The sequence below is a fragment of the Nuphar pumila genome, chromosome 16, assembly GCF_984573655.1.
Source record: "Nuphar pumila chromosome 16, dmNupPumi1.hap1.1, whole genome shotgun sequence".
NCBI lineage: Eukaryota > Viridiplantae > Streptophyta > Magnoliopsida > Nymphaeales > Nymphaeaceae > Nuphar > Nuphar pumila.
This window is the reverse complement of record NC_143264.1, coordinates 33,993,664-34,137,842: the sequence shown is the minus strand read 5'-3', so window position 1 is coordinate 34,137,842 and position 144,179 is coordinate 33,993,664. Positions and strand designations below refer to the sequence as shown.

The window sequence follows — 144,179 nt, the reverse complement described above, 5'->3', positions numbered from 1 at the left end:
ATATGTTAATAAAACTAAAACTAAAACATTTAACAGTATAGCTAATAAACTCAAACACAGCTAATGCAGTGAAATACTAAACCATATAGTCTAATGAAATAAATAAATCAGACGATCAGCAACTATTGGAATAACTAAACGTCTAATGCTAATGAGAAGGAAAAAATGCACATATCTAACCTATTTGAAATAGCTTAACAGACTACAAAAACATGAATTCTGGAGTTATTTGATAATCTACAGCAATGGGAAAAACTCACTAAATGACCATGTCACGATCTGATAACCGGACTGCACTACAAGGTAAAGCAACCTAATTCACAACAAGTGAATACTATTTAAATAACTAAGTCCAGCAACCTAATTCACAAAAAACGTAAAGGGTTGAATAAAAAACACTATTAACTAATGCTAATATTTAAACTACCCAAGCTATAACTACAAACTTTAATGAACTACGCAAAGCATAGAATATACCTACTGAAAAAAAAGAGTTAAAAATATATATTGCTGAATAAAATCTTGCAAATATTAAAACTATAACTACCTAATAGGCGTCTAAGTCAATTAACTAGAAAAACATCTACGTAAGTATCAAACAAAAAGGGGAATCAGCGTCTTAGCAACAAGATGTTGAATCATGCACAGGGTGAACCAGAGTTAGGGTCAATGATGAAAATTTGTGATTGACGTTAAAAAAACATATTCACAACCCTGTGGGATGCTGCAGAATGATCCAAGCTTGATTCGGTTCAGCGTATTGTGGTCTGATTGGCTCGATCGAACCAACGTGCTGCCTCGGAACTGACTCACAGTTGGATCATTTTCAATGGAACAAAAATAAAAATTAACATTTTCTTTTCTTTTCTTTTCTTTCCAATACCTAACACTATCCAGCAGAATTTTAAAACAAAAGAATATGAGGAACACGACAGTGAGATGAACCTAAACTACTTTAATAAGATGAATAAAATCCAGGTATGTTGTATGCCATGAAAATGCAATAAAAATATGAGTATGCGTGCAATGTTGTATTCCTAAACTATGAAGATGGGAGAGAAGAAGCTCGCCTTGCAGATCACCTTCGATGGACTGATTGAGAGGAGAAAGTGGTTGATCCCAGCTGCATACACGCTGCCCCGACGAAGAAGAAAGTTGCCGATGACGAAAGGGTTCAAAGCTTGAAGAAAAAGAGAGAGAAGGAGAAGAAGAGGAGAGTAAGAGAGAAAGAAATCCGCCAAAGAGAGAGGAGAAGCATGGGAGAGAGAGAAGAGGGGGGCAAGAACGCTGCTGGAAAAAAACCGCCTCCTTGGCTGGAAAATACGTATTTATAAAGATCTAATTAGGTTAAAACAAGTTTTTTCAAAAAGAGTCTGAAGATTTTCGCTAATTTTCAAAACAAGGTCTCTTATGAAAAACATGTTTTTCTAAAAATTAAAACTTACTGGCACGAATGAAGGATTCTCAGAATGTTCTGTTCTTTTCACTCAGAAGATACTCTTTGTCAAAGAGGTATTCTTGACTTTTTCTCTTTCTTTTCTCTTTCTTTTCTCTTTCTTTTTCTAGGCTCTCTTTCAAATATCAAATAGGAATTTTTCTCATTGTAAGCTCAAATATCCATTCCTTGTTTAAATAGTTTATTTGAGTGTGTTTATATAGCTTTAAAAAAGTAGTCGTTACCTTTTTGAAATCGTAGTCTTTTTAAGATGTGAAATGTCATGTCATTTCAAAAACCAAATTTATGGATTTTCGAAAAAGTCTTCTTTCCATATAAGTAAAATATGGGGTACAATAGTCGTTGTAATATTTTAGGTATTATATATTTTATGTAAAAGGTCTATCTCTTACAATAGTACATTGAACGTTAGATTGTAGGCTATCATGTAGTTTTGTCTTTATTCTAATTAATGATTTGTGGTACATAAGTACTTCTTTACTTAAATGAGTGTAAGTACAATAAATGCTTTGAGATCTTTATTTATACATAATCATATCAAGAGTTGTCTTTATGATGTGTTTTTCAATGTCTACAGAGAGAATGAAGACTTTAAGCAAGTCGACATTCTTGAGATGGATATTAGCAAAGATTTCTTACAGGAGGAATTTAATGCTATACAAAGAGAATGATGACTTCAAGTAAGTCGACATTCTATGGGTTTGTAAAAAGGTAACTAAAGTCTTTTCAACACATATTATATTTGTTTTTCTTTGTCTAGCCGATTTTCATGTTTTATCTTTTTCCTACTTTTAAAATCATTACTTTTCAAGTTGTCTTGTATATGATAGAAGGTACAATTATTACATTTTGAAATCATGTCAAAATACCTTTTTCATAAAGGGTTGTAAGAAGGTACAATTATTTGTTTTCAAAAAGGAGCTTTTTGAAACTATCGTATACTTTTATGGAATATAGCTTTTATGAATGAATATGTAATATGCAATATGTATGCTTCTGAAGGTTCTGTTACATATGACACTAAAGAAGAAAAAAGTCTTTATCTTGAGGTAGCCGATCTCTTTAGATGGTCTTTAGGAATGCATGGCTCATCAAGCTTTTTCTTCAAGGAGTATGATTGCACCATAGTTGTACTTGAACAGGAGGTCTCCATCCTTTTTGGGTGAGATATCCTTGCATCAAATACTCGTTAGATATATGGCAAAACATATCCAGTCATAATATAACATTTTTCAAAAAGACATTATCATATCATATGAAATCAAATAAGACAGTGTATCATATTATGTGACATCAAAACAGAGTTTCTCAACATTCTCCCTCTTTTTGATGATGACAAAATATGCTCCCCTTGTCAAAAAGACATTATGCATAGAAGTAATTAATAGCATAAAAATATTGAAAAATGTTAAAGAGAGTATTTTTCTCCAATAATGGAGACAGATTTTTCTCCCCCTTTGTCATGGACAAAAAAGAAGGGATCAGAGTAAGCAGAGTTATTACAGACCAAAAATAATGTAAAGTTATTACAGACGTCATGAATGAAGAGTTCATTTTGATCCGGAGGAGGGGTAAAACTTTCGGAGTAAAGCATCTTGGTCGAGTTGTAGTGAAGCTTGATTCTTCAGAAGGAGATCCTGGGTGTTCTGGACATTGACAAGAGCTGAGAAGATGTCAAGGTCAGAAGTTGCTGTTTGATCTGCTTCTTGAGAGCCTTCGTCGTCAGAGTTTAGGTGAGAGGACTCTTCTTCGTGGAGAGAGGAGTCATCAAATATATGGTTTGAGTAGTAGACGACATCGGTTGCAAGAGGAATCTGGAAGAATTCAAGAATGAGTGTGATGAAATATCCGAAAGGAAGAGACTTAAAAGACCGAAAGTTGATCATGTTGTGGAAGATGACACTGGACCAGTTGATGGGAAAGGCAGAGAAGATGGCATAAAGAAGAAAGGAGACTTCATTTGCAATAAATTCCCTAGAGGGCGACTTGGGTACTATATTGGAGGAAAGAATTTTGGACAACAATAGAGCATGAGGTTTGAGATTGCTCTCATGCCATGGGAAGTGAGTGGAGCGAGTGGAGAGGAGGATTTTCTGAAACACTGAGTGGTCGAGAGGAACAATGTTGGGAAGCTCAATACCGTAGGAAGAAATATTCAGAATGTTGCCTAACTGAGATATGTCGAAGGAGAAAACTTTTCCATGTACCATGGAAGTGATAGAAGAGTGATCATGGTCGATAGATAGGTTGGTGTAGAATATTTTGATGAGATTAGGATAGATGGGCATTTGTTTTGGAGAGGCTAGAACATGAATAAGTTCGGAAAGAGAAGTTTGTAAGTCAAAAGCTGGAAAGGCTTCAAGGTGAACCAACTTTCCTGGTTGGATGGCCATGGAGTTGATGGAGTGATAAGTGTGAATGAGATCCGGAAATCTCAACTCCGAAGCTTCAAGTATGTTGGATGTGGAAGAGAATGCCATTGCAAGAGCTTAAAAAAAGAGCAAGAGAGAAGAGCTTGGAAGGAGGAGTAGTTTGTAAGAGAAAAGAGATATTCGTGAGGAATTGGTGAGAGATGAACTAATCTATTAAATAGAAGGAGAAAAGTAGTGGTGATAAGAAATGAATGACATTGGAAGTGAAGGATTTTTAGATTTTAGCTGAAAGAGAAAATGCGTAAGTTGTAAAATAAGAGGCTTGTGAATGACAAATCAAATCAATTGTTGGAAGATAGTGTATTGTATGTTAAGAAGGACATAGTTTTGAATAACTTTTCTATAAAGAGAAAAAAAATTCTATGGGAGAAGTTATCGAATTGTGAGATATGTCATGAATTGAGTATGGAGTATCCTATTGGACTTCACGTGTGATGAATGAATAAAGTCAAGAAGGTGAATACTCTAAAGATTTTCGTGAAGTGAAGAGATGTAAGAATTGTTATGGAGTGAAGGAAATAATGGCCTAATAAAACAAGCAACTGTTTATACATGATTTTACTTTATATGAAAGCATTCTAAATCCGTGAGAAGTGAATTTGGAATAAGACAAACAAGGATATATGAGTGAGATGCAATAATTTCTTATTTAAGAAATGTTGTTATAGGTATGCGTGGAAGGAGTGTGAAAAGGCATAAAGAAAGGTGAGTTGATATACGAATTTGAAAGAGAGAGAGATCATAAAGGACAACAATCACTTGATGTATGACATAAAGTGAAGTCATGATTGATGTTTGGCTTAGAGGACATGGTTTTAATAGAGGGAGTTAATGGTTTTTAAAAACGATAAATTTAAATATGTAATGGTCACAGATGGAGGTTCACTTCGTATTGGATGGAGAGAGACAAGAAAAGGGTGGTACTTAATAGTACATATGAAAAAGAATGGAGGACAAGTTTTTGAAAATAATAATTTTTCATAAAGAGATGTGAAGGATGACACGATAGAAATAGAGCGTACGTAAGATATGATATAACAGATGATATAGTAAAACTATACGTGATACAACAACTTAACTTTTGAAGAAGGTAAAAAAACTTGAAAAGGATAATCATTCGATTTTGACTAAAATTTGAAAAGCAAGATTTCTCATAGAGTGGCTGAATACTATTCTTTGTTTAAGTTTGAGAGGAATACATTATCATGTTGAAGATGAACTAACTTATCGTAAGAGATGGTTTTCACAAAAGGACAAAAATAATAAAAGGTGTTATGAGATGAGTGATGTGAACAATGTCATGATAGCTTTTACTTAATATAATTAGTTCTTATGGATATGAGTGAAAGGAAATAGGACAAGGAGTCATTATAGATGTGTACTTGAAAGATGACAAGTTGAAAGACATAAAGAATATGTCATGATGAATGTGTTTTTATAAGTGTTTAGAGTATACGTGAATATAGAAACATAGTTTGACTTTTAAAAAAAATAAATATAAGAAATCGATAAGAATGAAACCAAATAAAATAAAATTTTAATAGAACTCATAAGATGTTTTAGTCTTAGTAGGTGAGATTAATTATAAGTCACTTAGTTTGCATATTCCTAAATCTCTTCTAATTCATGTAAAGTCTTCATGTTTTAATAGTTTAGTAAAGATGTCTGCTAACTGTTGATTAGTGGGTATGAATTCGAGTTTAATTATGTTGTTTAAGACTTGTTCTCTTGAGAAGTGGTGTCTTATTTGAATATGCTTAGTTCGTGAGTGTAAAATAGGTTTTTTAGATAGGTTAATAGCACTAGTATTATCACAGAAAATAGTTGTATTTTCAAAATTTAAACCAAAATCTTTCAAAGTTTGTTTCATCCAGATGACTTGAGTACAGGCTAGGCTAGCAGCTATGTATTCAGCTTCAGTGGTAGATAAGGATACACAGTTTTGTTTCTTACTGAACCATGAAACTAGTGAGTGCCCTAGCATATGACATGTTCCACTTGTGATTTTTCTGTCAGATTTACTTCCAGCAAAGTCAGCATCGTTGTATGAGATTAGATCAAATATAGAGGATTTTGAATAGAATAATCCAAAATCAACTGTGTCTTTTAAATATCTCATTATTCTTTTTACAGCTTTAAGATGTGATTGTTTTGGATTTGACTGAAATCTAGCACACAAGCAAACACTAAACATAATATCTGGACGGCTAGCAGTTAAATAGATTAGTGATCCTATCATACCTCGGTATACCTTTGTATCAATAGACTTACCATCTTCATCTTTGTCCAAAACAGTGGTTGTGCTCATAGGAGTGGTTTTTGAAGTAGTTGAGTTCATGTTGAACCTCTTTAGAAGTTCATGAGCATACTTGGATTGATTGATGAAAACTCCATCCTTGGTTTGCTTAATATGCAGTCCAAGAAAGTAGTTGAGTTCTCCCATCATACTCATTTCAAATTCTTTCTGCATGGACTTTGAAAATTCTTCACAGAGAGTGTTGTTAGTAGATCCAAAGATGATATCGTCCACATAAACTTGAACAATTAAGGTATGATTATTCACCATTTTTACAAATAGAGTAGAGTCCGCTTTGTCTACTGAAAAGCCAGTTTTTAATAAAAAGGTTTTGAGTCTATCATACCAAGCACGAGGTGCTTGTTTTAAACCATATAAGGCACGTTTTAGTTTGAAAACATGATCTGGATATTGTTCATTTTCAAAGCCTGGAGGTTGTTTTACATAAACTTCTTCATTTATAAAAACATTTAGAAAGGCACTTTTAACATCCATTTGATAAAGTTTAAAATCCATATAGCTTGCATATGCTAAAAACATCCTAATAGATTCAAGTCTAGCAACAGGAGCAAAAGTTTCATCAAAATCAATACCTTCCTCCTGGTTGTATCCTTGAGCTGCTAGTCTTGCCTTGTTTCTTATAACATTACCTGTTTCATCTAGCTTATTTCTGAAGATTCATCTTGTCTCAATGATCTGATGATCCTTTGGTCTTGGTACAAGATCCCAAACTTCATTCCTTTGGAATTGATTTAGTTTTTCAGTCATGGCTAGCATCCAGAACTCATCAATGATGGCTTCATCAATCTTCTTTGGTTCAAGTTGAGAAATGAATGTCATATTTGCAATCCGTTCTAGCTGAGCTCTAGTCTGAACCCCCTTTGTCAGGTCTCCCAAAATCTGCTTTTGAGGATGATCTTTGATTTCGACAAATGTTCTTTGATGATCATCTTCATTAGATTTGGCTGTGTTATCTAGGAATAAATTTGTACTTTTAACATCATCATCGTTAGTCTGTTTAAGAACAGATTGATCAATAGATTCACAAAAACTGACATGCATAGATTCTTCAATAGAATATGAACTCTTATTAAAAACTCTGTATGCTTTACTATGACTTGAGTATCCTAAGAATATGCCTTCAATAGATTTTGCATCAAATTTATCTAGGCTATCTTTTGTGTTAAGGATAAAGCATTTACATCCAAAGACTTTTAAATAGTCTATTCTTGGAGTTCTGTCATAGAATAGTTCATAGGGAGTTTTATTTAACAAGGGTCTAATAAGAACTCTATTGGTTATATAGCATGCAGTATTAACAGCTTCTGCCCAAAAAGATTTAGCAAGATTATTATGTTGGAGCATAGTTCTAGCAGATTCCTGAAGGGTTCTATTCTTTCTTTCTACTACACCATTTTGGGGTGCAGCTCTAGGAAAGGCAAAGTTATGAGAAATACCATGCAAGTTACAAAAATTTTCAAAAAGTTCATTTTCAAATTCTCCTCCATGATCACTACAGATTTTTACAATAGAACATGATTTTTCATTTTGTAATTTTTTACACAAAATTTCAAATTGACAAAACGTATCACTTTTGTTTTTCAAAAATATTACCCAAGTAAATCTTGAGTAATCATCTACAATGACAAAAACATATTTATTATGATTTAGACTAGCTACTCTAGAAGGACCAAAAAGATCCAGGTGGAGAAGCTCTAAAGGTCTTTTACTTGAAATGATATTTTTTTATTTGAAAGATGATTTAGACAGTTTTCCTAATTGACATGCATCACAAAAATAATCCTTTTTAAAAGATATTTTGGGTAACCCATGTACTAATTTGTTTTTAGCTAATTTAGACATATATTTGGAGTTGACATGACCCATTCTCATGTGCCATAAATGTTGAGTGTCATTATTAGCTATAAGGCAATGTTCAGTAATGTTTTCTAGGTATAGTTCATATATATTATTTCTTCTTATACCTTTTAACATAATGTTTTCGTTGGTGTCTGCTATAAGGCATGCATCATGTTTAAATCTAACATTATAACCTATGTCACACATTTGACTGATGCTTAGGAGGTTATGTTTTAATCCTTTAACAAGGAGAACGTCTTTGATAAGAGGTTTATCAATATTACCAATATTACCAATACCAATTATCAAACTTTTGTTGTTATCACCAAAGGTGACAGTTCCTCCTTCTTTATGATGAAGAACAGCAAAAAGGTCTGGATGTCCTGTCATGTGCTTTGAACATCCACTGTCTAGTATCCATCTGTTCTTCTTCTTTGGAGCCTGCAAAATATTAAGTAAAACTTCTTTTTGGTACCCAGTCGGGTCCCTTTTTGTTAGATTTTGGAACCCAAATCCATTTTGATTTAGGTTTGTCTATAACTTTAGAGGAGTTTAAGGAATTAAAATTATAATACTCATTTTTAGGTTCAGAAGAACTTTTCACAAAAGTGGTCTTTTGATTCATACAAGAAGGCTTGTTGAAATGAGAGTAGCCGATACCATTCTTGTAGAAAGAGACTTTTTGAGAGGATAGAAGTTTATCCAAGTTCTCTTTTCCTTTAGTAAACTTGAAAACCGTTTTCATGAGGTTCTCAGTTTTACTTTTTAATTCTGAAATTTCTACTTGCAGATTTTTAGTTTTGGAGCTAGTAGAAGAGATTTCAGAAGTAATAAGAAAATTTTTCTTTTGTAACTCAGAATTTTCAATACTGAGTTTTTCATTTTTCATAATAAGCTCTAGATTCTCAGATTTCGAATTTCTATTTTTGAGAATCGTTTTCCTTGATTTTTCAAAAAGTTCCTGAAAAGCATTTTGAAGTTTTTCAAAGGAGAAATCAAGGGATTCACTTACAGAGCTTTCTGCCATGAAGCACATGTTAGCGGTTTCTGCTTCATCATCACTTGACTCTTCACTTGTGGATGGTTCTGAATCATCCCATTGAGCATGCAGAGCCTTTTTCTTGAAAAACCTCTTCTTTGGTTCCTCAGTCTTGGCTTTTCTTTTGAGAAGAGGACAGTCACGTCTCAAGTGACCTGGCTTATTACACTGGTAGCACATGGAATCTTCCTTGGGGTCTTTTCTTTCTTTGTGCTTATTTGGTAGCTGGTTTCTTCTCATAAAGCGCTGAAATTTTCTGGTGAGTAGCGCAATTTCAGTTTCTTTTTCTGAGTCCTCATTCTCTGAAAGGGCTGGGAAGGCTAGAGTTTTCTTTAAAGGTTGTTCCTCTTCCCTTCTTTCCTTCATGTGGACTTCATAGGCCATAAGATTGCCTATTAAGTCGTCCAGGGTAAGCTTGGACAAATCTTGAGCTTCTTCAATAGCAGTAGTCTTTTTCTCCTAATCAGTTGTGAGAGATCTCAAGATTTTCTTCACCTTATCTGTCTGGGAATGGGTTACACCCAGAGATTTCAGATCGTTGGTGATGTTGGTGAATCTGGTGAACATCTCTGTGATGGGTTCATCTTTGTTCATTTTGAACAACTCATATTTTCTGACAAGAGATGAGATTTTGGCCTCTTTCACTTTGTTGGTTCCTTCATGAATAACCTCCAAAGAATGCCAAATATCATATGCAGATTCACATATAGATATTCTATTGAATTCATTTTGATCAATGGCACAATATAAGGCATTCATAGCCTTTGAATTTAGATTTGCCATTTTCTTTTCTTCATTAGACCATAAGTTATAGTCTGTGGATGGAGATGTGTATGGATGCTCAATAATTTTCCATACAGCAAAGTCTATGGATTTGAGAAATATACTCATTCTGCACTTCCAGTATCCATAGTTGGAGCCGTTGAAGAAAGGATGACGAGATGTGTGTTGACCTTCAATATCACGAGCATAGGAGGTAGATGCCATTTGTGCTGGAAGACTTGTTATTTCGAAACCAGCAAACCTGCTCTGATACCAAATGAAATTTCACTAGAGGGGGGGTGAATAGTGAAATACGATGCAGATCGATAAAATAAAAAATAAGGCAATAAGGCACAACACAATAAACACAGGATTTATACTGGTTCGGTCAAAACCCTGACCTACATCCAGTCCCCAAGCAAACCACTTGAGCTTTCCACTATAACATCCGAGTCACCGGATAATAGTACAACACCCTCTTTTTCAGAGGTCTTCTTCTCTCAACAGAGAAGGGGCACACCCTCTTCCACAGAGGTCTTCTTCTCTCAACAGAGAAGGACAACACCCTCTTTCACAGAGGTCTTCTTCTCTCAACAGAGAAGGGCAACACCCTCTTTCTCAGAGGTCTACTTCTTTCAACAAAGAAGGAATACAGTGAATAACAGAAAGTTACAATACTTCCTATAAAACCTTCAGAATGATATGAATAAACGAATGAAGGATTCTCAGAATGTTCTGTTCTTTTCACTCAGAAGATACTCTTTGTCAAAGAGGTATTCTTGACTTTTTCTCTTTCTTTTCTCTTTCTTTTTCTAGGTTCTCTTTCAAATATCAAATAGGAATTTTTTTCGTTGTAAGCTCACATATCCATTCCTTGTTTGAATACTTTATTTGAGTGTGTTTATATAGCTTTAAAAAAGTAGTCGTTACCTTTTTGAAATCGTAGTCTTTTTGAGATGTGAAATGTCATGTCATTTCAAAAACCAAATTTATGGATTTTCGAAAAAGTCTTCTTTCCATAAAAGTAAAATATGGGGTACAATAGTCGTTGTAATATTTTAGGTATTATATATTTTATGTAAAAGGTCTATCTCTTACAATAGTACATTGAACGTTGGATTGTAGGCTATCATGTAGTTTTGTCTTTATTCTAATTAATGATTTGTGGTACATAAGTACTTCTTTACTTAAATGAGTGTAAGTACAATAAATGCTTTGAGATCTTTATTTGTACATAGTCATATCAAGAGTTGTCTTTATGATGTGTTTTTCAATGTCTACAGAGAGAATGAAGACTTTAAGCAAGTTGACATTCTTGAGATGGATATTAGCAAAGATTTCTTACAGGAGGAATTTAATGCTATACAAAGAGAATGATGACTTCAAGTAAGTCGACATTCTATGAGTTTGTAAAAAGGTAACTAAAGTCTTTTCAACACATATTATATTTGTTTTTCTTTGTCTAGCCGATTTTCATGTTTTGTCTTTTTCCTACTTTTAAAATCATTACTTTTCAAGTTGTCTTGTATATGATAGAAGGTATAATTATTACATTTTGAAATCATGTCAAAATACATTTTTCATAAAGGGTTGTAAGAAGGTACAATTATTTGTTTTCAAAAAGGAGCTTTTTGAAACTATCGTATACTTGTATGGAATATAGCTTTTATGAATGAGTATGTAATATGCAATATGTATGCTTCTGAAGGTTCTGTTACATATGACACTAAAGAAGAAAAAAGTCTTCATCTTGAGGTAGCCGATCTCTTCAGATGGTCTTTAGGAATGCATGGCTCATCAAGCTTTTTCTTCAAGGAGTATGATTGCACCATAGTTGTACTTGAACAGGAGGTCTCCATCCTTTTTGGGTGAGATATCCTTGCATCAAATACTCGTTAGATATATGGCAAAACATATCCAGTCATAATATAACATTTTTCAAGAAGACATATTATCATATCATATGAAATCAAATAAGACAGTGTATCATATTATGTGACATCAAAACAGAGTTTCTCAACAACCTCTAGCAATTTCTTCTCTTGCTCATCCGAGAGGTGTGATGAGAGAATCACAAGGGTCTCTCTCTTTCCCAAGAATGCGTACTTAAGCATGCTCGACAGAGGCTTAAGTTTTAACTCTGGGGGAGACAAGATAGATGATGGTGTTGGGCTCTCAGCTAAAGATGGAAGGAGCTCAAAACCCTCTTTTCCATAAAAAATGGTCGAAGAAGGAATAGAAGACCTAACAATCAAACTACTACTATCTATCTCTAAATCTGCATCTCCTATACTATACAAATCTATAGATGATGTCATATACATTTCAGGTGCCTCTTCCAATATCTCCTCAATAACATCAATTGAGAAATGCATTGAGTCCCTAGCAGGTCCCATAGCTACATTAAATACATTGAGCCTAACCTTCCTGTTTTCAAATGATAGATTCAAAGCGCCAATTTTGCAATTGATGCACGCATTGGTTGTTGCTAAGAATGGTCTGCCCAAAATAACCAGAGTCTATCTCTTCTCATTAAAGCCCTCCATATCGAGAATGATGAAGTCGACTGGGAAGTAGAAATTCTCGACCTTCACTAGCACGTCTTTAAGAATACCATGAGGCACCTTTACAGAATTGTCAGCTAGCTGAAGGGTCATGGGTGTCGACTTCATCTCCCCTAATCCAAAGTAGTCATAAAAGAAACCAGGATGGATATTGACGTTCGCTCTTAGATCTAGCAGTGCTCGCTCCACCTTGATTTCCCCTATCACACATAAAATGATGGGCGCACCGAGGTCTTGCAACTTAGGTGGCGTCTGATGCTAAAGCACCTGACTCATCTGTTGATTCAGCACAACCTTGGTGGGGGTCTTTCCTCTGGATTTCCTCTTTTAAGTGCAAAGTTCTTTGATGAATTTCACGTATGTGGGCACTTGCTTAATGGCATCTAGAAGAGGAAGGTTAATCTAGACATTCTTGAAAATCTCAAGCATGTCCTGCACCTTGGCAGGATTGCTACCTGTCGGCATCTCTAAGGCTCTAGGATAAGGTGGTTTGGGAATATACATTGGTGGCTCCTCTTCCTGTCGAGAGGACACACCCTTATCATGATGATGACTAACTGGGATGGATAACTGAGCTGACGTAGAATGCTCAAGATATACTGGCTACTTTGTCGTCCTGCTGAGTTTTGAGGCATGAAGACTACATCCACTACGCAATGCCATAACGGATTTAGCTTGACTATGCTCATCCTCATAAGCAAAAAGACTTCCCATGACTGGTTCCTTAGCCTTAGGATTTCTCAATGGATGACTTGGTAAGGTCCCCTCTAATCTCCTACTGAGCGACTCCGCTAATTGCCCCACTTGCGTCTCTAGCTTGACTAGAGATTGGGTATGTGAACTCAGTATCTGGTCATATTTTTGGAATGTTTAATCATATCTCTGCTGATTTTTATCATTAGATGCCTTCATATCCTCACAAATCCTCAATAAACGTTCCTCCATTGATGACTATCATTGCAGCTCCTGAGAAGGTCCAGCAGGTACAAATGGAAACAGACTGAGAAAAGGACTGACGCTGATAAGACTGTTACTAAGGCTGGACCTGATGTGTGGGTGGTCCTGCTGGCTGCCTCCAAGAGAAATTTGGATGATTCCGCCACCCTAGATTGTATGTGGCGGAATAAGGATTATTTTGAGGGTGATTGAAACCCTCCACTGCTTCAACTTGCTCTGTCATAAATTTGGGGTATTGAGATGTCGAAGGAAACTCAGTGACCTCATGAGATGGACTGTGACACAGAGTACACACCAATGACTTATGCATCAGGGGATTAGTGAGAAGTTGATCCATCTTACGATTCAATAGATTGACTTGACTTTGCATCGCATCAAGTGGACCTACTTCCAATAACCCACCTTTCTTTAAAATACTTGGTGTGCCCCTCTCAGTACGAGAGGAAGAAAAAGAAGATGAGGATGAATGATGAAGAGAGTTTTCCGCAAGTGTGTCAAACAAATGCCACGCCTCATCCTCACTCTTCAAAAGAATGCTACCCCCACATGATGAATCAATGAGTTGGCAGTTCCTTTCTGATAAACCATCATCGAAACACTGTAGAACCTGCCACCTCGTGACCTGGTGGTGTGGGAATCTCTGAATGAGTTCCTTTATTCTTTCCCAAGATTCATGAAATTGCTCACCTTCACTCTCACAAAAGCTAGTGATGGCTCACCTGAACTGATTTGTCTTTCCTATCAGAAAATATTTATGAAGGAATTCTTGTTGTAACTGATTCCATGTTTCAACTCGCTCTGTATCCAATGTCTTGAGCCAATGCTTGGCTTTATCCTTCAATGAGAATAGAAACAGACAAATTTTCAATGCGTCATCCCCTACTTTATTGATTCTAACTGTATCGCACACATCAAAAAATTCATCAATATGCTTATAGGGATCCTCATGGGTTAGGCCATGAAAAGATGGTAACATGCTAATGGTACTGACCTTGATCTCATAATGGTGGGCTTCTATCTTAGGTCTTATGATGACTGAGCTCTGGTGGTACTTTGTAGGTATAAAGTACTCACGAAGTAACCTAGGGGCAGGCTTCTCTTGCATCGAATGTTGCTCTTGCCTCTCGTTCTCCATCTCGCCTTGACTTCTAGATCTTATTATGATACGCTCTGACTTTGGCTCGAAAGGATGAAGAGCTTCACCTAAATTACGTTGCCCCTGCATACACTGGCACAAGTCCAAGTGTATGACCCCACATGAAATGTGACTGTCCTAGCTAATCTAACCTAAGTGTGCAACTTGATCACAAATTACATGCCCACAAAAACAATACAAAAAGAAAAAGAAACTATCGCCTCTGGTCTACTTTCTCAGAAATCCAAATGCTTGAATTTTTGGAAGATATACAATACACAACCGGTATGCAGAGATCAGATGACCTAAAAATCACAAGAAAATTTAAACTAAAAACTCAACGAATCAAAAAAATACACAAAAAAAGTAGTTTGCACAAATATATTTTCTTTTGAAAATTAAAATTCAAAGAAAATACAGTTTCATTTCAAAACTTTTCAAAAATCTGGTTCTGAGCACAGGATAGGGTCTGACTTAAAATCTGATAACTGAAACACCCCAAACCCAAAAAATATGAAATTTTGCAGGTAGATTCTACACACATCTAGCAATCCAAAGCCTTTAAAAACACTCAAAACTCAGCTCCCAAACTTCAGAAATTGCTTCTGCAAGTTTTTGTTCTAAAACAGAAACCTGATTCTCAATTTCTGGCAGTTTTGGAATCATGGTTTCAAAACCAAGTTTTTTAAAAATAGTTGCACCCAAATACAATTGTTTTATGATGTTGCGCACTACAAAGAGTGTTCAAACAAAAAATCAGAATTTTCTGAACTATTTTGACTATTAAAACAGATTCTTTTTAAATTTTTGAAAGAAAGAAAAAAACAGGATTTGCTTTAATCACTTTTTCTATGTAATTTCTTTTCTATAATTCGCAAACAATTGAAACAAAGATTAAAAACAAATCTAACATGCAGCAAAATATAAATCTAATCAATACTACACTAGAAAGCAATTAATCTAACTAATCTAAATTAAAACAGAAAAACATACTAACTAAATTATCTACGAAATGAAATCCTTTTTCACTTACTATGTTAATCCTAAATTAATCAACTACAAAACACACAAAATATTAATAAGGTGAGAATGCAATTAGGATTGAATGTGATTCGATGTTCTCCGACAATGGCATCAAAATTTTGATGGTACTTTTAATTGTTTGAAAACTTTAGAAAAAGATTTTCAAAGAAAGTGAAAATCGTCTATTAAAAATATAAAAAACGACTTTCACTGTTGTAGTGAGTCGGGTCGATCCATAGGGAACAAGAAAAATTCAATTTCCTTAATAAACTCACACTTTATTGATATTTGAATACAAGGTTATTGATCATTGCACTGCATACATGAATTCATAACACAAACTAAAAATGAAATAATAATTAAAAACTTGTACAAAATCGGTAGGAGCACTTGGCAATGTACAATCAAATTCAGTCTTCATCTAAAAGCTAGGCTTTCATATCTAAGATGTTGCTCCTAGCTTGAAGATTGTGCATACCCTACAGCAAGTCAAGAAATACAAGTTAGAATTTTAAGCAAACAAAGTAAGCAAGATAGCAACTAAATATTGAAATTGACTATCAAATAAAATACTCAAGCTATGCTATATACTATGCATGTATGAAAAATCTAAATCTGATCTCTAAGTTAACCTATGCTGCTGCTAAACTATGACAGACCCATGCTAATCACATGCATATCAGAAAATCAAAGAAGAATAAAGCAATTAAGAAAGATCGTCAAATGCAAATTAGTACCTAACCCTAAATTGAATTAACTCTAAATGTTTATTAAGTGAAAGTGAAAGGCATACAATCTAACCTATCAGTTAGAATATGTCTTCTAAAAGGATCCACACAAGCCAAATGTCATTCAAGAAGGCACGATAGTAGCTTACAAGGGTTTCTCAAAAAAAAACGTATTAAAATTAAAAGTAAGATTAAAACACTAATTAAAATAGAAAGAAATAGGACAAGCTAACTAAGTTAATTAAGTCTACTATCCAGAATATAGTCTAAGGTTAATGACCCTTTACCAACTAAAACTAACATGGAGCCTACTCAAATGATGTCTAAGGGAGGGCGAAGAAATTGGAGATAGGAAAGAGATAAGAGAGAGAGGTTGACACAAAAGAGGAGGGGTCCACACGTTTTACTAACCTAAACCTACCTTAATTAGGTTAGACAAGAGTTACAAACAAAACTTGACTCTAAATAATATTTTGGCTAAAAGTTAGGGAAAACAATAGCTAACTAAGTCTACTTTTTAAAATACATAACTAAAAGATCCTATAAAGTAGGAAACATTTTGACCCACGATTTTCAACGTTTTGAACTAATTCTCAGATTACCATACTTTACCTCAAGCAAATCTATATTAGTTACTTAGTTGACAATTACAAAGAAAAATCCATGAAATGTGGATCTACATTTAAAACTTTGGAAATTCAAAATCGTCTAGAATTATGGAAACAAGCCACTCACAAATTTTTTTGTTTTAGTTTTTTACTTTCCTAATTAGGATAAATGACTCTAATTTACTAAGGTAATCCTAACTTTAACTACCTAAGGGTTAATGCAAAAATTGACTTTCCTAAAAGTGAAGCTAATTTTAAGGAAATGGAAATTCAAAAGTCTCCTAAAAATATGGCAACAAATCCAAGCCCCTACTAGTTAGGAAACAATTTTTTTTTTCAAACCTTGACTAAGACTACCTAAGACCAGCCCTAAACAGCACACTTCAAGGAGGTCGACCTCCTTGAAGTCTAACTACAAAAAAAAAACAGATTTGGAAATTTAAAACCAAGTCAACACTTGCTACAATTAATGCACTAAATGCAACTAACAAAAATGCCCTTCTAAAAATTTCGCACTCTTTAAAAAAAATCTACTAAGCTAATACTAATATAGTATAATCTATATATCACTAAACTAACTAATGTAGGGGCACAAACTGAATTAACAAGAAAGAAAAAAAATTGTGAAAAGCTATAATTCACAAAAAAAAAGGCTAAGCTAATTTAACTAACTATTGATTAATTCTATTCCTAACCTAAATGCACTAAATGCAAAAATAAGAAATAACTAAAATTAACTAACTTACCCAAAAATCAGAGCTTCAAGGGTCAGCAATGGCTGACTCCATCTATGGGGAAGACGGCAGTCATTGTTGAAGCTCGAAACTTAAAAAAAAATAATAATGCAAAACAAGTTTAAGTAAAATGCAAAGCTAAAAAAATTATTTTCTAAACCATGAACTACTCTAACTAAACTCTAATCTATCAAATAATGGTGATCATGCATATATTTCAGGGTTAATTAACATTAAAATATGCATGATTTTATAAAAAAAATGTTTCAAAAACCCAATTTTATGTTAGTTTTCAGTAAATGAGCTAAAAGGACTAAAAATTAGAAAATGCTCGAAAAAGTAGCTTTATTTTGCATTTTAGTACATATTTTAATGTTTGTATCTACGTAGTAGTTTTAGTTAATAATAAAAATAAAAAAATAGAGAAACATAGAGAAACATAGCTTTATTTTGCAATTTAGTTAATAAAATCATTTTGGTTTTCTTTATAGAAAAGAAGAAAAAATTAAATATACATATAAATAGTTAGAGTAGTTTTATTTTTTTAAATGAGTTTCTTTGTAAATAAGTTTTGTTTTCAAAGTTTTTTTAAAATTTTTGAAAATTGTAACAAACCGGTTTACACGGCTTGGGCTTTTTGAAAAAAAAAACTGAAAAACAAATTGCAACAAACCGGTTCAAACCGGTTTGTGCTTTTTAAAAACCCACAAATGAAAAAAATACCCTATCTTCCCCTGTGCGCCTTCTCCCTCTTTCCTAACCCTTCCCCTTTACCTCTTCTAACCCTTCCTTCCCCTTCTCCCTACTTCTCTCTTCTCTTTTCCGGTGGAGGTGCCTTCTTCAATCCGGCGACGGCGTACGGGAGGAGTCCACCTCTCCTCTAACCCCTCTGGTTACGGTAAGATTCTTCTTCTTCTTCTTCTTCTTCTTCTTCTTCTTCTTCTTCTTCTTCTTCTTCTTCTTCTTCTTCTTCTTCTTTTTCCTCCGATTCCTCATTCTTCTTATTCTTCTTCTTTATCTTTTCAATCAATGCTTTGTTTGTTTCTGAAAAACGAAAAAAAAAATAGATCGAAATCTGGATTATGCAGTCGTTTCTCTGTTTCCGGTTTTAATCATTTACAGATTTGTTCAATCTTTTCATATATATGAGTTTCTGTTTTGTTTTTGTCGATTGTTGTTTTTCATTCATTGATTTTCCTGTTTTGCAATCGTCGATTTCGTGTTTTTTTTTTTTTTAATTCTTGTGTTTTTCTTCAGCATTACACTTTCAGTTTTGCATTCATTTGTTTGTTTGTTTGTTTATTTGTTTTTCATTCATTGTTTCTGCATTCCGATTCATTCATTGCAGTAGATTCTTGTTTCCTAATTCTCAAATTATTGCATTTCCTGTTTTCATCTTTAGCATAGATCTGATTTTAATTTTAATTTCTTGTTTACCGTCATTTTTTTTACTTTTCTATTTTCATTTATGAGTTTTTCTGTTTTCATTTCAGTCAATTTCTTGTTCTTCTTGTAAAGATCGGTCAATTAATTTCCTGTTTCTATTATTCAGTTTTTTTCTATTTTCATTCACTACATCTCCTGCAAGTTTTTGTTTCAGTGTGCTTTCTGTATTTCTTTTCTGCTAGTTACATTTCCATTAGTTGCATACTCTTCTTTCTCTGCATATTTTGCATTTTAATTCATTTATCGCATAATGATTTTCTGTTTTCAGTTTAGCATAGCATTTGTTTGATTTCTTGTTGATTAATGCTTTAATTTCCTGTTTCTTTAATTCTTGATTTTTCTGTTTTCTTCATCTATAATTTCCTGTTTATTTTACTGTTTTACATTCGGTAGTTCATGTTTTTCATTCATCAAATTGAATTCTGAATTTCCTGTTTCAAAGTAAGTCAATTCCAGTCGTTGTTGTTTTTCATTTTCCTGTTTTTAAATTTCAATTTCTTGTGTTTTTTTTATCATTCCAGTTTCTGTTTTTCAATTCATTTTCCTGTTTTCCTGTTTTCCAGTTTTTTTTTCATTTCCTGTTTTGTAGTTCCTGATGCTTTTTAGTCATTTTCCAGTTTTTATTATTTCCTTCATTTTCTATTTTTTTACATTTCATTTTTCTATTTTTTTTAGTACATTCATATATCGTTTTTTGTAATACATTTACTTTTTGTTTTACATTCATTTTTACTGTTTTTTTTAATACATTGATTTCTTGTCTTCTTCATTCAATTAAATTCCTATTTTACATCTTGTTTTGTAGTTCATTTTCTTGTTTTCTTGTCAAATCAATAATTTCCTGTGTTTTTCAATAGTTTATGTTCATGTTTTGTTAATGAAGTGTTAGTGGTTAATTGTTTTCACTTTTAGTTAATTGAAATGGTTAGATCACATGTAGTTAAGTGTTAGTGAATTTAAATTTAGTTAATTGTTTTAGTTTATATGGTTTTAATTGTCATTGAATTCTGTTGATGATATCTTTCAGTGTTTTTAGTGTTAAGCTAGTTTAATATTGTTTTTACTTCTATATCTTGTACTACTCGTGTTTACTTGATTTGTGCAGGATAGCACAAGATTGGAGCTGAAGCGATTACGTGACACGGAAGGGTGTAAGAGTAGAAGCTTCTTTTTACTTTTTAGTTTAGAATTAGGAATTTAATTCTGGGTTTGTAAATATTCCATTTTACACCCTCTACGAAGGGTATTCATTTGTTGTAATAGATAGTTGTTTTTACTTTACTCGTACATATTCAATTTAATAATTCAGCAATAAAGAATAGTTTAGATTTGTGTGTTTGAATACGAAATATTCTCGTTCCCTGAGTTCGACCCGGTCTCATCCACTAGTGAGAATCGGTTTTTATTATTTGATGTATGGTTTTCACATGTTTTACATATAAAAATCTTTTCAAAATTACAACGATTTAAAAGAAGACATCAAATGGGATATATGTTTCTCAAGTAGCTGCAAAAAAAAATCAGAACAAAAAAAAAAATCAATATCAAGAACAACTAGATTAGAGCTAGCCAATTTTTAGAAAATCATCTAGCCTTCAGTCGCAGGCTATATTTTGCACAAACTTGATAGAAATTAAAATTCAAATATTGTAGTCTTCTCCATTTTTTCAAAATAATCATCTCTGCAATAAAATAGAAGCTCTTGACCAAAAAAAATTGAAAGAAAGCCACTTACACAATTTTTGTAAATTTTTATTCTAAACTATGAAAGAGATACAAAAAGACTTACCTTTTGGAAGCCCGACAAGTATAGGTGCAAGAATAGCGGACCATGGCCTCTGGAATATCCCAAGGATGCCCTCCAATGGTTGCTTCAATGTCTGCAAAAATCGAGTAGGGTTCATGGTGGATGGATAGAGGAAAGAAGAGCACAAACACCCATAAGAAGAAGATTCGGCCGTTAGATACAAGAAGGTCGACTCGATCTTCGATAGTGCTTCATTACTCGAGTATGACTCATGTCGTTCTCCTGCTAAATATCTACAAAAACACAGCAGCAACCATGAAGAAAAATGCACAAAGAAATTTAGAGAAATGAAAATGAAGGGATGAAGAATGATGGATTGATAGAAAGGAAGATTTAGCCTGATTTCCAACAAAGAACACATAGACAAGATGCAAGAACAAAGTGGGGATTTTCTCTAGCAACCATGGACAAAAACCTCTCTATAAAAAACACGTCCCATATGAGGAGGTTCAGCAAGCTACTTTTTAGAAAATTTTGAAACACCTCTTATATTTCCAAGAAATTTATTTTTACTCAAAAACCCTTCAAATTGCATTTTACCTAAAAACGCCCCCTTATTTTTAGTTAATTTGAAATTTGCACAACATGAAGTTAGATGGATATGGGCTTAGAGATGGATATTAGGATCTTATCTGATCCAAAACCCATAATTCTGATTTTGGGTCAGATTTGGACCCGATCCACTGTCGATTTAGCTCTAAAACCTTGGAATGCCTATAACTTCTTCATTTTAACTTCATTTTTGCTCAAATTCAAAACGTAGCTCCTTGAGCCTTACAACAACCTAATCATGGATTTAAATCATAAAATTGCACTTAGATGCTTGTGATTAATGACTCAAATATGTTGCATTTTATGTATCATCAGTAATGTTAGTAGTCATGCTTTTGTGTCATGCGAGGTGTTAAGGCTCAATTGCCCCATACTCCCTGCAGGGCAGTATGTCATGATAAGGTCTATGCTCAGCCCAAATCATGTGTTACTCAAATAAGCACCTTTCCAGTGAAGGCGTATATCTAAGATTTAATGTGTGGTAGTTAGTACATGTAATGAGACTTTCTCTCACAGTATAGGGTCGTAGCCCACCCAAGCTCTCATTAGAGCACTAATGCCTTCCGCAATTAGTTCATTCCACACATAAGTCAAGAGATGATCATGAGGACACATTGCATCAATTCATAGCATAGTAGTTTAGATGCAAATAGATGTATTAACATTCTATATACGTATCATAGTCAAACAATTAATTGAAATCAGTGTCCTTTATGCAACATATGCCACTTATATATGTATTTGTCATATGCATGTTCTTTGCCTAACCTTTCATTTCGCAGACAATATATCACACTATCATATGAGTATTGTATATATATCTATATGGCATTTGGTCACTGCATAGACAAGTATGTACCAAACTCAAGCATAAGTTTGTTAGTTTAAGTCAATGCACATTTATCACATTTACGAGCACATGTATATAATTTTCATTCATAATTTTGTTGTATTATCGCATAGCCCTTGTCTTGAGCTTCGTAGAGTTTTGGTTGCCTCTTGCATACGCATATTCTTTTGAACTCATTTCAAGTCGTGTTTGGTTAAGGTTTAAGTATAGACATATCTATCCCTTAATAAGGCAATGATATTCGTGAATCACATAATAATTGAAACCATGTCAAATTGGGTATTGGATATGAACCTTTTAGTAGTATAATCATTTGAACACCTTATTCCTAAAGTGTGTGAGTTTCATACTGATACTATTTCTAAAAAAATTGCATAAGACTCATGCTTTGAAAAGAATACCCTTGGTAGAATATTTTTGACATTTCCTCAAGATCCGATTCTTGGTTTCTTTTTATTGAGAGAATTTGGAATTTGAGTAGTTATTTTCTAAGAATCCACTCTTCTATATTTCTTAAATTTTTAATTTTTATTCTTCCTTGAGAGAAACATAATTCATACAAAATTTTTAAATCTATTATCATTGAGTGAATCCGAATATATTTTTATTGAATCACATATATTCAAATCTTATAGTGAATCCAAATTTTCAAAAATTTAATTAATGTTGAATCAAAATCATCCGAATTGCTTAAAATCTTAGAGTGAATCCAAATTTCCAAAAATCTATTTCTATTGAATCACAATCATCCAAATTTCTTCAAATCTTTGAGTGAGTCTAAATTTTCAAAAATTTATTTTTATTGAATCACAATCATCTGAATTTCTTCAAATCCATTTGAGTGAATCTAAATTCCTAAACTCATTCTTTATTTGAGAAAATCACAATTATTCATATTTCCAAATTCATTTTTTATTGAATGGATCCTAGATACTTGAATTTTCTAATTTTACTTTTATTGATTGAAACATAGTCATCTAAATTTTCCAAATTCAATTTTATTAATTGAAGTATTGTCATCCAAATTTTTCAAATTCATTTTCATTGATTAAAGTGAAATCATCTGAATTTAAATTCATTTCCATCAATTAAAGCATATTCTAAGTATATGATATTCTAAAAAATAATAATAATATCCTTGTTTATAAATTCTTTCAAATTATGAATTGATCTAAGGATTTGGATAAACTAAATCTAATCACTAACATGAATTACTCAAAATATCGACCTCGATTATAATTTTGATCAGGTTGATTTTTTCTCAATTGCATCTATACGAATTTCAAAAATCTAATTTCCTATATTCACATTATTTAATTTCAAGAATGCATTTCTTATAAACAAACCCTATCATCTTCACACGGTTTTTCACGAAATCAAGATTCTTAATTCCCACATTCGCATGGATTTCCCAAAATCGCCCAATTTGGAAAGTTGCATAACTCTCTTAATTAAGGATTGATGGATTTAGAATTCATGGAATGCTTAGAATTCTTGAAAGGAAACCTTCATAAAATCAGCTAATCTTTCATGGTTTGATCATGGCTCTTGGAATAAGAAATAATCATCGAAATTAACATTTATCTTCTTTCAAACATAAATATTGCAATAATCAAGTAGATCAAGAGAGAAATGTAAGAGAGATAAAGAATGGCTATGTGCATATACCTTTGTCATATCCACATGTTTTTTTGAAAATGCATGTTTATATAGTTGAGGAGAGAGAATAAAATTGAATAATTATCAAGATGCATAAATAATAATTTCACTTATCTCAACCTGGGAACTTAGCCTTGATCTTCTTCTTGCTTTGGATCTTTCAAAACACTAAGGGGGTAGAGAAGAGTTCCTAAAAAGGCACCCTTAACTACTCTCTAGTGAAGAAAGAAGAAACTCCAAAAACGTAAAAAGGAGAGAAGAATACGAGAGAGAAGGAAGAGATGAACTCTTAGATGCTTAAAACTCTCAAATCGATGGGGTATTTATAGGGGAAAGGTAATGATTACTTTCTAAATGGATGGCTAAGATCAATTACAAGGAATAAAGGGTTAAAATTAAATCATCTCAATTCTAAAAAAAAAAAATCCCAAGCATGATCCTTGACTCTCATATCTCATGTTGAATTTTCCTAATATAGAAACCTATTCAAACTAGATATTTTAGCCTTTATAATCTATTTGTTCTACCTATGAAATATTTGGAAATTCACATGAGATTTGGTGCATCTCACTTCGATTTATAAAATATCTAGAGATTCTCATTTGGATTTAGTGCATCTTGCTTGGATTTACAAAAAATCCAAAATCTAATCATTATAAAAAATTGTCCCCCTCTAATATACTTCTCCTTAGTTAGATTCAAACTTAGTTGTCTTTTGTCTTTACTTTGACTGATTATTATTTTATTATTCCATTTGGTTAGATTTCAAACTATCATTACTTCTTAGTTATTTTTTCTCTTTACTTTAACTAACTATTATTTTATTACTTCTTAGATATTTCATTTAACGACCTCAATTGATGATAATTTTATATTGGATATTGTTTTTCTCAAAATTCTTTATTAAGTCTTTTAATTTTCCAAAAATTCAATTATAAGGCTATGTTTTTCCAAAATTCATTTACAAGGCTATGTTTTCAAAATTCATTTACAAGGCTATATTTTTTCAAAAATTCATTTACAAGGCTATATTTTTTCAAAATTTTATTTCAAGGTTATATTTTTCCCAAATTCTAAAATGACTAATCAAATTTAATTAGTCCTACTAAATTAGCATCTTATACTCTAGATATACAAGCAGCAGGTAAAATTAATATTTTCATATAAAGAAAGATATTAAGAATACCTTAAAATTTATGGGTCTTACAGATAACCCGCACACACTTATTGACCTTGCTTTGGTACCACTGTTGGATTTCTGTGATCGTGGATGTGCGAAGTGAAGGAGAGAGAGACTGAGAGCCAAAAGGGGGAGAGAGGGGAATGAGATATAGAGAAACAACTTGTTTCAAGGGGGCATCTCCATTATCTGGACGGATTTTTCTGTATGCGGGTATTGGGCTAAATAGCCTCCCTTGGGACCGGATCCCAACCTAGCCTTAACTATCTATTTGGATTCCCAAATGTGTTGGGTATCCTATGAGTTTTGGGCCCACCAGTTTATGGCCCTTATATTTTCAAGCATGTTTGATATCCTATGAGTTATGAGCCCACCAGTTTGTCACCCCTTGGATTCCATTTGTGAGACCTTATGGCCACACAATGGATCTGTTACCAGGATCCAACATGATTCTCGAATGGCAACCCGAGCCATCAATTGGTCGATCAAACGACCTTAATTCTCCAAGGAGCATGCTTATCACCCTCCCCCACCCCCTCCAACTTAGCAAAGTGAAAGAGAAGAAATGGCGACTCATTGATCCTGGAAGGGTGACTTGAGTCATTGGTTTGCCAATTAGATGGCCTTAACTCATCGAGGAGCTTGCTTCCCTCTTCTTTTCATACTCAACACAAAAAACGAAAGAGAAGAAATGGTGGTCGTTTGCAAAAAAATCTTGTTGATCATCCTGATTATGATAGAAAACTATCGATTATGTTGCATGTTGATTCCTCATAGTGATCATTATTCTTCACTCTCTTGTTGGTAAATAATCCTCTCTATAGTTTTGTACATGGAAATTTTATTTTTTTTTCTCATTTTTATCAAGTTTTTTCATGGGGTTTCAGGAAACTATTAAGGAATTTAAGTGTGTATAATGGATGGTTATTGAGAGCTCTGCGAAGATGCTAAAAAGTTTTACATCAAATCTTCTAACTTTATTAGAAAAGTTGAGAATTTACATTGAGAGAGAAAGAGAGTTGGAGGAGAAAATTTACATCAAATGTGACTTTATTTGAAAATGAGAGAATTTACAGTGAGAGAGAGAGAGAGAAGGAGGAGGAGAGATTAACATCAAATCTAACTTTATTAAAAAAGCAGGGAATTTACAATGAGTGAGAGAGAGGAGAAGTGTTGGATCCTAGTATTGAATCCATTGTGTGCCCATAGGGTTTCTTAAACGAAATCCAAGGGACCACAAACTGGTGTTCCCTTAACTCATAGGATACCCAACACGGATGGAAATCTAAGAGCCACAAACAAAGTGGTGGGCCCATAACTCATAGGATGCCCAACACATTTAGGAATCCAAGGCAACAGTTAAGGTTGGACAGGAAAACAACTACCCGAGGGAGGTGTATATAATCCCATGTCCTGCGTTTAGTAGGAATGAGATTCAAAAAACGGAGATCCCTGTTTAAGCAAGCTTTTTTCCCATCTTACCATCCCTTCTCGGTTTTATCTTTGTCTCACTCCCTCACAATGCACATCCACGATCATGAAAACCCAACAGTGGTATCAGAGCCTCATTACCAATGTGCACTAGGACTCAGCTTCCACTTGAACCGAAGTCGTCAAACACGAACACCACCAAAACATGCAAAATAGGAAAGCAAAAACATAGATTAAGAGAGATCAAGGTCTCCAGAGTTGTCTATCTTGCTCCCTATGCCACATTTGAGAACGAATTCCCAAAAGATGCCCGCATCTATAGGTCCTACAAGGAGCTGATGGAAGATCGAATGGTGAAGGTGGTGTACATATTGTTGTTGATGCCTTTGCACCAATAATGGGTGGTGGAAGCAGCAAGAAGGAACCAAAGGAGCCCTCTGGAAACTAAAAGGATGACTAGTAGCAGGTATCTGACAAGCCCTACCTTCATCGATTCATAGAGGGATTCATGGAGAGAGACAATGTTGCTAGAGAGTAGTAGTCATAGAGAGGAACGTTATCTCTAGTGGTTGCCAGAGAGAGGTCGTCTATAAACACTTTAAATTTTCTACCTTCACTCACAAACCCTTTCCTCTTGCCACTGGGGCCCACTTTAAATCTTTTAGGGAACCAGTTGGTCGACATCTGAGTCAGGGCTATTCAGAGCCCGAATTTTGCCCCAAATTCAAATATTTCAAAATTCAATCTCCATTTTGGCTCATTTTCAATCATTGATTTTTGCCTTTGAACAGAAATGTTCAATTCCTTATCTCCGCCACGGGTCCAAGACTTCAAATCTCTCATCCACGGTTTGCCTTTTGCATCTCATTTCATGTCATTTCATAGTATCTCACATCATTTCTTGTCATTTCATTACATTGCATGGCATTGCATATCATTTTTGAGATCTAACACTCTCGTTTTTCAAAATCTTAAATCCAGATTCAATTTTAAAACCTTTCTTTCGAAATCAATTTCAAAAACCTGGGTTTTAGATCGATGTTTGTCGTTTGTCAACCCTCAGAAACTTATATTTCAAAATATTTTCTTTAGAAAGCGATTTGGATTCATTTTAAAATTAATTTTTAATTGATCTCAATTCTCATATGAGACCCATTCAGATGGGGTCACTTCTGGATTAACTTTTTTTTATCTAGATTTCTCAAATCTCAGAGTTTTAGTTGATTTAGGACTCTGCCTTTTCACCTTTTTAAACCTTTTCAAAATTCTATTTTGGTTTTAAACCAGAAGAAGTCTTATCCACTGTTCATTTTCTCTATTTTAGCCAAAAACTCAAAGTTTCAGTTGGACTAGGACTCTATCACAGAGTTTTAATCGGATTAGGACTCTACCTTTCACTTCTGCTTTTACTCGCTTTCAAGAAAGTCTTTCAAAATACTTCAAAATAAGCTAAAATCTTAGAGTTTCAGTCAAACAAGGATTCTATCCCGAAGTTTCAGTCGGATTAGGACTCTATCTTTTATTTTTATTTTTTATCTGCTTTCAAGAAAATCTTACAAAACCTTTCAAAAGAAGCCAAATTTTTAAAGTTTTAGTCGGATTAGGACTCTGTTCTAGAGTTTCAGTTGGATTAAGACTCTAACCCTGACTTCATTTTTTTAAAAATTATTTAAAAACTTCTTCATTTATCCTTCAAAAAAAAAAATTTCAAAATTTTAGGACTTTATTGTAGAGTTTCAAAATTTTAGAACTTTGCCCCAGAGTTTCGGTCGGTCCAAAACTCTACTCTGATTTCATATTTTTACTTTTACCTCACTTGTTTTTCGAAAATAGATCCAATTCTTAGAGTTTTAAAATTTTAGGACTACTCTAGAGTCCTTGTTGATTAGGACTCTAATCCTGGTTTCATCTTTTTGTTCATTTTCACTAATCTTTGAGAAGATCTTTCAAAACCTCTTCGTTTGTTTTTCAAAAAATAAAATTTAAAAGTTTTAAAATTTTAAGACTCTAAACAAGAGTTTCAGTTGGTTTAGGACTCTAATTTTTTCGAATTTGTTCTTTCCATTTATTCCCTTCTGTTTAAAAGAAAAAAACTTTTTTTAACATTTATTTTAACCTGTTCAAAAACTCAAATATGGGGCCCATATACCTGACCCCACATTCAAGAGATTTTCAATTAATCTAGGACTCTAGTTGATTTAGAATTTTGATTTTTACCTTTTGTTTTAAACCCTTTTTGAAAATTTTGTTTTTAACCCCTTTATTTTCAAACTTTAAAAATCGCTTTCTGAAAACTCAAATGGGGCCTACAGTAGGTGGTGCCACATTTGAAAAAGGTTAGTTCAAGTTTGGTTAGTGTCCTAATTGAATTATAATTTCAAAAAGATTAAAATCAATTTTAAAACATAACCTTTATTTTCACTTTTTAAACATTGTTTTTAAACCTTGAAATAAAAACTTTTAAAATCAAATGTGGGCCCACAATAGGTGGTGCCACATTTGGATTTGTTTAATGCTAATTAGGACTTAATTAGGTTAGTTAATTAGTATCTTGTTAGGTTAGAATACTCCACCAAAAACCGCTCCCCTCATTTGCTTTATCCTAATTAATTAAGAGGTATTTCAAAAAATTCCAACTCTTTATTTAAGAGTTGGAAATTTCTATAAAAGGGGCTATAGGGTATCAACCTCCCATGCTTTTCTCTCCTCTCTAAAATTCATGGCTCTCTCTCTCTCAAGCCTTCCTCCTTCCTCCATTGCTGCAGCCCAAGGTGAGTTTCCTCTCTCTCTTCTTTATTTTTTTATTTTTATGTTTTTTATGTGTTTTTGCCATTGCTGCCCCTATGCATGAGCCTTTTTCGCTTTCTTTCATGCAAGATCCATGTTCCATGACCCAAGAAGATGACCTACTTATCATCCATGGGGTTTTACAAGTTTTTTATCTGTTGGAATCATTGATAGTCCATTCATTGTGTTAAACGCTCAAAAAAGATCGAGATTCGACCATTCAATGAATTGTACCCCTCTTTCATCGGCTAAATCAAATTCTAACCCTGTTTCCCTCAAATTTTTTTTATTTCATCATGTTAATGTTTATTGTAGTCGTTCAAGCATCAAATCATGATTCATTACATTATTTATACTTTTTTTTATGATTTTTCATGCCTAGATTAGGGTATTTTATGTGTTTTATCGATAATACACGTACCTTGATTCTGGTCATGCGGAAATGGTATTATTTTATGTGCATTTTTTTGTCAATAAAATTTGACTTTTTTAGGGTTGAATCATGTGTGTGTCATTGATTTTTCATAAAAAAAATTGGGTTATTTTGAGTTCTGTAACTTTGCTAAAAAAATCAGAAACCGAACTTTGATTCTTATACCGTGAAAACACTATATGGAATCAAGGGCGGCTTGTTGAGGCAATATCTCCCTCATCAGAGATCCGATTGACAATCCGTAAAAAGCAATGTGTTCACCAGGATGTCTAGCATACTCTATAAAATTTTCAGATTTTTATGGATGTTTGATATTTTTATTTTATCATAAATCAGAATCTTTTTCTTAGAAATCGTTACACATTGTTTAAGCTCTGGGTCAACTTACGTGAATTGTATCTCCCTAATCGAAGATCATTTTTCTGATCTGTCAGATGCCACGGATTTAGAAGTATGTCTAGTATTATCAGTGTAATTTGGATAATTTTTTAATCCTGTCTGCTATTTTTATTTGAACCGAAATCAGAATAGTCTTTTCTAAAACTGTTACGCGTTCGCCAGAATTAAGCGTAGATTGTCGGAATAATATCTCTCTAACCAAAATTGCTTTTTCTAATCTGTAAAAAGAAATATTTTTGTTCATTTGTCTAGTTTCTCCATGCAAAATTTTGTAGTTTTTAATTACTGTTTGATACCCGATTCGGGTCTAACACTGTGATAGGTACATGCCCACAGGCAAAATCACAAATTTCTATGTTTTTATTTAATTTTTATATCAAAATAATGCCAAAAAATCTATTTTTCGATTTCATTTTAATTTTAGAGTTATTAGAAGTGTCTATGTTAATTTTTATTGATTTTGAAATTCATTTGATGCATTATTTACTTATTTCATAAAAATAGGATGCCCGCGGAGTCCTGGTTCAACTGAAACACGAGCAAAAATTGTCTTTTTTATGATATCTCATATTTTTCATGAAAGGTTTCATATTTTTAGGGTTTGATCATGTTTATAATCATATTAGGGTGCCATCCACCCGATTTTTCATCATTTTGAATTCATTTGGTCCCCGAATTAAATAAATTACCAAAATATTTTGTGAGAAACCCTGATTATAACCCTATTTTGCAATAAAAGTCAATTTTCAAGGGTATTTTGGTCATTTTTCTACAAAAAAATGAATTTAAAAGTTGCTTATTTTTATTATTTCTTTAATTCTCCATCATATTTTATTATGTTTATTTAAGGAAAACATGGAAAAAGGTTTATATTCGGATAAATCCCTTGATTTTAGATATCATTGGATAAATCCAGAAAAGCCGACATATTTTCACTAACAAGTTTGCTAATTTTGCAGAGACATTCAAGATTGTATTTTCCTTATTTTTTTATTTCAATTTATTATTGATGTAAATTGTAAATTTGGAATAAGAATTTAATTTTCTGTTTAGAATAGGGTTGCATTGCATATAGTCTTTGGGATTCGAGTTACGACTCAAATTTTCCAGTTGTCTTTGGGATTCGAGTTTTGACTCAATTTTTCTTTCTCTTTAAATATGAATTGGTTTTCCTTTGAGATTCGAGTTTCGACTCGAATTTTCTTTCCTTTAAATCTGAATTGGTTTTTCTTTGGGATTCGAGTTCCAACTCGATTTTTTTTCCTTTAATTCTGAATTGGTTTTTCTCTAGGATTCGAGTTCTGACTCAAATTTTCCTTCCTTTAAACCTCAATTTGGTTTAGTTTTTCCTTTGAGTTTTGACTCAAATTTTCTTTCCTTTAAACCCTAATTGGTTTAGTTTTTCCTTTGAAATTCGAGTTCTGACTCGAATCTTCTTTCCTTTAAATCCTAATTTGTTTAGTTTTTCCTTCGAGATTCGAGTTCTAACTCGAATTTTCTTTCCTTTAAAACCTAATTGGTTTAGTTTTTTCTTCGGGATTCGAGTTTTGACTCGAATTTTCTCTCTTTTAAAACCTAATTGGTTTAGTTTTTCCTTCGAGATTCGAGTTCCAACTCAAATTTTCTTTCCTTTAAAACCTAATTGGTTTAGTTTTTCCTTCGAGATTCGAGTTCTGACTCAAATTTTCTCTCCTTTAAAACCTAATTGATTTAATTTTCCTTTGAGATTCAAGTTTTGACTCGATTTTTCTTTCCTTAAAATCTTAATTGGTTTAATCTTTCTTTGGGATTCAAGTTTTGACTCAAATTTTCTTTCTTTAAAACCCAAATTGATTTAATTTTCTTTTGGGATTCGAGTTCCAACTCGAATTTTCTTTTCTTAAAATCTAAATTGGTCTAGTTTTCTTTTTAGAGATTCGAGTTTCGACTCAAATTTTCTTTCCTTTAAATCTGAACTTCCTAGTTTTCCTTTGAAGACTCAAGTTTTGACTTGAATTTTCCAGTTTTCCTTGCAGGATCCGAGTTCTGACTTGGACGTTCTTTCAAAACCAACTTCTGAGTTGGACTTACATTCAAAATTCGGCATTATGCCAGGACTTACCTTCAAAATTCTAAATTCATATTGGATTTACCTTCGAAATTGAGCCTCATATTGGACTTTTCTCCAGAATCCCACGGATGTGTCAATCAGATGTCAAGTGATTTCTTTCAACAAGGATTTTAAGAATATTTTGCCAATTTGTCATAAAAAGTAGTTATTGATCTCAAAACTTTATTGCACAAAGAATTACCTCATATTATCTTCAATATTCCTTCCAAATGGATAAAGCGTTTACGAAGAAAGAAGAAAATTCAAACTCTTTTATGTTGGTCAACCAAAAGGATGAAGAAAAATCATTGATATGACCGGTAAAGGAAAATTCAATGATGTTGAAAAGCCATAAATGAATTGATATTGATCATAGCTATGACACATTTTTAAAGACCATTCTTCCAGCAATAAGGCAGTGAAAATATCCTGGGTGATAAAAAAAGAATTCACTCAATCTTAATATCTCTTCAATCATTCAAAGCTGCCATTAACTATCTGCAAAAGAGATCTCTCAATCATTGTCAAGTTGAAGACTGGTGGATGAGTTAGACCCTCGGGGCCAAAGAAGACTCAGATCATCTTCAAATTGAAAGAGCATGTGACGTGTCCTTCGAGGGAAAGTTTAAATCATCGTCAAGTTGAAGGCTGATGCGATGAACCTCCCGACAATCCCTTAAAGACATTTGATCATTGTTATCGTCAAGAGATTTCCATTAAAGAGACCATATAATCAATGTAATTCTTGGGACTAAAGAAGACTCAAAATATCTCCACGTTGAAGGAGCATGTGATGTGTCCTTCCAGAGAAAATCAGAACATCACCAAGTTGAAGGTTGATGCGATGAAATTCTCTCCCAATCCTAAGAGAGATTACTTTTCATGTCCCAAAAGAGTATAAAAGATCATTAAGAGATTTCAATAAAAAAGACAATGTTATCAATATAATTTTTGGGGCCAAAGAAGACTCAGATCATCTCCAAGTTGAAGGAGTATATGACATGTCTTTTCAGGAAAAATCAGAACATAGTCAAGTTGAAGGTTGATGCGATGAAATTCTTGCCAAACCCCAAGAAAAATTCAATCCCTAGGTCTCAAAAAAGTGCAAAAAGTTTATCATGGGTAAACCCCACATATCAAACTGCCAAGAATCTTCTTTACCTATGTGACATTGTTTTATCAATATCCTTTTCATAAATCGCTTATATGATACTAAGAACATTTTTCCTTTCTTTTCATATCAAGGAAATGGATAACTTCCTTGAAGAAACACAACAACAATAATTTGATTTTTTATTCTGGATTCTACGGAGTTAGCCCAATTTGAGGCTTTAGGTAAAAGAGGGAATATTTTTCGCATGGATGTGCATATTTCAATTATTTTGAATCAACTGCAATTTTTATTATTTTGGCAATATTTTCTAGCTATTATGATATGAAGCAAGAGTTTGATGTCCATTTTGACACATCCTGGAGTCACCTTATCCCTCCTTGAGAAAGTTGCCTTATTCGTCTTTCGCCTCGTCGAAAGAATTGCCTCACTTCTCTTGAAAAGGATAGCCTTAGTCATCTTTTACGTTGTCAAAAGATTCACCTCACTCATCTCTGAAAGGATAGTCTTAGTCGTCTTTCGTGTTGTCAAAAGATTCACCTCACTCCTCTTCGAAAGGATAGCCTTAGTCGTCTCTCGCGTTGCCAAAAGAATTGCCTCACTCCTCACCAAAAGGATTGCCCTATTCGTCTTTCACGCTGTCGAAAGATTCACCTCACTCCCCTCCGAAAGGATAGCCTTAATCATCTTTTGCGTTGTCGAAAGATTCGCCTCACTTCTCTCCTCTGGATAGCCTTATTCATCTTTCGCGTTGTCAAAAGAATCGCCCTGCTTCTCTGAATAGCCTGTTTGTCTTTCACGTTATCAAAAGAATCACCTTGTTCTTCTCTAAAAGGGTTGCATCATTCGTCTTTTGTGTTGTTGAAAGAATCACCCTTGCCCCTCCTTGAGAGAGTTGTCTTATTCGTCTTTTGCGCTAATAAAAAATTTGCCTTATACTTCTTTGAAAGAATTGCCTTGTTCATCTTCCGAGTTGCCCCTGCAATCTCATTTTCCTTACCTTTTATAAACCCCTCTTGGATTTATTGTGTAAAATCCAAAGGTTCCATCATGGTTTCTTCTTTCGAGAATTTCATTTCTCCCGTTCAGGTTAAGGGTCAAGCCTGAACCTCGTTATTCCATGAGGTATTTTTTTCATCCAGGGTCAAGCCTGAACCTCAATCTTCCATAAGGTATTTTTCTCGTTCATGTTAAAGGTCAAGCCTGAACCTCGTTCTTCCATGAGATATTTTTTCTGTTCAGGTTAAGGATCAAGCCTGAACCTCGTTCTTCCTTGAGGTTTTTTTCCCGTTCAGGTTAAGGGTCAAGCCTGAACCTCGTTCTTTCACAAGGTATTTTTTTATTCAGGTTAAGGGTCAAGCCTGAGCCTCATTGCGATGAGGTGAATTTTCTTCTCCATTCTCAATTTCATATCTACCGCTATCATCCAAATAAATTCTTTTCATACCCAGTTAGATTCTTCTAGATGGGGCATTTTTATAGCCCAAATTTGGTGTGTTTTTCTCTGCCACTAAGCTCGTCTTTCAACCAATTCAGTAGCAATGAGGGGCATATGTAAACACCCCAAAATTTTTACCTTCGCTCACAAACCCTTTTCTCTTGCCACTGGGGCCCAATTTAAATCCTTCAGGGAACCAGTTGGTCGACATCTGAGTCAGGGCTATTTAGAGCCCAAATTTTGCCCCAAATTCAAATATTTCAAAATTCAATCTCCATTTGGTACAATTTCAATCATCAATTTTTGCCTCCGAACAGAAATGTTTAATTCTTTGTCTCCGCCAGGGGTCCGAGACTTTAAATCTCTCGTCTAGGGTTTGCTTTTTGTATCTCATTTCATATCATTTTATATTATCTCACATCATTTCTTGTCATTTCATTACATTGCATGGCATTGCATATCATTTTCGAGATCCAGCACTCTCATTTTTCAAAATCTTAAATCCATATTCGATTTTAAAACCTTTCTTTCGAAATCAATTTCAAAAACCTGGGTTTTAGATCGATATTTGGCATTTGTCAACCCTTAAGATCTTATATTTCAAAATATTTTCTTTAGAAAGCGATCTGGATTTATTTTAAAATCAATTTTTAATTGATCCCAATTCTCAGATGAGACCCATTCAGATGGTGTCGCTTCTAGATCACTTTTTTATCTAGATTTCTCAAATCTCAGAGTTTTAGTTGATTTAGGACTTTGTCTTTTCACCTTTTTGAACCTTTTCAAAATTATATTTTGGTTTTAAACCAGAAGAAGTTTTATCCCCTTTCCATTTCTTCTATTTTGGCCAAAAACTCAAAGTTTCAGTCGGACTAGGACTCTATCATAGAGTTTCAGTCGGATTAGGACTCTATCTTTCACTTGTGCTTTTACCCACTTTCAGGAAAGTCTTTCAAAATCCTTCAAAATAAGCCAAAATCTTAGAGTTTTAGTAGGATTAGGACTCTATCTTGGAGTTTCAATCAGATTAGGACTCTATCTTTCATTTCTATTTTTACTCGCTTTCAAGAAAATCTTTCAAAACCTTTTGAAAGAAGTCAAAATTTTAGAGTTTTAGTCGAGTCAGGACTCTGTTCTAGACTTTCAGTTGGATTATGACTCTAACCCTGACTTCATTTTTTAGAAAATCTTTCAAAAACTTCTTCATTTATCCTTCAAAAAATCAAATTTCAAAATTTTAGAACTTTACTGTAAAGTTTCAAAATTTTAGGACTCTGCCCCAGAGTTTTGGTCGGTCCAAAACTCTACTCTGATTTCATCTTTTTACTTTTACCTCACTTATTTTTTTAAAACAGATCCAATTCTCAGAGTTTCAAAATTTTAGGACTCTACTCTAGAGTCCCAGTTGATTAGGACTCTAACCCTGGTTTCATCTTTTTGTTTATTTTCACTAATCTCTGAGAAGATCTTTCAAAACCATTTCGTTTGTTTTTCAAAAAACAAAATTTAAGAGTTTCAAAATTTTAAGACTCTAGTCAGGAGTTTTAGTTGGTTTAGTACTCTAGTTTTCTCAAATTTGTTCTTTGCTTTTATTCCTATCTATTTTAAAAAAAACTCTTTTTTTAACCTTTATTTTAACCTGTTCAAAAACTCAAATGTGAGGCCTACATACTTGGCCCCACATTCAAGAGATTTTCAATTCATCTAGGACTCTAGTTGATTTAGAATTTTGATTTTTACCTTCTGTTTTAAGCTCTTTTTGAAAATCTTGTTTTTAACCCCTTATTTTCAAACTTTAAAAATCATTTTCTGAAAACTCAAGTGGGGCCCACAGTAGGTGGTGCCACATTTGAAAGAGGTTAGTTTAAGTTTGGTTAGTGTCCTAATTGAATTAGAATTTCAAAAAGATCAAAATCAATTTTAAAACATAACCTTTATTTTCACTTTTTAAACCTTGTTTTTAAACCTTGAAATAACAACTTTTAAAAACAAAGGTGGGCCCACAATAGGTGATGCCACATTTGGATTTATTTTATGCTAATTAAGACTTAATTAGTTCCTTGTTAGGTTAGAATACTCCACTAAAAATCGCCCCCCTCATTTGCTTTATCCTAATTAATTAAGAGGTATTTCAAAAAATTCCAACTCTTTAATTAAGAGTTGAAAATTTCTATAAAAGGGGCTATAGGGGGTCTACCTCCACATGTTTTTCTCTCCTCTCTCTCAAATTTGTGGATCTCTCTCCCTCAAGCCTTCCTCCATTGCTGCAGCCTAAGGTGCGCTTCCTCTCTCTCTTCTTTATTTTTTATGTGTTTTTGCCATTGTCACCCCTATGCATGAGCCCTTTTCACTTTCTTTAGTTCAAGATCCATGTTTCATGACCCAAAAAGATGATCTACTTATCATCCATGGGGTTTTACAAGTTTTTGATCCATTGGAATCATTGATAGTCCATTCATTGTGTTAAACGCTAAAAAAAGATCGAGATTCGATCATTCAATGGATTGAACCCATCTTTCAATGGCTAAATCAAATTCTAACCGTGTTTCCCTTAATATTTTTTTTATTTCATCATGTTAATGTTTATTGTAGTTGTTCAAGCATCAAATCATGATTCATTACATTATTTATACATTTTTTTATGATTTTTCATGCCTAGATTAGGGTATTTTATGTGTTTTATCGATAATACACGTACCTTGATTCTGGTCATGCGGGAATGGTATTATTTTATGTGCATTTTTTATCAATAAAATTTGATTTTTTTAGGGTTGAATCATGTGTGTGTCAGTGAATTTTCATAAAAAAATCGGGTTATTTTGAGTTTTGTAAGTCTGGTAAAAAAATCAAAAACCGAACTTTGATTCTTGTACCATGAAAACGCTATATAGAATCAAGGACGGCTTATCGAGGTGATATCTTCCTCATCGGAGATTCGATCGATGATCTGTAAAAAGAAGTGTATTTGTCTGGATGTCTATCATATTCTGTGAAATTGTAAGATTTTTCTATGGTCATTTGTTATTTTTATTTTATCAGAAATCAGAATCTATTTCTCAGAGATCGTTATGCACTATTTAAGCTTTAGGTCAACTTACGTGGATTGTATCTCCCTAACCGAAAATCATTTTTTTGATCTGTCAGTTGCCACGGATTCAAAAGTATGTCTAGTTTTATCAGTGTGATTTGGATAATTTTTGAACTCTGTCTGCTATTTTTATTTGAACTGAAATCAGAATTGTCTTTTCTGGAATTGTTACGCGTTCACCAGAATTAAGCTTATATTGTCAGAACGATATCTCCCTAATTAAAGATGATTTTTCCAATCTGTAAATAGGAATATTTTTGTTCATTTTTCTAGTTTTTCTATGTAAAATTTTATAGTTTTTCATTATTGTTTGATACCCAATTCAGGTGTGACACTATGACATGTACATGCTTGCGGGCAAAATCGCATATTTCTATGTTTTTGTTTAATTTTTATATCAAAATAATGTAAAAAATCTATTTTTTTATTTTATTTTAATTTTAGAGTTATTAAAAGTGTCTATGTCAATTTTTACTGATTTTGGAATTCATTTGATGCATTGTTTACTTATTTTATAAAAATAGGATGCCTATGGAGTCCTGGTTCAACTGAAACACGTACAAAAAATATCTTTTTTATGATATTTCATATTTTTCATGAAAGGTTTCATATTTTTAGGGTTTGATCATGTTCATAATCATATTAGGGTGCCCTCTACTTGATTTTGCATTGTTTTGAATTCGTTTGATCCCGAGATTAAATAAATTACCAAAATATTTTCTGAGAAACCCTGATTTTAACCATGTTTTGCAATAAAAGTCAATTTTCAATGGTATTTTGGCCATTCTCCCAAAAAAAAATGAATTTCAAAGTTGTTTGTTTTTTTTATTTCTTTAATTTTGCATCATCTTTTATTATGTTTATTTCATAGAAATATGAAAAAGGCTTATATCCAGATAAATCCCTCAATTTCAGATATTGTTGGATAAATCTAAAAAAACCAACATATTTTCACTAACAAGTTTGCTAATTTTGCAGGGACATTCAAGATTGTATTTTTTTTATTTCTTTTCTTTTTCTATTTTAATTTAATATTGATGTAAATTGTAAATTTAGAATAAGAATTTAATTTGATACTTAAAATAGGGTTGCATTGCATATAGTATATTTTTCAATAATGTTAATGTGTGATGGATGATGATTTATGCACATTCAAATTCATAATAGTCTACACGAATGGCATATGCACCTACTTCTAAGGAGTTAATAAACTCGATTGAGTTCATATTTGTGGCCATAGTCAAAATACGAACAATATCCAGATTTATCATCTTCTTTTAAGCCACAAACGACCTACACTCTTAGGCTATTTTTAGAAATCATTGTATTTTTAAAAGTTTTTCTAAGTATTTTTTTCTTTTAGAATCAAATAGATTATATTCAATACATATGAGGCCATAGTCAGGGATATGTAGCGAATGTATTTCATCTAAATTCTATAAGGCACATAAATTTTTTTATCAATGATTTTTCTCAAATTCTTCAGAAAATGTTTTCTTAAATTGCATTCATGCATCATTTAGGTTTAGACTATATCATGAAAAGATTTCACAGGGCCACACACTCATTCTTTTAATCAATTTTAAATCCTATCTTAGAAAAATCGATTTTCTCAAAGTTATTTGAATTTTCTTAGAAATCAATTTTCTCAAAACATCAAAATTTCTCAGAAATTGATTTTTCTTTTTTTCAAAAATGTTTTCCAAATGCAATTCATGATTTTCAAGGTGTCCTTTCTCCAAGTATTTTCCAATATTTGAAGCATACATCATGTTTTCAGTAAAAAAAATTCTAAGTCATAGCACATGTCTGATTCTTTGTGCATTTAGGAATAGAACATCGATTTAGACAAGTTGAGCAAAGCAAAGCACTAGATTGATCCTTGGTTTGATTACCCCTGGTTATGGTGTCAGGAATTGTTGGATTTCGTAATGATAGGCGAGTGTCATTCTACGGAATGTTCCCACATTTTAAAATGGAGGCGAGTTATTTTCAAATTCTTTTTTAAAGGTCAGTTTGACTTGCAAAAGTAAAATTTTGCAATGATAACACCGTCATAGAAAAGAGTCTGTTGAGACTAGCCCGACCCGCTAATGGACCAGGCGGTTTAGGTTAGCTCATTGTGAAAACCCTGGTCTATGGCCCGCTCGATAGGCCCATGCACCTAATCAAGCTGGGTCGGTCCAGCCCCAGCCTATTACATAATATAATATATTATATACTATATATAAAATATAGTATACAATATTTATATAATGTATTATATTATATATTATATATATAATGTATTATATTATATATTATATATATAATGTATTATAATATATATTATGTTATATATATATAATATATAATGTATATAATAACGGGCTAGACACGGTGTTGGCCCACTTCGAGCCGGACTTGGCCAAAGGCTTGATTCAAGCCGAGCCAGGGCCAAATATATTGGCCCGGGCCTGGGCCATGGCGGGTTGGGCTGGCCCAGTCCGTGGGCTGGCCAACCCAGTGCCCACCTCTAATTATTGATCGATGGGAGTTGTGATGCATAAGAGCTACTACCCTTGTTGAATATTGGAAATATATTGAGAAAGATCCTGCACTAGAAAGTCTCTTTCAATAGATATATGTTGATCAGCCCTCAGTCTAAGACACAATCTCTATACTTCATGGATTGCATGAAAGTTATGAGTTACACCATGGGGTTCTCTTTTCAGACAGTGTCTTTCTGGTGGCTGCAATTCTTTCAGACCACTGCATAATAAAAGTGAATGTTTTTTACTAACAAAGGTAATCCACCTTTGCATAACATAAGTCCATTTTGTTTATTGAAAAGGTAATCATTGTTGTGCAATAGTATTCAATTTATATGGGAGAGAACACAAATCATATCTAGATAATAGAAGTAGGGTGCTTATATCTAGATAAAATTGTGACTACCATAGCGTCATTCTAAATTTACTGTTAAATATGGGCACATTTATTAAATTTACAAGCACATAAGAATGATTCTTAGATAAATAATTTGGAAATGATTGCTTGTTTGCATTCTTCATTGGAAACTTATTGTTTGCCTTTGGTTTTAGGTGTATATTTCTATAATGCCCCAAAATTTTAACAAAAAATTTCAAAATTTTTTAAAACACAATATAATAGTATAATTGAAAACTGATACAACTTTGGGCGGGTTACACTAACACAACTATATATAAATTGGGTTTAAAGTACTTAATTAAAGAAAGTAATGCAAATCAATGTTCAATTAAATTTAGAGTTTACAAGTCTTCTCCAAATCAAACTTAATAAAAAATATTTCAAAAAGAAGTTTGATTCCCCGAGAAAGAAGAACGATGATGATTTGTTTGATGCTGTCGAGCAACCCACCATTACACCGGCTTATGTATTATCTGCAAAATGTTAAAGTAGGGAGCATTAATCCACAACCCAGTAGGTTACACCAATACATATAAACACAGATATAATCCAAATACAAGAGATAAACATTGGCATATTTTCAGATAAATGACTAAATCATGCAACACAACATATCAGGATAAGCATAATTTATATTTTCACAATCAATCATGCTTACAGTTAAATTTCAGAACAACTATTCTACAATGCATAAATTTAAAGTAAACAAACAATTCATCTTAAACCCTACAATCATGCATAAACTGAAATAATGCCAGTGATTCCATGCTTAATATTTTTTTTCTCTTTTCTAGCTCTGAAGGGTACACACTCATGGTTCTTAACTCTAATTCAACCAATCCAATGAGGTGTTTGTTATACCATTTAATTTATTAGCTTCATTGGTTAGAAGAATCTGACAACTCTCTTTGGAGTTCCCACTCGAGTGATTCGTGATCAAGAGAACTTCCAGTGGTCCATACGGAATCGATTCATACTCTGCAGAGATTCGGGACATACCACCTAAGTCACACGGTAGTCCCTCCTACGATCGATGACTTGGGACCAATAGAGATGCCTAGCTCTTTAAAGCAACAATGGTCAAATAGTCGAGTGCATTATCACCCTCTATAAGGTGATCCTGGGTTTAAACGGGTCATCAGGTATTATTTAATATTAGGCTCATTAATTTCAAGTACTCTCAACACATGGGCTCACTAGCCCAATCTCCATTTGGGGAGACTCCATAACACAAGGTTGTCTTTAACCCATTCAAACTGCTCAAAGTTCAAACCTCATCTCTGGGTGATGAGACAATTATATAATTATGTGCATGTATGTGTAGTTTTTTCATTCCTTGGTGCTCCACAAGCACCTGAGGGTACCATAGAACCCAAGTTCACTCATGAGCCATGTTTATACCCATACAATATATCATTATTACCATGCATACACCATATCATATGCCCACATGCCTACTTAAAGGCCACATACATAACTCAGTCATGATTATGCTTTATTAAATAAATTAACATGTGCATTCATTTATTTTTTCACTGATCATGCCTTATGATGTATAATGCACATTCATATGACATATGAATTATTGTCATTTGTAATTTATCACGCAAAGCATTCAGTTAACATGCCTATTAGACCATAAAATAAATTTTAAGCATCATTCACCATGTTGAATAATGTAGGAACAAATTAGGTACCAATATATGCTAATTGTGTAAATTGGATCCCTGTTAACTTGATTTTAGAAAACCCAAAAAAAATGGCAATAACTAGTTTTAGCTCTTAAAATTTAACTGGAGTTGCCCTAACATGTCAGGAACATAACTCAAAAAATAGAACTTCGAAATCATTTGTAACAAAATTCTAAAAATTTGGTAATTAAACTTTGTTCTGAAAAACATAAGACAAATCCTATCAATTGTAGAAATTTATCTCGAATTGGGAAATTTTCTGGGATTTATAGTGGACTTTTTTGACAAAATCCTTTTTGCAAAATCCATTACTTCAACCAAATTAAGCACTAAGGAGTCAGCTTACGCGCAAGCACTAGTATTTGATAACCCACTAAAACTGAGTGAAAACATTTATCTTTAGTTTTGGTTAAAATTTTAGGCGGGTTACAAGTATTTAAATATAGCATGTGACTAAATCAAATTCTTGTTTTGGAACTTGGGTTTAAGTCCAACTCATAATTCAGTTCTAACTTAGGAATATGAATATGAAACATAAAAGATACGTACAGTTCATACATCAATTTAAAACTATTCATTAATTTAAATAAATTAATTTTCAACAATTGTCAAGACCAATTAAAAAGTTTTTTTATTCAACTAACCTCATATCCAAAATTGTTGGTTCTTGGTCACCACTCGCAGCATTCCATCATCGCTTATATGAAAATTTATAATATATGGGTCAGGCTTATCAAGTTTCAGTAGGAACACGATAACTATGCATGTATGTACAGAGATAAGCATACATGAAACATATATCTTTTCAGAACATGTACAATGCAACATAAATAGTCATAATAAAATCCAATGAGCAACCACAATAGTTAAATCTATGCAATATATTTCAAAACATGAATATATTTATAATTGAGCATTTGTACTATTTGGGCATATTTTTAATACAAGTTTAACACATAATAAATGTGTCCATTTGTAAGGTTTTTGTTTCTCTTTTTACCTTTATTGTAGGTACTCACAAGTCACTATCACAAATCAGAAGAGACCATCGGGTGTTTATTATGTTATGTATTTTAAGTCTCACGAGTGACTTACTAAGACGAATCTACTGAGGGCGGTCCAATGCCGAGAGAAATATCATCAGTGGCCACTAAAATAACAGGATGCATCCTAAATTTTGCAGAAGACATGAACCTACTGTCAAAAACAAATTGATAGTCTGACCTCCTAACTTCGAGGACTGGGGACTATGAGATTCTCTTGTTCTCATAAACAAATAATGGTCTAATGAAGTTTTGTACCACCTACCCTCTCCAAGGTAAGATTGAGTTTGAATAAGTTATTTAATGTTTCTATTAAGAGTGTCATTGCATTCATCACATGTGCTATACATTATTCAACACTACATGTTTCAGTAGCTCAAATACCCCTCCAAGGTAACTTTTACATTGCCTTTTATAGCATGAACATCATAATATTCATTTATGATAGTTAAACAGTTATATTAACTCATCATGTTGTTACTCATTCAATATGCTCTAAACCAATCAAGCATCTTGCCTGTAAATGTGATAATTGAAAAATTATATGTGCTTGTATATTTTTTTTCATGACATGATGCACTTTTAGCACTCCATGGGTTCTCATCAACTCCTTGCTCATTCATGAGCGATCCCGTGCGTATGCATACTTTCTATATCTTACAACACATCATCGCATGCCATACACAAACACACACATACATACAATACATACATACATACATACATACATACATACATACACACACACATATATATATATATACATACATGTACTTATGGCACAACATTGATTCTTTTTAACCACAACTCATGCATAAATATTAACAAGTGCGTGCATGCATTTGATGCATTATAACACTACATAACAACATATATCATTATACTGGTGAACGAAAGATTTGTTATTCAAGACCGGAGTACAATTTAGATTATATAGGGCCTTAAATTACTTGGAAGTCATAAATGAGATGTCTTCTTTCTCCCTATACAGAGTAATGAATAAAAAAACCAAATGAGATAGCCAAAAGATGCATACCAAAATAAGAATGAAGAAGCTGCTCCTCTGATGTGATCCCAATTTATGCGGCCTAGCTCCTAATCCAAACAATGCTCTTGGGTGATCCTGATCCATACTTAGTGGCTCAATTAGATCCAAGTAAGGTGTGCTTGGACCACAATCCAAGCTTCAAGGCCCCACTCAACATAAGGGGCCATCATCCAAATGCCACACCAACATGATAGTCATCTCGTTGTTACATTGGATGAACAAATCTGGAATAAGGTCAACCTAATTTTATGTTGTAAATTTCTATCATAATGCTTTAATTGGTTGCATTAAATGTTAATATGAAACATAATGTGATGATATGCAACATGATATTTAATATATAACATGACATATTATGATAAACCAATTTTCCTTGTAATAGACCTAGGGTTGAAGTGACCCACCTTAATGCAAGTCCTATCCCTTGCAGAGCCATAATATGCTTGGACTGCGCCTATTGATAGGAAATTATGGAACCATAATGTAGGTCCTATCCCATGAAGGATCATGATATGATTGGACTGAGCCTATTGATAGGAATTTATGGAATCCAACCAATTTACAGGTCTGATCCAAGCCAAACACATGATAGCTGGATAAAGGCCTTTGTCCTAGGCAACACTCACTTTTTAAAAAGTGTAGGAAGGCCTCTATAATAGAAACCAAGCCTGATCAAGCTTACATTAGGTCTGGCTCAAAATTGTGGGGTCAGTTTATGTCCTGATCCATTTGCATCTTTGTTGTACTTTTTGCAATGGTATTTTTAAAACATGTTTTTCAATAAAAGCTTTTGAAAACCGTCAACCAAAAATATAAAAACCGACTTTCCACTTTAGTGGTGAGTACGAGTCAAATTCTCAGGGAACGAGATAATATTCTAATTATCTCTAAAATTTTCAATGAAATAAATAACTACAATTAAGTTACACACTAAAAAATAAAAAATTAACTAAAGCTAAATTAGGTTGCTCAAGCCTTCTCCAGATAGCAGGGACATTTTCATTATTTCACCAAGTATAATTTTCTCGCGCTTGACGTAATTAACCTTTTAACCTATAGAAGACTTATCAACCTAAACAAAATAAAATCAACAGTTAGTGATAGAATAACTATAATTAATTTTAAATTACAACTAATTCTAATTCTAAAAATAACTAATAAAAACTAAATTATACGTAAAATAAAAACAAGCTAAATTCTAAGTGCTAATAAAACTAACTAATTTATATTAAAGCTAACTAAACTAACTATTCTACAGAAAAATACAAAAAATACAGAAAACTAATTAATTAGGAAAATGTTTGTTTTGCCCTCGCTAAAGTACACAATTGAATTTCTAATAGGTTTTCAAAAATAGATAGTTTGGAGGGGCAAACAAACTCCAAAATTGATGAAATTTGTTTTGTTCTATTTCTAACACGTGCAGGAATTAATTCCCTTTTTACAGAATCTAAAAATTCATCTAGACACTCCAGATATAAGCATTTCAAAACCGAGAAAATTTTGAAAATTAGTCTGTCCTGAAATTAGAAATCCTCAAAAACCTATTTTTGAAAAACATTTCAAAACCCGACCAAATCAACTCTAATTGAGCTGATTTTTGGTTTGCAAACAATCAACACACCAATGAAGAGAATAAAACCATTTTTTCTGAAAAACTTTGAAAATTTACACATAAAATAATGACTGCAACTGACTATAAAATTCGGTTCAAAATTTCAATTCACTATTCAAATGAAAGCATTTAATTCATGCACTGTTGAATGTAGACTCATGCAATAACAGACTTAACAAATCTATATTCAGCTAAAATAATCAGAAACAAAGCTTAATGATGCTAAAAATTAAAACTATAAATAAAACCTAACTTAACATAAAAGGTAAATCTTAATCTAACAAGTGAGCGATCAAGCAATTAGTTCAATTGAACGAACCTAACCTAATGTTAGTGGTAGCTAATCCTAAACACATATCAACGTTAACCATCCCCTATATGGGACCTACCTAAGATTTAAGTAACAACGACAATAAAAAAAAAACTTACAATTGGAAAGTCTTATTAACTAAAGACTAATGAACCTACACACATCAATTAATGAATATGAATGCTATCTAAATTGAGCCAACCTTTAGGTGGGACCTATTTAGTGTCTAAATAAATCATAAAATGCAATGAAATTCAACTAACTAACATGCAATGCTAATTAATGAATGCAAGCATTACTCTACACACCTAAGTCAATATTTCCTAACTTAGAAAATACGCACTTAACTATACTAATCTAAGTAATTAAATAAAGGAAGGCATTAATACAAAATGCCTAATTTGGAATGAGGTGGACCCTTTTCATTCTTTCCAAAGAAAAATTCTGACCTTTCAAAGTCAAAATCGCCTGCCGTATTGGGCCTACACGATTTGGCTAAAGCTTGAATAAAAATTCGATATCCTTTCTAAAGCAATTCAAGAAAAAATTAAGAATAGATTTGAAATTCAAGTCTATTGCCTAAATTAAAAAGAGGAAAAGATCCTCTTGGTTGGACTCATAAATGAGGTAAAAAGCTTTTCCCAATTTGATTTCACAATTTTTAGAAAGCCCCACAACTTTCCAAACTCACAACTTCTTTGAAAAATACTAATTTGCCCTTTCTTCAAAATTTGAATTATTAATCTTAAACTAACCTAAGCTAATTACCTCTATACTAACCTAGCTACTAACTTACTAAATGCATATACTAACTTGGAATGAAATAAAATTTGCGAAACCATACTACAAAATAAATTATAAAAACTAAATTAATTAGCTATGGATCAAAACTTACCAAAAACCTAAATTCAATGCATCTAGACTCTGAGGATTACAGATTAGACTTTCCTAACCTATCATACAACTCTGAGCTTCAACCATGACTGCCAGACCTATGAGGAGGATGACAACCACAACCCATAAAAAAATGAATTTCCTAAGACCCATACAAAAATGATTTTTACCAAAATAAAAATTTGAAATACACTAAATCTAAAGTTTAATCTACACTAATCAATGATTAAAACCAGACCCTACTGCTGACAAAACAAAAATTACATATACTGAAATTAGAACAATAAAAACATTCTAACCTAAAATTTGAAAAACGTCAAGACCTCACAATCAACTAGATTGAATCTAGCCGATTTTTCACAACTTAACAAAATTAATGAAAAGACATAAACTAATACTAGACTCACTTTTAACATCTGAAAAACGTGATTTGCAGACAAAGGTTTGCTGTAAAAAAAATTAGAAAAAAAATGAATTTGGGTATGACTCGACTAGGGTTGACTCAATCTAACTAGAAGAAGGGGTGAGGAAGACAAACCTCAAGGGTCGTCTGACGAGGGAGGGGGGGAGGAAGAGCAGTTGATGGAGCTTGAAATCATGCCCAACATGTTCTTCAATGGAATGCAATTCTTCTTAGCACCGCTTCACCCACTTGGAAGCCGAATTAAGAGAAAATATGAAGAAGAGAGGAAGAGAGCCGTATGTTGAGAGGCACGACCAACCCACGTTGGTGTAGACGACACACGACCGAGGCAAATTTTCACACGTTCTACAACACCTACAAAAGAACAACAACAACACGTAAAAGAATACAACAACAAGAATTGAAATAAAGAAGAAGAAGGGAAGACACATGCATAAAAGGAAGGGGGGTGTGGGAGACAGAGGGAGAGAGAGAAAGGGTTGGGTGGCAACTCCAAGATATCCAAAAATGTCTAACCTAATTTTTTAAAACTATTTATATATCTTAAGTTAGTCCTAATTCTAAAAACTACCTAATTGTAAACTTAATTTTAGCTAAATGCTAAACTATATATTATTTATAGCTAACTACCCAATTGCATTAGAAAAAGAGGTTTTTGGAAAATATTCATAGAAAACACTTTGGGTCATATGAGTTTATAGATATACACGGTTTGAGTTCAGTCCAAGATCCAAATTTAAGCTCTTGAGTCATATTTGGATTCAATTGGCCTCGAAATCCACTCCAAAACCCTGAAAAAGCATTATTTTCTTCAATTTAACTCTAATTTGAGTGAAATTTGAACTAAGACCTTTTTTACCTAATTACATAAATATATGAGTTTTAAACCTTCAAAATATGTAAAAATGCATGAATATTATATGAAAATGATGTGCATTTCATCATCACATCTGATCCACCTACTCAATCAAAAAATGGAAAAGCAAAAAACTCCATATGCTTCCTCAAATTCTAGGCCGACCTAAATTTAAACCAAGGCCATAAAAAAGCTCGCCCTAAATGTGGGGGCACACTGTTCCAATTTTTAGCCCCACATTTCTGAACCCCTCCTTACTACTAGGGAGCCCAGGTGTTCCATGGCTTGACACCTTTTCCCCAAACCAAGGTGAGCCCTATGTTTTAATTTTAACCCCCTCAAAAGCCAACGTCAACCCTAAAAAATACACACCACATGCTTCCAGCCCCCAAGACCAATGACCACCCTTCTTAACACGTGCCAACCCACATGACCAAGTTGGTTGACTCCCCCACTATCACTCGTACCAATAACTAAGAATCAATACACATCAAATCCCCATTTTGCAAAATCATAAAAAGGAGAGAGAGAGAGACCAGTTTTGCAAATAATCATAGAGAGAGATCCCCATTTTGCAAAAACCATAACTAGAGTTAGAGATAGAGCAATAACTAGAGCTAATTAGGTGAATATTGGGCGTTTGAGTTTCTCTCCAAGTAATAACTTGAGCTAATTGGGTCGTCTCTCTCTCCCTCTCTCTTACGCCATGGATGACCACCGGCCCACCTTCGATTGCCTCCACCCTTCTTTCTGAAAAATGGTTCTCTCCCCCCGGATCCAGAAATCAAAGCGACCCAGATGCTCCTTCTTCCTCCGTTTCCTCCCCTTCGATCCTCTGTCCGATGCCTATCTTTCTGCATCATCCCTTCCTCCTCCCTTAGGGGAGCTCCGCGCCTAGACCCTTCCACCGCTGGATCAGTACAATGCAGGTCCACATCTCTCCTAGCATGAGAACCATCACAATTTCGACCACCAATGGCTTCCTCGACTTCATGAAGATCAAGGTGGCCGCGCGTCACATCTCTTACCGGACCCTCTTTCACACCATGCTTATCCTCGCCTTTCTCCTGCCCTTCATCTTCATTTTGACGGCCGTCGTTACGCTCGAAGGCGTCAACAAGTGCTCCTCTCTGGGTAATTTCACCTTCTTTCTAGTTTTTGGGGTTCAAATTGTTGGTTGGTGATGCTTTTTCAAGGATCGTGGATTTGAATTTGGTATGGATCTGTATTGGGTTAGAATCATGCTCTCGATCAGTTTTCTTTATGGGGTATCGGAAATTTCGATCATTTTTTTCAGCTGGTTTCTTGTGTTTAGGTTGTTCAATCAAATATTTTATTGGTTTTCGATTTTGAATTGATTTTAGGGAATTGTGATCCCTTGTTCGAATGGTCGGAGGCTGATCTTGAATCCCTCTCGGTTTTATTATGTTTTTTTCCCAGTATTTTTGAGCTGAGATTTAGTTTATACTAGGTGTGGGTGGATGTTAGTATTTTGGTCATTGAGCTTCTTGGACGATGAATGCTTTAACAGAGATCATGTGCAGCTAGAACGGGGGCGCTGAACAGTTTTAGGTATTCATTTGGGGAGGGTGGTGGCAGAAATTTGCTGTTGATGATCTCTCTCTCTCGTTTGATATATATCTAAAAATTGTGGCTCACAAGAAATATCTATAAGCTATGATCCTTTATAAATCTTGATTTTATTTGTTTTTTATTGATATGTAGTTGTACTTGAGCAATTGTCCATGTTTTGTTTGGGGATCTTCATGGAAAGTTTTAGGCTGATGTGAAGCACATTGGTGCGGCCTACTATGAATAAGAGTATAATATGTGGCTTTTTCATTTTGTTTCAGATTGTTTAGGCAGGCGATGGGGACCGAGGTTTCTTGGGAGGTCAGATGATTCTATGGTGAGTCTTAATTTTTTATTTGGCTTTTTCATGCTCAGCATCTCAGCAAATTTTGATTTCTAAAAAAAACACTTTCCTCGTTTTTTTCTCCCTTTCCTTTTAGAGGTCAATTCAATAGTGCCGAGTTTGGCATATTTCAGTATTTTACATCATCTTCCCATGCTGTTGCAGAAGCTGGTTGGAGATCTACATAAGGTGCTCAATGAGGTGAATGCTGAGGGAGTTCCAGATGGTCTAACTGTGCCAGCATCATTTGGTGAATTTGTTACTGAAATAAAGAACAACCAGTATGATGCCAAGACGGTTGCCATCAAGTTAAAGGCCATGGTATGTTCTTTGTTTTTCTTAGATTTAGCTTTCATGTTTCTTTATTTCATGAATTATTTGGGATTTCTGACTCTGTTGAAGAAGACCACCAAGGTTCTTCGTCTAAGAAGAGAAAGAAAAGGGCCTTGTATTCTTTGTCACTTGAATTTTGACAATGTGCAACCATGTAGATCTTCTTTTCTGTATATTCATACTTAGACACTGCTGCAGCGCCTGTGCTCATCCTTATCCAGAACAATGCTCTAATTGATCCATGCTATTTGATTGATTTTGGAAGGAAACATCTTCCCAAGTCCGTAGACATAATTATGTGGCAATATTTGTAACTGAGAGGAATTCATAGATATGATCAGGGCATTTTCTTTGTTTCATGGAATTAAAATGAATCTTTGTTTTATGCTAGAAACACGGAAACTTTACTTATGTTCTCAGAGTAAATCTTTTCATCATTGTTTTACTGAACATATCTGTGGAACTCAACAAACATGAGTTTCTGTTGATAAAAATCTACATTTTTTACATTTCCATCCTAATGATGGGATCTTATTCTTACTGAATTTCTTTGAAGATTTTTTCTGACTCTTGCTTTATCTATGTGGATATATTTTTATCAACGGATTGAAAGACACCTTCTAATAAAAAATAAAGTCAATAGTGGGTGCAAATAGTATTTGCGTAGGTATTGACTTTGGGTCAATTCTGTGATGATTGTTTGGGGAAACTCATCATGCAAGGCTTAGGGGGACAATGAAGCCTTTTTTTTAATGAAGAAAGTCTACTTGATGATCTCCCTAGTGGAATCTTCTTTGTGAAGTTGGCATTAGCCCCAATCAGAGGTCATTCGTTGAGTTTTTACCCCTTGAATTTTTGTTCTTGAATCTTGATTGTCGTGCGTGCACACACACACACACACACACATATATATATATATATATATATATATATATATATATATATAAAAGAAGGTGGCAGCTGCTAGCTGCCATGCTAACCAGAATTTCAAAGGTTTTTTTCCATGTTTTCCTTAAATCTGATCGTTCAGATGCGTTCTATATGCTTGATTTTATAGGAATCGACTCTTGGATCATCTTATTCCGATACGTAGATAGTTTTTTATAAGGTTCAAAAAATCGACAGTCTAAGATTTTCCTAAATATTTAAGGCTTAAAAATTCCTGTTTTTCATCAAAAAAATGATCCAAGTGTCCTTTCCTAGTAAATCAACTGTGCCAAACACATTTATATGGTCAGATTTAAGCTATGTCACATGGGTGCGGGTGTGGGTGCGGGTGTGGGTGCGGGTGCGGGGATTTGGCACTTCCAAAAAACCCGGGTGCGGGGGTGCGGTAGGGGAAAAATGTAAATATATATATATATATATATAGAAGGGGGTCTGGGGGTTCCCTCGGCGCGGGTCGGGGGTCCAGTTTTTTTTTGCTGGTGTGTTTGTTTGAAGACTTGTTACCCACGTTCTGCTTGTTGTGTACTTTGGCACAACAGGACAAAATTGATGAACCAAAAGGATTGACAATCTGATCGACCCAGCCTGCTGCGTTCTGCTGACTGTCATGATTCAATCATGTCTAAAACTCCCTGGTCTTCACGAAAAAAAATATAAGCGAAAGGTTTGATGTGGTTTGTTGGAGAGAGAGTCTTCACGAGGCCTACGACTCCACTGCCACGCCACTGCCTAGGGTTCTTCAAATTTCATTTTATATACAGTTGCACACAGATCACAACTAAAAGAAATTTATTGGATTTGACATGTGGAAAAGAGAGGTCTACACAAGGCTACGGCTAGAGCACCCATCTCGTCAGGAGAAAGGTGAATACTAATAGCCACCAAGGCTACCACCACCATTATTATTTATTATGGAGAGAGAAAATTTTTGACGAAGAAGGATCATCATTTCCAAGTTAACAATATGTTTTCCAACACTGCAAATTAATTGTTTGGAGGCAGGAATAGCATGGGATGCCAACAAAACTCGTCAGATGTTGTGGACACAAGTGCCCCTTTATAAAACAAGAGCAGCAACAACAAGCAACTGTCATCAGATTTTTTTTTTTAAATTCCGCAGCCCATTTCATAGGGCAATTTTTTTTTTTAAAAAAAATCCAAAAAAAGGACCAAAATGACCTTGGGTGCGGTCAACGCACCCAGGATTGGGTTGACCGCACTCGGTGCCACACCTGCGTCGAGTCGCGTCGACGCGGGTGCGGCACCCTTCTAGCCGAATCCCTGTGACATAGGATTTAAGTAATAGATGGGGGAAATCCTTCAAAAGCCCATTTAGCACGATGGTTAGCTAGAATAGTGGTTAGCAGCTACCACCTTCTCATATATATATATATATATATATATATATATATATATATAAAAGCAGGTTTTATGCAGCAATGCTGGGCCTGCAGTGTTGTTGCTATCCACCGTCTATCTCTTGCTTCTTCGAGATGGGCAGTGGTCTACTAGGTGGGCTAGCTTAGAGTTATCTGAAGCTTCTTAGATAAGTGGGAAGCCCGCTTCCTGGAAACTCACTTCGGAAGCGCGATACTCCTCGCTTCTGAAACTTGATGGGAATCTCAATTCTCCCATGCTTGTCTTATGCTTTTCACACGCTTCATCTATTCTTCTTATATGTTTTCTCACTCTACTTTTCATATTTTTTATGTGTTATCTCTCACGCTTCTCACTCACTTCTATGTGCTTTCTCTAAATTGGCAATCATCGATTTCAGATTTTGTTTAAAAATTTAATTTTACAGTAAAAAATCATGAAATTTAAGAATAATCACTTTTGTTTTAGTTTTTACTTGTGTTCCATTTTGATTCTCATTCAATTGTTATATTGCTTTTTTTATTCCTCGCTTTCCTAGGACCACTTTTATTTTTCTCTATTTCTCTGATTCCTTCGAAAAAATTGAATGAGTCATATGAGGTGAAAATCTGATGTTTTTATAGAGTGATAGTAAGGGTGACTTATCTGTCAACTTTTCCACTATCACCCCCAAAAAACCAAACTCTGCCTTATGTAAAGTTGCCAGAGGACGATTAACCTCTGGATTTGAAATCACTGCTTATATACCTGGTATTGGCCATAATTTACAAGAACAAGTGGAGGGTTAATGATTTACCCGGTGTGTAATATCACATTGTTTGTCTTCCTATACATTTTGAAATGCATCACTTCTCGCTTCCGCTTCGTGTATTGTTTCTTGCTTCCGCTTCTGACAACCTTGGGCTAGCTTCTACTGGTAACCCACCACCACCACCACCACCAACAACAACAACTACTACTACTACGCCTTCATCCCAAAACAATTGGGGTCGGCGATATGAACCAACAAAGAAAATCATACTGGTAACCCACCGTAAATAAAATTAAAAAAAAAAAGATAAAACAAAAAAGAAAAAGAGGATGATATTCCTCTTTCTCTTTTGGGTGGTTCTTCCTTCCTTTCTGAGGATGCTCAAGAACTTCCTACTCTCTAATGCAGGGTTAAGATCGGAGAGTATTTAGATCTACAAGAGTTCCTGCCAGATTTCAACTTTCAGTTAACTTTCCATTCCAAAAAATCAAGAAATCTCTTATTTTGATCAGATTTATGGCAAAACATGTCAAAAATTCTTAGTTTTTGTTGTTTTGGAAGAGATTAGTCTGTTCGTTTTCTCTTAGAATTGCCAGAATTCTGGACTCTTAAAGAGAGAAAGATCTGCAGGTCTTTCCTCGGATTCCTCCAGTTTCTCTTGCTCAGGTTTTGCAATAGAGACCTAGTGGGAAGTTGTGATTCCCACCCGGTGCCTCTCTCTCTCTCTCTGTTGGTGGAGTCCTTTCTGTTTCTTTGTTGCTCCTACCAAATCCCAGCTCCACCTCACTCTGTTCCAGCAGATGGGCTGTTTCTTGTCAGCCTAACACCACTTCTGCCGTTGTTGGCTTGTCCCTTTCTGTTTGTTTGCCTAAGTTGAACCAAATTGAAAATGTCTTATATTTCTTCTTTGTGAGAGTTAATCAGTGGAGATGGGAAACTTGAATAAATTGAACAAACGGGATAACTGACATTACCTTTTCCAGGTAGATTTGAGGTCGCAGAGTTTTTGGAATCGGTAACGTTGGCACTTCTTTGTCTGGGTGTTTTCTTGTTTTGTTCTTGCCCATGCATTTCAGTCTTTTGACTTGCACCAAAAGAAAAAACATGATATTCATCCCAAATCCAAATTCAAATTTTTAGAATCATACCAAAAATGTCATTTGTTTTCACTAGTAATTCAATTTGAAAATAAGTAGTTTCTCAAGTGCATGAGCTTTTCATTTTTATTTTTCTAAAAAATGGTGCTAAAGTTTCTTTCAAAATATAAAATCACGTCCACTAGAAACTACTCATCTTGCTTGCTGCTCCGCCTGGATGTGTATGGGAAAGAGGGGTTCACCCTTAAGTGGAGGTTGGGAAAAAGGCCGGGAAGCAGAACATAAGTGGTGCAGGTGCAAGAACAGGTGTGACGAACAGGATTCTCCATTCCATTGCTTTTTCGAGGCACCTTTCATTTCTACCGAATGGGGTTTTCGCCTGAACTTCTATAACCGAAAAAAGACTACCAATGAATGCCGCCTCTCACCGACCTGTGAAGATCCGCGGAGGAAGGAAACCTATTGACCCTGGCCAGCTGATGGAATAAGTAAATGAAACTTCGGTGAAACTAGACAAGCTTTATCACATCATGCCTAAGACTGAACTATCAAACTCTTGTCATTTCTAGCATTTTCATTTATTTATAACATTTTTGTCGTGTAAATAAAGCTTGCCATGTAAGTTTTTTTCTTTTCAAAATAAAGAAAATTCATTAATTCAACCTTAAAAAGAGTTTACACAACATGGTGATGTCACCACCATAGTAAAATAATGACACAAAACAACAATTATATGCAGCAGAGATTGAACAGTAAAAAAAATTACATCAAACATCCCACTACAACAAAATTTTCTTGTTCTAGATTGTATTTTCCTGCCTCCAGTTTGAGCCGCTTTCAAAGTCATCCATGATGCTTCTCGACTCTGCTACAACTGTTAAAGCTTGCAAACCAGATAAAACTATGTGCAGCTAATGAACGGTAACCCCAACTCCTTCACCTGCACACAAATGAGAGAGAGAGAGAGAGAGAGAGAGAGAGAGAGAGAGAGAGAGAGAGAGAGAGAGAGAGAGAGAGAGAGACCTATAGACCTTGCTCTATAAAAGTCCAAGATTCCCTCAATTGTGAGAGATAAAGAGAATGAATCTTTCTGAAAACTCAAAGGAAACACAAAACTTTGAGAAAATTTTGTTTGGAAATCAGTGAAAATGAGGGATTTCTTTATTTCTCAGTCTATCACAAGAATGCCAAAATTTATTGGAAAAAGGAAAAGAAAGATACCAGCATGTTGAAATCCAGCCTGAACTCTAGCAGATCTAGATCTTATTCTTCTTTGATATTAACCCAAGATTAAGGAGCTCCTAAGCATCCTCAGCAAGAAAAAAAGATGTAAGTTATTCTCTTCCCTCCAAAAGAGAAAGTGGATTTTTTGTCTCTTTTCTTTTTATTATTATTTTACTTGCTTTCTTTATTATGGGTTACCGACAGTAGCCAGCCCACCCGGTAGACCACCTCCCATCTCGAAAAAGCAAGAGATGGAATTTTCTCATATATATATATATATGTATTAAGTGGTAGCTGCCTACTGTCAGCCTACCGGGCTTTTGAAGGGTTTTTTCTATTTTTTTAAACCTGACCATACAGCTGTGATCTACATGCTTGATTGTATAGGAATCGACTCTTGGATCGTCTGATTCTGACAAACAGGTAGGTTATAAGATTTTAAAAATCGATGGTCTACAATTTTCATATGGTATTCAATGCTTAAAAATCATATTTTGTATAAAAAAAACATGATCCAAGTGTCATTTCCTAGCAAATAGACCATGCTGAACACATCTGCAGGGTCATATTTGTGAAAAATAACTTCAAAACACTCATTCACTGGTGTTAGGCTAAAAAAGTGGTAGGCAGCTACCACTGTGAAGTATGTCCCATTGTCCCTATGGAAAAGGACAGCAACACTTGAACTTGCATGGATTTTCGACCATTGAATGATGTATGTCCCATGGACCACACACAAACACACACATGCATATATGTATGTATGTTTGTGTGTCCAATATTTTCTTAACTCTTTTTCTGAAAATTCTTTGATCTCTTTTTTCAATTTCATTGTGAAAATGCGGACAGTAATGTTTTCGTTCTCTCAATTTTATTGTTTGAATTTTCATTTCCCAAATGATTGTCTTTAGTGATATATTCCTGATAAAAATGCTTAGTTTTAAATTCTCTCAAGAAATTCTCGTACTGAGCAAATGTCAATGCTGGTACATTCACACTTTCGGACCTATAACCTTAGTTTTTTATTTTTTCTGTGACTATAGGTTGTTTTTAAGGGTGTATCCAAATTAGTCCTTCCCTTATAGGTACTGTCAAAAGCGTCCTTGCCTTTTTGTTAACCCTCCTAAAAAGATCCCTCGAGTTACTCTTGTCCAGGTAGGTGATGGTAACTGTCAAACTTTCCCAAAATTACCTTTTCATCCTTGAAGATTGAATTTGTGAAATGCAATAATATAGGAAGCCTTTTGATATGGTTAATGAAGAGAAAATGACATCTTTCGGAAAGCCATATATAGGAGGGACTATGTTGTCTTTTGCCTATGTCACACGGACACGCCATATAGGGTGCCGTACCTGTGTCGACACGATAGGACACGAGTACACTGTGGGTTAGGTACAACCCCAACCTGATCCATTATTTTTGTGGTGTTTGACCTCTGGTCAAAGGGGTGGGACTATTTGGCCCCCCTCAACGGGATAAACCCCCCCTCTCTCTCTCATCTCTCTCTTCCTTCTCCCTGACGAGACTCTCTTCTCCCCTTGTACCCTCTCTCTCGCTCTCTCGTTCCCCCACCCACCCCTCTAGTTTACCCCCTTCTCTCATTTTTTTGGGCATTGGCTTGGGTGGGGGAAACATAAGAGAGAGGAGGGTAAACGAGAGGGGCCAAAGAGCGAGAGAGAGAGAGAGAGATCTTTACTAGCAAAATTTTCAGAATTACCAAATTTTCGTAAACTTGAAAATTGTTGGATTTTGGATATATGAGGATGACCAAGTCTTTTGTGCCACAAATTCAAGTCTAATTTCTGAACACTATAACAAAAAATATTCTTGGGTAATTCCAAAATATTTATATAGTAGAGACCTTCTTCTCTATGGCCTTCCCCAATCAGCTTCCCTGACTGACTGTCTTATACCCAACAACCATTAGAAGAGAAGATGTTACATCCATAATCCGATATTTGAGAAACAGATAAAAGATTTAAATTTAATTTGTGAATATATCTAACTTTTGGGATAAAGAATTTGTTGAAGTTTTGAAAATTTTCAAAATTTTCTATTCCTTTTATTTCAAGAGATGTACATCGGGTGTGAAAACATCTGACACATTTAAGTTTTGATATTCGGACAAAATATTACTATTTGGGGTCATGTGAAAAGAAGCACCGGAGTAAAAAAAGTCAAAGAGATTTATCTGGATCAGAAAAAGATGAAACAACTGCTTCGGTTGAGGCTTCAGTTGAGGAAGATGCTCCTTTTAAAAGATGTTACAGGTGCATCTTGATTGCTTTGATCTTTTGACTCTTGTGATGAGCCGACCGAAGCTACTTTCTTTTCATCTCCTCTTTAATTTGGGGCATTGAGGCCTTGAATGTTTCGATTCATGGCAATGGTAACAAATCACTCTCTTTTTGTCATAATCATTGCCTTGTCTTCCGAAATGAGGCGGCCTATAGGTGCTCATATAATACATAGAATATACTTGCAGAAATTTCTAAACATGTTTATGGATGCAAAAACATGGATTTAAACATCAAGAACATAAAAAATACATGGAATAGGCATGTAAAAATTTTCAGACATGTTCATGGATGCAAAAACATGGATTTAAGCACCAAGAACATAAAATATACATAGAATATGCATGCATAAATTTTCAGACATGTTCGTGGATGGAAAAACATAGATTTAAGTATCAAGAACATAAAAAATATATGAAATATGCATGCAGAAATTTTTAGACATGTTCAGCTATTAAACCATGCTAAATCCTCGTTCTATCGAAAAAAGAGAGAAACCCATACCTTGCTTGCTGAAAACACACAAAAGAATAGAGGAAGAAGAAAGAGAAGATAGTGGAGAAGGTAATGCCCTTCTCTTTCTTTCTTTTCCTTTTTTCTTCTTATTTTTTCTTTCTCTCTCTCTTTCTTTTTCCTTTTTTCCCTCTCTTTTCTTTTCCTTTCTCTCTCTTTCTTATAGTAGATAGGTGGGGGTGGCGCCCCCTTCTAGACGGATAGGGGTAGAGTTCTACCCAAGGTAGAACTCTATCTCTACCTACCTCTTAACTATATATATATATATCTATCTTGTGGAAGTTTCTACATTGGGTGGGGGGGGGACGCCCCTTTCTAGATGAATTTCAAGTAGGGTACCTTATTATTTCCTCTTTAAATACATATTTCACTTATATGTTTCTTAAAGCTTAAATTCATTTTTGTTTTAAAAAGGTATGGATGGATTATGGGTCTGGGTTAGACCCATAATTCAAATCCATATTCATGTCTAATTAGATATCAGCCCATTCATGGGCACTAGTTAATATAAATCCTAGATTAGGTCCAGATCCATATTAACATCAATCCAAATATAACTGATGCGGGTCGAGTCCGATTCAAATTGAAAAAGACCCAAAAATAAAGGCCGGTCAAATCAGAAAAATGCATTTTCTGAACCAACCGATATCCGAATTCGATAAAACAGATCTCTTACAAGATTTATGTTCCATAATGGATCTAACTACGGTCTTACACCCATTTCACTCCTGAATTTTGCCTGAATTTAACCTTATTTTAACCTGAATTTTGCTCAAATTTAAAGGTTAAACTAAATAAACTTTTAATTGTTTTACATATTATTTTTTAAATATCTTCAATGAGCCCTGGATCAGGTCCAGACCCCTATTGATGTCAGCCATTTTTAATGATTTTAAGCAATTTCAACATATTAAATATGAATATTTAATTAAAAGTTATATTTTTGAGCTTAAAAATATGAAAAAATTACTAGATATTACACAAAATGTATATACAAGACTTTAAAGAGTCAAAACAATATACACAAGAGGTAGTCTCAATAGAACTGTTGGAACAGTCCAAGAACTAAAAAAGAGCTGGTGGATTGTTCCAAAAGCTCTATTGACTAGTCAACTCTATGTTGACTAGTTCAGAAAGAGCCACATACTCAAGTATGTATACATATAAATACCTATATATATAGTATATACATTTTAACAATTACATGTGTAAAATGACCAAAATGTCCCTACATGGACCAAACCTATTACAATAATAAAAAAAGTTAAAAAATATATAATATATACATATACACTCATATATATGAATCAATACATTTTAACATTATGCTGGTGTACACCCAAGTGACCCAACCTGACCTGCCTCCACCCTTCTTCTATTTCATAAGACAAGTGGGCAAACCTGTATGTCTTTAATTGGATTGGATGTGAAACAAAAGGAATGGTCTAACTTAATTAACACATTTTATCTGATATACACCACTAAAACTTGGCTGGACCTGTACTTAAAGTTATGCTCTATGATGCTCCAGTCAGATCCGTATGATTATATCTGATCTGACGCAATTCACATAGTGGACCCAGTTGCTCATTTAAAAGTTCCAGCACACATAACATATGTGAAGTTTTTACTCTTGCCATGGGATAGTTTACTAACCGTCACAGCTACTTGCATTTTCCAGATCACTGAGGTCTGATCAGACATCTGGGACAAATGCCCATGTTAAAAATCAAATTTGAGTTAGACAAGATGCTAGTTTGTTGGAACACCTCAGATGTGTATGAGCATTCAAATGTTCTGATCTATCTAAATGTGTTGTCTTTTAGGTAGGGTGATGATACGGCTCTGATTCAACCCATTGGTAGGCTGCTAGATAATGCCTGGTCTGTGTCTTTCTCAACCAATGTTCCTTCAACTCAATTTATGTGGATCCAAATGGCTTCCTTTTGATATAGATTGACCAGAGAAGTTGGATATCTTGTGGTCAAGGAAATTAGTAACTTGGTGGTAAACCACATGTAGGAATGCCCGTCTATTGTGTTTAGATTTTTTGTGAGAGGAAAGAGATTGGGAAGTAATTATCATGTGCATAAATGTGACTGGATAAGGTGGAACAATGCCAAGCCTCTTGGTTGGTACAACAAGAAATTGATTGAACATTGCTCCTTCAGTATCCCTTGAAACACCAAGATGAAAATGTTCTTCATTTGTAGATGGGACTTCTACTACAGTTAGATCTAGAGAAAAATTGTGAATATTACTTTCATATGGCTTCAATCCATATACCAAGGTTACCGTGATTAATGAGGTTGTCTTAAGTGGCATCGATTGCCAACTAAAGATTAATTCAAATTAAATCTACTTAGTTAGAATGTTGTAGTGCTGATACCTTAAATAGTCAACCGGTTAAATTGTAATGCCCCTGAGATTTTCAGCCATTGAGAAACCCATGAAAATTGAAAACTTTTTCTTTCTTTATTAAAATCATCAGCGAAAACATTTTTGAATAGTGGTTCAAAACCTTGGCGGTAGGCCTGTGGCAGCTAGCATAAAAACTTAGTCATACCTTATGAATATGAACCAATATGAGAATTTCGTTGGGGCGTTCCGTACTGAGCGACGCGTTGTACTCTATAGGCCCGGAGGCAGTGATAAATGGGCAAGGGTTGCTAGGTCGTCGCCCGGAAGCGACGCGTCACACCGGTGCCTGGGTGTGGTGTCAAATAGGCAAGGGTTCCCTCACTTTGTTGGACGGGTGGGGGTAAAGAAGTTAGTCCAAGACCATAAAATTAGGTTAGCCACTTGGAACATAAGATCTTTAACCGGTAAGTTGGTAGAGTTAGTAGATGTTATGTGTAGGAGAAAGATTGATATTTTATGTCTATAAGAGACCAAATGGGTAGGTGAGAAAGAAAAAGTGATAGAACCTTGGGGATATAAGATTTGGTATACAGGAATAAATAGGAATAGGAATGGAGTAGGGATTGTTATGAGTCGTGAGTTTATAGATAATGTAGTTGAGGTCCGTAGGAAGGGTGATAGGATTTTACTTATTAAATTAGTATTAGGTTCAGATATTATTAATATTATTAGTGTTTATGCACTTCAAGTAGGTTTAGATGATTCCATTAAGCGTCAATTTTGGGAAGATTTAGATGAAGTAGTACAAGGGATATCTTATGGAGAAAGGCTTTTCATCGGCGATGGGCATGTAGGCATTAGTAGGGATGGATTTGAGAGTATCCATGGAGGCTATGGTATAGGAGAAAGAAATGAAAGTGGAAAAAGGATTTTAGATTTTGGTTTATCCTATGATATGATCTTAGCAAACACTTTGTTTAGGAAAAGGGAGTCTCATCTAGTAACATTTAAAAGTGGGGTTAATACGAGTCAGATAGATTTTTTCCTACTTAGAAAGAGAGATAGGGGTTGTTGCATCGATTGTAAGGTTATATCGGGAGAAAGTGTAGCTACACAACATAGAGTCTTAATTTTAAATCTTAGAATTAGACAATGCCGCAAAAGGGATAGACATAGGATAGATCCTAGAATTAAGTGGGGGGCACTGAAAGGAGCTAAACAAGGAATGTTTGTAGCACAGGTAGTTAAGGAAGCTGATTGGTGTCTCGAGGAGGATTCATAATCAATGTGGAATAAGATAGCGGGTGACATGAGAAGGGTGGCTAAGGAGGCATTGGGTGAGTCTAAAGGCGGTGCACCGCTAGTTAATGATACATCGTGGTGGAACGAGGATGTCAAATTAGCTATTAAGGTTAAAAGAGAATGTTATAGAAATCTAAGTAAGAGTCGTGATAATGAGAATTTGGAGAAGTATATGATAGCAAAGAAGGAAGCTAAAAAAGTAGTTCGGAACGCGAGGGATAAGGTATATAAGGAGGTTTATGACAAGTTGGATACCAAAGAGGGCGAGAAGGATATTTATAGGCTTGCAAAGATGAGAGATAGGAAATCGAGGGATCTGGGTATGGTTAGATGTATCAAAGATGAAACACAAAGGGTTTTAGTCAAAGATGAGGAGATTAAGGAGAGATGGAAAGATTATTGTGATAAGCTATTTAATGAAAGTCATGCTCAAGATCTTGGAGACTTCTCCATTCCTTTTCATGAGATGAATCGTGACTTCATGCGCAAGATTCAAAAGAAAGAAATTGTAGAGGCTTTGAAGAAAATGAAATCAAGAAGGGCAGTTGGCCTAGATGGTATACCTATTGAGGCTTGGAAATGCTTGGGAGAGAAAGGTTTAGAATGGTTGATAAATCTTTTTAACAAGATTTGGCGGACAAATAAGATGCCTAATGAGTGGAGGAAGAGTACTTTGGTGCCTCTATATAAGAATAAGGGTGTTATACAAGATTGTACAAACTATCGTAGTATAAAACTCATGAGTCATACTATGAAACTTTGGGAGAGGGTGATTGAGTCTAGGTTGAGGAAGGTTGTCATGATATCGGAGAATCAATTTGGTTTTATGCCTGGAAGATCAACTATGGAAGCTATAATCTTCTTAGACAACTTATTGAGAGAAATAGAGAGAGGAACAAAGATTTGCATATGGTTTTTATTGATTTGGAGAAGGCATACGATAGAGTACCTAGGGACGTTCTCTGGTGGACAATGATGAAGAAAGGTGTTTCTCTCAAGTACATTAGTATAATTAAGGATATGTATGGAGTAGTAACCAATGTCCGCACTTGTGGAGGGGTGACAACCAATTTTCCTATAACGGTTGGGTTACATCAAGGATCTGCTTTAAGCCCTTTCCTATTTGCTATAGTGATGGATGAACTTACGAGATCAATTCAAGAAAATGTGCCGTGGTGTATGTTGTTTGCTGATGATATTGTTTTGATTGATGATTCTAGAGCCGGGGTTAATGCTAAGTTAGAATTATGGAGACAGACATTGGAAGCAAGAGATTTTAAGTTGAGTAAGAGTAAGACAGAATACATGGAATGTTGGTTTAGTAAGCAACGAAGTAGTGATGGGAGTATAGTGAAGCTTGGTGAGCAAGAAATACCGGTGAATGATTGTTTCAAATATTTGGGATCTATCATTCAAAAGTTTGGAGAAATTGATGGAGATGTAAATCATAGGATAAAGGTTGGGTGGATGAAATGGAAAAGTGCAACTGGAGTGTTGTGCGATCGTAGAATGCCATTGCAGTTGAAGGAAAAATTTTATAGGACGACTATTAGGCCCACTTTACTATATGGTACGGAATGTTGGGCTGCCAAGATACATCATATTCAAAAAATGAGTGTAGCTGAGATGCGTATGCTAAAATGGATGTGTGGAAATACAATAAAAGATAAGATTCAGAACGAGGAGATACGTAAGGTAGGCGTTGGACCCATTGAAAATAAGATGAGAGAGAACCGTTTACGGTGGTTTGGACATATTCGGCGAAGGCCTACTGATGCTCCAGTTAGAAGGATGGAGAAATGGGAAAATATATTAGTTAAAAGAGGTCGAGGTAGGTCTAGGAAGACATGGATGGAGGTGATAGGAAAGGATATGAATGCTTTGAACCTCACCGAGGACATAGCATTGGATAGAAATGATTGGAGGAGAAGGATTCATGTGGAAGACCCATAATGATTTTCTTTTTTGGTTCATATCGCCGACCCCAATTGTTTTGGGATGAAGGCGTAGTTGTTGTTGTTGTTGGTTCAAAACCTTGGCGGGTTATGTTGCACCATGGTTGCCAGTTGAGGAAGCGGGAGCGGGAAGCGAGGCACTTTCAAAATTTTAGGAAGCGGGGAAGCGTGGGACCACTTAGGAGCGATTCGGGAAGTGTCTCGGAAGCGACCTAGGAAGCGTCTCGGAAGTGACCTAGGAAGCGTCTCGGAAGCGAGGGGGAAGCGAAAAAAATAAAAATAAAAAAAAAAATACAAAAAAATTGAAAAAACAGGGGAAGCGTGATGGGAAGCGCGCTTCCCATTAAAGGGAAGCGCGTCCCCCCATTAAAGGGAAACACGCCCCCATTAAAGGGAAGTGCGCTTCCCAAAAAAGGGGGACGCTTCCCCCCACGCTTCGGAAGCACGACGTTTCGCGCTTCCGAAGCGCGCTTCGGGGAAGCACGCTTCCCCTTTTAGCTAGGCGCTTCCGGTAACCCTGTGTTGCACACAAAAACGATTATACTGAATTCAAAAGATGATAACATGACACAAATAAAATACTTTTATTCAAAAGAATGGTGTATAATTTAAAATATTACAAAAACAATATAATGTCATGTATCTAAATTCAGTGCTAGAGAAAGAAAAATGATTGGCTCGGTCGACAATGCCACAACATCCTACATCCAATCTGCATCGTAGTCTTTACCTGCAATAATCTGCCCATAAAAAGGGTCAGACTTGTGAGAGTCTAGTAGGTATATACCAATTTCAAGTAACTCAAAATATTGAAAACATATTCAAGTGCCACAATTTATATCTATCCGTGCAACTCAGATGTCACAGTTGATCAACAGTTTTTGCATAGATTTATTTCACTGGAAAGTGTATGCTTTATAATAATCATGCTGATAAATACAGAAAAGAACATATTTAACTGATCAGGCATATTTTTATTTTATGCATAACATTATTCTTTGACGGAGTAACTCGTTGCCTGCAGGGTTCCGCAACCCTAAGTTCTACTATTGAGTTGTGCAACCATTATTGCAAGTTTCTACTCATATATTCAGCATAATACGAATGTCCACTCAAGCATTTAATAACTCCTCAAGTATTTAATATAATACATATGTCCACTCAAGCATATAATGTTGACGACGACTCATGCATTTAATGCAAATGTTCACTCAAGCATATAATAAGATGACCACTCATGCATTTAAGATAATGCAAATGTCCACTCCAGCATTGTATTATTAGGGCATATTTTCATCTCAAATTGTGTAATTCAAAAGGTCTTTGTTTCGAGCCACTTATCGTCGTATCAACGGAGATCATTTGAAGGTTTATTATGACATGTATTTTTAATTACCTTGAATGACTAGCTGAACGGATCCTAAGGGGAACAATTTGTAACCGAGAGAGAATTCTCCAAAGGCTACTCCCACTCAATATGCATGCATATTAGACTACTGCAGTAGTTGGAGATCTATCACCTAGGATACGTTGATAACCTTGACTTCTAGAACCTACGAGTGAATGGAGATCATTGAGACACCTTACTCTCAGAAACATATCAAAATCACTCGAGGTTTGTACCATCTACCCTCTCCAAGGTAGGGGCCACTCTAAATGGGTATAAGGGTTGTCATTTTTAACGAGATTAATTCATGTGGCTTAAAACAATGGGTAGATCTCATTATTCAGTAACCCAAGTGCTCGTTCAGGGTAACCACTCTATTCTATTCCACTCGTATGTACCCAACTCATTCGGTATTGCTATGTCGCCTTTAGCCTATTCAAGCAACCTGCTTGTGAAGGCGAATAACCACTCATTTATTATGTGTGTATGTGTTTTTCATAGCCTAGTGCGTGTTCGCACCTCGTGGGATCTCATCGAAGCCCCACTCATTATGCAAACATGTATCGATAATATCAGTCATTCATATGTCATACACACACATGGGCTCAATGCCACCATCGGGGTTCCTTGAACCCTAGGCTCCTACATGTGCCATACCAATTCATGCATGCATATTGTGGTATTTCAACATGCTAACACAATCAGTAAGGTGTTGTGACCTATTGCTCTATTGAGCGAAATTATTCATTACATATAATGCAATATTTTAACAGAAAAGCAGAATTATCACATAATTTAAAACATACGTACTTCATAATATGAAGTATCTAAACATTCAAAATACTTAATTCTTATGCATTTGAAGTAATTCATACATGTGTTATCAGAAAGCTTGTAAGAATACGTAAAAAGCTTGTATACACGGATAAAATCTCGTAATACATGTCAAAAACTCATAATATATATTGAAAGCTCGTAATACATATCAAAAGCTCATAATATATGTTGAAATCTTATAATACATGTTAAAAGCTCATAATACAGGTTGAAAACCCATAATACAGTTTGAAAGCTCGTAATATAGGCTAAAAACTCGTAATATAAGTTAAAAACCCGTAATACAAGTTTAAAGCTCATAATACATTTTGAAAGCTCGTAATACATGTTAAAAGCCCATAATACATGTTGAAAGCTTATAATACAACTTTAAAGTTTGTAATACAGGTTGAAAGCCCATAATACAGGTTTGAAAGCTCGTAATACATGCCAGAAGCTCGCGTAATACACGTAAACCAAGGCATGCGAATAAACTTATTATTTTATGTGTAGCAAAAGAACGTAAGAACACGTCCAATATATTTCTCCACAAACAAATGATAGCATATTTTCTTGAGAAATACGAATATGCAAGATATTTTTCAATGAAATCCATATATATATATATACGTATTTTTGTGATATATATATATATATATATTTCATGTATTTTCTATGCAAAAATATATATTATTTTATATTGCATATTGAACATGTGAGGTTATCGAAACATAAACAAATCATACACAATTACAAGTGCAACAAGAATATGAATTTTAACATCGAACTACGAGTATTTGGTATAGGAACCTATTTTGTAGAGTGTATCGACAAGAGACGGAAAATTTCCAAAATATCCTGGGGGAATTTTCCTCAAAACCTAACTCTGACAATCATAGTCGAATTGAATCTAACCGCGATGGGAGAGGTGAGTTGGCTTATGCGAACCGAGTTGATGCGAGGGGACACTGCAGGTTAGCTTGAAAACGGGTTTTGAGGTGATTCGGGTGAAGGAGAACTTGGTCTCAAAATAAGAGGGGAAAACAATTTACTAGAGGGGAGAATCAGTTCACTGTAGGGGACCAAACCGAGTCACTATAGGGGGGCAAAACCGGGTCAAAAAGGAAGAACCGGCTGAGCTAATTGGAGAGCACCAAATGGTGGTGCTAGGGGGCCTAATGGAAGAGAGAGGGAGAGAAAAGAAGTGAGAAAGAGGGAGCTGGGATGCATTTCAAAGGAGAGGTCTCCCTTTGTACAGGGGAGGGGAGGGAGTCATGTATTGCCATTTGGCAATACATGGTTATACACGTGGAGGCATGTTAACATTTGTTGAAGTTCATGCAGAACCATGGGAATCAAACCATGTACGGTTTTGGGGAGAGGAAAAGATGGATCTGGATCTTGGGCAAGATCCAGATCCAGCCCATATGATCCAACCAGATCTAATCTGGTTTGTTTTTAGTTGGGTTTTAGTTTGGTTGTGCTAACTTTTACTATTTAAATCCCTATGCTTTTTCCTTAATTCCTTTAAACACCAAAACTTAAAATAATACTTTAAAAAAATATGATTTGATATAATTGTTTATATACAGTTGACTGATCTTGGTCCACGAATATGATCCTATGGTCACTACGAACCCCGAAATCTACTTAAAATTACCATTATGCCTATGAAACTTGCTGAGCATGTTTCAAATGAATTTCAACTCCGATTTCGATGAAATCAATATCGTTCTTTTTGGAATTTCGATACGAATGTCATCATGGGTTCAAAGCTCATAAAATAGACCTTCAAAATTATGATTTTGCCCTTAGTGTTATTGGGCATTCCTTGAGCTCGTACGAACTCGGGTTTTGACGAAATCACTTTCGTTGTTTTTGAATTTTCGATGTGGTTGTAACTATGCATTCGAAAATCACAACGGAGGTCATAAAAATATCTATCACTTTAGACATTTATACTTGGTCAGAATTTTCGAAAAAATATCGGGTATTACATAAATACAGCAGGACAAGTTGGAGGTCAGTTCTCAATTTTAATTTTTAAAATTGAAATTCAGATGGACGGCCAAAACAAGCAAGCAACAACTGAGAGCTAGAGGGGAAGCTGTGTTGCAAGGGGAAGCATCAAACACCAAGGTGGAGCCTGTATGAGGTGGCAGACCATGAAGCACCATGATATGTATGCCAGAAACCGGCTATTCTTCTTTTCTTTTTTAATATTTTTTATGCATTGGAAGAGGTGGTGAAGGTGTTTGGTGGTGATATATATTATGACTTTTGAGAGTTTGCTAGCTAGATTGAGCCTCTGAGGTAGACTGCTGGTTCAAGCTAGAAGGCCATACTGGGAATATGGGCACTGGAAGACAGACTAGCAAAAGAGTTTCCATGTGGCCCATTTATACTGAAGCATGATCTGGAGATGATCTGCCATTTGCTCACCTCTCTAGGAAGCTGGATGTTGAATTCAGACCATGAAGTGGAGCACCATTGCAGTACTGAAGTTGTCCTCTGGAGGTTTTGTAGTTGTTGGATGCATCATATTTGGTGTCAAATGTCAGGTCTGCTCCAGTGTTTGACATCGTTAGTCATAATAACAAGATTCTTTGTAGTCAATAGTGTGACATAAGATAGCTGAACAAGGAAGATGCCTATGGAGGACGTGCCAAGGCCTTGGACGGTTTCACTAGAAGTTGGAGTCAAACAGGATTGCTTCTCAGAAGTTTCAACTCATTGTCAGATGGTTGGAAGATTCTTCAATCTCCGACTCCATTCTGCTTGGAGGAACCAACCTGTTTTTTGTCCACTTTGCTTGAAACTGACCCTGCCATTAATAGGGAATAGAAGTTTAATGGATCAACCACCTCGTGTGGCTTAGGAAGAAACAATATGTTACTACTGTGGCCTCTACTTGGAGAACCAAATACAATTACATGTAGCTATCTATCATGAGCGCTTGCTGTTCGTGCTTATTTTAGCATTCAAGGTTAACCATGCCATCTGGTTCTGGTTCTGGTTCAAGGTTAATCAAATTTGCTGATTGGCTTCGTATAGTTGGATGTGCTATTTGTTAAAAATAACAATGTGGACCATGTGGTTCCCATTACAGATATTCCTATTACTTCTTTTGATTTACTTCTCTTCTTCTATAAGGTTGCCTGATGTGTAGTTGTGGGAAATCTCTTCCAATTTAAATAGCCATATTTCCACCATTATAGGAATGATTATGCTTCAAAGATTGCTCCTAGTAAGTATTTTGGCTATCCTTTCTTGGTTGTTGTTAAAATGTAAAATATAACATATATAATATATATAATAATAATAATATATTATTATATATATATATATATATTTTATTTTCTTTTCCCTTTTTTGTATTTTTATTTTTATCTAGTTCATTTAGAACTAGATACCATATCCTAGTCAAGTCCCAACTAGGACTTGACTAAGGATATAGTCGTTGGACTAGGTCCAATGACTCTTAAGGAGAGTTCTAAAAGCGCTCTCCTTCATCACTCTCCCACTTGTATAAATAGCGGTGTTCTCCCTCCATTGTATTCATTGCTTTTTAAGCATATCTTGTGAGAAATAAAGATTTATTATTTTTATTGTGTTCTTTCATTTATACCATTTTATGGGTTGTGTTTGAAGTGTCTCTGATAGGCACTCTTTGAGAGATTCACGTGCTTTTGTGGAAGACCACCATTTCATTACATGGTATCAGAGCTTTTTCTAAACAAAGAGCTTTACCCTTAGGGATACTAATACCAGGTGGGACTTCCATACATACTTCTTCAACTAGATTTCCACTGAGAAAAACATTTTTGACATCTATCTGAAATATGGGTCATTTTCTAATTGAGGCCAAGGCTATTAATGTTCTGACAGTGGTCATACGAGCAACTGAGGCAAAGGTTTTTTCATAATCGATGCCATATTCCTGAGCATACCCTTTGGCCACTAATTAGGCTTTATATCTTTCAAGAGTTCCATCACTCTTGGTTTTGACTTTGTAAACCCATCTACAACCTATAGTTTTTTTACATATATGTATATCTTGAATAGTCCAAGTGTTAGCCTTTTCTAATGCGTCCAATTCTGCCTTCATGGCTTCTACCCATTCTATATGATTTTTGGCTTGAGAATTGGATGACAATTCTTCGTATGATTAAATTAATGCAATAACTGCCCTGTATGTGGGTGAAAAAGATTCGTATGAAACAAAATTTTCAGGAGGTCTAGAGATTCTGGATGACCTTCTTGTTGGCACTTCGAAATATTTTTCTAATGCACATAGAAGATTTGACTCTCTACGTCTTGAATATTGCATACTAACATCCTTATGAGTTTGCTCTTCATTATCAACATTATGTTTAAAATCAATACTACTTTGATCATTGTCAAAATCATATTCATCAGATTTTGAAGTTAAATCTATTAAAAAGGAATATTCAGAGACTTCCTTCGGTTTTTCAAATTCAAAAAAACTTTTTTTCTCTAGGAAAGATATATTTCTTTATACATAGAATTTTTCATTTTGAAAATCAAAACACCTTTAGCCTTTTTTATTATCAGCATATCCTAAGAAAGCACAAGGAATCGCTCGGGGAGAGAGTTTATCATTCTTATTGGTGAAAACAAATCACTTGCATGCAAAGACTCTTAATCTAGAATAATCAGGAGATAAGTTAACAAGTTTTTCAACTGGAGTTATATTTTTCAAAGAAGATGATATTCGATTAATAAGATAAGTAGCAGTTAGGGTAGATTCTGCCCAAAAACCTTTCAGAACTTGATTTGCTATTAACAAAATCCTAGTGGTTTCCATGATGTGTCGATGTTTACGTTCGGCCAGACCATTTTGTTGTGGTGTGTGTGAACAAGATCTTTGACGTGTGATGCCATGTGAGTTGAGATAGCCTTTGAATTCTTTGGACATAAATTTTTCCCCTGAATCAGTGCGAAAAATAAAAATATCATTTTGAAATTTATTTTTAACCATTTTATGAAATGTTTGAAAGTATGAAAAAACCTCAGATTTATGCTTAAGGAAGTAAATCCAAGTATGCCTAGAAAAGTCATCGACAAAAATTACATAATATGCATATCCACCTTTTGAAATAACTGGTGCAGGACTCCAAACATCCGAATGTATTAATTCAAGTGGTCTAGAGGAAACAAAAGTTCTATTATGAAATGATAATCTTTTTATTTTGCCAAAGATATAATCTTTACAAGTAAAACTTTCATAATTACAAAATTTTTCTGGACTTTGAAAATGTTGGATTTTAGACATATAAGGATGATCTAGTCTTTTGTGCCACAAATCCAACTCTAGTTTCTGAACATTATAATAGAAAGCATTCTTAGGCAATTCCAAAAAATCTATGTAATAGAGTCCTCCTTCTCTGTTCTTCCCCAATCAGCTTTCCTGACTGACGATTCTATATCCAACAACCATAAGAAGAGAAAGAGATATTACACCCATAATCAGATATTTGAAAAACAAATGAAATGTTTAAATTTAGTTTAGGAATATATTTAACTTCTAGAATAAAAAATTTATTTGTTTTATGAAGTTTTTCAAAATTTCTTATTCATTCTATTTCAAGAGAGGTATCATCAGCTGTGAAAACTTTTGACATACTTGAGTTATTTTTAAGACATTCGAATAAGCTATCAATATTTAGGGTCATATGAAAAGAAACACTTGAGTTAAGGAGCCAAGGAAAGTTACCGGGATCAAAGAATGATGAAACAACTGCTCCAGTCGAGGCTTCAGTGGAGGAGGATACTCTTTTGAGAAGAGGTTGGAGAATCTCTATTAATTGAGCTATAGATACTAGTGCATCTTGATTCTTTGATTCTGATGCAACAAATACAACTTTCTTTTCTTCTCTTCTTTTTAGCTTAGGATATTGAGGCCTACAGTGCCTGGCTCATGACAATGGTGGCAAATGACTTTTCTTTTATCTAAACCACTATTTTGTCTACCAAAATGAGGTGGCCTATAAATGCGCACATAGTTACCTGGTCTAGACACGGCTAGAACAAAACCATCTTCAGGTTTTGGAGTATTCTTCCTAAGTCTGTTTTCCTCCATAGTTAGTTTTTTTATAGTATCAATGATAGAGGGAACCTTTTCTCGATGTAAAAGAGCCGATTTGGTGACTCAAATTCTGATCTTAAACCATTTATAAGTTGATAAAAATGTTCTATATTGAGTTGTTTTTAGCGAAACTCGATATCTTCGAAAGAATGTTATTTTTGGCTCAAGAAGAGACAATTCTTCCCAAAGTTCAGATAACTCATTGTAATATTCCCTAATAGTTTTGTCCTTTTGAGTCATCGTCCGGACTTTGTCTTGCAAATTGCACACATATGCAATATCTTTAAGGGAATGCATATTTCTAAGATATTCCTAAGCTTTTGGGTCTTATTTAAGACCATAAAGAGCTTTTACAATCACTGGTTTTTGTGTTTTCTTAAGCAAATCTCTAATTTTGTGGAGGTGCAAAAAACAACAGAAGGTTTCTCTCTCCTCTACTGAAGCTGAATATAGAGCCATGTCGACCACGACAATGAGAGTTGTTTGGCTCAGATAACTGCTAGCTGACATGGGAGATGAAGCAATACACGCTTCAAGAATGTGTTTGTGACAACAAGAGTACAATCTATATTTCCAGCAATCAGACATTTCATGAATGCACCAAATATATTTAGATGGATTGTCACTATGTTAGAGAAGAATATCTACATGGGACCATTGATCTGCCATATGTTACATCCAGATATCAATTAGTAGACTTCTTCATCAAACCACTTGCTGCTTCCAGATTTCACTTCCTTTTAAGCAAACTTTCTCTCATTGTACCGTAAGTTTGAGGGGGAGTGTTAAAATGTAAAATGTAACATATATAATATATATAATAATATATATATTTTCTTTTTCCTTTTTTGTATTTTTATTTTTATCTAGTTTGATTAGAACTAGATACCATATCCTAGGCAAGTCTTAACTAGGACTTGAATAAGGATATAGTCATTGGACTTAGAGCCGTTAGACTAGGTCACTCTCCCACTTGTATAAATAAGAGTGTTCTCCCTGCATTGTATTCATTGCTTTTTAAGCATATCTTGTGAGAAATAAAGATTTATTATTTTTATTGTGTTCTTCCATTTATATCCTTTTATGGGTTGTATTTGAGGTGTCTCTAATAGACACTTTGAGAGATTCACGTGCTTTTGTGGAAGACCACCATTTCATTACAGCTGTCACCAAAGACCTGATTCATCTTGTTTTGATCTGGCAATATTCATATTTTTTGCTTTGACTTAATATAGTTGGATGTGTTGTTCATTAAGAATAACACTGTATTGTGGACTGCGTGGTTTGAGTTGCAAAATATTGACATCTGTTTTTGTTTCTCCCTTTCTCTTCCAATGGCTTAGGTCAGGTATTTAGTTATGGGAAACCTCTTCCTATTTAATTATTCATGTTTCCATCATTATAGGATTGAGTACACTTCAAAAGTGGCTCTTAGTAAGTAATTAGCTTCCAGCTTCTTGGTTAGTTGTCACCATGAACAGTCTTTCTTGAGGAGGTCTGTAAGTGGAGCTGCTGTTCTTATATCTGGATATGAACCAGTGGGTTCCTTGATATGGAGGAGATTGGTTCCTTTGAGACAGCCTGTCTTTATAATATTTGTCTTTTAATCCCACTAGGAGGGATGTACGATGGATGATCCCTTCTCACTGACGAAGCCAATGAGAAGGGAGGGATGTCCAGGTTGATCTTTGATATGGATTCAGACTACATTAAGGAGCAGAGTTACATGACTTCAGGATATATACTATGGACATACTTCATCTCTTCTATCTTCTTTATTTACATCTTAAACTTCTGCTGAGCTAATAAGTCTCAGGTGCAGTATGTGTATGTTAATATGTGTGCGGCATGTGTATGCATGCGTGTATGTGTGTGCAGTGTGAAGTAACTGTGGAACCCAGACAGGACATTTTAGGTTTTGTAACTGTTGCATTGTGTTTGTTTTGCACTATTTTGAACTGCTTTAACAAGAAAATACCTTGTAATTTTGTGATCCTTTTGCTTTATGCTTTAACCAGTGTCAAGCTTCCTGAATTCAGGTGGAGCATCTGGAGAAGGAGGTCAAGTTGGCAAAATTGCAGGAGTCCCTCTACAAGCATTATGCCGCAACTTCTATCCCTAAAACGATGCAATGTCTGTCTTTACGCTTAACAGATGAGTATTCATCCAATGCTCATGCTAGGAAGCAACTCCCATCTCCTGAGCTACTGCCTTCAGTTTCTGACAATTCCTACCACCATTTTGTTCTTGCCACTGATAACATCCTTGCAGCTTCTGTTGTTGTTTCCTCGACCATCAAAGCATCCTTAAAGCCTGAAAATATTGTCTTCCATTTGATCACCGACAAGAAAACCTATGCTGCCATGCATTCATGGTTTGCCTTGAACCCTCTTCCTCCTGCTATAATTGAAGTAAAAGGCACTCACCAGTTTGATTGGTTGACTAGAGATAACATACGAGTTCTTGAAGCTGTTGAAAGCCATCAGGGGATCAGAAAATACTATCATGGGAGCCACACTACTGGGACTAATCTAAGTGACAACCCTAGGTTGGTTTTCTCAAAGTTGCAGGCCAGGAGCCCAAAATATATATTGATGCTGAACCATCTTCGTATATATCTCCCTGAGGTGATTCCTGAAATAGATCAATCTCTTTTAAGTTATTATTTAAGCTTATGAGCAATCTCACTTGAGGTGGATTAGGATGTCTAAGTACACGATTGCTGAACTCGTCAATTCTGATCAGCTGATCCCAATGAACTGGAACTCAGATGCTCGGGCAAGTTGTTAATGTCCGTGGGCCTGATGTGAAATCAGGCATGGTCTTAGGTCAGGAAAAGTTGCAGCCATGGCCTACCTATCCCCATCCAAGCCCAGCCTGATATTAGACAAAAACAGGCCAGTTTTTGGGATTTGGCCTGATAAGAACTGGCCCTGGTCAAGTTGAGTCAGACCTTCATCAAGCCTGTCCTGTGTCTAGTGCTGCATTAATTCTTCTTTTTTATGTATCTTCTGTATGTTTCAAAGTATTTGAAGAGTTGTTCTCAACATGTTGAGGAGATCATTTACATAACTGTTGCCTAAGTCGATGACAACTTTGGATGTCAGTTCAAAATGCTTGACTGTGAACTTAGACTTGGACCACTTGGTCACCAGTTTGATAAGTCTTAATGAGATTGCTTTCTTTTTTTCAACAGCTCTTTCCAAACCTTGACAGGGTGGTATTTTTGGACGACGATGTTGTTATCCAGAAGGACCTGGCAGCGCTGTGGGATATAGACCTCAAAGGCAAGACTAATGGAGCTGTGGAAACTTGCAAAGGAGAAGACAGCTGGGTTATGTCAAAGCGGTTCAGGAATTACTTCAATTTCTCTCATCCCCTTATTGCATCCAATTTGGATCCTGAAGAATGTGCATGGGCATATGGAATGAATGTATTTGACTTGCGTTCTTGGAGGAAGACAAATATCAGGGAAACATATCATCATTGGCTTAAGGAGGTAAAATCTCAGTCTATACCATGTTCAAAATTTAACCTGAAGCAGGAAATTTAACTGTATATTAGGTAGGGATGCACACTAGCTGAGCTCGTGCCGAGCTTGGCATGTACAAGCTCGGCTCGCCCAAAAGCCTGAGTGCTCAGGCTCGGCTCAAGCTTAGCCTGAGCCTGAACCAGTACTGTTCAGGCTCTGCTCGTGCCGAGTTACGAGCTTGGCTCGGCCCGGTTCATTAGCTTGTATTGAGGTGAGCTCGAGCTGAGCCTGAACTCATTGGAGCTTGAGAGTTTGGTTGAGTATTGTGTTTTTCGATAACTGAAAATATTGTTTTTAAATATGGTTTTCCCTTAAGCACGACTTCCTCTTTTGGAAATCTACCAAAGAATGCAGCAGTTCCATAACCTTACACTGTGTTTCATGGTTTTAAAACTTGTTGACTCGTCACTCAGCTTGTCCTTGAGTGACCCGCGACTTGGCAAGGTCATGTTAACTTTATATTTTATATAATATATATAAATATATGTATATACTATGTATTTTTTATAGTATTATATCAATATATTATATATAATATGTATTATATGATAATTTTTATAATATATAATGTATAATTTTATTAATATATGTATAACCATATCTTTATATATAATATACATATATTTATATTATATTTCATATTATATATATATATATATATATATATATATATATATATATATATATATATATATATATATATATATATATATCGCCCATGACTCCACTGACTTGTTCGACTCGTTCATGACTAGGCTGGGTCAACTCAGTGACTCGTCCAAGTGTTGTACAAAACGAGTTTGTACTTTTTTTTGACCCAGTGACTGGGTGATCCGGGCCGAGTCAACCGAGTCATTGGGTTAACCCAGCGAGTTTTTCAAACTATGCGGTATTTGAAAAAATAACCTCTTCTAAGTTATTGCACTTCATGATATTTGATATTCCATCAATGGTAATATTAGCAATTTTAATACATCACAATGTCAAAGCAAAATATTAAAAGAATTAAGATAGTTTCCTATATAATAGTGAAACTTGGATAAATTCATACCAAAGATATGTCATCATGTTTTTATGAAAATAACAGAATTTCTCAGTGTAGAACACCATTATCACAACGAATTTAGAGAGCATGCATTATTTTGGAAGGTCTTACCTTATTGGCAAAGCTTTCAATTTATTCAATCTTGGAGCTCTCATGTGCAACTATAGCAATTTGACTGCATCATCCTATATAACAATAACAGTATTTGTATCCATTTACAAGCACTAGTTTTGTGCCAATAGAAACAATCTGAACTTGCCATCATTGTATATTTATAAAGATCTCATAACAGATTATTTCCTTTCCTTTAGCAAAGTATATAACAACAAAACAGTAAAGTGTATAACACATTATTTCCTGTAAAATCCTTGACATATGCAAAGTATATAACAACAATTTATATAACACATTATTTCCTGTAAAAATCCCTGACATAAGCAAAGTATATAACAAGAAGGTAGAAATTGTAAAGAACATCCCACATACTATAGAGAATCATAAATTCATCATTCTTCTCTCATAAACCTAAAATTTCAATAATTTTTAAGCAATAAAATAATATCAACATATAAGTTTTAAGCACCATTAACAAAACAAAAACCCAAAATATGGTCAAATGTATATGATAGACAATATTCGTTAACAAGAACAAAAGTTCAAGTTTAAGGTTCTCAATCATAAAAGTAACTCTTCATCATGGTCCCAATTGATTCATCAACATTCATCAAAAAATTGATTAACGAATTGATTCCACTGCAATGTAATTCTCTACCAAAAACGAAAGATAAAATAGCATGTAACTTACTACAAGTATGAAATCAAGCTTACACTTTTAAAGAATTAGAATTGTGACTTGTGTGCCATATACCATGTCCATTGGTGTGGTGTGCACCTCTATTGATCATCACTTTGAAGCATCCAAGGAAACCAATCCTTCTTCAGTATCATCAATCTGAAAAGGAAAATAATTAAATCGATAACAAGCATATTAAATCTAAGAATACAAATGAATAAAAAATACAATCTCAAGTACAAAATCAATCACACATATAAGAGAAATAACAAACTAGGTTAAAATTATAACTTTTTTTTACCAGTGAACTAGTTTTATCCTTGGAATCCCCCTTCATCCAATAAGTACAAACCAATGCTTCCACAGTCGATGATAGCAGTCTACTACAAGATTTATCAACGACTCAACCACCAATACTAAAGGCCGACTCTAAAGTAATTGTAGTAATAGGAATGGACAATATATCATGAGTCATCATTGAGAGAATAGAAAATTTCAATTATTTGTCTTTCCACCATCCCAAAATGTCAAACTGTCCAGATGCTTTAGGTTTTTGCTTAACTAACCTTTCTTTCAAATATGTTTAAATTTGATTTGGTACCTTGGAAAGAAACATGGTTTGACTTGTTTATATACTTAAAGAAGTTTCTACTCTTACTGCTGATGTTAAACCTGGAATCAAACTTACTAGTGTCAGCCCTACTGTTAACTTGGGCTACTAATACCACTAGTATCACCATCCACCATTAAATACATCACACCGAGTACCATACTTAACAACATAATCATTATAAACCTTTTGCAAAGTGCTTATCACCAATTCAATGTAATGCATAACTTCATCTTTCACTATAGACCAATGGGAAAGCAAATTGTAATGCAGTTTTCTTTAACTTTGGGTCTAACACTGATGCAAGAGCCATCAGTCTCCCCAATACCTTTCAAACTTCTCTCATTTTTCCCAAAATGATTATTAACTCGATCATCTAACATTGCTTTGATCTTTGCAATCTTAAGAAAATATAAGTTTGAAGTTGGGTATTGTGTCCTCGAAAAAATTCAAGTATCATTATAGAAAACTACATGTCTCTTACCTTATCCCAACTTTCTTCAATTACCCAATGAAAATTTTGATCATCCACCCTATAATCGGCAAAGACATCTTTGTATATCGAGGCAATGTTGTTCGTATTGTAGCGTATCATACAATACGCTACAATACATATCATTACTTTTTAGAAAAACGATACAATACACTGTATGTATTGTATGCATCATACGATACATGCCAGTATTGTATCTGTGTATCGTACGATACCCCTTTGGTGCACTTTAAAAAGGCCCGAATTGTAATTTTTTCTTTTTAGTTTTTAAGGACCTCTTTATGGTCGATTCCCTCATTTGTATAGAGGCTATTAGAAAGGTATCCACATACCCTAAGAGTCATAAGCAGAGTTATCGGAAGCGCCTAGGAATATGGGGAAGCGTGCTTCCCCGAAGCGCGTTTCGGAAGCGCGAAACGTCGCGCTTTTGAAACGTGCAGGGAAGCGTTTCCCTTTTTTGGGAAGCACACTTCCCCCCTTTTCCATTTTTTTTAATTTTTATTTTAATTTTAATTTTTTCCTCTTTTTTCTCTTCCCCCTCGCTTCCTAGGTCGCTTTCCGGTTTACTTCCTAGGTCGCTTTCGAGACGGTTCATGATTCGCTTTTAAGTCGTCTTACGCTTCCTGCTTCCTAAAATTTTGAAAGTGCCTCGCTTCCCGCTTCCGCTTTCCGTATCGCTTCCCGCTCCTGCTTCCTCGACTGACAACCATGGTCATGAGAGCGATTTGGGGGGCCAATCCGTGTGCAAGGAAGAAGGTTTTGCAATTTCATCAATTTAGAGTGCATTTTCACTATTTTTTCACTCAAAGAAGTGGGTTAAGGTAAAAAAAAACCCTATTCTTTGCTTCTTATTGACTTTTTTTTGGGGAAGATGGCATCAAATGATCCGGCATGGCAATGGGGAACTCAAATTATGAGTGAAAACCATTTTTATGGTTGCATTTTGTGCATTTTATTATTGTTTAGTGTGTTATGATTTTTTATAATTGTTCGCTATTTCTTTTGATTTTTTCTGATTTTTTAGATTTTTTTTCCAAAATTTAAGATTTTTTACGATACAATACGGTATGTATCTTATTTTGAGCTCAACCAATACGGGTTACGATACAATACTTACAACCTTGTATTAAGGCACATTTCAACATGAGGTACGTGGAGTTTCATAGAGTTGGAGCATACAAAAAAACTTCTTTGATGTAGGAACACCTAATTCATTTGCTGCAATCTGAAAATCATGAAGTCTTGAGGGAGAAATCTTTAAATACTTGATGCTCTCTTTAATGCAATATATTTCCTCCATAATTTCTTCAAGAGTGTCCTACACCATTAAATTCAAGATATGTGAACATCTTACATGAAATAACTTGCCACCATAAAACCATTTCGAACAACTTTTTTCCATATTATCCTTGATTGTCCTCACAAGTACATCATTATTAGACGCATTATCTATTGTCATTGTTAAAATCTTTTTCTTAATGTCCCACTCATTAAGGCTCTTAAGAACGACAATGACTAATGATTTTTCTGTGTGAGGTTTTACTTCATTAAAGCTAATTTATCAATAGTGAACAGATAAATTTATCAATACATACAATAAACCTAAGTATTGATTAGTTACATGGAACAAAAAAAGTGTAAGCACTTATATACATGGTACCTAGAAAATAAGACAAAAGGTAAAGAGGGAGCCTGAAGGAGCCGGTGGTGGTGGTGGTGATGGAAAGGAGCTGGGCGTGTCGTCAATTAAGAGGCGAGGGAGGAGGGGACAAAGGTGTGTTGAGAAATTCGGTTTTGATGTCACATAATATGATACACTGTCTCATTTGATTTTATATGATATGATAATATGTTCTTTTGAAATAGTCTATTCTTGGAGTTCTGTCATAGAATAGTTCATAGGGAGTTTTATTTAATAAGGGTCTAATGAGAACTCTATTTGTTATGTAGCATGCAGTGTTAACAACTTCTGCCCAAAAAGATTTTGCAAGATTATTGTGTTGGAGCATAGTCCTGGCAGATTCCTGAAGGGTTATATTCTTTCTTTCTACTACACCATTTTGAGGTGCAGCTCTAGGAAAGGCAAAGTTATGAGAAATACCATGTAAGTTACAAAAATTTTCAAAGAGTTCATTTTCAAATTCTCCTCCATGGTCACTACGGATATTAACAATAGAACACGATTTTTCGTTTTGTAATTTTTTACATAAGATTTCAAACTGACAAAACGTGTCATTTTTGTTTTTCAAAAATATTACCCAAGTAAATCTTGAGTAATCATCTACAATGACAAAAGCATATCTATTATGATTAAGGCTAGCTACCCTAGAAGGACCAAAAAGGTCCAGGTGGAGAAGCTCTAAAGGTCTTTTACTTGAAATGACATTTTTTGATTTGAAAGAAGATTTTGACAATTTTCCTAATTGACATGCATCACAAAAATAATTCTTTTTAAAAGATATGTTGGGTAACCCACGTACTAACTTATCTTTAGCTAGTTTAGACATGTATTTAGAATTGACATGGCCCATTCTCATGTGCCATAGATGTTGAGTGTCATTATTAGCTATGAGGCAATGTTCTGTGATGTTTTCTAGGTACAGTTCATATATATTATTCTTTTTTATACCTTTTAAGATGATGTTTTCATTGGTGTCAGCTATGAGGCATGCATCATGATTAAAGCTAACATTATAACCTGTGTCACACATTTGACTGATACTTAGTAGGTTATGTTTTAAGCCTTTAACAAGGAGAACGTCTTTGATAAGAGGTTTGTCTATGTTACCAATATTTCCAATACCAATTATCAAACCTTTGTTGTTGTCTCCAAAGGTGACAGTTCCTCCTTCTTTATGATGAAGAACAACAAAAAGGTCTGGATGTCCTGTCATGTGCTTTGAACATCCACTATCTAGTACCCATCTGTTCTTCTTCTTTGGAGCCTGCAAAACATTAAGTAAATCTCCTTTTTGGTACCCAATCGGGTCCTTTTTTGTTAGACTTTGGAACCCATATCCATTTGGATTTGGGTTTGTCTATCTCTTTAGAGGAGTTAAAAAGATTATCATTATAATACTCCTTATTTGGTTCAAATGAACTTTTCAAAAAACGTCGTCTTTTGATTTATACAAGAAGGTTTTTTGAAATGAGAATAGCCAATACCATTCTTGTAAAAGGAGACCTTCTGAGAGTATAAGAGTTTATCCAAGTTCTCTTTACCTTTAGTAAACTTGAAAACCGTTTTCATGAGGTTCTCAGTTTTACTTTTTAGCTCTGAAATTTCTACTTGCATATTTTTAGTTTTGGAGCTAGTAGAAGAAATTTCAGACATAAGCAAAAGATTTTTCTTTTTCAACTCAGAATTTTCACTGCTGAGTTTTTCATTCTCTTGAGAAAGCTTTAAATTTTCAGATTTTAAAACTTTATTTTTGAAACTCAATTTTCTAGATTCTTCAAATAGTTCTTGAAAAGCATCTAGAAGTTCTTCAAAGGAAAAATCAGAGATTTCACTTACCGAACTTTCGTTTGCCATGAAGCACATATTTGCAGTTTCGGCTTCATCATCACTTGACTCTTCACTAGTGGATGGTTCTGAATCATCCCATTGAGCATGCAGAGCCTTTTTCTTGAAAAATCTCTTCTTTGGTTCCTCAGTTCTGGACTTTCTTTTGAGAAGGGGACAGTCACGTTTTAAGTGGCCTGACTTATTACACTGAAAGCACATGGGATCTTCTTTAAGATCTTTTCTTTCCTTGTGCCTGTTTGGAAGCCGGTTCCTTCTCATGAAGCGTTGAAATTTTCTGTCTGAGTCTTTATTCTCAGATAGGGCTGGGAAAGCTAGAGTTTTCTTTGTTGGTTGCTCTTCTTCCCTTCTTTCTTTCATGTGGACTTCATAGGCCATAAGATTGCCTATTAAGTCGTCCAATGTAAGTTTAGATAAATCTTGAGCTTCTTCAATAGCAGTAGTCTTTTTCTCCCAATAAGTTGTGAGAGATCTCAAGATTTTCTTCACCTTTTCAGTCTGAGAATATGTTACACCCAGAGATTTCAGATCATTGGTGATGTTGGTGAATCTAGTAAACATCTCTGTGATGGGTTCATCTTTGTTCATTTTGAACAACTCATATTTTCTAACAAGAGATGATATTTTGGCTTCTTTTACTTTGTTGGTTCCTTCATGAATAACTTCCAAAGAATGCCAAATATCATATGCAGATTCACATATAGATATTCTGTTGAATTCATTCTGATCAATGGCACAATATAAGGCATTCATGGCCTTTGCATTTAGGTTTGCCATTTTCTTTTCTTCATCAGACCATAAGTTATAGTCTGCGGATGAAGATGTGTATGGATGCTCAACAATTTTCCATACAGCAAAGTCTATGGATTTGAGAAAGATAGCCATTCTGCACTTCCAATATCCATAGTTGGAGCCTTTGAAGAAAGGAGGACGAGATGCGTGTTGACCTTCAATATCACGAGCATAAGAGGTAGATGCCATTTGTGTTGGAAGACTTGTTACGTCGAAACCAGCAAACCTGCTCTGATACTGGATTTCAAATTATTTCAAATGGATGTTAAAAGTGCTTTCTTAAATGGTTTTATAAATGAAGAAGTCTATGTAAAACAACCTCCAGGATTTGAAAATGAACAATACCCAGATCATGTTTTTAAACTCAAACGTGCTTTGTATGGTTTAAAACAAGCACCTCGTGCTTGGTACGAAAGACTTAAAACCTTTTTATTCAAAACTGGTTTTTCTGTTGGCAAAGCAGATTCTACACTTTTTGTCAAAGTAGTGAATAATCATACCCTAATTGTTCAAATTTATGTCGACGACATCATCTTTGGATCTTCTAACAACACTCTCTGTGAAGATTTTTCTAAGTCCATGCAGAAGGAATTCGAAATGAGTATGATGGGAGAACTCACCTACTTTCTTGGACTGCATATTAAGCAAACAAAGGATGGAGTTTTCATCAATCAATCTAAGTATGCTCGTGAACTTCTGAAGAGGTTCAACATGAACTCAACTGCTTCAAAATCTACTCCTATGAGCACTACTACTGTGTTGGACAAAGAGGAAGATGGTAAGTCTGTTGATACAAAGGTATACCGAGGTATGATAGGATCACTTCTTTATTTAACTGCTAGCCGTCCAGATATAATGTTTAGTGTTTGCTTGTGTGCTAGATTTCAGTCAAATCCAAAAGAATTACATCTTAAAGCTGTAAAAAGAATAATGAGATATTTAAAAGACACAGTTGATTTTGGATTATTCTATTCAAAATCCTCTACATTTGATCTAATCTCATACAGCGATGCTGACTTTGTTGGAAGTAAATCTGACAGAAAAAGCACAAGTGGAACATGTCACATGCTAGGGCACTCACTAGTATCATGGTTCAGTAAGAAACAAAACTGTGTATCCTTATCAACTACTGAAGCCGAATACATTGCTGCTAGCCTAGCCTGTACACAAGTCATCTGGATGAAACAAACTTTAAAAGATTTTTGTTTAAATTTTGAAAATACAACTATTTTCTGTGATAATACGAGTGCTATAAACCTATCTAAGAACCCTATTTTACACTCACGAACTAAGCACATTCAAATAAGACACCACTTCTTAAGAGAACAAGTCTTAAACAACATAATTAAACTAGAATTCATACCCACTAATCAACAGTTAGCAGACATATTCACTAAACCATTAAAACATGAAGACTTCACACGAATTAGAAGAGAACTAGGAATATGCAAACTAAGTGACTTATAAATTAATCACACTTATTATAATACTTCTTATAAGTTTTGTTTAAATCTTATTTTAAATTGCTTTCCTTCTTATCGACTTTAGTTAGTCAAACTAAGTTTCCATATTCACGTATTCTTATAAGACACATTCTTTATGTCTTTCAACTTGTCATCCTTCAAGTACACATCCATTATGACTCTTTGTCCTATCTCCTTTCTCTCATATCCATAAAAAAAAACTAATTATATTAAAAGCTATTATAACAATGTTCACATCACTCAACTCCTTTATTATTTTTGTCCTTTTATGAAAACTTTTCTTACGATAAATTGTTTCACCTCTCTACTTAGTTTATGAGAACTCATACTTTTCATTAGTTAGAATCGAATGACTCTTTTTGGTCCTTTTACCTTTTTCTAAAAAATCTAGTTGCTATATTCTCACGTAAATTGTTTTTACTATATCATTTGTTATATCATAGCCCGACAAACTATCTATTATCATCTTTCTCATATACAAATTGAGCCTCCATTCTTGTCAATTCTTGTTTAAAACTTAACCTTATTCTCTAATAACTATGAACTTCTTCAAATCGAGCCTCTTTAAGAATATAAACAATAATTCATATCAATCATAACATTATGTCTTTCATCAATCATGTTTTTTTTACTTCTTTATCCTACACATAAATCCATATATATGTCATTTCATGTCTCTCCATGACAACTCACAATTATTACTCTTCACTCATAAATATTTCTTTGTCTCCTCATTTCATCTCTCGAATGCATTTTTTTGTTATATCTTTTTGAATCCGACTCCTACATGTCTATTCTTATTTCTAATCTATCATTTATCAATTCTTACATATTTTTGACTCTTTCTCCTTTTTGTCTCATCATCTCTCTTACCACTAGTCAAAGTCAAAATATGTCCTTCTCATATCCACTTATACTCATAAAAATTGCAAATATGAAAACACATTAATCATGAATTTTTTTTTAGGCACTCTTTTCTTTAAAATGTCACATCTTTCAAAGTACACATCACATGATCACCCTATGACCCTTCTTTCCATCCGTGACCTTGCCTCTCTCTCTTATTGTATATGTCTCTAAAATCGAGAACCTTTAAAGTCTTGTCTCCAAGCAAACCTTTATTTATTCTAACTCTACTTTATGTCATATCTAAATCAAGTAAATGTTGTCCTTTATCACCTTTCTCTCTTCTCTACATATCCATATCACCTTTTATGTCCTTAACTCTCCATTCATGAATTTAGAATCCCTCCACATAGAGTAAAAAGTTGCTTGTTTTATTAGGCCATTATTTTCAAGATCAATCACTCTTTTTTTTTGGTTCAACATGACACCCTATACTCTATTAATGGCTTCTCTCACTAGTCGATAAAACTCACCCATAGTAAAATCCATATATTTCAATACTATGTCCTTCTCAATCTAATATTATACACTATCCTCACACATTGATTTGATTTGTCTTTCACAAGTCTCTTAACTTACTACTCACGGAGTTCCTTATTTGACTAAAATCTAAAAATTACTCACTTCCAATGTCATTCATTTCATATCAACAATTATTTTCTTCTTTCTATTTAATCAATTGGTTCATCTCTTACCATTCCATTCGAACTTTTCTATCCTTATACAAACTTTCTCTCGGTTCAAGCTCCTTTCTCTCCTAGTGCTTTATTTTCAAGACATTCGATAATGGCTTTCTCCTCCACCAATGTGATCACCTCCGCAGATCTAAGGTACCCAGACCTTATTCACCACTTTCAGTACATTAGCACCTTGCCAATTCAAACTGGCAAACTAGTAAACTTCGACGCCTTCACATCCTTTGACCTCCATACCTCTCTTCAAGATTTTGTTCCCATCTTAGGAACGACTAACTCCATGACCTACTATCCTCATCTCATCAAAATTTTCTATACCAACCTCTCTGTAGACCGTGACCACACCACCATTACATCCATGGTACATGGAAAACTCATCTTCTTCAATATCTCTCAACTAGGCTGCATTCTAAACCTTTCTTCCTATGGCATTGAGCTTCCTAACATAGTTCCGATAGATCGAACTGTGTTTAAGAAAGTCCTTCTCTCCACTCGCTGCACCCATTTCCCATGGCATACGAGCAATCTCAAACCTCACTCTCTAATACTCTCACACATCCTTTCATCCAACGTCTTTCCAAAGCTTCCTTCCAAGGGTTTCGTGGCAAACGAAATCTCCCTTCTCCTATATGCAATCTTCTGCAACTTTCCCATCAACTGGTCCAGTATCATTTTCAATAACATGATCAATTTTCGGACCTTCCACTCTCTTCCTTTCGGGTACTTTATCACCCATATCCTTCAGCACTTCCAGGTGCTTCTCCACCAAGACATCATTCACCGGTTTGATCATGCATTCGATGACTCATACCTCCCTGAGGAAGGGTCCCCTCGAGATCACTCTGACGATAAAAGCACCAGTGAAGCTGATCCCCCAGCAAGCTCTGACCCCGACATCTTCTCTACCCTCGTCGACATCCAAAATACACAGGCTCTACTTCTCAGGAATCAAGCCTCTCTTCAACAGGCCTTTGACTCCTTGACAATGGGCCAAGATTCACGTCGCCGCCGCCGCAAGCTTAATACCACTGACTCTGACTAAAACTCCTTGTCTGTAATAACTTTTAAATTACTTTTATATTTGGTCTGTAATAATTTTTTTTACTCTGATCCCTCCTTTTTGTCCATGACAAAGGGGGAGAAAACCTGTCTCCATTATTGGAGAAATATTCTCTTTAAACATTATTTCAAACTTTTTTATCATATTATTATTTCTATGCATAATGTCTTTTTGACAAGGGGAGCATATTTTGTCATCATAAAAAAGGAGGAGAATGTTGAGAAATTCGGTTTTGATGTCACATAATATGATACACTGTCTCATTTGATTTTATATGATATGATAATATGTTCTCTTGAAATAATGTTATAATATGATTGAATATGCTTTGCCATAAATCTAACGAGTATTTGATGCAAGGATATCTCACCCAATAAGGATGGAGACTTCCTGTTCAAGTACAACTATGGTGCAATCATACTCCTTGAAGAAAAAGCTTGATGAGCCATGCTTTCCTAAAGTTCAAATGAAGAGATCGGCTACCTCAAGATGAAGATTTCTTTCTTCTTTAGAGTCATATGTAACAGAACCTTCAGGAACTTGCATATTGCATATTACATACTCATTCATAAACACTATATCATAAAAGTATACGATAGTTTCAAAAAGCTCCTTTTTGAAAACTAATAATTGTACCTTCTTACAACCTTTCATGAAAAAGATATTTTGTCATATAATAATTGTACCTTATACTATATACAAGACAACATGAAAAAAAAGGAATGTAGGAAAAAGATAAAAACATAACATCGACTACATGAAGAAAAACAAATATAATATGTTTTTGAAAAGACTTTAGTTACCTTCTTTAATGAAATGTTTCTTAATACAAGAAGAAGACAAAAACATAAATCGGCTACACAAAAGAAAAACAAATAAAATATGTTTTTGAAAGGACTCTAGTTACTTTTTCTCATAACCATAGAATGTCGACTTACTTGAAGTCATCATTCTCTTTACAAAGCATTAAATGCCTCCTGTAACAAATCCTTGTTAATATCCTTCTCAAAGAATGTCGACCTTCTTTTGGTCCTTATTCTCTCTGGAGACTTTGAAAAACACAACATAAAGAAAACACTTGACATGACTATGTACAAATAAATATCTCAAAACACTCATAGTACTTGCACTCATTTAAAGCAAAGAAGTACTAATGTACCTCAAATCATTAATTAGAATAAAGACAAAACTACAACCCAACGTTCAATGTACTATTGTAAGAAATAGACTTTTTACATAAAATATGTATTACCTAAAATATTACAACGACTAGTGTACCCTCTATTTCACCTTTATGGAAAAAAGCATTCTCGAACTTCTCTAAAAGATGTTTTTGAAATGACATAACATTTCACATTTCAAAAAGTTACAATTCCAAAATGTAACAACTACTTTTTATAAGCTATATAAACACACTCAAATAAACTATTCAGACAATGGAATGGAATAGACGTGTGAGCTTACAAAGAGAAAAATTTCTATTCGTGATTTGAAAAGAGAGCCTTGAAAAAGAAAGAGAAAAAGAAAAAGAAAGAAAAGAGAAAAAGTCAAGTCCAGCTCTTTGACAAAGAGTATCCTCTGAGTGACAAACAGAACATTCTTAGAATCCTTCATTCGTGCATTCATATCATTCCGAAGGTTCTATAGGAAGTATTGTAATTCTGTTATTCAGTGTATCCCTTCTTTGTTTAAAGAAGTAGACCTCTGTGAAAGAGGGTGTTGCCCTTCTCTGTTGAGAGAAGAAGACCTCTTGGGAAGAGGGTGTGCCCTTTCTCTGTTGAGAGAAGAAGACCTCTTGGGAAGAGGGTGTTGTACTATTTATCCGGTAACTCGGATGTTATAGTGGAATCTCAAGTGGTTTGCTTGGGGACTGGATGTAGGTCAGGATATTGACCGAACTAGTATAACTTCTGTGTTTTATGTGTTGTGCCTTATTGCTTAATTATTTTATTTTATCGATCATTATCATATTTCACTATTCACCCCCCCTCTAGTGGAATTTCAAGGTGAAGGTCGATCAAAGTCTCGAACTCGAGAGAAACCCTAAAGGCAGTAAGGGTAACTTGGAAAATTAGCAAGGGGATCGTATATGTAATATATATTTTATATTTTATATGTAAAACGAATCGAGCACATCGAGCCTAGTACGATGACCAAACTCAGCTTGTTTGATGCCCGAGCCTCATAACCATGTTCGAGCTCGGCTCCTTTACTGGGTCGGTCGAGCTTAACCGAGCCGAGCCCGGGCCAGCTCGGTTCGTTGTGCATGCCTAATGTTAGGGTCAGCATGGTCAATACATTGAAATGTCCAACATACTTTAATTGGATCAAAGTAATATGCATTGAACCTCATATTTATTTATTCCCCAAGATTGGTACATTGAAATGGATGATTGCTTTCTAACTTGAAATACAGCTTAGATCAAAAGGCTTTGGCTAAGGCTCTGTTTGGGAGGAGGATGTGAGACAAAAAAGGGAGTGGAGAAGGGAGCAGAGGTGGAAATGGGCGATGAGTGGATGTGTGAAAGATGGGAGGCCATCTTCGCTTCTATCTCCACTCCTGTCTCCCAACCAAACAGGGGTTTTAGGGATTTCCTCATTATCGTGCATCTCTGCATCTTCGGTTTCATTGCCAGCTCCCAAATAGATCCTAATTTATATTGGTCATAGTCTTTGGCAGACCTTGACCTTAATATGCAGGCGTGCCATGTAAATTTCTGCACTGTAGTAGTGCTTTTACTCAAAACTTCTATGCAAATTCTGGATAGGGTCGTAAAACGGGCATTAATTTTCTTGGTAAGATTGATTTATTTTCTCATTCTTTGACACGACTTTTTCATTCAGAATCTGAAATGGAACTTGACTCTATGGAGATTTGGGACGTTGCCACCTGCACTAATTGCATTCAGTGGCCATGTTCATCCCATTGACCCTTCTTGGCACATGCTCGGGCTAGGTTATCAGCCTGAAACAAACCTCGATGCTGCGAGGAAAGCTGCTGTGATTCACTACAATGGTGACTTCAAACCATGGTTGGATATAGGGTTCAAGGAACTGCGGCCGTTTTGGACGAAGCATGTCAACTACTCCAATGATTTTATTAGAAACTGTAACATTATGGAACCTTAGTTAGCACCGCCAAGGATCAGATTTCTGCCGGTAGCCTCATTTTTGTATTGGAATTCTTGCATTTTTGTTCGCCTGAGATAATTCTTTCTGTGACGCAAATTGATGCTGTCAAACTGGATCGAGCACCCCACTGGAAGCGCAGCCTGGCATTGTTCACGGCATGAGATTCTTTTTCATCTGTAACATAGCAATCCATGTTCTCCAAGGCTAAGTTTTGAAATTCATTTTGAAGTGAATTCTTTCTCGTTTCTAGGCCAACAGGCATCAATAGTGCTACTCTAGATCCTAACCACAAGGATAGAGGGGAACATGCTCAATGAGAAGATGTCTAACCAGGCCAAACATATGATCAGATGATCTTTCTCCATCCATCCCTAACAAGTTTTGTTCATCCGGTAAATTCTTAGGGGATCATGGAGCCTGTTTTGTTAAAGACCCCATTGATTAGAAATTTATTATTTGTTACAATTGAAGAGATATTGGTAATGTGCAGATGATTCTTTTTGGCTTTCTTTTTTTCTTGTCTTTCCTATTTTTGTTTCAGGTGAATAATCATGATTGTTTCCTGATGCCATCTTTGTCCATTTTCATCCTTGGCTACAAATGCAGGTTTTTCAGTGGACCCCACCAATTTCTCTAGGCTGAATATTAGCAGATTAGCTCCAACTAATGACCCTTTGGAGTTGGCCCATTCCCATTAGAGAGAGAGAGAGAGAGAGAGAGAGAGAGAGAGAGAGAGAGAGAGAGACTTGTTGCTTGCGTTGGTGTACTCATCACCACAGCCAATGATTGGAGATTGACTTGGGAGTGTTCCACAAGTTTCCTCCATTGGCTTTGAGATGGACCCGGTTTGGCTCGAACCATTTCTTTTCGAATTTAATTTTCACTGCCTCGTCATGTTGACTAGCTTTTAGGCAGACCATCTGTTAGAAGGCCTAAATGCTTACTCTCAACTTGGCTCAGGTGTAGGGCTGATACGAACTGAACATGAGGTGTTGTGCTATTGTGGTCAGTCGAGCTGAGCTCGAACACGGCCAAGTTGTGTGTGAGCTAGTTTGTTTATGAAAAAAATACATTGTGTCAAAGCTAAAAGTAATAGTTCAACTCTACACATACTCAGCCAAGCTCAAGCAAGCTCATCTAGAGAAAGAATACATTGTTCCAAAGCTGGAAGTGGTAGCATTTGAATTTTGAACTCCAAACCTATTGTTTGCAAGCTAAGCAGGGCTATTTATTTACACTACATTATGTAATATGAAATATATGTAAAAATATATTAGAAAATGACTGTACCGTATGATAAATATGACATGTTTTCTGAAATGTCTCAAAATTTCTGCTATTCTCCCCATGTCCAAAACTACAAATACCTTTGTTATGACTTTTTAACCCTCGCATGTGTGGAACCGGTGAACTTTGCGCAATATATTGCCCTGCACCTCGGGTAATGCAAACTCTCACTTAAAAGGAGTTTTGCACATTTTTTCTTGTGGACATCACGAAAGTCGCATAAAATTATATGTGAACTTCGTGTTAATCTTAAATTTTGAAACATTGCACGTCACGAAGTTTGCACATAATTTTATGCGAACATTGTGTTACTCAAACTTCAGAATATCACACATACCTGATGAAGCACATAAAATTATGTGCGAAACAGTTTAGTATAAAAATTGAAACACCACACCCCATAATCTTTGCACATAAATTTTTAGGTTTCTTTATAGTCTTCAACCTACTTTTCGACGGTGACTTTTTCGACAATACTTTCGACAACTGTTCTGTCAACTATTCTGGTGGGACTTCATCTAAGTATTCCAGAATCATCGACTCTAATTTTTTTCCATAAGCACATATTTAACGATTGAATCAGCTATTTTTTTTTTAAATGCAATTTTTTTTGAAACATGATCATCTACTTCTATTCCATCCTCAAGTTTTGTTGTTTATATGTTGCAAATCTTGTATAATAAACATGGTATGTTGGGCACAATGTTTGATTTTTTTTGTTGTTTCCTTAACAATTTGATGCTTCCTTTTTTGTAAATATGATCATATAAACAACCTCATATTGTGGGTGTTGATATGTATATATTTATTTGTGTTTGGTTGTTGTAGATTTTTTTTTTGTATTTTCATTTGTTTATCATTTAGGGTTTACTATGTTTATGTTTTTTTCTTATATATATATATAATGTCCTTTTCTCACATGCTAATTTTTGAAGATAAATGATATATATATTATGGTTGTTATAGGCACCTTACGTTTGCCTTTGAAAGGGTTAAAATATATTATTGTATCATTAATCATCCAACTTGAAGATCTATATTGGTCTCCAAAAAATAGTAGCTATAAGAAATTTGTAGCTTTGATGTCTTGTAAAACCAGATATTCAGAAGAGTCAATTAGCCTCTGATATATGGGAGATCCCAAATTAGATGGCCAACATATATGGATAGAGGTCTTGAATGATGATGATATAGAATCTATGTTATTTAGTGATGACATTTACTTAGTTACTTACAAAATTGAAGATGGGGATCTTTTAGAGAACATGTATCTATCTCAGGCATAATCTATCAAAATTAGTTCTTTAGAGAATATGCATCTTCGATGTACAAGTAATGAATACCGAACAATTGATGTGCACAATCAAAGGATCACTGCAAAGGATGAAAAACCACGTCGGCAAACCAATGCCAATGATAAAGCTAGGTACAAGTTTTAATTTATGCTTGAGATATAGGTGTAATTATTGTATTTTTTTATATCTGGTTAATCTTGAATGATGGAAAAACAGGAATGTTGAATGCATTAATGGGTTGGAAGCAATAGATACGATGAATCTTGACTTAGTTCGTGCAACTAAACAATCAATTAGTGGTAGCATTGGAGAATCAGATAATATCGATGATAATGACTATACCATGTCGATGGGAGAGGACAAAGATAGTGATGACATGAGACAAATAATGACAGGTGAAAGCGATGCACAAATAGTATTTGAGAAGTTGAAGCCTTGGTATGCTATAAAAGTTATATGAATATTTTTTGGGCATAAGAACTATTTTATGTTTTTACACTAATGAGACGTTAAATATGTTCTCATTCAATGGATTCTCATACAATGAAGAGCAAATAAAAATCATTGAAGCGAAAACATCTCATTTGTATGAGCAATTGCATAATGAACCACTTAATGATTTTGAACAATTCTAGTGGCTAACAACAAGCTCAAACAATAAAAAAATTGCTATCGGCAAAATGTTTAATGATCTCCAACATTATAGTGAATTTTTGAAAGATCATGTGATCAAGAATAACTATAAAACAAAATTTCTGAATAGCTACAATAATAGAGTTATTGTATGCACATAAAAAAACTCGCAAACTACAATTGTTTGCCCCTGAAGGATCCATTGCACAAAGGAGCATGGAGCAAGGTTATTTCAAATAAAGAAGTATAAAAGTGAGCATACATGCAGTGGATCACTAGGCAACCTTGTAGTGAAAAAAATGTTTTTCAAGTGAATTTCAGATGTTATTCACAAACACTTGTATGTTAGTGAAAAAGTGTCTTTTAAGTAGATTTCAGATATTATTTGTTTTTGCTCTTTGTTGCATAAGTTTGTTAATGCACTTGTAGGTTATATGCTTTTTGTAAGTTAAATTTTTTGTGGCAAGGTTTGGTTGTAACTATTACAACGTTTTTTGTTTTTGTTGGTGGGGTCCAAACTCAAATTATCTTTTACTGTTGGTACACAACAGAAAAAACCAAATAAGAAAAATTATGAACTGGGTCATCCTTTGTACTATGAAACAATGAACTTGCTTGACACATGGATAGAGAGGGAGCCATATCTAATGCCAAGAGTATGGGGTCACATGAGAAAATAATAATTCATGCTTCACACACACACATATATAATTTTACACATTGAACTGCAAGAATAAAACTACTTATCCTAACAACATATTTCACACATACATGAATCAACGAGAAAATAATAGTTCATGAGTCACACACACATATATACCATTTTATAACTATTAATGATTGCCTATAAGATAAATATATAATTGATACATGTTCAGGAGCGCCAAACATTGTTTTTCGCTACAATATCTTCTTTAGAGCTTGCACAATTTCTCCTCCATAATTAAATGTTCAGACTGGTGAGTATGATCCTCCTTACGATCGTTCAGTGCACTCTCTAGATCAACCTGAAAATGGCCTTCAACATCTCATATATCCACAGGACCCTGAAACACATCCACTTTCTGAGGATGGTCCACTTTAACCTCAACCTTAGGTTTCTTATCCTCCCTTTGGTGAAGTACCTACATTCTCATCTCGCCACTGACATTGCAGATGGCCGCATCTTTAGCCTTATCTATCTGAGCATTAAGGTCCGCAACAACATCAAAGCGAGCCAATGAGTTACTCTTCTTTTATCACTGAGTCATCATTCCACTCTTTAGATGCTTTCAAGATGAGAGACATGATTGTTGTCATAAACCCTTCAACTTTCTTTGCATTCTTTCTTAGATATGGGCTATTGTGAAATAGCTAGTTGCTATTTGGCCAACTTTTTTTTGCATTTTTTTGTTGAGTGTTTAACTGTAGTTTTTTGAGTTACGAAAGGTGCCTTTTTTATTGGTCCAAATATGCAAGAGACTGAACACGAGGGTTCTAGGGTCACCTAGGGGAGAGGAATATGATCTGGTACTGGTGGGGTGTAGGTAAATTAGGTTGGGGCATCGAGTAGCTGGTGTGGTAAAACGGGCTAAACGATGTGCTTTGTCGGGTCAGTAGGGCGCGATTTTGGGTTTCAAGGTTTCGAAAAAGAATAAGGACTTGGTTAAGGTTGCGACTAGAGTCAGGGACAACATAAAAGATCTAGGAAATGATAGAATATCTAGGATTAGTCTGGAGGGGTTGATCAGCAGAACCACGACTGATAGGGCTCCAATAAGATTTCTCGGGTAGGGTGTCTTCACTACGATGAGAGGGGTGTGTGAAGGACTTAGGCCCTCTGCTGATTCTAGACCACCGGTCAGGGACATGTTGGACTTGCACATGAGGAATAAAGATACATCAAGGGGTAGGGACGTCTATTGAAGAGAGAGAGAGGGAGAGAGAGATTAAGGGGGTAGAGATGTCAGGGAGAGAGAAGAGAGGAAGAAAAAAATCTAAGAATAAATCAATATTATTCAATAATGCTCAAAGTCTTTTTCAGCCCTCTTTTTACGTTTTACATACTGCAAGTCTAGCCTAATCAATAACCAACTATAACTACTTAAAGAAACCAACCAGAAACAAGAAATAAAAAATTAGATAAGAGAGACCTACACTAACCATAACTCCCTAACTACCAAGAAACAATATTAAAGAAGCTTTAAAAAGTAACTAATCTAATTAAATAGGGCTCTATGAAAGAAGAGGACGTCCTTTGGGACTTCTCAATCCACACCCCTCATGGAGCCCGCCAGATCCTTACAGTAACACATGTCAAGCTTCTGGCCTCCCTGAAAAAAAAACCTTAATTGTTACGTCAACTGTCTGCTGGGCCTGTACAGCCCTCTTTACCTGTTGGGCAAGGTGTGAATCCTGAAGCACAAATCCTAAGGTGTTTCTTGAAATTGGGTACGTAACACATTAGCAATAGGTATTTACAATTGTCAGCAGACATGTACAAATCTCCTCAAAAACTATTTACTTAAATGAGCATCACAAGTAATATTCACAAAGATCATCCTATATTTGCCAGTCATACTATATTTATGAATGTCTCATCAAAATGCGAATGTCAAAGACATTCACAATGGATTTTTGTAAACATCATCAGATATATACTTAAAAGAAAGTTCAAAGGTTATGTTCATAAAATTCATACTATATAGGCAAAGATCCTACTGTATTTGCAAATGTTCACATAATTTCCTTTTCTTTTTATTGAAGGGTTGCGAACTTCCTACAAAAACCTTAACAGGCATAACACAAAAGTTTCCTAAAAAAGTCAAGAGTCGACCATTTTGGATATGCAGAGGATTTTGTCAAATTGATAGGCATGTCAGCAAACGTGCTATTTTGTAAGGACAGTATGACTTTTTCCTTAAATCATATAAAAAACTTGAATGATGAAAATATGCGAACACATTTACAAATGTAGAGCCATCCCAACCATAAAGAGTGGACCAAAAACGCACTATGCATCACTTTCCCCGCCCCCTTTTCCCATGCCATTTATCTAGCGGGAACAGTATCATAAAAGTCCACCAGAGTTTTACAACATACTCGCAATTCAGTATGATGAAACACCCATGCGACAAAGTTGATGCACAATACCCTGTCTTACATAGAGCTTGGACGTCAACCCACCAAGCGCAAGGAAGAAGCTATCCTCCAGCAGCTGCTGGACCTAGCCCAGCTCAGCTCAACCAGGATTCTTTTCGTCACCCAGTTTCCGGCTATTTTCTTCATGGCAGAGAGTGGAGCATGCTGAAGCACTAGCAACTTTTACTAACCCATACTTCATATCGGTTTCCGATCTCCAACGAACTCGCCAATTTTTACTAACCCATACTTCATATCGGTTTCTGATCTCCAACGAACTCACCAAAGTTGGCTAACTTAACCTAAGTTACAAGCTCAAGCTAGATCTGTGGTTAGAATTCTGATCCCAAAAGCACCAGTCTTACCCAACTAATGAGACATCCACTAAATTCATCCAAGTCAACAACATAGTTCCTCTTAATATCTGATTCTTACAACCTAGTTGGTGTCATCCTGTCTAACCGCCTCTATCAAACAGACCTAGGGTCACTGAAGCCGCTGACGATCAGAAACCTCCGTTTGGTTGCTTGTTCTTCACGAATTTCTGCAACATCCCTCACTTTGTTGATGAGCTCCTCCAGTCCATTCACGCCAAAACTCTGGTAGTCCAGAGACTTCTTGTACCTCTGCTCGTACAGAGCTTCAAAACTGCTCACCAAGATACGGCAGGAATAGCTGACAAGAAGCTCTTGCAGTTCCTCCCTGAATCGATATAGAGAAGCATCCACAACTGCATTTACAGAAAATCCAACATCAGCAACAGAGTTCTCTGGGTTCCTATCATCTTGTCCACTTCCCCCTTCGTCATCTGACGATTCATCAGAGTAGCAGCCCATATTCTGAACTCCCACACATAATAGATCATTTGTTTCAACGCTGATGCTGTCCTCCCGCATAATTCCTTTACCTTTTCTCTCCTTTCTTGAAGGACCTGCAGAAACATTCCAAGACCTGTGGCTTCTGTCAGCAGTCGTGTGAAGTGTTAGGAACTTACGGTTCCCCTTCCCCTCAACAGTCATGGCATCTGCCATTTTCTTAAGAAGATCTAGAAGCTTACATGAACCATACTCAGCAACATACAATGGCCGGCCAAACATCTTTTGATATTCGGAGGTCACGCGCACCAGCTGCAAGCTGCCACCTGATAACTCAAGCAGCTTCACAATTTGGCCCTTCAGACCCTGAATATCACCTGGCTGCACCCAATAGGTATCCTGCAATTCACTTAGGTCACCTGAAGCAGTCATTCTTGAAGGTGCCTCATTTAGGATACATGGAAGACTCTGCGACCTTGAACTAGGAAAGTGGGAAAGGCTGATAGTGTTACTAGTATATTCAGATAATGAATGTGAAACTATTACAACATCCCTTGAAGCATGACAAGATGAATCAAGACAATAGACTTGGTTGATCTTTGACCTTGTTTCGTTATTAGATAAACCTTGATAGATGATCGACTCTTCTTCGATGCGAGAATCAGGACTCTCAGCCAAATGAGAAGCAAGGGCAAGACTGGCATCTGCCGCCCGCACTGTGAAGAACTTTGCAGGCACAAAGCCTTCTGCTCTAGCCACACTGGGCCAATCCCAGACAAATCTGCCTGCATTGCTCAAAGCAGATGAGACACCCACCCCAGCTGGGATGGCAAGGATGATTGTGTATCCTCGTTGGCCTAGTATGTGCAGAGCTGGAGCAAAATCAACATCGCCTGAAATCAGCAAAATTGATGATGGAGGAGGATTGTCAAGAGCAAACAGAAACATGTCAACCAGAATAGCCTTGTCAGCAGCATCCTTTCGGCCATTGGGGACATCGACAAGTTTCACACCCGTTCTCTGGCAGCCTTCTCTGAGTCGACGGGGAAAAGCATTAAAATCACCATAGGCAGAGAAATGAGTTACAGCTCCACTGATCACAGGGTGCAACCTTAGTGCCATTCTGATGTTTCCAGCCACATCTTCTGGACGAACATCATTAGGTACAGGGCAGTTCTCAATGTCCCAAAGAATGGCCACAGGCCCATGTAAAACTCTGCTCTGCTGATTGCTTGCTGGAGGTGGTGCTGCTATTAAGTCTAAAATCTGAGAAACACTGGGGCTTGGGGAATCAGGAGAGGAAACCAAGGACAAGCTAGCAGTTGAAGCCATTGGCGCTCAAAACTGAAGTTCTGTTAGCGTCAGAGTAAACAAAAGACTTGAAATCAATAATCAAAGCTTCCAACCAGCAAATGCAAGATAGAGAAAAAAATAACTGTAGAAACAGCAAACAACCGAGGTAGGAAATATTGCAAAGGTGGCAAGAACAACGAAATGTAGGATACCAGCATACTTGAACAGATGCATGAACACACAGAAAGCTTAAGAATATGATACTCCTATAGAAAATAGTTGACCAAATCAAAGATGAAGAATTCAACCCTGGCAGTTGCAAAACACATTTTCTTAAAACAAATTAGCCGCAATTGAGGTTCTGACTCGAACGAACCCATAAGCCTGCATAGAAATGTTAAGTGACCTTGGAGTCCTTGTGATCCTTTTCTGCAATTCCAAAATTTGGTGAACCACTTCAAGCTTGTGTTCTGATCTTCGTGGCTAGTTCCCTATTTTCAGCTGCTCTGCCATGTTATAGTGAAACAAACTTACAATAGGATGTAAAGTTTGAACAAGAAGATCGAGAACTCATGATATCTCTTATTCAGTATTTGTATGATTAGACCTGTCTATCAAAAAATTGTATACTTAGACCTTGCTAGGTTCTTCTCTCAGAATTTTTGTTCTTAACTGCTAAAATCCATTAGCTATATCTCTCAATGCCCAACGTCCCACAGTGGGATGCTAGAGGTTATAAACTAACCAAGTAATGTACTGCTGAAACATGGTGGCAAACCTGACTCAAGAAAAGCATCCAGGCATCAACTAGTTGCCGGAAATTAAGACAGTTGTAACTAGTTGATCTATACAAGTCATCCCTGGATCTGGTTATAATCCACTTGTGACAGTTGAAAGAAATGTGGGGGCACTTACCAACCTGCCCAAGTCAACACAGTTTTCTTCAATAATTGGCTCTTGTATCCTCATCAGTGTTTCACCTCTTGATTGTATAGACTTGACATCTTCCTTGACCATATGGAATTAACGATAGTTTTTCTGCGTACAAGATTCTTCTGTACTTGGTTCAACATAAACTTATTTCTATTGGTGCTTGTTTGTGCTAGAGCCTGCAAGCCACACCTGTGTTGATCATGTGCACAATGCCTTATATCAAGAAACTTAATAATAAAATAGTGAAATTGCACTGGTATATAAATTATGTTAGTATGCTTACTGTTCAAGATGATTAAATCCATATGAGGATTCTGCCTGAGGAAGACTACCTATAGAATGACCACTTTCCAGATCCCATTCTGGAAAAAATAACTAAACTATTAAACATCAAAATCAATTACCATCAAATGATCACATCATGTAATTAAGTGGCCTTGGTCTTTGGTAGGATATCTTAGTGTCATGGCTCAATACTAAAAAAATGAATAAAAAAAAGAGAAGTTATATCAATAGCCAAGTGGCAAGGCTCGCCTTGTTGTTCATGCCTCACCTGATGCCTTGAGGCGCAGAGGGCCTCACCTCAAGGTGCGCTTTTAACAACACTGACACACACACACACAGCAAAAGACTCAATATTGTTTCATGTAGTAATGTAATGTGTATTTCTCTTACAACCAACACAAGCTTCCATTCAATTGAATATGAAAATCAGCATGATACCACGGCTTCAGATAGTTCCATCCATCATCTTATCCTCATCAATGACAACTAGCAAACTTGAATTCAAACACTGCCCGGTCCAAAACCAGAGAGATCTCATATCTATGTCCAATGTCAAAATTAATCCATGACGGATGCAAAAATCATCCTCATCCCCATACTAAACTAACCACTAAACTCATAAAAAATTAAAAAACTCCCCCAAGTTTCCCCAAAAGAAATATGGCTAGCAAACAACAAAACTGAAGAGACAAAAATTCCACAATCAAACACAAAACCAACACGATTAAAGACAACAAAAAATACATACAATTTTTCAACAAGACACTACATTAAATAGTAAACAAATAGGCATCCCAAATATTCCACTAGTGCCAATTCTTTTGCTTGAATCTTCCTCTTCATGGTGGCACATTTCCAAAGAAAATAAACATGCTAAACTTTCTAAGGTAAAGTGCCTGTGGCATATGGAATTTGCACTTAAACCAGAGAAAAGGAAAAACATGCTGATGACACCTGCATTACGCAGAAGTTTGAAGGATGTTTGTTGATCAAGATGTGCACGGAATTGAATAACCATCACCAGAAGATCACACCTGCATTGCGACTAGAACCATTTCATACTTAAATTCCTCTACAATTATGTCTTTTCTACTTCTTCATTTTCCGTTAACAAGCACCTCTTCTATGCCTCTGTTTTAGTGAATTCCTTCATTGCAAAGGAGCAAGAACGTGCAACACATAAAAAATGCAAAGGGCACAACGCAAATTTTCAAAACCCAACAAAAGGAGTCGTCGGTGACAAGCCTCAGGCAAAACATGTAAACAGTGCGAGGAATCAAGATCCAAAACAACATAAAAATTGAGGGCGCAAGAAAAATGAGCCTGATTATTTACTAAAAATCGATACAACGGCGTGGAAGGATCTCACTATGGAAAGTTCGTCAACAAAGAGTACCTTATTACACAACTCTAACAAGAAAAAAACCCATAAAGTTTGTAATCTATTACTCTAACATATGATAAAAAGAATAGGTTCCAAACACTGCACTCGGGAATCATAATCAATGGAAGCTGTTTTACCCTAATCGCTATAACTAATACCTTAATCGCTATAACTAATCATTATGCCAGAGACCAAATTGGGCCCTTTGATTCTTTAATAAGCGTATGTCATGAAGAATCGGAACTGCAAACCCTAGATTTCTACAAAACCCCAGAGAAAACCCTAGGATAAGAGGCGAGGGGAGAGGGAAGCGTACCCTCGCGTCGAGATTCCCGACGTACGCGGTGCCGTTTTTGTTTATCCTTTGCGGCGCTCATTGATCAAGGATCGAATCCTCCCGTCCACATGAAAACCCTTTGATTCCACAGCATAGAACAGAACAGTAAAATAGAGGACGACGACGAGGATGAAGAAGAAGAAAACCCTAGAAATCTGCAAAGAGAGGAGGAAAAAGAGGGGAAGAAGAAGAAGAAGCAAACCCTAGAGATTGGCAGAGAGAGATTGAAGACCGAAAACTCGAGGAAGGAATAAGGATGGACACCTGGAAAGCTCGTTCCTGAAACGGGTTTCGGATCGGACCAATTGTTTACCCAAATTTGACATCTTCAACCTGATGGGTTGGATCTGATCCGGTGGGCCGTACCCTGATGAGGACTTTGGGTTGGATTGAGAATCAAAAGAAGCCGATCGTGACTCGACTCACAAAGAAGTCGTTCAGACACCCTCCCGGGTCGCCCGAGTGGCAGCGGGCCTTGGGAGAAAGTGTTAACCCCTTTGGCTGGTGGGCTTCATAAGAGCTTGCGTGTCGGTGACCCCACTTGAGGCTTGTTTTTTCTTGAAAGGCAAGCTGAGGTTAGACGGAATCCGATCAGAACAGCAGCCGCCCATCGGAGATTCGATCCTGGGCCTGATCCTAAACCTTCAGATTGACACGGGACCCCACTTGAGGTTTACCTGGCAAGGGTTTAGCTAATTTTTCAGCTCTACTTTGGGGATGCTGGATCCTGATCTGATCTGATCGGACCTCAGGTCCAGTTCTGAGTGGGTTTGGATAGCAAAACATTGTCCACTAAAATAGTTGATCTTAGTTGAAACGGAGCTGTCAACGGGTTGTGTTAGGGTCAACCTAAACCCGCCCATATAATTAATGACTGGGTCTGGGTTCGGGTTTTGCCGGGTCCCAAAAATAGAATCCCAAACCCAGACCCAGATAATTTCAGAAATTTATTTTTAATAAAAATACATATAAAATACTCGGATCAAGTCAGGTACATGGCAAAAATCATAACCCAAACCCAGCCTGCATGTTGTTCGGGTCAGGTTTGGGTCCACCAGAATATTATTCAGGTCTGCACTTTTCATGCCCATACCAACCAATTCGGGTTCAGGTACGTGGTACAAACCCAACCCATTGACAGCCCTAAACTTGAATCAAGCCACTCAAGCTCAAGCTTGTATAAACCATACCATGGTCCATCTACTACTTGGAATACATTGGATCCATATAATTGGACCCAACAATGTTCTCAGATTCGGTATTGGGGTTAAATCATATTTAAATATTAATATAACCTAAGAAATTGTGCAAGTTTATTTGATGCATATTTTATCATAAAGTGTTATATGCAATACATGATGCACAATTTATGATATAATGTGGGTGTTCGTCCCATATGACTAAGTGAAAGATGTTGGATTCTGGTATTGGATCCAGTGTAGCTATAGGGTCTTGCATATGAAACTTATATCATATAGGTATTTTGGATCTAAATACTGGATCCAAAGTATGAAATCATGTATTGGTAGATTTAGAGTTAGTTATTTGAATCTTATCAAAGAATCCAACGGCCCAGAGTACTATAATAGTGGTGGACTCACAACTCATATTTAAAAATACAAGAAGACAATTAAATTGATAACCGACTACCTAAGAGGAGCTAGATAAACCTAATGCCTGCGTTTTAGATGTGAGATTGATAAGTGTATCAAGGTGATTCTAAAGCACCACAATCTATCCTTTGTCTCTCTTGAACTCACCCTCACTGTGCATACCTCGATTCCCGAAATACAATGCATAGTGAAATTCAAGCATTTAAAAAATGCAGTGTTTCTCGTCTCAAAAATGTTTTCCGAGATGTATCATCGCGATTCCAGTGACCCTGCCTGGTTGGGTCTTTTTTAGGGCTTTTCATCTAACCCAGACCCGGTTGACCAACAGGGAGGCCGTTCAAAGCCTCACCCTCACAAGCAAAGCCTCTTTCGGTCTTGGGTCCGATGCCTTGAGGGAGGGACTGTTGGCTGTTGGAGTGTTGGGTGGGTCACGGATGGACCTCAACGACATTTCTGCGAAAGTGACGGGGGCGCTTTCGTCACTTAAAATGACGTTATCACCCTCGCACCAACCAAAGCTGGCACCGAGAGAAGGCATTCTTCGGAGGATATTTTGGTAAAATTGTTTCGAAGATATGGGAATGGGATCATGAAAATTCATTCCTTTTTTTTTTGTTACAGTTATTTTGTTTGTATTTCGTTTTTTTGTGGAGCATCTCTCTCTCTCTCAATTCGCAGAAATTCGTTTACTTTGGTTGAATTCCTTCACTCTCAACCGAGGCCCCATTCTGATCCGGCGATCGAATTTTCTTTTTGTTTTTTTTTGTCTCGATTTTCCCTTACTTAATTTGATCGAGGGATGGCTCAGGCGGTGGAGGATTGGTACAAGCAAATGCCCATCATCACTCGATCGTACCTCACTGCCGCCATTGTCACCACCGTCGGTTGTTCTCTGGAGGTATTCTCTTCTCGGCCCGCCCTTTAGTGGATTTCTCTGTGGGTCTTGGGCTTCGTTTATGATCGTTTAAGAGGGGAAATTTGAGTTTTTTTTTCTCCTTTTCTTCTAGAATCCTTGTTTTTCTCTTTGATCCTCCCCCCCTTTTTTGTTGATTTTGTGATATTGGGTTCTTGGCGTTGTTCAGATCATATCGCCGTATAACTTGTACTTGAACCCCAGACTGATCGTGAAGCAGTATGAGTTCTGGCGCCTCATCACCAATTTCTTCTACTTCCGGAAGATGGGTAATTCCCATTCCATGAGATTTTAGGACTTCGTGACTTTTGTTGCTAAAGGTTGAGATTCCTGGTTGAGCATATTGGTTTTTTATTTTATTTTTATTTTTTTTACCTTCTTCTCTTGGTGATGCATGTGCGAAAAGTTGGCATTTTTAATGCATGTTATCTGGAGATGCATTTTTTTCCCTGTTACCCACATTGTTCTGATTTAGTTTTCCATGCATATTGCATTTTGTATTTTTTTTTTTTTACATGGGATGCGTTCTTCTAGAGTTTCTCCTTTTCTGTTTCTGGGTGGAACTCCAAGTAATTGCAAATTGGGTTTTCGATACTTATTGAAATGGCACACACATTTACACAATGCACTCGCACACGCAGCAATGTTTGACGTGGTTCAGCTTGTCAGGCCTATGCCCACGGGAAGGTTCTCTCCTCTTTCTCTCTCAACCAATTTTAGAGGGAGGAGAGGTTCCATTAAATAATTATGAGTTTACATGATTTTTGGAAATCCTTTCATCTAAGGAATCCTTAACAACCAAGGATTGTTTATCTTCTTGAACCTTCCTAATTTCTTCATTCTTATCTTGATTGGTTTCTTTACGAGATTTCGAAACCTTTTCCAACATGTATAGAGGTTTCCATGTGGGAGAGGTCTTTCCCATCGTGTAGGCTTAATCCATTTAGGTATGGATTGGATCCGGTTCCTCTAACATGCCCCTGCGAGCTGAATGGGCGGTGGCACATACGAAGCTTGAATCATAAGGCAACAAACCGAGCTGATGTCAATGGCTTGGTGAGGACACCCGCTAATTGATCGACCGTCAAAATATACCGAACACAAAGTTCACATTTGGTAATGCAATCCTGAACAAAGTGGACATCTATTTCAATATGCTTAATGCGATTATGAAGCACCAGATTGGCAGTCATGTAAGTGGCACTGATGTTGTCACACCAAAGGATCGGGATGGAGTCAGGAGGATGGCAAAGTTCGACAAGCATATGATTGACCCAAGCTAATTTAGCAGCCACATTAGCAAGAGCTCTATAGGAGATCATATTGGCACCCAAAAAAAACTATTTTTAACCCTTTTTAAAAATATCAAAGAAATAGGCCCGATACCGATTTCTGAGCCGATCTTTGGTCAATGCAATCTGTATCGGCAGATTCAGACCAATTCAATACTGACAACAATGGCACTCAAAGCACGTTATCTGAACCCGGGTTTGTATGGACCATGCGGTCATCCCGAACTTTTGACAGCAATGTGATCCCAAATCTTCCACCTAAGATTTTCTCCAGGCGCGAACCGGAAAAGGTCAGGCTTCGACCTCCCAAGTAGGCCCAAAACAGGTTGTGTATGGGTGGGTCCAAACTTTGGGTCCAGATCCAGATTGAACTCACTTCCTGGATCCCAATAGGATGTTAGGCTTTATGGTACAGAAGTAAAACTTCTGATTTTCAAGTGGGCCAGCTAAAATAGGTCCCTTTGGACCGACATCCCACCTCAACCAACTATATTTGTTTTTCTGATTCTGACATGGTCCAAAGAATCCCAAGCAATCTAGGTTGGGTTTAGATCAGAACTCCAATCAGATGGCATCCCCATGCTTAGGTCAGTTGGGTTTGGTATTATCACGGGCATAAATTTTTTTGCAAGCCTTTGCGGCGCTAGACTCCCCAGTTTGGCCAGCCTAACGGCTAAAGGTTTTGCACAAACTCATTTATGTGTGCAAAATCATTTCATTGGCTGCGCACCACAACGTGCAAAGCTGCTTAAGGGAAAGCTGATCAAGCGCATCTCTCATGCGTATCTACCTGGTCTAGTCAGTGACTCCACACATTTTTCTTTAACACATCGCCAGCGTGATTCGATGAATAACCAAAGAAGTTGTAGTCCAAGTTCCAAGAAAGAGGTAACACTCACACCCAACCGAACAACCGACAAATTCAAGCAACAATGTTGCACCTCTAAGGCTGTAGGACAACCTCATGAGAGTGTCACTCGAGAAGGCCTTGTGGGTCTGCAATGGATGAGGAAAGATTATTCTCATGACCGCCCAGCCTTTCGGCTAGTTGATAATAGATAAGTCATAGCAAGCAATACTACCCAGATTGCTTAACGATGCCTACGCATTCACTCGCCTACCCCTAAGTCACCTTACTTGGTTGGAATCACCTAATGTGATTTCTTAAGGCGTTAGCCTTTACTCGCGCACTCTCGTGCAACCAACACTATGCATGGAATGATCATCCAAGTCGAGAGGTCCTCAACCAAGTCTCTAAAGGCAACATCCTATGATTTGTTGGCATATTGCTTAACCAAACAATCTTTCACGTCTGTGTCACAACACACCATCGTATCAACGATAATATTGTTGCCTATCGCATGTCATATTACTACCTTACATCACCGATCAGTCCAACACATATTGCATGTTCCTACACTTGATACATTTTTCACTCAGTAGAGTTCTGAACTACACATGCCTCATTTTGAAAGCTCGATCCTAGACATTCCGCCCCACCCAAATCATTATCATCCTCGACTATGTTAGTGCAGGTAAGAACATAGTCTTCACTTTCATTTGCCAGTTTCCCTTTTGCAAATAACTTTGATCTTCTTTTCTTCACCCTTCTCAACTAGTCCCTTTTCCTTTACTCTAGAAAATCCACTTTATGTTGGAGTTCTCTTTGCATGTATGCTCTCCTTGCACACGACAAGCACTCTTTCATCTCTTAGGTGTCTTCTTCGCTCCGACTCTACAACTTACTCATCATACTGGTCCATAAATTGATTGCCGCTAAAATGGAGTCTAATCTGGAGGTTTTTCTCAATTCGACTTTCCCTACTGTAAACACCCCAAATTTTTCAAATTTCAAAAATTATCCTTTCTGACATTGGGTCCCACCTTCTCAGTCATTCAGAAGGGCAATCGGGTCAATTTCTCATTATTTCTCAGATTTACTTCCTTGTTAAAGATCTGAAATCCAATCTTATTTTTTATACTCGACCTGATCTCTGATCCAGATAAAATATCTAAATCTAAAATTTCAAAATCAATTCTCTGAATAGCTCAGATATTTCATTCATATCCAATTTCTATTCGGATGCATTCTCTCTCGTTTCTCCTCAGTTCGAGATCCGGACTCGATCTTCACTCAAAATCTTGGATCCAAATCCATTGTAAAACTTAATTTTTAAATTAATTCTGCTATTTCACAAACTCTCCTTTTGTAAAATCCTCAAAATTTCAAATTCAACATTTTTCCTAAAATTTTCAAAAACTCCATCTGGATCTAGTTTCTTGAGTCATTTACATTCTTATAATATTTTAGATTTTCTTCCTAAAATAAAAAAAGAGAAAAAAAAACAAAATTTCAAAAAATGACTTTAGGTTAAATAAGAAAGGGTTTTTGATTTTTTTTGCAATTAAGCCCTTTTTAAAAAAAATTTAAATCTAGAAGAGGCACTTTTGAAATTGGGATAACCACCCTCTCCTTTATAAGCCTCCATAAAGGAGAGGGGAAGGATGGATTTTTTAAAACAAAAGGAATACAATTTCCTTCTCCCTCCTCTTCCTCTTTCCCCTTTTTCTCTTCCTCTCATTTTTTTTCTTCACTCATTTGTGAAGGAAGTGGATATTACAACAACACAAAGGAAGAGACTCCATCTCCTCTCAATTCAGTCTTCTCCAACCCTCTCCACCTATTCTGGTGAGATATTCTTCCTCTTCGGTTCTCTTTTCCATTTTTTTTGTGTTTTTTTTAGTCTTTGCAGTGTTTGATTTCAATTCGATGCATCATCGATCTAGCATATCATTTTGCATTTATTGTTTGCTTCATTTATGATTTCTGATCATCTTTGTTCATTCATCATAGATCTGTATTTTTTTATAAGCATTGCAGCATCCACCGCATTTCTCTGTTTAATATTTCATCCAACTCTATCCACAAATGATTTTCTTATCTGCGTGTGATTTTTGCAGTGTTTGATTTCAATTCGATGCATCATTGATCTAGCATATCATTTTGCATTTATTGTTTGCTTCATTTATGATTTCTGATCATCTTTGTTCATTTATTGTAGATCTGTATTTTTTTTATAAGCATTGCAACATCCATCGCATTCCTCTGTTTAAATATTGCATCTAACTCTGTCCATAAATCATTTTCTGATCTATGTGCAATAAGAGATCCAGATTAGATTGAGAATCCTTAATATAATATGATTTCATTGCGAATTCATTTCAATTCACCGTGAAATTCTCTGATTTCACGGTGAAATCATCTGCACAACATTTGCCGTGAAAAATTTTCATCGGATGCAACATCTTTGCATTTATCGGATTATTTTTACTTCTACTTTTTAATTTCCTGTGAAGAGTAGTTTTGCCAGATTGTTTTGCTTCTACTTTGAAATTTTTCGTGAAAAGTAGGTCTGCCGGATCTTTTTGTAGTCGTCGGAATCCGATTGGCTAGAATCTGACATGATTTTTTGGTGAAATCTCTTTGTCAAGTCTGTTGTGGAGCGGATATGCCGAAATCCTTAGCATTTGCTCTAGATTTGCCAGATTTCAGATCTGGTTGGCTATGAGTATTTGTTCTTCATCACCGTGAAATCCTCCAATTTCACAGTGAAACAATCGTTGTAAAATCCTTTTTCTTTCTCTCGGTTTGTTCTACTATGAATCAATTTCTATTCATCTTGAAATCCTGTATCTGCCATGATTCATCATGAATATCTGTTCTTAACTGTGTGATGTTCTGCCATGAAATGCTCTGCTTTCAATTTAAAAGATCATTTGATAAGAATTCGTGAGTAATCTTCATTTACAGTTGCAGTTGCCATAAAATCTCAGCTGAATTTCACGGCACCTATTTTTTTTTACTGAGATTCATTTTCCTCATATTTCTTTTCTTTACGGAAACTCTTCACAGAACTTCATTTTTTTATGTCATTACACCTAATGTTCCACTATATTTCACTCTATATTCACGACATCACTATTCATGCTTGAATTCAATTATCACTGCATCTTCAATTTCTTTGCATTTCTTGTTTCATTGCATTTCTACACTTTACACATTCTATACATTTGTGATTTCTATGTTTGTGCATCTCACATTGTAGTTTTTGCATCCTCTTTGTACTTCATGATTACCCTTTGTAAATGAACCTTTTGCATTTTGAGTTCTTCTCTTATCATCTATGCATTTCTATCATTACACTTTCAATTTCATAATACCATTCTTTTTTATTTAATTGCATTTTGATTCATATCCATCTAAATTCTGCATTTACTTTCTTTCCTCACATCTTTTATTTTGTATTCTTGTATTTTGCACTCTTTGAGCTTTTGTATTGTTTCTTGTTTTGCAGGGAAGCACAGAAGATTGATTTCACTTTTGGATTAGAAGATTCCATTATTCATTTTAAAATTTAAAAAATATAATAATCTAATTTAATGAGAATTTCTATTTCCTGTTTAGATTAGAATATATGAGCATGTAGTTGCATTTTAAATTCTCGTAATTGACTTTGCATTTCATTTTTTTTATTTTATTTTTCAAAAAACACTATAGTGTAACACGAATGACACATGCACCATTCTAATGAGAGGTAAATAACCCTAAGTAGATGATTCACATTTATGACCATAGTCAGAATGCGAACAATACTTAGGATTTTTATCTTTTATGGAATAAAATTTGACCTATACTTTGGGTCCTTTTTAAAAAACATCATATCTTCTTATTTACCATAATTTAAAATAAATTAACTTGAAATGCATTTGTTGTCATAGTCATGAATGTATTAAAGATTAATTTTGTTTTAAATTTTATAAAAATACAAAAATCACCTTTTAAAAATAAATTTTTTTGAATTTCTTTATTAAATGCATTCATCATAAAATTACATCATTTCATCATTTTCATTTTCAAAGTATTTCAATTGTCAAAATATTTCAAATGATTTCCGAAATTCAATTTCAAAATAAATTTTAGTTTATTTTCAAAAATCAATTCCCATTTCAAAGTATTTTAAAAAATCAAATTTCAAATTCCAATTTCAAAATATTCCTAAATTCAAAATATTTTCAAAACATTTCCAAGATGTTTTCCAAGTTGATTTCAATTATTTTGAATTTCAAAATCCTGAATTTCAATTTTAAATTCCAATTTAAATTCAATTTCAATTTCAAATTCCAATTTCAAATTCCAAGTCTGATTTCAAATTCTAATTTCAATTTCGAAATCCAATTTTAAAGTTTACTTTTAGATTCCAAAATTTCAATTTCTAAATTTATTTTTAAATTCCAATTCTGATTTCAATTTCAAATTCTAATTTTAAAATTAAATTTCAATTTCCAAATTCATTTCCAATTTTAAAATTAAATTTCAATTTCAAAATCTAAAATCAAATTTCAATTCTCAAATTTTCAATTTTCAAATTCAAAATTCAAATCTCAATTTCAGTGTCAATATCAATTTTAAAGTCAATTCTTATTTCAATTTCCATCTCAAATTTTAGATTTCAATTTCCATTTCAAACTTTATTTCAAATAAATTTCTAAAGTCATTTCAAAACACTTTTCAAAGTGTACTTTCAAATTCAATTTCAAAATTCATTTAGAATTATAATTTTGTCATATTTTCCAAATATTTCCAAAATAAAATAAAATTCAAAAGCATGCATCATATTTCAAACCATTATTCTTAAAGTTCATAACACAAGCATGATTCAATATGCACTTAGGATTTTTAAATAACTTCTCAGTCAAACTTAGGCAAAGCAAATGGCATTGATTCGATCATTGGTTCGATTACCTCCAGTAAAGGCGCCAGGAACAGTCAAACCTCGTACCGATGAGCGAGTCCCTATTTCTCATATTTTTAAAAAATAGAGGCGAGTTAATTTTTATTTTTTAAAATCAAAGAGAAATGTTTGAAATGCGAAAGGATGCCGTTCAAGGAAAAATTTTGCAGGGATCACAGATTTGGCGACCGTGATGGGACACGTCTTTTATTTGATCAAATTAATGCCTTTGCCTTGTTTAAATTTGACTGAGTTATTATTCTCCAAATGTCAGCTTCATTTTCATGCAGTTTTAGAGACCGAGGATTAAACTCAGCTGACATTAATGCATATAGAATTAAGTATGGTTTGGAAGGACCAAATTGAGAAGATTTATGAATGTTCACTTAGACTTAGGTCTGAAATACAACCCTCTTCAATCTAGGGATTGAATGCAAACAATGTATGCAAGTCTGTGCTTCTTTATGATTTTCAAAATTCTATTTCTTTAGGACTTTGCATTAGAGCTATCTGATTTCCTGCATGCTTGAATCATATTTTTAAAACATCCCCACCTATATTGTCTCGGTCTTCACATTGCTACACTTTCTCACTTAACAATAGTTCGAGAAAAAGCCTCACAACTGGACCACTTATTTGGGCTAATACTCCCCCTTGAAATTCCACTAGAGGGGGGGGGGGGGTGAATAGTGAAATATGATATAGATTGATAAAATAAAAATTGAAGACTATAAGGCACAACACAATACACACAGGATTTATACTAGTTCGGTCGAGTTACTGACCTACATCCAGTCCCCAAGTAAAACACTTGAGCCTTTCATTATAAAATCTGTGTTACGGGATAAATAGTATAACACTCTCTTCCTCAGAGGTCTACTTCTCTCAACAAAGAAGGGAAAACACCCTATTTCTCAGAGGTCTACTTCTCTCAACAGAGAAGGAAAACACCCTATTTCACAGAGGTCTACTTCTCTCAACAGGGAAGGAAAACACCCTCTTTCACAGAGGTCTACTTCTCTCAACAGAGAAGGGATACAGTAGATAACAGAAAGTTACAACACTTTCCTAAAGAACCTTCAGAATGATATGCAGAGTATGAATGCACGTATGAAGATTCTCAGAATGTTCTCTCTTTGAAAAATGGATAGAATAATCACTCAGAGGAACATAATGTTCTTTTCTTTTTTACACACAGTTGATTCTTTTTGACAAAGAGCTTTTCTTGACTTTTTCTCTTTCTTTTCTCTTTCTTTTTCTAAGCGTTTTTTTTAGAATATCGAGTAGGAGTTTTTCTCTTTGAAAGCTCACATGTGTCTTGTGAAATTTTGTTTGTATATATATAGGTTTTTGAAATTAGTCGTTGCTTTTTGAAATGATTGTCCTTTTGTGAGGTGTCAAGTCATCTCAAAACATAATTTTATAAAAGAGTATGTGAAATGATATGTGTACTATATTACTTTTTTAAAAAGTCATCATTCCATAAATTTAATATTTGAGGTACACTATACGTTGTTTGTAAAAATGAGTTTTATATTGTAATGGGTCTTTTCTCATAATAAATGATTTGTAGTACATTGAACATTGAAGTGTAATTTTGTCTTTACTCAATTTAATGGTTTATAGTATATTAATAGTTTTCTTACAAATCGCCACTTCTTTGGTTAAATGTATGAAAGTACAATAAATGCTTTGTTAAGTACTTTATTTATAAATGGTCATTTCTCAAATGCTTTTTGAGGTGGCATTTAATGTTTACAAAGAGAATGATGGCTTTGAATATAAGTCGACATTCTTGGGTGTATATTAAATAAATAAAAAGTCTTTTTCAAACTTAATTGTTTTATTAAACAATAAGTAGTTTTGTATAAAATAATATTTGTTTTCTCAAATCGACAATTCAAGATGAACGATTATATATTATGAGTTAATACATTTTGTCTTTTTCTTTCATATTTGAAATCATTAGCTTTTATATCTTTTCAAGTTGTCTTTTTCATAAATGCTTGTTAGAAGGTACAATTAATGCTTTTGAAATCATGAGCTATTATATCTTGTCAAAATGTCTTTTTCATAAATGCTTGTAGAAAGTACAATGATTTGTTTCAAAAAAGGTGTTTTTGAAATATCGTATCCTTTTATGAAAGCTTAGTTTTTTGTAAATAGATGGCTTGTATGATATTTAAAGCATATAGTGTAATATGAAATATGCATGCTTCTGATGGTTCTGTTACATATGACTCTAAAGAAGAAAAAGTCTTCATCTTGAAGTAGCCGATCTTCTTGGATATTCTTTATGAATGTATGACCCATCAAGCTTTTTCTTCAGAGTAGTATGATTGCATCAAATAGTTGTACTTGATCAGGTTGTCTCCATTCTTCTTAGGTGAAATAACCTTGCATCAAATACTCGTTAAATGCATGACATATCATATCCAATCATAATATAACATATTCATGAAGGCATATCATATTTGTCATATCGCATGAAAGCATATCATATATTTATCATGTATGACAGTATATCATATTATGTATCATCAAAACATAGTTTCTCAACATTCTCCCCCTTTTTTATGATGACAATATATGCTCCCCCGTCAATAAGCCATATGCATAATGATAATTTTAATATGATATAAAACAATGCATAAGAAAAAAAAACATAAGTAAAAGTTTAAGTTTAAGAAATCTATTTCTCCTACATAGGAGGGAGAGAGAGAGGTTTTTCTCCCCCTTTGTCATTGACAAAGAGGAGGGATCAGAGTAAGAAAGTTATTATTACAGACCAAAAAAAATATAGTTCATTCAGAATCAGACGAGGGATGAAATTTGCGAAGGAGAGCATCTTGGCCAATCTTCAGTAAATGAAAGGCTTGCTGCAAAGAGGCTTGATTCTTCAACAGGAGATCCTGTGTGTTCTGGACATCTACCAGAGCTGAGAATATATCTAGTTCAGATGTCGGCGTCGGATCTGCCTCACTAGGGCTTTCGTCGTCAGAATGTTATGGGGGTGACCCTTTTTCGGAGAAGTAGGTATCATCAAATGCATGTGTAGAATAGGAGACGACGTCATTGTGAAGTGGCACATTGAAGTACTTAAGAATATGAGTGATAAAATATCCGAATGGAAGTGAACGAAAGGCACGAAAATTAATCATGTTGTTGAAGATGATGCTCGACCAGTTGATTGGGAAGGAACAAAAGATTGCATAGATTAAAAGAGAGATTTCGTTTGGCACGAATCCCTTGGACGGTTGTTTGGGAAAGACATTGTGAGATAAGATTTTTGACACAAGCTGAGCATGAGGTTTTAGATTGCTCATATGCCACAGAAAGTGTGTGGATCGTGTGGAGTGAAGTACCTTTTTAAACACAGTATGATCGATAGGTACTATGTTTGGTAGTTCGATTCCATAGGATGAAAGGTTCAGAATGCACCCTAACGAGTGAATGTCAAAGGAAATTATTTTACCATGGACCATGGTGGTGACAGCCGTTTGGTCATGGTTTACAGAGAGGTTGGTATAAAAAATCTTGATGAGATGGAGATAATAAGACACAGTGTTAGATGATCCTAAAATTTGAATAAAGTCTTGTAGTGAAGTTTCAAGATCAAAGGAGGTGAATTCTTGAAAGTGGACTAACCTACCTGTTTGGATTGGAAGAGAGCTTACGTAGTGGTAGTTGTGAATGAGATCAAGATATCTCAATTCTGCAGATTCAATCATGTTGACATCATCCGAGAAAGATTTTGAAGAGGAGGCCATGGCAAGTAACTTGAGAGAATAAGAAATGAACTTGGAGAGAATGTAGGTTGATAGAAGTTTTCGAATAGGTGATGAATTCGTGAAGAGTGAATCATTTTATTAAATAGAATGATGAAATTTATTATAATAACAAGTGAATGACAATTGAAGTGAATGAAGTTTGGATTTTAGTTGAGTGGATTACTCATGAATATCTATGTGTATCTTAAGGCACTCATGAATAAGAGATCAAATCACTCTTTGGAAGAGTGCGTGGATGAAAATTTATTATATTATGTTACATGACAAGAAGAACATAGTTTCAAAAATTATTTTTCATTATAAGGAAACCTTGATATAGGAGAGTCCATTGTATTGAGAGAGTAGTCATGGTTTGAGTATGGAGTGCTCTTTGGAATTATTATGTGTGATTGAAAACAGATGATCAAAAGAGGAGAGATGAATAGAAACAAAAAAGTGTGTTGCACGATATAAATAATGACCCACGGATTTTGAAGATTTTCATTAAAGAGGTGATGAGATATGAAGAGTCTTGAAATGAGGAAAATAAAAGATATCATGAAAAGGGATGTGTGTAAGAATGCTATAAAGTGATACCACGTGAAATAGAAGGTTGAATAATGGCCTAATAAGACAAACAACAAGTTGGTATATATAAAAAATGATTTTACTTAAAGAAGATAGATTCAATATTCGTAAGGGATGCTTTTAGAAAGAGACAAGAGAGAGTTATGAGAGAAGAGTTATGATTACTTATGTAAAAGTGGTTTTTATGGATAGGCGTGAAAGGAGATAGGTCATTATGTGATGTGTACTTTGAAAGATATGACATTTTAAAAGAAAAGAGTGACATAAAGTATTTGTTTTGTATTAAAAAGCTTGTCGTTTTTATGAATGTACGTGAATATGAGAATGGCGCTTTTTGACTTTGAAAAAGTGGTAAAAGAGATGATGAGACAAGAAAGGAAAAACAATATATTCGAGAGATAAAAACAATGATGAAAATAAGAATCGACAAGAAGGAATCAGATTTGAAAAGAAAAAATATAAAAGATAAACTAAAAATAAATCATAAGATATTGTAAAGTTTTAATCTAAGTAAAACTACAAATAAGTGTGATTAATTATAAGTCACTTAGTTTACAGATTCCTAATTCTCTTCTAATTCATATAAAGTTTTCATTTTTTAAAGGTTTAGTGAAAATATCTGCTAATTGTTTATTAGTGGGTATAAATTCCAGTTTGATTATGTTGTTTAAGACTTGTTCTCTTAAAAAGTGGTGTCAAATTTGAATGTGCTTTGTACGTGAGTGAAGAATAGGATTTTTAGATAAATTTATAGCACTTGTATTGTCACACAAAATAGTTGTATTTTCAAATTTTAAACCAAAGTCTTTTAATGTCTGTTTCATCTAGATGACTTGTGTACGTGCTAGCCTTGCAGCTATATATTCAGCTTCAGTAGTTGATAATGATACGCAATTTTGTTTCTTATTGAACCATGAAACTAGTGAGTGCCCTAGCATATGACATGTTCCACTTGTGCTTTTTCTGTCAGATTTACTACCAGCAAAATCAACATCACTGTATGAGATTAAATCAAATGAAGACGATTTTGAATAAAATAACCTAAAATCAATTGTTCCTTTTAGATATCTCATTATTCTTTTTACAGCTCTAAGATGTGATTTCTTTGGATTTGATTAATATCTAGCACACAAGCAAACACTGAACATGATATCTGGACGGTTAGCAGTTAAATAAAGTAGTGATCCTATCATACCTCTGAATAACTTTGTATCCACAGTCTTACCATCTTCATCTTTGTCCAATACAATAGTTGTGCTCATAGGGGTATTCTTTGAAGCAGTTGAGTTCATGTTGAACCTCTTCAGAAGTTCATGAGCATATTTAGACTGATTGATGAAGACTCCATCCTTGGTTTGCTTAATATGCAGCCCAAGAAAGTAGGTGAGTTCTCCCATCATACTCATCTCAAATTCTTTCTGCATGGATTTGGAAAAGTCTTCACAAAGACCATTGTTAGTAGATCCAAAGATGATATCGTCCACATATATTTGAACGATTAAGGTATGATCATCCACTATTTTTACAAATAAAGTTGAATCTGCTTTGCCTACAGAAAATCCGGTTTTTAATAAAAAGGTTTTAAGTCTATCATACCAAGCACGAGGTGCTTGTTTTAAACCATATAAAGCACGTTTTAGTTTAAAGACATGATAAAAAAATTGTTCATTTTCAAAACCTGGAGGTTGTTTTACATAAAATTCTTCATTTATAAAACCATTCAAGAAAGCACTTTTAACATTCATTTGGTACAATTTGAAATCTATATAGCTTGCATATGCCAAAAACATTCTTATAGATTCAAGTCTAGCAACAGGAGCAAATGTTTTATCAAAATAAATACCTTCCTCCTGATTGTATCCTTGAGCCACTAGCCTTGCCTTATTTCTTATAACATTACCTGTTTCATCCAGCTTATTTCTGAAGATCCATCTTGTCCCAATGATTTGATGATCTTTTGGACTTGGTACAAGATCCCACACATCATTTCTTTGGAACTGATTCAGTTCTTCAGTCATGGCTAGCATCCAGAACTCGTCAATGATGGCTTCATCAATCTTTTTTGGTTCAAGTTGAGAAATGAAGGCCATATTTGCAATACGTTCCAGCTGAGCTCTTGTTTGAACCCCCTTAGTCAGGTTTCCCAAAATCTGCTTTTGAGGATGATCTCTGATTTCAGCAAATGTTCTTTGATGATCATCTTCATTAGATTTAGTTGTGTTATCTAAGAAAAAAATTGTACTTTCAAGATCATCATCATTAGTCTGCTTATGAACAGATTGATCAATAGATTCACAAAAACTGACATGCATAGATTCTTCAATAGTATTAGTACTCTTATTAAAAGCTCTATATGCTTTACTATGACTTGAATATCCTAAGAATATGCCTTCAACAAATTTAGCATCAAATTTATCAATACTATCTTTTGTGTTAAGGATAAAGCATTTACACCCAAAGACTTTGAAGTAGTCTATTCTTGGAGTTCTGTCATAGAATAGTTCATAGGGAGTTTTATTCAATAAGAGCCTGATAAGAACTCTATTTGAGATATAGCATGTAGTGTTAACAGCTTCAGCCCAAAAATATTTAGCAAGATTATTATGTTGGAGCATAGTTCTAGCAGATTCTTGAAGGGTTCTATTCTTTCTTTCCACTACACCATTTTGAGGTGCAACTCTAGGAAAGACAAAGTTATGAGAGATACCATGCAAGTTACAAAAATTTACAAAAAGATCATTATCAAATTCTCCTTCATGGTCACTACGAATTTTGACAATTGTAGAAGATTTTTCATTTTGTAACTTTTTACATAAAATTTCAAATTTACAAAACGTATCACTTTTATTTTTCAAAAATACTACCAAAGTGAATCTTGAGTAATCATCAACAATGACAAATGCATATTTATTATGATTTAGACTAGCTATCCTAGAAGGACCAAAAAGATCTAGGTGAAGAAGCTCTAAAGGTCTTTTACATGACACGACATTTTTTTATTTGAAGGATGATTTTGACAGTTTTCCTAATTGACAAGCATCACAAAAATAGTCCATTTAAAATGATATTTTAGGTAACCCACGTACCAAGTTATTTTTAGCTAATTTAGACATATATTTGGAGTTAACATGTCCCATTCTCATATGCCATAAATTTTGAGAGTCATTATTAGCTATAAGACAATATTCAGTAATATTCTCTAGGTGTAATTCATATATATTATTTTTTCTTATACCTTTCAAAATAATATTTTCGTTGGTGTCTTCTATGAGGCATGCATCATGTTTAAAGTTAACATTATATCCTATGTCACACATTTGACTTATACTTAAGAGGTTATGTTTTAAACCTTTAACAAGGAGAACGTCTTTAATAAGAGGTTTGTCGATGTTACCAATGTTGCCAAAACCCATTATTAATCCTTTTTTGTTATCTCCAAAGGTGACAGTTCCTCCTTTATGATGAAGAACAACAAAAAGATCCGGATGTCCTGTCATGTGCTTTGAACATCCAGTGTCTAGTATCCATCTGTTCTTCTTTTTTAGTGTTTGCAATAGATCAAGTAAAACTTCTTTTTGGTACCCGATCGGGTCCCTTTTTGTTAGACTTTGGAACCCATATCCATTTTGATTTGGGTTTGTCTACAGACTTAGAGGAGTACAGAGTATTAAAGTTGAAGTTGTAATACTCCTGCTTAGGCTCAGTAGAACCTTTGACAAATGTAGTCCTTTGATTCATACAAGAAGGTCTATTTAGATGAGAGTAACCAATACCATTCTTGTAAAAAGAGAATTTTTGAGAGGATAGAAGTTTGTCCAGGTTCTCTTTCCCTTTGGTAAACTTGAAAACCGTTTTCATAAGGTTTTCAGTTTTGCTTTTTAATTCTGAAATTTCTACTTGAAGATTTTTTGTCTTGGAACTAGTAGAACTGATTTCAGAAGTAAGAGTAAAATTTTTCTTTTTCAACTCAGAATTTTCAAGACTGAGTTTTTCATTTTTCTGGGAAAGCTCTAAATTCTTGGATTTTAAAACTTTGTTTTTAAGAATCATTTTCCTAGATTCTTCAAAAATTCTTGAAATGCATTTTAAAGTTCTTCAAAAGAAAAGTTAGAAGATTCACTTACAGAGCTTTCTTCTGCCATGAAGCACATGTTAGCCGTTTCAGCTTCATCGTCACTTGACTCTTCACTGGTGGATGGTTCTGAATCATCCCATTGAGCATGTAGAGCCTTTTTCTTGAAGAACCTTTTCTTTGGTTTCTCGATTTTGGATTTTCTTTTTAGAAGAGGACAGTCACGTCTCATGTGACCTGGCTTATTGCATTGATAGCACATGGTATCTTCCTTAGAATCTTTTTTTTCTTTGTGCTTATTTGATAGCCTGTTCTTTCTCATGAAGCGCTGAAATTTTTTAGTAAGCAGCGCAAATTCAGATTCCTTTTCTGAATCCTCATTCTAAAAAATGGCTGAGAAGGCTAGATTTTTCTTCGTAGGTTGTTCCTCTTCCCTTCTTTCTTTCATATGAACTTCATAGGCCATAAGATTGCCTATTAAGTCATCCAGAGTAAGCTTGGATAAATCTTGAGCTTCTTCAATAGCTGTGGTCTTTTTCTCCTAGTTAGTTGTAAGTGATCTCAAGATCTTCTTCACCTTATCGGTCTGGGAATAAGTTTCTCCCAGAGATTTAAGATCGTTGGTGAATCTGGTAAACATCTCTGTGATGGGTTCATCTTTATTCATTTTGAATAGCTCATATTTTCGAACCAGAGATGAGATCTTAGCTTCTTTTACTCTGTTAGTTCCTTCATGAATAACCTCCAGAGAGTGCCAAATATCATATGCAGATTTACAAATTGATATTCTGTTAAATTCATTTTGATCAATGGCGCAATACAAAACATTCATAGCCTTTGCATTTAGATTAGCCATCTTCTTTTTTTCATCAGACCATAAACTATAGTCTGAAGATGGAGATGTGTATTGACATTCAACAATTTTTCATACAGCAAAGTCTATAGATTTTAAGAATATGACCATCCTGTATTTCCAATATCCATAGTTGGTGCCATTAAAGAAAGGAGGGCGAGATGCGTGTTGACCTTTGATGTCACGAGCATAAGATGTTGATGCCATTTGTGCTGGAAGACTTGTTATGTCGAAACCAGCAAAACCTGCTCTGATACCAAATAAAATTCCACTAGAGGGGGGGGGGGGGTGAATAGTAAAATAGATATAGATCGATAAAATAAAAATTAAAGACTATAAGGCACAACACAATACACACATGATTTATACTGATTCGGTTGAGTTACTGACCTACATCCAGTCCCCAAGTAAAACACTTGAGCCTTTCACTATAAAATCTGTGTTACGGGATAAATAGTACAACACCCTCTTCCTCAGAGGTCTACTTCTCTCAACAGAGAAGGAAAAACACTCTTTCTCAAAGGTCTACTTCTCTCAACAGAGAAGGAAAATACCCTCTTTCACAGAGGTCTACTTCTCTCAACAGAGAAGGGATGCAGTAGATAACAGAAAGTTACAACACTTTCCTAAAGAACCTTCAGAATGATATGCAGAGTATGAATGCACGTATGAAGATTCTCAGAATGTTCTCTCTTTGAAAAATGGATAGAATAATCACTCAAAGGAACAAAATGTTCTTTTCTTTTTCACACACAATTGATTCTTTTTTACAAAGAGTTTTTCTTGACTTTTTCTCTTTCTTTTCTCTTTCTTTTTCTAAGCTCTTCTTCAGAATATCGAGTAGGATTTTTTCTCTTTGAAAGCTTACATGTGTCTTGTGAAATATTATTTTGTTTGTATATATATAGGTTTTTGAAATTAGTCATTGCTTTTTGAAATGATTGTCCTTTTGTGAGGTGTCAAGTCATCTCAAAACATAATTTTATGAAAGAGTGTGTGAAATGATGTGTACTATATTACTTTTTCAAAAAGTCGTCATTCCATAAATTTAATATTTGAGGTACACTATACATTGTTTGTAAAAATGAGTTTTAATTTGTAATGGGTCTTTTCTCATAATAAATGATTTGTAGTACATTGAACGTTGAAGTGTAATTTTGTCTTTACTCAATTTAATGGTTTATAGTATATTAATAGTTTTCTTACAAATCATCACTTCTTTAGTTAAATGTATGTAAGTACAATAAATACTTTGCTAAGTACTTTATTTATAAATAGTCATTTCTCAAATGCTTTTTGAGGTGGCATTTAATGTTTACAAAGAGAATGATGGCTTTGAATATAAGTTGACATTCTTGGGTGTATATTAAATAAATAAAAAGTCTTTTTCAAACTTAATTGTCTTATTAAACAATAAGTAGTTTTGTATAAAATAATATTTGTTTTCTCAAATCGTCAATTCAAGATGAACGATTATATATTATGAGTTAATACATTTTGTTTTTTTCTTTCATGTTTGAAATCATTAGCTTTTATATCTTTTCAAGTTGTCGTTTTCATAAATGCTTGTTAGAAGGTACAATTAATGCTTTTGAAATCATGAGCTATTATATCTTGTCAAAATGTCTTTTTCATAAATGCTTGTAGAAAGTACAATGATTTGTTTCAAAAAAGGTGTTTTCAAAATATCATATCCTTTTATGAAAGCTTAGCTTTTTGTAAATAGATGGCTTGTATGATATTTAAAGCATATAGTGTAATATGAAATATGCATGCTTCTGAAGGTTCTGTTAAATATGACTCTAAAGAAGAAAAAAGTCTTCATCTTGAAGTAGCCGATCTTCTTGAATATTCTTTATGAATGTATGGCCCATCAAGTTTTTTCTTCAGAGTAGTATGATTGCATCAAATAGTTGTACTTGATCAGGTTGTCTCCATTCTTTTTAGGTGAAATAACCTTGCATCAAATACTCGTTAAATGCATGACATATCATATCCAGTCATAATATAACATATTCATGAAGGCATATCATATTTATCATATCGCATGAAAGCATATCATATATTTATCATGTATGACAACATATCATATTATGTATCATCAAAACATAGTTTCTCAACACCCCTGCCACATACTAAGGGCCATAGTCCGAAGTATATCGGGAGGTGCTCAAGGATGTTGGAAAACCATTACCCTAGAACCAAAGAAATTTTCTATAACACGTACTTCAAGCTTTAACTTGAGTATATCGGTATATCTTGATTGAAATCAGATGATTAAAACCTTAGAGTTAGGATTAAGGTCCTACAAGCTATTTCAAAATTTATATATTAGAGTCAGCTTCTAGGGAGTGTTGTTCTGCACATTATTTCTTGTATAAATTTGCTTGTTAAGGTGGATATTATCTTGTAACTCTCGTTTATTTCTGGTATTTCTTTACATTTTTAAAACCCTGGGTATTTCTTTCAAAATTTCCCTCTATTTTTTTAAAATCCAGATGTATATTTCCTTCTTTCTTCATTTCTTCAAATCAATTTTCTAAAAATCCTGGAAATCCTTTATAAAATTTCTCCTCCATTTTTCAAAAACTCCAGGTGATTTTCTTTCCTTATTCTGGATATCGAATTTCCATTCCTATTTTGATCCTGCCAATTATTTTTCGCAAAAATCATGTATTCCTCCTGAATTTTTCGATCTCTATATTTTAATCCTATTTTTAAATCTCATCTTATTTTCTTTGTATTTTTCAATAAATCCCCTGATCATTTTAGCAGGAAATTGTCAGCCCAAATTTTTTTATTTTTCTTTCATCATGGTTGACGACCTCGTCTGAGTAACAAGGCATATTTTAGTTGTTTACTTCCTTTATGAGAGTAATAACGCAATTGTCATGACTTCTGTGATGACCCAATCCCTGGTAATGGTATATATTTTTTAAATTGTCATCCTAATTATCAAATATCTCCTTTATCATCTCTCTTTCTTCCAAATATTCTTCAATCTAAACCATTCCTTATTCCGCAGAGAGCTTTGGCATTGTCACAATATCGGATTAGAAGATTCCATCATCTTAGTGTGTCAGTCAGAGCAGCAATAGCAAGCAAAAGATGGATTCTCTAAGATCTACCAGAAGACAGGGTCAGAAAGACATGAAGGACATCGATCTCTCTCTCTATATATCAGTTGTTCAAAAGAATGATAATCAAGATACAATCAGAGCAAGCCAGGATAAGTTTAGGAAAGAGGCCTCCCAAGGAGAAATCCAAGAGTAAGCTTGTGAGGAAGCTCATCAAAATTGCCCAATATGAAGATATCTCGGAAGAGACAGATTCTGTAGAAAAAAGTTCTGATGAACAACAAAAGGCATACCTGCCAACTCGCCAAATATTTAAGAAGCAGATCCTAGAGCCTTAATCTGTCAATAAGCCTAAGGATCAGCTAGATGTCAATCATGTACAACTACAGCTGAGAGAGATGAGTCGCTTAGTCAAAAACCTGCAGGCCCAAGACAAAGGAAAGAAGGTATGCACAAGCATGGATTTCTATGATGGCTTCATGGAATGCACAAAATTCAAGGAACCAACCAAAAAAAAGACACTCGTCACCTTTCACATGAGTGCCACTAGAAGCAACAATGAAAGTAGAAATAGGAATATCTGCAAACAAAATAACAAGCCTTTCTAGTCGAACTCTCACTAGAAATCCCTGTAGAAAGAAAATGTAAAGCATGATGGTTGGGATGACGACCACCAGTTTACTTCTCTAGATCGACAACATGAAGAAATCCTTGAATACATGCTGACCAAGGGACTAGTAAAGCTCCCAAGAGTCATGAACCCTCCTACAATCATGGGAAAATTTCTGAACCAGTTCTGTAAATTTCATCGAGCAGTAGGACATGACATCGACCACTGCTTCATCTTAAAAAATATTGTTCAAGACTACATTGACAAGGATTTCCTTGTTAAAAATCAGCCTTCGTGTGGATCATTTTTCAAAATCAACCTTCGTGTTGATCATTTTTCAAAATCAACCCTCGTGTTGATCATACTTCAAAATCAATACTCGTGTTGATCATTTTTCAAAATTAACCCTCGTGTTGATCATTCTTCAAAATCAACCCTCATATTGATCATTTTTCAAAATCAACCCTCGTGTTGATCATTCTATAAAATCAACCCTCATGTTAATCAATTTTCAAAATCAACCCTCATGTTGATCATATTTCAAAATCAACCCTCATGTTGATCATTCTTCAAAATCAACCCTCGTGTTGATCATTTTTCTAAATCAACCCGCGTGTTGATCATTTTTCAAAATCAACCCTCGTGTTGATCATTTTTTAAAATCAACCCTCGTGTTGATCATTTTCAAAACAACTCTTGTGATGATCCTTTTTGTCAAAAGAATTATATTTTACTGGTCTCTTTCAAAATCAACCTTTGGGTTGATCTTCTTCTCAACAATGATTTTTTACTAGTTTTCTGAACATCTTACTTCAAAAATTCTATATGCGGGTAGGATCAAGCAAAATTTGTTCATTAACAATTCTTCACCAATTTCCAATAATTCTCATCAATTTTCTTTCTTCCCATTCAGGATAAGGGATAATCCTGAGACCATTCATAGAAGTAACACAGTTCTCTATAATGATTCATTTAATTTGTGAATCTTTATAAGCCCAAAATTTTCATAAAAATATCATCACAATCATAAAAAATCCTCAATTTCAACTTATAAGTCAAAACCCAGTCCTCGAGCTGGTTATTTAAAAAAAATTTGATCATAGATCTAATCATTTTCTAAACCCAGTCCTTGCACAGGCCATTCTCAAACCTGATTTTTAAGTTACCCAACTTCCAAGTTGGAAAAGTTTGCCTTTGAAAATCCGAGTTCTGACGCAGTCTTTCTATCAAATTTCAAGTTGGACGAATTCTCCTTTAAAGATCTGAGTTCCGACTCGTTTCCTCTTTCAAATTAATCTAATTTTCCTTTGAAAATCTGAGTTTTGACTCGAACCTTCTTTCAATATCAAATTCTCCTTTAAAGATCAGAGTTTCAACTCGGTTCCTCTTTCAAATTAATCTAATTTTCCTTTAAAAATCTGAGTTCTTACTTGGACCTTCTTTTTCTCCTTTAAAGATCTGAGTTCTGATTCGGTTCTTTTTTCAAATTAGTCTAATTTTCCTTTGAAAATTTGAGTTTTGACTTAGACCATCTTTCAATATCAAATTCTCCTTTAAAGATCAGAGTTCCGACTCGGTTCCTCTTTCAAATTAATATAATTTTCCTTTGAAAGTCTGAGTTTCGACTCAGACCTTCTTTTTCGCCTTTAAAGATCCGAGTTTTGACTCGATTCCTCTTTCAAATTAATCTAATTTTCCTTTGAAAATCCGAGTTTCCACTCAGACCTTCTTTTAATATCAAATTCTTCTTTAAAGATCTGACTTCTGACTCGGTTCCTCTTTCAAATTAATCTAATTTTCCTTTAAAAATCTGAGTTCTGACTTGGACCTTCTTTCAATATCAAACTCTCCTTTAAAGATCTGAGTTATGACTCGGTTCCTCTTTCAAATTAATCTAAATTTTCTTTGAAAATCTGAGTTTCAACTCAGACCTTCTTTTTCTCCTTTAAAGATCCGAGTTCCGACTCAATTTCTCTTTCAAATTAATCTAAATTTCCTTTGAAAATTCAAGTTTTGACTCAGACCTTCTTTCAATATCAAATTCTCCTTTAAAGATCAGAGTTCCGACTCGGTTCGTCTTTCAAATTAATCTAATTTTTCTTTGAAAATTGGAGTTTTAACTCGGTCCTTCTTTCAATATCAAATTCTCCTTTGAAGATCCGAGTTTCGATTCAGACCCTCTTTCAAGTTAATCTAATTCTCCTTTGAAGATCTGAGTTCCGACTCAAATCTTCTTTCAAGTTAAACAAATTTTTATTCGCAAAACCGAGTTCCGACTTTGATTTTCTCTAAAAAAAATCTAACTTCCAAGTTGGACTTTCTTTCCAAAATCCAGCTTTCGAGCGGGTCGAACTCCCAAAATTCAACTTCATGCCATGTTTTACAATCAGACCTGCAGGTCAACCAATTTTATCAGATTTTTTTTCTTCCCTTTCAGGTTAAGGGATAAACCTGAGTCTTTTTCTAACGAGGTATTTCTTTCATCCCCATTCAGAGTAAGGGGTAATCCTAAAACATTAGTTTTGCCTATAACATCCTGCATGAAGTTGGTCGGTCATCAAATCCTGCTTTCGAGCTGGTCGGTCATCAAATCCTGCTTTCGAGCTGGTCGGTCAACCCAAATCCTGCCTTCGAGCTGGTCGAACAATCAAAATCCTGCTTTCGAGCTGGTCGGTCAACCCAAATCCTTCTTTCAAGCTGGTCGGTCGACAAATCCTGCTTTCGAGCTGGTCGAACAATCCAAATCCTGCTTTCGAGCTGGTATTCCCAAAAATCCTGCTTTCGAGCTGGTACTTCAAAATCCTGCTTTCGAGCTGGTCGAACAATCAAAATCGTGCTTTCGAGCTGGTATTCCCAAAAATCTCGCTTTCAAGCTGATACTTCTATCAAAATCCTGCTTTCAAGCTGGTACTTCCAAAAATCCTGCTTTCGAGCTGGTCAAACAAATAAAATCCTGCTTTCGAGCTGGTACTTCGATAAAATCCTGCTTTCGAGCTGGTAAGTCAAAACAAAACTCAACTGTCGAATTGATCTTTTACTGAGTCTTTTCAGGACTCAATTTTCGTCACGGATGTGTTAAGCCAAATGTTAAATGCTCTCTTTCACCAAGGATTTCAAGAAAAATTTATCAATTTGTCAATCAATTAATTGTTGATTTCAAAATTTTATTGCATAAATCTTTACCTCAGTTTACCTTCAGCATTACTTCCAAAAGAGTGAAGCTTTTGCGAAAAGAGATTCAAACTTCAAATTCTTTCTATTTGGCCAACCAAAAGGATGAAGGATAAATCCTCGATATGGCCAGCAAAGAAAATTCAATGTTTTGCAAAGCCATAGATGATTGATATTGATCGCAGTCAATGGCACATTTTTAAAGGCTATTCTTGTAAAATGAGGCAGTGGAAATATCCTGAGTGCTAGAAAAGAGAGCATTTATCCAAGCCCTGTCTCCTCAAAACCACCTAAGCTGCAATTAAATATCCGCAAAAGGGATCTCTCACTTGTCATCAAGATGAAGGCGAATTAAGCAAGTAGATCCCCGGGGCCAAAGAAGATTTGAAACATCTCCAAGATGACGGAGTTTGTGACGGATCCTTCCAGAGAAAGTCCAAAGCACTGTCGAGATGAAGGCAGATGCAATGAACCTCTCGACAATCCCTAAAAGATATTTAATTTCAGCTATCTTCCAAAGATTTCTAACCCATGAGCCAACATCGTCCAAGAAGGATCGAAACATCTCCAAGTTGAAGGAGTTTGTGACGTACCCTTCCAAAAGAGAGAAAGAGAGGAAGAAGAAAGAGAGAAAAAAATCAAAACATCTCCAAAATGAAGGAGAATATAGCCAAAACACCAGAGAGCCGAAAGAGTATCAGGAGAGAAGCTCTCAGGATATCAAACTGCCAGATCTATCAAGAATCCTCTTTAATCTTGTGAAATTCTATTATCAATACTCTTTCATCAACGGCTTTCATAATATCAAATTCTCTTTCCTGTTCATATCAAGGAAATTGATAGCTTCCTTGAAGAAGGTCAATTGCGAGCAATTTGGATTTCAAGTCTCGATTCTACGAAGTGAACCTTATTTGGAGGTAATACTTTGGGTAGAAGAGAAAGAATATCTTTGCAACAATATGCAACATTTTCAAAAATTTTGAATCAACAGCAAAATTTCTAACATTTTGACAATATTTTCTAGCTATCCTGACGTGAAGTGAGAGCTTGATATCCGTTTTTGATCCATCCTGACACCAATTTTAAATCCCTCCTAAGGACTTGATTCCTTCCCTTCTTTGAGAGCATGAACTCTCAGATATGCACACTTCCCTATGTCCCCACTGTCCCACCATAGACAGTCCCATTTCGGTTCAAGGTCGAACTACCAATCATTTTCCGCAAAAGGCAATTTCAAAAGCTATTTAGTCTCAACAATGAGGCACCCAAAATCAATCCCTTTTCAAGCTTTAGGGACCCCATTTTCCTTCCTTTTGCAAAACCCTTGTCGGATGTATTGTGCAAAATCCGGAGGTTCCATCATGGTCTCTTCCTTCGAGGATTCCATTCCATTTCCGCCCGATCAGGATAAGGGTACAAACCTGAGCCTCCGTCGATGAGGTATTCCATTTTCCGCCCGATCAGGATAAGGGTATAAACCTGAGCCTCATCCAAAGAGGTATTTCATTTTCCGCCCGATCAGGATAAGGGTACAAACCTGAGCCTCCGTCGATGAGGTATTCCATTTTCCGCCCGATCACGATAAGGGTATAAACCCGAGCCTCATCCAAAGAGGTATTTCATTTTTAGCCCGATCAGGATAAGGGTACAAACCTGAGCCTCATTCAAAGAGGTATTTCATTTTCCACCCGATCAGGTTAAGGGTACAAACCTGAGTCTCATTTCAATGAGATATTCCATTCCCCAATCAGGTTAAGGGTCAAACCTGAGCTTCGTTCCATACGAAGTATTTTCTGTCCCATCCAGGTTAAGGGCATAAACCTGAATTTCACTCTCACAGAGTGAGTCTTTTCTCTCCATTTTTTCGCTTCATATCTACCATCTTCCTCGGGCCAATTTCTTCATACTCAGTCAGATCCTTCTAACTGGGGCATTTTTTTATATATATAGCCCAAATTTGGTGTGTTTTTCTTTGCCACTAAGCTCGGCCACAAGCCGGCTTAGTAGCAAAGAGGGGCATCTGTAAACGCCCCAAATTTTCACTCACCTCCCCGACAGTTCCATCTAGCATCATCATTCAACCTCTGGGATCGCCAGAGGGCAAAATGGTCATTTTCTGAGCATGAAACCTGCAAAATTTCAGATTGCATCTACAACTCTCAATTTTTCTCTATTTTTATCTCAGAGGTTCAAAATTTTATTTCTGGCAGGAGACAGACATCTCCAAAGTCTTGGTTCAAGATCCTATTGCATAAGACATGACATTGCATATCATTGCATGAGCATTTCAAATCACTGCACTGCACAACATGTCATTTCGAGGTCCAGAACTCTTGATTTCAAAATTTTCAATCCAGATTAGAATTTCAACTCTTTTCAAAATTGATTTCAAAACCCTGGGTCTTCAAAATTATCAATTCTTCCCATTTTACCCCCAAGACTCTGAATTTCAAAATATTTTCTCAGGAAAACGATCTGGATAGTTTTCAATATGGATTTCAGCCACTTCACCTCAGATTTTGCCCTTTTGACAATTTCAAATATCTTCCTTTTACAAAATTGCCCTACAGGGGCCAACTCTTTCCAAAAAATCCTGTTTTACCAATTAGTCCAGATTTTATGAAAATTCCAAAAAGAAGTTGTTGTTTTATCCTTATTTCAGTAAAGAAGCAATGTGGGACCCACACTGAGGTGGTGTCACACAAGCTTTTCTTTTGAAAATTTGAATTTTGAAAAACCCAAAAATATAGGAGCCTTGTCCCCTGGATTGGTGCCACTTGTCTTTTCTCTCTCCTCCCATTTCCATGCCAAGTGTCAGTGTGGGGCTACCCTAGGAAGCCGCCACATGTCATCCTATTTATCTGCCATGTGTCACCCTATCCATCCTGCGCCATGTGTCATTCCAAGATTACTAGGAGATGCCAAGTGTCATAGGTTGTCCTGTCTAGAAAAAGTGGAGCTTGTCTCCTCTGAGGTGGCGCCACTTGAAGTGTGTCTCCTGCAGGGGACACGTGTCAACCTCTCCCTCCTTCTAGAAAAGTAGCCTGACACATGTCTCTCCCTACTTTTCTCAGAAAAGTAGGAGACACGTGTCACTCCTAGATTCCTCCAGAAAAGGTAGGCTTGTCTCCTCTGAGGTGGCGCCATTTGGAGTGTGTCTCCTGCAGAGGACACATGTCAATCTCTCATTTCCTCAGAAAAAGCAAATGCCATGTGTCATCCTCTACTCTTTTTAGAAAAAGCAGGTGACATGTGTCATTCTCTGCTCTTCTAAGAAAAAGTAGATGCCATGTGTCATTTCCTGCTCTCTTCAGAAAAGCTAGAATCAAATATTCAAATCTCCTCATAGGTGGCGCAGATCCTGAACTTCACCTTTTCCATGTTGTCTGAGATGGCGCCACATGGCTTGGCCCTCCTTCTCTCCCCTCTGCCACGTGTCATTCTCTGCTTCTTTCAGAAAAAGCAGGTGACACATGTCTCCTTCTACCTCCTTCAGAAAAAGTAGAGGACACATGTCTTCTCCCTACTTTTCTCAGAAAAGTAGGAGACACATGTCACTCTTGGCTTTCTTCAGAAAAAGCAAACCATTCAAAAATTCAAACAAGGCCTAGGTGGCGCAAATCCTGAGCTCTGATTTTTCCAGATGGCCTATGAGGGCGCCACATGTCCCTTGCCTATCCCTCCTGCCACATGGCATTGTAGGAGCCACCCTGAGGTGCCGCCACATGTCCACCCCCCATTCCTCCATGGCCAACCTCCATTTAAAATTCAAATCCCCCCATGAGGTGGCGCCATCTGAAGAACCTCCTCCAGCAGGCTGACACTTGTCAGGTATGGAACCATCCTAGACTGCCACATGTCCAGATCTCCTTTCATCAGAAAAAGTAGAATTCAAACTCCTCTGAGGTGGCGCCTTCTGAGCCCACTTCTCTGTTCTTCTGACATGTGTCAAACACCTTTTGAGGTGGCACCATTCCAGAGCTCCCACTTGGCATCATTTTTATTTTTTATTTTATTTTTAATAAGAGCAGCCCACCATGAGGTGGCGCCACCTGAGGACTCCCTACAAAAGGTGATTTTGAAATTCAAACTCCAAGAGAGCACCCTCTGAGGTGGCGCCATCTGGGAGCTTCCTGCAGAGAAAATCAAGCAAACCAAAATTTGAAAAATTTCAAATCCTGCTGAGATGTCTCACCCACAAAATTCTCATTTTTTTATTTTCTCAAAAATCAAAATAGCACCCCTGAGATGGCGCCACATGGAGGGCTCAGATTGAGCCTGTTTGAAATTCGATTTTTTTTCAGAAAATCTATAAAAATAAGGCTCCACGCCCAACATAGGGGAGACCATTTTTTTGAGAGGAGACCATCTTAGGAGAACTCTTGTGAACTTGAAAATTCGACCTAGCCTTCTTGAGAATCCGATTTTTGCACTTTGGAAGTCACGCCCCCTTTGGCTCAGTGAAGAAGGCACGGTGGGTCGATTTTGGTGAATCATCTGAAGCTCGGATCGAAGGGCGAACGAAGCCCGTGATAGCCGCCCCTTTCAAGACCTTCAACGCTGCCTAACGAAGCAAGGTGCACCTCTTTTTCTCTTGATTTGATTTCATAATTCGATTCGAGAGTCGTTTGAAGAAAGAGCTCATCCGAGAGATGGATTGAGCTATTCTCATGAAATGGCATATATAAAAATACATGATTATGCTTACTTGATGATTTTTATTATTCATGCATTTAGCTAGGTTTAATTTGCATTTTATTTCATTCATTTAGCACATTTCATGAATTAATTAGGATTAATTTAGCATTTATTTCAATTTTGCTCATTTTCAGTAGGTCTCTATTTTTGTCAGTCAGTCCACACGTTATTTCATGCATTTATATTTTATTAAAAATACCAAAAAAATCACGGAATGCTCCCTTAGGTGTCCCTAAAATTATGCCAAAAATTCGGAAGCATTTGAATTCGTTTACTGCGGTAAACATTCAAAATGGCAAGTCAGGTTTTGTTACCCGGGAGGCGTTTTGAAAATCATTTTCCGAATTGTAAAATCGAGATCTCTCTCATGGGATATTAGATTTTCGATCCGAAAGATGTCCTGAACTCGGAAGAATGTCTAGTGTTTAACCTGATTTTCGCAAATTTTTCTGATATTTTTTATGTCTGAAAAAAATCCGAGAGTTCGGGACACGTGTCAGAGCCTGATTTGGGCCTCTGAGATCTTGGATCGACTTAGGGCTATGGTTTCTCTTTGTGTGTTGCTCCGAATCCAAAACTGTAAAAAGTGAAAGTTATGTCCGAGGTGTTCTCTGTTTGCATCTGAAATCCTGTGATTTTTAGAATAGTGTTGATACCTGCTTCGGATTTTTCTTGTCAGTCCCCTGTTTGGTCACATTGGTCTGTTCTGTCAACTTAGGAACACAAAGTTATATTTTTATCCATGTTTCTGTTGATCAAATGCCAAAGTCATGAACATGAAAGTTGTTCATGTAAGTGTCTGAGTAGATCTGATTAATTCCATAAATTTCCATGGCTGTTTTATATTTTTTTAGCATTTTACATCAGATTAGGGTGATTTTTACCTCTGTCAGAACTAAATCTCTGTTATTGAACTCACCATGGCTCAAATTCCGAGGCTGTAAAAACCAAAAATGTTCCATTTCGGGTCCTTTAACAGTCTGCAAATTATTAGAAGTTTTCATGGTGTAAATATTGCATTATCATATTAAGCATTGCATTTAGTTCGGATCCATTGGCAAAATCCACCATTTTAGGATTTTCTTCAAATTTTAGCATTTAAATCATATTATTTTGTGATTTTTAGCATTCTAGGATGTTTATCAGAGTATGTAGATGCTTCATACCGAATTTGGTGTAATTTGGAATCCATTTGAGGTTCGGTTTAGCCATAATATCAAAACAGGGCCCCGCAGGACCCGGATCCAAGTGAAAAACAAGCGAAATTCGTTATTTTGGATAAATTGCAAAATACCAAATTCTGATTTTACAGTCTTAATGTATTTAGCAGCATGTCATCATGTCCCTTACTGCATTTCATCATCATTTGATTCAATTTGAATTTTGAAATCTCAATTTTACCAAGTTTTCCTTCAAAAAACCCTGATTTTAAAGGTATAACTTTATAATTAGGGGTATTTTGGTCATTTTGACCACCATTTCAAATGTCAAACTATTTTCCACCGAATTTCCTGCATTTACATCATTTCAAATATCAAGGAAGCATGAGATTAGGGTTTATATCCAATTAAATCCAATAATTTCACAATATTATTGGAAAATCTTGGAAAAACCCACATATTTGAGCTAACCTTATTTCAAGTTTGGCAGGGACATTCAAAAGAAGGAGCTGAAGTCTGCAATTTCCATTTATTTCATTTGATTAGTGATGTAATAATTTTGGAATAAGAGATTTAATTTCCTGCTTAGGCTAGGATGCATATCATATAGTTTAAATTTATGCAATATCCTGCTTATATGATTCATGCATTTTTATTTCAAAAGCACTATGGATGTTCACAAATGGCACGTGCACCAACTCTTAGGGAGTTGATGAACTCGGTAGAATCCATATTTCCGGCCCTAGTCAGAATATGGACGCGACCCAGATCCATCATCTTTCTACTAGTCACATTGAGCCTACACTCTTAGGCTATCTTAAAATGCACATCATATTTCCAATATTCTCAAAGCATTGTGCATTAAATCAATTAAACTCTGAACATATTCATGGCCACAGTCAGAATATGTGAAGGATTTATTTTGACTTAATACACATTTTTCCAACAAATTTCTTAGAAAATCTTTCAAAGTGCATTCATTCATTCACTCATTTGCATCATGAGATCATTGGTTTTCTCATGATTTTCTTAAGAAAGTGGCATTCTTAAGAAATCGATTTCTCAAGAAACTCTAAGAATTTTCCAAAATCGGCTTTCCCCAAATCAAGTTTTTCACAGTTTTCCTTGGAAAATGTTATTTTCTTAAGAGCTTCAAAGGAGTTTTTCAATATTTCTCCAAGATCAAAAAGCGATTTCCAAGTATTTCAAAGGTAAAATTCTCAGGATTTCGATTCCCAAGTTTTGAATTTCCTTCTCCAATGAGTTTTCCTATAAATTTTCCATCATTTTCCTAAGAAAACTCTCAAAGTCCAAGTTTTCCTAAGAAGTGTTTCTCTTTTCAAAGGTTCACCCTTTTCTCGAAAATCACTTTCATTTTCCCAGGATTTTCATCCATTCATGATTTTCCCACAACTTCATGAACTTTCCCGTGATTTCAAAAACCTTTTTTCACATGAGTTTTCCTGAGAAATTGACTTTCAGCTTTTTCCTGAGAGAATCTTCTCAACTCCAAATGTTTTCCAAGCATACATCATGTTTTTCCTACTCCCATTTTCCAAAATCTCATAGCACATGCCTGAATTCTCTGTGCATTTAGGATAGAACATAATTTCGATGATTTAACTAAGTCAAGCACAATTTTGGTCCTTGGTTCGATTACCCCTGTTAAAGGCGGCAGGAACGGTCGAACCTCGTACCGACAGGTCGAGCCCCATCCCATGGATTTTCCCGCAATTTTCAAAACGGAGGCGAGTATTTCAAAACATTTTCCAAAATCTGGTCAAGTTTGAAGCGCGGAAGCGTTTTCCCTCTCTCTCTTCCGCAAGGAAGGGAAGATGGGGGAAAAATTTCGCGACGATAACACCACCTTGGTGGGACCCACTTCTTTTAGCTAGGCTAGATATAAAATAAAAAAAGAATAAAAAAAAGAATAAGGAAAAGAAAAGAATTACTTTTTAAAAGAAAAAAGTTTCTTTTTAAAAGAAAAGAATTTTTTTGAAAAGTTGGAGTATGGCGCCACATTGGCATGGGCCCACACACCATTTCAAAATTCATTTTGAAAACCAAAGGGGTAGAATGATTTGATAAAAATTTTCAAAAGAATTTTGGATTAAATAAAAGTTTTTTGTATTTTTGAATTGAAATTCAAGATTTGAAGTTTCATCCCCTTCGCAGAGCCGATCCAGTTTAAAAATTTGAAAATCAAGTTTGAAAGGAATCCTGATTGTTTTCTCGAGAAAATATTTCTAAATTTAGAGTTCTGGGGGTAAAAATGTAAATTTGAAAACCAAGGCTTTGAAATTGATTTCGAAAAGCTTTAAAATTCGAATTTGAATTAGAATTTTTAAAATTGGAGTTCTGGATCTCGAAAACAAGATGAAATGATATGAAATGATAAAAAATGATAAGAAATGATGAGGAATGGCATAGAATGTCATGTGAAATGCAGATCCTGGATGAAGAATTTTAGGTATTGGACCCTGATTGATAATTGTACCAGTTTAAAGAGTGATAAATTTGATAAAAACATGCAAAATGGTTCAAGAAATGATTTTTTTGTCTCTGCAGGGGGCAAGAGTGACACTAAAAATTGGGGTTTTAACTGGAATGAGTTGTAATGAACTGAGTTCTAGGGTTTCAGAATTCAAATAAACTGACAAGACACTGGCTAAAGTAAACTCCTAGACTGAATGGTCGAGAAATGATGCTATTTTCAGAGAAATGGTGAGAAATGATCACTGAAGTGAAGTGAGTTACGAACAAGAACTGGGTTTGAGCTGGAATAAAGATCAATAATACTGAGATAAACTAAAGTTGAAGCTTAAACACTAGCTCAACTGACTGGACTTAGCTCAATTTCAGCTAAAATGAACTCCTAGACAATGAGAAATGGATTTGAAATAAAACTGGAGCACTTGAACTCCTGGTGAGCTCAAGCTAGACTCAGAGGGATATGATTGACTATGAATGACTGACTTAGAGACAATTGACTTGGATTTGAGCTAGAAATAAGCTCATTTATGAAGAAATGAACCCATTTTGGCAGGAGTGATCAGAAATGAACATGACCTGTTCATGGTGAGCTAGAAATGACTGACATTCTAACTATTCTGAGCTTAAGAATGAGCGCAGTTCACTCTGACTGATAGAGATCTAAGATAATCTGGGGGTAAAGTGGTAATTCTTCTGGTAAAAGGGGGGTGAAATGGTACCTAAACTGAGACAAACTTGGGGTTGGACTTCTATGCTAACCTACGAGGGTTGACATCTGTAAGAGGGGGATGTCTGAGAATGGATGAGGAAAATTTGGGTTGTTTACAGATGCCTCTCTTTGTTATTAAGCTGGTTTAGAGCCAAGCTTAGTGACAAAGACAAACACACCAAATTTGGGCTATATATAAAAAAATGCCCCAGTTAGAAGAATTCGACTGGGTATGAAGAAATTAGCCTTGATGAAAATGGCAGATATGAAATAGAGAATGACGAAGAAAGATTTACTCCATATAAGTGAACTTCAGGTTTTTGCCCTTAACTTGGATGGGACGAAAAATACCTCGTGTAGAAACAAGTCTGCAAAGAAGGCGATGAAAATGGTTTTCCCTAAAAGCTTTGGAAAATGGAGTGATTTGGGCATCCCATGACTGAGACTGAATAGCTTTTGAAAAATGGCTTTTTGCAAAAAATGATTCAGGTTTAACCCTTATCCTGAAAGGGAGATGAAATACCTCATCAGAATGAGGCTCAGGCTTAACCCTTAACCTAATCGGGAAATGAAATACCTCATCAAAATGAAGCTCATGTTTAACCCTTAACTTGATCGGGAAATGAAATACCTCATCAAAATGAGGCTCAAATTTAGCCCTTAACCTGATCGGGAAAAATAATGGAATCATCGAATGAAGAAACCATGATGGAACTTTTGAATTTCGCACAATAAATCTGATAGGGGTTTTGCAAAAGGATGAAAATGGGGGTCCCTAAAGCTTGGAAAAGGGATTGATCTTGGGCGCCTCATTGCTGAGACTAAATAGCTTTTGAAATTGATGACTTTTTTGTGAGAAAAAGATTGGTGGTTCGACCTCGAACCGAAATTGAACTGTCTATGGCAGGACAGTGGGGAACACAAGGAAGCGTGCGAATCTGAGAGCCTAGATGCTCAAATTATAAAAAAGAAGGGAAGGAATCTTGAAAATTCCCGTTATCAAGTCCTAAAAAAGGATGACAAATGACGCCAGGATGTATCAAAGTGGACATCAAGTTCTCACTTCACGCCAGGATAGCTAGAAAATGTTGTCAAAATATTGAAAATTATTGTTGATTCAAAGTAATTGAAAATGATGCACAGTGGTGCAAAAATATTCCTCTTTTCTACCTGAAATATTACCTCCAATTAGGCTTAACTCCGTAGAATCAAGATTCAAATTCAAATTGCTTGCAATTGATTTTCTTCAAAGAAGCTATCAATTTCCTTGATATGAACAGAAAAAAGAAGAGTTAATATTGTGAAAGCAATTGATGAAAGGATATTGATAAACAAATTTGCACAAAATTAAAGAAGATTCTTGGAAACTTTGGCAGTTTGATATCTTGGGACTTTTCCATGATGATCTTTTTGCACTCTTTTTGAGACAAAATTTGAGCTCTCTTGAGATTGACAAGAATTTCATTGCATCAACCTTCAACTTGGAGATGCTCTGATTTTTTTTGAAAGGGTACGTCATAAACTCCTTTAATTTGGAGATGATCCGAGTCTTCATTGGTCCCAAGGATTATATTGATAAACTAGTCTCTTTCGATTAAAATCTCTTTTGATGATAGCATTGATCAAATATCTTTTACGGATTGGCAGGAGGTTCATTGCATCAACCTTCAATTTGATGATGATTTAAGCTTTCCCTGGAAGAACACGTCATATACTCCTTCAACTTGGAGATGATCCGAGTCTTCTTTGGCCCCGGGGGTCTGACTCGTCTACTGTCTTCAACTTGACGATATTTGAGAGATCCCTTTTACAGATATATAATTATAACTTGATATTTATTGAAGAAATGCTGAAATTGAGTGGATTTTTCTTTATCACCTAGGATATTTCCACTGCCTTATTACCGCAAGAATGGTCTTTAAAAATATGCCATAGCTGTGATCAATATCAATCACTTATGGCTTTGCAACAACATTGAATTTTCTTTGCTGGCCATATCAAGGATCTATTCTTCATCCCTTTGGTTTGCCAATAGAAAGAATTTGTATTTTTGAATCCCTCTTCGCAAAAGCTTTGCCCTTTTGGAAGGAATGCTGAAGGTAATCTGAGATAAAGATTTGTGCAATAAAGATTTTGAAATTGACAAGTATTTGACAACAAATTGACAAAATGTTCTTGAAATCCTTGGTGAAAGAGCTTATTTGATGTCAGATTGATAAATCCATGGCTAAATTTGGACCTTGAAAGTTTGACCAGTGCAAAGATTGGATTTCGTTTGACTGACCAGCTCGAAAGCAGGTTTTTGATTGCTTAACCAACTCGAAAGCAGGATTTTGTTTGTTCGTCTAGCTTGAAAGCAAGATTTTGTTTGCTCGTCTAGCTCGAAAGCAGGATTTTGTTTGACCGACCAACTCGAAAGTAGGATTTGATTTGATGGACCAGCTCGAAAGCAGGATTTGATTGATCGACCAGCTCGAAAGCAGGATTTTGTTGTTCCACCAGCTCGAAAGTAGGATTTTGATTGACTGAGATTTGATATAATCGCATCCCAAAGGTTTGTAAAATGATTGAATTTGATAGAATTGTAACCCAAAGGTTTGAAAATGATTAACATTGGTAGGATTGTACCCCAAAGGTTGGAAAATGATTGACATTGATAAAGTTGTAACCCGAAGGTTTGACAAGCTTGGTCGACCCGGAGGTTGAAATTGAATGACTCGAAGGTCAAAATTGGATGACGCGAAGATCAAAATTGGTTGACCCGAAGGTCGAAATTGGTTGACTCGAAGGTCGAAATTGAATGACCCAAAGGTCAAAATTGAGAAATTGAATGACCCGAAGGTCAGAATTGGAAATTGAATGGCTCGAAGGTCGAAATTGAGAATTGGGTGACCCGAAGGTCGAAATTGAAAACTGGGTGACCCGAAGGTTGAAATTGGGAAATCGAATCACCCGAAGGTCGAAATTGGAAAATTGAATGACCCGAAGGTCAGAGTTGGAAATCGAATGGCCTGAAGGTCGAAATTGAGAATTGGGTGACCCGAAGGTTGAAATTGGATGACCCAAGAGTCAAGATTGGTTGACCCGAAGGTTGAAATTGGTTGACCCGAGCGTCAAAATTGGTTGACCCGAAGGTCGAAATTGAGAAAATTCGGATGACTTGATGGTCTGGAAATTGACACTGAGCCTGAATCTTGATGAGGGGTTAGTACAAGGACTGGATCTGAAAGAGCAATCAATGCGAATGCTGGGTTTGGCAGAAGAATCAACGTGAAGCTGGATTTTGATGAAAGGACCAACACTAGGTTGGGTTTGGAAAGTTCGACCAGTAAAAAATGGATTTGAGAAGTTCGACCAATAAAAAATGGATTTTGGAAGTTCGACCAGTGTAAAAACTAGATTTGAGAAGTTCGACCAATAAAAATTGGATTTTGGGAAGCTCGACTGTAAACATCCCAAATTTTCACTCACCTCCCCGACATTTTCACCAAACATCATCATTCAACCTTTGAAATCGCTGAAGGGCAAAATGGTCATTTTCCAAGATTGAACCTTGCAAAAGTCTAAATTTCATCTGCAACTCTCAAAATTTCTCTATTTTTTAACTCAGATGTTCAAAAATTTATTCCTGACAGGAGACAGACAGCTCCAAGTCTTGGTTCAAGATTCTATTGCATAAGACATGGCATTGCATATCATTGCATGAGCATTTCATATCACTGCACTGCATAGCATGTCATTTCGAGGTCCAGAACTCTTGATTTCAAAATTTTCAATCCAGATTCGAATTTCAACTACTTTCAAAATTGATTTCAAAACCCTGGGTCTTTAAAATTATCAATTCTTCCCATTTTACCCCCAGGACTCTGAATTTCAAAACATTTCCTCAGGAAAACGATCTGGATAGTTTTCAATATGAATTTCAGCCACTTCAACTCAGATTTTGCCTTTTTGTCAACAATTTCAAATATCTTCATTTTACAAGATCGCCCTACAGGGGCTAACCCTTTTCAAAATTTCTGTTTTACCAATTAGTCCAGATTTTATAAAAATTCCAAAAAGAAGTTGTTTTATCCTTATTTCAATAAAGAAGCAATGTGGGACCCACACTGAGGTGGTGTCACACAGGCTTTTCTTTGAAAAATTTGAATTCTGAAAAACCCAAAAATATAGGAGCCTTGTCCCCTGGATTGGTGCCACTTGTCTTTTCTCTCTCCTCCCATTTCCATGCCAAGTGTCAGTGTGGGGCTACCTTAAGAAGCCGCCACATGTCACCCTATCCATCCTGCGCCATGTGTCATTCCAAAGATCACCAGGAGATGCCAAGTGTCATAGGTTGTCCTGTCTAGAAAAAGTAGGCTTGTCTCCTCTGAGGTGGCGCCATTTGAAGTGTGTCTCCTGCAGAGGACACATGTCAATCTCTCATTTCCTCAGAAAAAGCAAATGCCATGTGTCATTCTCTGCTCTTCTCAGAAAAAGCAAATGACACATGTCATTCTCTGCGCTTCTTAGAAAAAGTAGAGGACACATGTCATTTTCTGCCTCCTTCAGAAAAAAGCAACAATTCAAATATTCAAACTCCAGGCTGAGGTGGCGCAAATCCTGAACTTCACCTTTTCTATTTTGTCTTAGATGGTGCCACATGTCCCTTTCCCTCCTTTTCCTCCCTCCTTCCACATGGCATCGTAGGAGCCACTTTGAGGAACTGCCACATGTCCATCCTCCATTCCTCCAGGGCCAACCTCCATTTGAAATTCAAATTCTCCTCTGAGGTGGCGCCATTTGAGAAGACCTCACCAGACAGCAGACACTTGTCTGCCACATGTCCAGACCTCCCTGCATTAGAAAAAGTAGAAAAGCCCCTCCTCTGAGGTGGCGCATTTTGCTTCCTCCATTCATGTTCTCCTGCCACATGGCATCGTAGGAGCCACTCTGAGGAGATGCCACATGTCAGCCCCTCCTTTTTTGTAGAAAAGTAGAATTTGACTTCCTCTGAGGTGGCACAGCCTGCTTCCTCCACTCCTGTCCTTCTGACACATGTCAAGAGCCTCCAAAGGTGGCGTCACATGGCATGCTCCTATTGTTTCCAGCTTTACACCTCAAATCTCCTTTTGAGGTGGCGCCAATCCAGAGTCCCACTTGGCTTCCTCTCTTTTATTTAATATATTTTTTTATAAAAATAGCCCCATGAGGTGGCGCCACCTGAGGGCTCCCTTCAAAAGCCAAATTCGAATTTCAAACCCCCAGATAGCACCCCCTGAGATGGCGCCACATGGAAGGCTCAGATTGAGCCTGTTTGAAATTCAAATTTTTCAAAAAAATCTATAAAAACAAGGCTCTATGCCAGCATGGGAGACCATCTTTTGAGAACTCCTGTTGGACTTGAAAATTCGACCTAGCCTTCTTGAGAATCCGATTTTTGCACTTTGGAATTCACGCCCCCCTTTGGCTCAGTGAAGAAGGCGCAGTGGGTCGATTTTGGTGAATCATTCGAAGCTTGGAGCGAAGGACGAACGAAGCTTGTGATAGCCGTCCCTTTCAAGAGCTTCAACACTGCCTAACGAAGCAAGGTGCACCTCTTTTCCTCTTGATTTGAGTTCATAATTCAATTCGGGAGTCGTTTGAAGAAAGAGCTCATCCGAGAGATGGATTAAGCTATTCTCATAAAACGACATATATAAAAATATTCAATTATGCTTCCTTGATGATTTTTAACATTCATGCATTTAGTTAGATTTAATTTGCATTTTATTTCATTAATTTAGCATATTTCATGAATTAATTAGGATTAATATAGCATTTATTTCAATTCTGCTAAGTTTCAGTAGTTCTTTGTTTTTGTCAGTCAGTCCACACGTCATTTCATGCGTGTAATTTTTGTTAAAAAATCCAAAAACATCATGGAATGCGCCCTTAAGTGTCCCTAGAAATGTGCCAAAAATTCAAAAGAATTTGAATTTGTTTACTGCGGTAAACATTCAAAATGGCAAGTCGGGTTTTGTTACCCGGGATGCGTTTTAAAAACTCTTTTCCGACTTGTAAAATCGAGATCTCCCTCATGGGAGATCCGATTTTCGATCCGAAAAATGTTATGAACTCAGAAGAATGTCTAGTTTTAACATGATTTTATCAAATTTGTCTGAATTTTTTTAATATCTGACAAAAATCCGAGAGCTTGGGACACGTGTCAGAGCCTGATTTGGGCCTTTGAGATTTTGGATCGACTTAGGGCTACGAGTTCTCTTTGTGTGTTGCTTTAAATCCCAAACTGTAAAAAGTGAAAGTTATGCTCGAGATGTCCTCTATTTGCATCTGGGAGCCTGTGATTTTTAGAATAGCTGTGATACCTTTTTTGGATTTTTCTTGTCAGTCCTCTGTTTTGTCACATTTGTCTGTCCTGTTGATTTAGGCAGAAAAAGTTATATTTTTATCTGTGTTTTTGTTGATCAAATGCCAAAATCATAAACATGAAAGTTGTCCATATAGGTGTCATAAGCATTTCTGTTAAATATTAGAAATTTCCATGGCTGGTTTTTATTTACTTAGCATTTTATGTTAGATCAGGTCGATTTTTACCTCTGTCAGAACCAAATCCATGTTACCGAACTCACCATGGCTCAAATCCTGAGGCTATAAAAACCAAAAATGTTTCATTTCGGGTCCTTTAGCAGTCTGAAAAATATCAGAAGTTTTCATGGTGTAAATCTTGCATTATCATATTAAGCATTGCATTTGGTTCGGATCCATAGGCAAAATCCACCATTTTTAGGATTTTCTTCAAATTTTAGAATTTAAATCATAGCATTTCGTGAATTTTAGCATTCTAGGCTGTTTATCAGAGTATGTAGATGCTTCA

At 35.4% G+C, this 144,179-nt stretch overlaps 3 protein-coding genes across 5 annotated transcripts; 2 read left to right on the top strand and 1 right to left on the bottom strand.

The window, feature by feature from the left end:
* Positions 1-49,348: 49,348 nt before the first annotated feature.
* LOC149813164 (putative galacturonosyltransferase 13) lies at positions 49,349-92,155 on the top strand. Of its 2 annotated transcripts, none has more exons than XM_089991866.1 (6): positions 49,349-49,810; positions 50,530-50,585; positions 50,757-50,912; positions 75,102-75,689; positions 76,259-76,561; positions 91,737-92,155. In XM_089991866.1, exons 1-6 carry the CDS (start codon positions 49,600-49,602, stop codon positions 91,770-91,772), a joined length of 1,350 nt encoding a protein of 449 aa, XP_089847992.1. In that variant the 5' UTR covers positions 49,349-49,599; the 3' UTR covers positions 91,773-92,155. The 2 variants fall into 2 exon arrangements, with proteins under 2 accessions (XP_089847992.1, XP_089847991.1); XM_089991865.1 differs by lacking the exon at positions 91,737-92,155 and adding an exon at positions 90,843-91,346.
* Positions 55,721-102,731, bottom strand: LOC149813163 (uncharacterized). Of its 2 annotated transcripts, XR_016428316.1 has the most exons (3): positions 102,492-102,731; positions 78,468-78,591; positions 55,721-56,037 (listed from the first exon to the last, which is right to left on the bottom strand). XR_016428316.1 is itself a non-coding variant. In XM_089991863.1 (2 exons), the coding sequence occupies exon 2, from the start codon at positions 99,610-99,612 to the stop codon at positions 97,936-97,938; it is 1,677 nt and encodes a 558-aa protein (XP_089847989.1). In that variant the 5' UTR covers positions 99,613-99,632; positions 102,492-102,731; the 3' UTR covers positions 97,238-97,935. The 2 variants fall into 2 exon arrangements, 1 of the variants encoding a protein (XP_089847989.1); XM_089991863.1 differs by lacking the exons at positions 55,721-56,037; positions 78,468-78,591 and adding an exon at positions 97,238-99,632.
* Positions 102,732-104,786: 2,055 nt separating this feature from the next.
* On the top strand, positions 104,787-105,532 carry LOC149813162 (derlin-2.1-like). The gene is made up of 2 exons (XM_089990879.1): positions 104,787-105,023; positions 105,208-105,532. The coding sequence occupies exons 1-2, from the start codon at positions 104,925-104,927 to the stop codon at positions 105,331-105,333; spliced, it is 225 nt and encodes a 74-aa protein (XP_089847005.1). The 5' UTR covers positions 104,787-104,924; the 3' UTR covers positions 105,334-105,532.
* Positions 105,533-144,179: the final 38,647 nt, after the last annotated feature.

What these genes read in the sequence shown, in the direction of transcription:
- LOC149813164 (XM_089991865.1), top strand. Translation starts at nt 49,600, where the DNA reads ATGCAGGTCCACATCTCTCCTAGCATGAGAACCATCACAATTTCGACC. An exon ending in CAACAAGTGCTCCTCTCTGG is followed by an intron (nt 49,811 to 50,529) that starts GTAATTTCACCT and finishes ATTTTGTTTCAG; the next exon opens with ATTGTTTAGGCAGGCGATGG. An exon ending in GGAGGTCAGATGATTCTATG is followed by an intron (nt 50,586 to 50,756) that starts GTGAGTCTTAAT and finishes ATGCTGTTGCAG; the next exon opens with AAGCTGGTTGGAGATCTACA.
- LOC149813163 (XM_089991863.1), bottom strand. Translation starts at nt 99,612, where the DNA reads ATGGCTTCAACTGCTAGCTTGTCCTTGGTTTCCTCTCCTGATTCCCCA.
- LOC149813162 (XM_089990879.1), top strand. Translation starts at nt 104,925, where the DNA reads ATGGCTCAGGCGGTGGAGGATTGGTACAAGCAAATGCCCATCATCACT. An exon ending in CCGTCGGTTGTTCTCTGGAG is followed by an intron (nt 105,024 to 105,207) that starts GTATTCTCTTCT and finishes GGCGTTGTTCAG; the next exon opens with ATCATATCGCCGTATAACTT.